The sequence below is a fragment of the Lemur catta genome, chromosome 2 (assembly GCF_020740605.2).
Source record: "Lemur catta isolate mLemCat1 chromosome 2, mLemCat1.pri, whole genome shotgun sequence".
NCBI lineage: Eukaryota > Metazoa > Chordata > Mammalia > Primates > Lemuridae > Lemur > Lemur catta.
The window spans coordinates 52705909-52843001 of NC_059129.1; the positions used below are offsets into that span (position 1 = coordinate 52705909).

At 51.2% G+C, this 137093-nt stretch overlaps 9 protein-coding genes across 20 annotated transcripts in view; 5 read left to right on the plus strand and 4 right to left on the minus strand.

The window, feature by feature from the left end:
* Window positions 1–8248, plus strand: part of CAPN11 (calpain 11) — an 11676-nt gene extending 3428 nt beyond the window's left edge. The window contains exons 4-21 of the mRNA XM_045542209.1: window positions 415–548; window positions 686–854; window positions 2133–2216; window positions 2310–2395; window positions 2642–2716; window positions 2897–3057; window positions 3284–3462; window positions 5165–5176; window positions 5498–5709; window positions 6007–6046; window positions 6142–6207; window positions 6292–6349; window positions 6473–6537; window positions 6846–6914; window positions 7332–7410; window positions 7506–7622; window positions 8058–8116; window positions 8222–8248. Of these exons, the coding sequence (XP_045398165.1) occupies window positions 415–548; window positions 686–854; window positions 2133–2216; window positions 2310–2395; window positions 2642–2716; window positions 2897–3057; window positions 3284–3462; window positions 5165–5176; window positions 5498–5709; window positions 6007–6046; window positions 6142–6207; window positions 6292–6349; window positions 6473–6537; window positions 6846–6914; window positions 7332–7410; window positions 7506–7622; window positions 8058–8116; window positions 8222–8248 (1692 nt within the window). The remainder of the gene's footprint in view (window positions 1–414; window positions 549–685; window positions 855–2132; window positions 2217–2309; window positions 2396–2641; window positions 2717–2896; window positions 3058–3283; window positions 3463–5164; window positions 5177–5497; window positions 5710–6006; window positions 6047–6141; window positions 6208–6291; window positions 6350–6472; window positions 6538–6845; window positions 6915–7331; window positions 7411–7505; window positions 7623–8057; window positions 8117–8221) is intronic.
* Window positions 8249–32209: 23961 nt separating this feature from the next.
* MYMX (myomixer, myoblast fusion factor) lies at window positions 32210–33133 on the plus strand. The gene has a single exon (XM_045542056.1). The coding sequence runs from the start codon at window positions 32383–32385 to the stop codon at window positions 32635–32637; it is 255 nt and encodes an 84-aa protein (XP_045398012.1). The 5' UTR covers window positions 32210–32382; the 3' UTR covers window positions 32638–33133.
* Window positions 33134–34120: 987 nt separating this feature from the next.
* SLC29A1 (solute carrier family 29 member 1 (Augustine blood group)) lies at window positions 34121–50586 on the plus strand. Of its 9 annotated transcripts, none has more exons than XM_045542060.1 (14): window positions 37176–37309; window positions 39776–39882; window positions 41016–41095; window positions 43109–43190; window positions 43305–43507; window positions 43615–43754; window positions 44037–44171; window positions 44256–44353; window positions 44498–44576; window positions 45031–45155; window positions 45407–45515; window positions 45773–45858; window positions 46222–46421; window positions 50365–50586. In XM_045542060.1, exons 1-14 carry the CDS (start codon window positions 37186–37188, stop codon window positions 50381–50383), a joined length of 1587 nt encoding a protein of 528 aa, XP_045398016.1. In that variant the 5' UTR covers window positions 37176–37185; the 3' UTR covers window positions 50384–50586. The 9 variants fall into 9 exon arrangements, with proteins under 9 accessions (XP_045398020.1, XP_045398019.1, XP_045398016.1 ...); XM_045542058.1 differs by lacking the exon at window positions 50365–50586 and adding an exon at window positions 46832–47502; XM_045542059.1 differs by lacking the exon at window positions 50365–50586 and adding an exon at window positions 46832–47502 and having other exon boundaries at window positions 45058–45155.
* Window positions 50587–56385: 5799 nt separating this feature from the next.
* On the plus strand, window positions 56386–62690 carry HSP90AB1 (heat shock protein 90 alpha family class B member 1). The gene is made up of 12 exons (XM_045542067.1): window positions 56386–56492; window positions 57965–58111; window positions 58446–58652; window positions 58757–58916; window positions 59056–59189; window positions 59317–59625; window positions 60095–60260; window positions 60464–60654; window positions 60767–60914; window positions 61041–61309; window positions 61889–62222; window positions 62316–62690. Exons 2-12 carry the CDS (start codon window positions 57965–57967, stop codon window positions 62423–62425), a joined length of 2175 nt encoding a protein of 724 aa, XP_045398023.1. The 5' UTR covers window positions 56386–56492; the 3' UTR covers window positions 62426–62690.
* Window positions 62691–62894: 204 nt separating this feature from the next.
* Window positions 62895–66344, minus strand: SLC35B2 (solute carrier family 35 member B2). Of its 2 annotated transcripts, XM_045542068.1 has the most exons (4): window positions 66179–66344; window positions 65455–65648; window positions 65120–65274; window positions 62895–64438 (listed from the first exon to the last, which is right to left on the minus strand). In XM_045542068.1, the coding sequence occupies exons 1-4, from the start codon at window positions 66187–66189 to the stop codon at window positions 63500–63502; spliced, it is 1299 nt and encodes a 432-aa protein (XP_045398024.1). In that variant the 5' UTR covers window positions 66190–66344; the 3' UTR covers window positions 62895–63499. The 2 variants fall into 2 exon arrangements, with proteins under 2 accessions (XP_045398024.1, XP_045398025.1); XM_045542069.1 differs by lacking the exons at window positions 65120–65274; window positions 66179–66344 and having other exon boundaries at window positions 65455–65535.
* A 603-nt stretch (window positions 66345–66947) lies between these two features.
* On the minus strand, window positions 66948–74361 carry NFKBIE (NFKB inhibitor epsilon). 2 transcript variants are annotated; one of them, XM_045542070.1, is made up of 6 exons: window positions 73739–74361; window positions 71251–71353; window positions 70303–70525; window positions 69170–69258; window positions 68761–69000; window positions 66948–68049 (listed from the first exon to the last, which is right to left on the minus strand). In XM_045542070.1, exons 1-6 carry the CDS (start codon window positions 74104–74106, stop codon window positions 67984–67986), a joined length of 1089 nt encoding a protein of 362 aa, XP_045398026.1. In that variant the 5' UTR covers window positions 74107–74361; the 3' UTR covers window positions 66948–67983. The 2 variants fall into 2 exon arrangements, with proteins under 2 accessions (XP_045398026.1, XP_045398028.1); XM_045542072.1 differs by having other exon boundaries at window positions 68761–68823; window positions 73739–74349.
* Window positions 74362–78670: 4309 nt separating this feature from the next.
* On the plus strand, window positions 78671–86874 carry TMEM151B (transmembrane protein 151B). The gene is made up of 3 exons (XM_045542074.1): window positions 78671–79081; window positions 81194–81634; window positions 82847–86874. The coding sequence occupies exons 1-3, from the start codon at window positions 78962–78964 to the stop codon at window positions 83972–83974; spliced, it is 1689 nt and encodes a 562-aa protein (XP_045398030.1). The 5' UTR covers window positions 78671–78961; the 3' UTR covers window positions 83975–86874.
* Window positions 86198–103922, minus strand: TCTE1 (t-complex-associated-testis-expressed 1). Of its 2 annotated transcripts, XM_045542076.1 has the most exons (6): window positions 103718–103922; window positions 95120–95482; window positions 93074–93642; window positions 89183–89632; window positions 87578–87788; window positions 86198–87082 (listed from the first exon to the last, which is right to left on the minus strand). In XM_045542076.1, exons 2-5 carry the CDS (start codon window positions 95388–95390, stop codon window positions 87579–87581), a joined length of 1500 nt encoding a protein of 499 aa, XP_045398032.1. In that variant the 5' UTR covers window positions 95391–95482; window positions 103718–103922; the 3' UTR covers window positions 86198–87082; window position 87578. The 2 variants fall into 2 exon arrangements, with proteins under 2 accessions (XP_045398032.1, XP_045398031.1); XM_045542075.1 differs by having other exon boundaries at window positions 86198–87788.
* Window positions 103923–106357: 2435 nt separating this feature from the next.
* Window positions 106358–118126, minus strand: AARS2 (alanyl-tRNA synthetase 2, mitochondrial). Its single transcript, XM_045542073.1, has 22 exons — window positions 117855–118126; window positions 116838–117029; window positions 116125–116270; window positions 115737–115904; window positions 115085–115229; window positions 112891–113036; window positions 112563–112671; window positions 112124–112162; window positions 111909–112020; window positions 111369–111502; window positions 110785–110929; window positions 110378–110550; window positions 110147–110260; window positions 109908–110048; window positions 109089–109226; window positions 108884–108993; window positions 108622–108730; window positions 108196–108318; window positions 107874–107984; window positions 107189–107272; window positions 106964–107074; window positions 106358–106560 (listed from the first exon to the last, which is right to left on the minus strand). Exons 1-22 carry the CDS (start codon window positions 118092–118094, stop codon window positions 106396–106398), a joined length of 2955 nt encoding a protein of 984 aa, XP_045398029.1. The 5' UTR covers window positions 118095–118126; the 3' UTR covers window positions 106358–106395.
* Window positions 118127–137093: the final 18967 nt, after the last annotated feature.

Here is a 137093-nt window from a genome sequence, read left to right on the forward strand (position 1 = left end):
CAGGAGTTTGAGGTTGCTGTGAGCTAGGCTGACGCCACGGCACTCACTCTAGCCTGGGCAACAGAGCAAGACTCTGTCTCAAACAAAAAAAAAAAAGAAAGAAAGAGGTGGGTGGGGTTCACCCGCAGGCCATGGCAGAACCTGGGAGGAGGAATTGCGGTTCAGGCTTTTCGCTGCCTTCCCCTCACTAGTCAACCACTCTGGGGAGTGGGACCACTGACACTGGCGTGTCACCGAGCCTGGCCACCAGGAGGCGCTTGGATGACAAGGTTTCCATGCAAGGGGTGTGTGTGTGTGTGTGTGTGTGTGTGTGTGTGTGTGTGTGTGTGTGTGTGTGTGCGTGCACGTGTGTGGTGGGGGACCCTGGGGCAGACAGATGGCCCTGCCCCACTGAGGCACCCTTGCTGCCCACAGATTTGGCAGTTTGGGCAGTGGGTGGACGTGGTGGTGGATGACCAGCTGCCCACAAAGAATAACAAGCTGGTGTTCCTGCACTCACCTGAGAACTCAGGGTTCTGGGCTGCCCTGCTGGAGAAAGCCTATGCCAAGTGAGTGCTGGGAACCAGGGACTGCTGGAATCAGAGGAAGAGGGGCGGGGCAGGCAGGACACATCTTCACCACACCCTCTGCTGTCCAAGTTCACACCTCATCCCAAGCCCAAACAATGCCCCCTCTGTGTCCACAGGCTGAGCGGGTCCTATGAAGCGCTGTCAGGGGGCAGCACGATGGAGGGCTTTGAGGACTTCACAGGGGGCGTGGCCCAGAACATCCAGCTCCAGAGGCCCCCTAAGAACATGCTGAGGCTCCTTAGAAAGGCCATGGATCGATCTTCCCTCATGGGCTGCTCCATCGAAGTAAGCCGAGTGTGCTCCTGCCTCAGGGCCTTTGCACCTGCTGTTGCTTTCACTCGGGAGGCTCTTTCCCTACAAACCTGCATGGCTAGCTCCTTCTCATTCACATTTCAGCTCAACTGCTCCTTCCTCAGACTAGCTTTCCCTGCCTCCCCGTCTAAAGTAGCCCTCCCCACCCTATTTACTTTCTACTTGGTTTTGATTTTCTCCCCGACATTTATCATGATCTGAAATTATATTCCTTTTTTTTTTCTTAAAAGAGGGCTGGGGGAGGAGGGAGGGAGGAGCTATCTTGCCTATCTATGTGTTCATTCATAGCCCATCTTCTCCAGACAGCACTCACATCCACGAGGGCAGTGACCGTATTTGGCTCATTCACTGCTGGGCCTTGGGACTTAGGAAGGGGCCTAGCATCCAACAGGCACCCAGTAAACATTGGTTCGAATAAATAAGTGAGCCTACAGTGCTACTGTATGACCCAGCAATTCCATTCTTGGACATTTACCCAAAGAAATGAAGACTTGTATCCCCAAAAAGCCTGTACATAAATGTTTACAGCAACTTTATTCATAATAGCCAAAAATAGGAAACAACCTAACGTCCTTCAATAAGTAAGTGGTTAAACAAACCGTGGTGACTATATACACAGACTAGGACTCAGCGATAAAAAGGAATGAGCTATGAGATGTGCAGAAAACTAGGACAGCTCTCAAGGGAATGATGCTGAATGATGAAGAAAGCCAACCCCAAAAGGTTCCACACTGTATGATTCAATTTATGTGACATCCTTGAAATGACAGCATAATAGAGATGGAGAACAGATCGGTGGTCGTCAGGAGGCAGGGCAGGGGGGTAGTGAGAAGAGGTGGGTGCGGGGGTAACAGGCAACACGAGGAGGGATGCGGTGGTGATAGAAATGTTCTCTGGCTTGACTGTGTTGGTGGCTACTTGAGATTACACATGTGGTGAAATTGCATAGAACACACACAAATGAGCACTAGTAAAACCAGGGAAATGCTACTAGTGAAACTATTAATAGTAGCGCTAGGGAAGTCTGTATAAAGTTGAGGGGTTATAGCAATAGCAACATCCTGGTTTTGATATTGTACTGTAGTTTTGCCAGATGTTACTACTGGGGGAAACTTGGTACAACTGCATGTGAACCTACAATTATTTCAAAATAACTGTAATGGTTTTTAAAAAATGAACCTGGAGAGTTCTCACCTTTCTTCTGTCCCTCGGACCAGACCCTGAATGTCCACCCTTCCTTCTGTTCTGTAGGTCACCAGCGAGAGTCAATTGGAATCAATGACCCAGAAGATGCTGGTGAGAGGACACGCTTACTCAGTGACTGGGATTCAAGACGTGAGTCCTGGCAGCTGTGCCCTGCCCTGAGGGCCACGAGAAGGGAGAGGACTTCCCCGACACTGTGCCCTGACCTGTAACCGCCTCCCCCAGGTCCTCTACAGAGGCAAGATGGAAACACTTATTCGGGTCCGGAATCCCTGGGGCCGGATTGAATGGAACGGAGCCTGGAGTGACAAGTAGGTGCACCTGACCCAGCTGAGGGGTGGGCTGAGGACACAATGGACACCTCGAGCAAGGCAGTGCCACGGAGGGATGGATGGTGTCCCGCCTGTGAGGACAACCTGTGCACCAGGGCAAGCCTTCCCTCGAGGTTCTTCATCTAGCTCAGGACGCCAGTGGGCAGCATTCCAGAGTCCCGTGGGGAGGAAGGAGACGCCCCCGGCCCCCCACCCCTCTCCTTCCACGGCCTGTCTCTGCTCCAGCTCCAGGGAGTGGGAAGAGGTGGCCCCAGACATTGTGACAAAGCTGCTGCACAGGAAGGAGGACGGGGACTTCTGGTCAGTGTGGCTTGGGTGGACTTGTTACTTCCTCCATGACCCGTCCTTCCTCTCCCCTGCTGCCCTCCCCACTGAGCCTTGGCTAGCAGTTTTCCTTTCACAGGGCTCCGGGGGGCTTTCAGGGGCGGGGCCTGCAGGTGCCAGTGTGCGGCTGACAGGCTCCACCCCACCCCACCACAGGATGTCCTACCAGGATTTCCTGAGCAACTTCACACTCCTGGAGGTCTGCAACCTCACGCCCGACGCGCTCTCTGGGGAGTGCAAGAGCTATTGGCACACCACGTTCTACGAGGGCAACTGGCGTAGGGGCAGCACCGCGGGGGGCTGCAGGAACCACCCCAGTGGGTGAGGGGGTTCAGAGGGCTGGGGGTGAGAGAGGGACCACAGACTCACTACGAAACCAGGCCTGGGGCACAAGGTCACGGGGGTCAGGGTCCACGAGGTCAGGGATCGGTTAGATCCTGTGTGGAGGGGGAGGCCTGTGGCTGGGGAAGCTGGGTCCACCCCGGAAAGGGCACGGCCAAGGACTGCCCCCAGCGTAACCATCCTGACCTGCTTCCTCCACAGACACATTCTGGACCAACCCCCAGTTTAAGATCTTTCTCCCTGAGGAGGATGACCTAGAGGATGACTCAGAGGATGATGCAGTCGTCTGCACCTGCCTCGTGGCCCTGATGCAGAAGAACTGGCGGCAGGCACGGCCAGAGGGGGCCCAGCTGCAGACCATTGGCTTTGTCATCTTCTCGGTGGGTGCCTGGCCCCCCAGCCACTCTCGCCCCCTCATCTGGCCTCGCCTCCTTCAGGACCCTTCCTCCCCAGGGTCACTGCCTGCCTGGGGGTGGGACATGCTCCAGCAGGCCCCACAGCCCTGACTCTCGAGTGGTTCTTTGTGCTTTTTTTTCCTTGAAACGGGGTCTCATCCTGTCACCCGGGTTAGAGTACATCAGTATCATCATAGCTCAAACTCCTGGGCTCAAGTGATGCTCTTGCCTCAGCCTCCTGAGTAGCTGGGACTCCAGGCATGTGCCACCATGCCCGGCTGATTTTTTTGTTTGTTTTTTGCATTGAGTATTCTGTTGCTGTAAAATTTTTAAATTCTTTTTGTAGAGATGAGTCTCACTCTGTTGCTCAGGCTGGTCTCGAACTCCTGGCCTCAAGCGATCCTCTCACCTCAGCCTCCCAAAGTGCTAAGATTAGAGGCGAGAGCCACAGCCCCCGGCCACTTTGTGCTTTTTGAAGCAGTGCCAGCAGTTTTCCTTTCACAGATATTTTTTCATCTACAACACTTAGCTGGCACGTTCTTTGTGCCAGACATTGTTCTAAAGAACCCCTTTGAGGATGAAGAAGGAGCTTGAGGGCCAGAGAGGTGAGGTCACTTGCCCAAGCTCACACATCCAAGGGTCAGAGGCAGAGCCTGTGTCCTGATTCCCAGACGCTCTCAGCCTTCTCCACAGTCCCCAGAAAATGTCCCCCCAGCTGCGTCACCAGCAGCACTCACTCCAGGTCCAGGGACAAAAAGAAATCCCTGACAAGCATTTCCTACACCAAACTATGCTTTGCAAAATTCTAGAAATGGCTATTTGTTCATTCACCTACATTCACTTATATAAACAAGTATTTATGGAGCAGTGCTATACGCCAGGCCCCCGGCCAGTCTCCAGGAGTTCAATAGTAAATGAAAACAAATACAAGCCTCGCCTTCCTTCGAGGCCACGAGGCCACCAGGCCTAGGAGTGACATGCCTCAAGACAACATTCTCAAAGTTCAATAAGTCAGGAGAGGCTCTGCTCCGGCCTGTGCTCTGCAGTGCACATGAGCATATGAAAGACACTGACAACCTAGCCCTGCTGTACAGCAACCTATTTAGCTTGTTTTAACTCACCCTTTTACAAACTTACTTGTCCTCAATCCTCAACTTCAATAATCCCCTACTGAGTCCCTGCAGGATCTGAGTGTTCCATGAAAAAGCATTCTGGAAAATGCTCTCCTAGGTTTCCATCCCAGCTCTTTCGTTTTTTAGTAGGGCAAAGTTGGGCAAATCTCCTCACCTCTTTGGGATTCTGTTTCATCTCTTTAACTTGGAATGATAAAAATCTACCCCTGGGAAACTTTATGTAAATTGTACTTCACCATCCAAAGCTGAGGGACCCTTTCTTTTTTTTTTGGTAGAGGCAGGGTCTTGCTATGTTGCCCATGCTAGTCTTGGACTCCTGGTTTCAAGGGATCCTCCTGCCTTGGCCTCCCAAAGTGCTGGGTTTGCAGACATGAGCCACCATGCCCAGCCTGGGGGATTCTTAATGCCAGAGCCCATGCCCCACCTCATCACCAGTGTCCTACTGCCCTTAACACCCCCCCCCACACACACTATGTACACCCCACCGGGCTTCCAAAGGCCTGAGCCCCTTCTCCACCCTAGGGTTCTGATCCTCCTCTCTCTTCCCTTCCCAGGTCCCAAAGGAGGTACGGAAGATGAAGACGTGCGGCTGGTTCCTGGGCAGGCCTCCCCCCACCCCCTGGTTGCATGTGGATTGGCAAAGGGTGGGATTTGGTGAAAGGCTCTGGGGAACATGGCTTAGCATTCCAGCCCCTTAGGGCTCTTGGTGGGGGTCAGGAAAGGAAGAGACCATATTGGGGTTGCCTACCGCTTAGGTGGGGTTCAGGCCGGGTCAGTTGGTGGAGATACGTACTTCCAAACCTGCCCAACCAGGCCATTCACCTTAGGGGACCCTCTCTCCCTGACCACTCGCGCCAGTCCTGTACCCACCTCCAGGGCACATATAGTTTCAGACCATCCAGGATATCCACTTGAAGAAGGACTTCTTCATGAAATATCAGGACCTCGGCTTTTCCGAGACCTTTGCCAACTCGCGGGAGGTGAGCAGCCAACTCCGGCTGCCTCCGGGGGAATATATCATCATTCCCTCCACCTTCGAGCCACACAAAGATGCCGACTTCCTGCTTCGGGTCTTCACAGAGAAGCACAGCGAGTCCTGGTAAGCGGCCACCCCTCACTGCGCCAAGGCCCCCAGCCCAAGAGCTGCAGGATGCCAAGCTCAGGGAGCTGTCATCTGGTCCTCTCCTACTTTGTCCCTGTTTTACAGTCAGGGAAACTGAGGCATAAGGAGGTGAGATCCCAGTTAGTAGCAGAACCAGAGCTAGAACTAGAACCCAGATTCCATGGAGCTGTTCCATGTTGCTTCAGATACACGAAGCTCCCCCAGACCACCCCACTGAAACCCCCCGTCTCCCTGACCCCTGGTAACCCCAAGCCTCCAACCACTTTTGCCCAGGGAACTGGATGAAGTCAACTATGCTGAGCAGCTCCAAGAGGTGAGGGGGGCTGTGGGTTGGCGGGTGGAAGGAAGCATCAGGGGGTGTGAAGGAATCTTCTGGACTGGGTCCCTCCCCACTCCCTTCCCCCCCAGGAGAAGGCCTCTGAGAAAGACATGGACGCGGACTTCGTACACTTGTTTGAGATAGTGGCAGGAGAGGTAAGCGGGCCACGGCTGGGGGCTGAGGGGAGGCAGATGTGGGGCTGAAGGGGCCAGAGCGGGGCTCACGGTCCCCCTCCCTAGGGCATGGAGATAGGCATGTTTCAGCTGCAGAAGCTGCTCAACAAGATGGCCAACAAACGTGAGTCTTCCACACCCGCCACCCGCAGCCCACCCATGCTGTGCCCATCTTGACCAGCCCTTGTGTCCCCCACAGTACCCCGCTCACTCCATCTCTTGCTTCTCCCCCTTCCCTTCCTCATAGTCAAAAGCCTCAAGAGCAGGGGCTTTGGCGTGGACGCTTGTCGCTGCATGATCAACCTCATGGATGTATCTTCCTGTCCAGTGGGTGGTCCTGCCCAGGGCCCTCCCACCCCTGTCCCCTGACCCGCAGCCCACCCAGAGGTGGCCACCCCTGGCCAGCCATGCCCTCTTCCTGATGGGGATTAGGCTCTGGGGTGGCAGAAGATTCCAATTCTCCTGGTTGCTACCGTGTGGGAACCCCAGGTCTTGGGCTCCCTCGGTCAGCCCCTGCCTTCCTCCACCTTCAAGCTACACAGAGACGCCGACTTCCTGCTTCCTGTCCCCCAGGACACCCTCTCCATTCCCTTCTCTGCTATCCTTGACCACTCCCCCAGAAAGACGGCTCTGGCAAGCTGGGGCTTTCAGAGTTCCAGGTTCTGTGGAAAAAAATCAAGAAATGGACGGTAAAGGGCACTGCATGGGCAGTCTATGGGGGTGAGAAAAGGAGGGCTTCGAGAGGGATGGGACTGGTAAGGGACAGCTAGAAGCGAAGCCCCAACTACACACACACATAGGAAAAGGGTCTGTTGGGGTGCTGGCATATTAGCTAGTCAAAACATGTAATAACCAGTATAGCCCAGATAGCAGCCAGTCGTAAGGATGCAGGCTGAGAGCACTGGGCAGGGGACCGGAGGCCCCCTGCTGTGCTCGGAATCCACCCTTCAGTCACCTGATGATAGGACTATTGGGAACCCCAGGGGCCAGGGTGGGGGGGCCATGGGGTCTTGGGCAGCTGTTGTGAGCCAACTGTGCTAAAGTATGTCATTATTTCAACCATGGTGCCTTGCACACGGCCCTACCACGTCTGTCTGTCTATTCAGGACATCTTCCGAGAGTGCGACCAGGACCACTCAGGCACCTTGAACTCTTATGAGATGCGCTTGGCTATTGAGAAAGCAGGTGGCCGGGGTTCAAGAGAGGGCTTTGGGGCAGGGAAGAGGGTGGCAGCAGCCAGAGGCCTGGGCCTTTTCCCTCCGCACTTCTCTCTCTCCCAGGCATCAAGGTGAACAACAAGGTAATGCAGGTACTGGTGGCCAGGTATGCAGAAGATGACATGATCATAGAGTTTGACAGCTTCCTCAGCTGTTTCCTGAGGCTAAAGGCCATGTTCGGTGAGTTAGGCACCTGCCCCCTCCCCAGCCTAAGCCGGGGCCCTCTCCCACATACCCACCCTGGGGAGCTGCTCCAGAGCTCCTCCCCGATACAGGGCACAGGTGAACTGGATTCAAATCCCAGCTCCGCCACTTGCTGGTGCTGCGACTCCAGCAAGTCACTATTTCTCTGTGCCTTCATCCCACCTCTATAAAATGCGGATAATGACAGTACTGCCCTCACAGGATTAAACGATTGGTCCATGGAAAGCGCTCAGAGCTGAGGCAAGGCTAAATGAGTTGTAATTAATTCCTTGCTGGGCTAGAGGATTTATCTGGGGAGCAACAAGGAACAGCTTCTTTGGCCCTTTCTGACATCCCACCTAGTTGGGAATGGGTCTTTCGGACCATTGACTCGGCTCTCACCCTCTCTCCCCCACCTCCTCCCTAAAACAGCGTTCTTTCTAACCAAGGACCCCAAGAATACTGGCCATATTTGCTTGAACCTGGAGCAGGTAAGTGGGGAGGGGTGGGAAGGGATCTCACTCTCCCTGGCCGTCCTGCCCCCCCCCCCCCCCCCCCCCCGCTCCCATCCTCTGATCTGCTTCCTCTCTGCACAGTGGCTGGAGATCACCATGTGGGGGTAGAGGCGCTGCGGGGCCCCCTCCCACCACCAGGAGCAGGGGTTCTGGCCAAAGAGGGTCTCAGGTCTCTGCCGATGGAATGGGCCCCACATGGCAGTGCCTGGGCCCCAGCTGCCATCTCTGCTTAAGCAGTGGGACCTCCATGCCCACCCTCCCAGCTCAGAGGCTTCTCTTCTTCCCCAGCCAGGCTTCTGGTGGCTGGATTTCCCCCCCAGTCTCTCCCTCTCTCTGAGTGTATTTTACTGAAGAGTAAGTTTCACTTCCCCAGTGCCCCCTGGCTGGGGAGGCCACGAATAGGGAAGGAACTTGTAGCCCATCTCATGCCCTCATGCTTTCTGTCCTGCCCCCACCTGCCCGCTGACCACCCCTCCTGGCACAGCCTCTCTCTTCTCCCCCTCCCGTGGACATTATAATAAACAGCACACATCACTGGCTTCCAAGTCTCTGTGTTTCTGTGCCAAGAAAAGACTGAGGGGGGTGGAAGTCACTTCTCCAGCACCAAAGGGGACCGGGTGGGGTAGCTCTCAAGGAGGGTGGTAGGGAACACTTAGAAATGCGTGGCTGTCACAAATAACCAGGGGCCCCTGGTGGCATTTATGGGCAGTGCCAGAGTGCTAAGTGCACAACATCTGGGGGCTGAGCTGGGCTGGCAAAGGCAGTGGCCACAGAGCCCTGAGCCTCCTCATCTCCTCCCTCAAACTAAGGCCCCCAAAGGTGGCACTGCAGGGGTGTCAAAATCCAAAGTCTGCAGCAGCCAGCAGGTGTGAGACAGGGAGGGGTGAAGACTGTGGTGTTCAGATTCAAATCTTTATTATTCTTGTGAGGAATCTGTTGCCCATCAAGCTCATGCCCTCACAGGAGGGATGGGGGAAAGGGTCCTTGATTCACCAGTTCTGGGGTCTCCACCCTGCCCAGCCTCCTGCAGCAGTGAGAAGACCCAGGCACCTGCAGCAGCCCCTCAGCTGCACTTCTCCCCTCCTTCCAGGGCACTCCCTGGCTTCCACTCTGTCTCTGGCAGGGACAGTGGGGCTGGACACATGGGCTTTTCAGCCTCTAGGGCAGAGACGGCCCCCAACTTCCCTTAGATGAGAGACCTGTCATCCCCAGACAGGTCTAAATCCTTCCTGTCTGTGTGTAACACCCAGCTTCCTGGGGTAACTGGCTTCCTTCTGTGTGTACTGAACCCCTCTATGCTCAGCCGGGGACTGGCGGTCCCACCTTCCTTGATCTGGTGATTGAGGACAGGCACCAGCAGTGCCCCCCACCGACCCGCCACCCCCACTCCGGATTTCAAAGACTAAACCCATCAGCCTGGATATAAAGCTGCCTCTCCCTCCATTGTCACCACCCTAGGCCCAGCCCCCACAGGAATCTTCTGTCCTGGAACCCCTCCCCTCCTTCTCCACCTCCAGTCTGGCCTGAAAGAATAGGTCACAGTCTCTTAAGGAACCTCTTAAATGACTGGCCCCTGCGGCTCATCATCTTTCCTCTCAGAGAGCTGGCGGCCACCATCCTTGCAGAGCTGCTTTTGGTGGGGTGCGAAGGGCCCGGGGCAGGCAGGGAGGTCAGGAAGGTGCTGAGCCAGCCCTTGCTCCTTCCTAGGGTGAGATGCCGGCCACATCAAGCCAGGATGGAAGGAAGCAGAAAACCTCCCAGATCGGGATTATCGCCTATGTCTGTAACAAAACTGGAGCGACTCATGAACACACCTCGCATAGTGGCTCCAGCCGCACATTCGCTAGCTGGTGTCCTTGGGCAAGTTGCTTTGCTCTCTTAACAGTCTCCTTTTTCTCATCTGTCAATTAGGGGCGACAACCTATCTCAGAGGGGTGCTGTATGGACAACTGAGAGAATGAAAGTGAAGCACTTAAGCATACTAGTTTTTTCCCACTTCAATATGATTTATAATAGTAAAAAAAAAAAAAGAGGAAAGAAAAAACAAGTGCTCACTTGTAAACACAGTAGATACTACACATGATAAAATATCAAGCCACTGAACTAAATAACACAAACAGCTGGGCACAATGGCTCACACCTGTAGCCCTAGCACTTTGAGAGGCTGAGGCAGGAGGATCACTTGAGCCCAGGAGTTCAAGGTTGCAGTGAGCTATGCTCATGCCACTGGACTCCAGATAAGACTCCATCTCTAACATAAATAAATGAACAAACACAAATGGCATGATGCTTGTGATATAAAGTTAAATAAGCAAGAAATACTCCTTGACATTAATGAGTGTTTCCTGGCATTAAATATGATTAGCAATGGCTATATATTAATACAATATTATCTAAAATATGGAAAATGAGACATACCATTCTTCTACTCCTCTGACTCCACCCCAGCTCAACTTCACTTGCCCCCTTACCCATGCCTGGATGCCTTGGGAGATCCTTCCCACTATGTCCTTGCTGTCTACCAAGGACTTGTAACCACGGGCAGGCAGCCCCACACTCTCTGCTCTTCCTGTGCTGTCCTCTGTTCAGAGCACCAGGCAGCTGAGTTTTGCTGGGGAAAGGCACTAAACCCTGCTGCCCACATCCTCCCGTTCACGGGGGCTAACCTCAACTGAGGCCACATGACAATCTAGATTTCATCTCCTGATGACTAAGTGCCATTCTCCACCGCCACTGCCCCCGGTTCCCCCAGAACCTTCTCCACAGCCTCCAATTTTACCGCAAAGACTAAGGCCATATGAGAGGAACAAGTTCATCTCCAGGTCTCCCCTCCCTCAGAACGCCTTCTCAGCTTCGTCCTCTGGTCTCTGAGAAAGCGGGGTCTTGTGCTTGAAAACTATAGAGTACCAAGCAATAGACCAGATGCCACACAGCAACAGCTGTAGAGCCTGACAATGTGCTGAATGGAAAAAAAGTAAAGCAGGACGAGCTCATTAGCTTTTTTAAAAACAGTTTTCAAAAAACTGTAGTAAAATACATGGAACCTAAAATTTGCCATCTTAGGGCCTGGTGCAGTGGCTCACACCTGTAATCTGAGCACTTTGGAGGAAGATTTTTTTTTTTTTTTGAGACAGAGTCTCACTCTGTTGCCCAGGCTAGAGTGCCGTGGCGTCAGCCTAGCTCACAGCAACCTCAAACTCCTGGACTCAAGCAATCCTCCTGCCTCAGCCTCCCGAGTAGCTGGGACTACAGGCATGCGCCACCATGCCCAGCTAATTTTTTCTATATATTTTTAGTTGTCCAGATAGTTTCTTTCTATTTTTAGTAGAGATGGGGTCTCGCTCGTGCTCAGGCTGGTCTCAAACTCCTGAGCTCAAACGATCCACTCGCCTTGGCCTCCCAAGTGCTAGAATTACAGGCGTGAGCCACCGCACCTGGCCCACTTTGGGAAGCTGAGCTAGAGGATTGCTTGAGGCCAGGAGTTTGAGATCAGCCTGGGCAACATAGCAAGACCCCCCTCTAAAAATATTTTTAAAAATTAGTTAGGGCCGGGTGCGGTGGCTCACGCCTGTAATCCTAGCCCTCTGGGAGGCCGAGGCGGGTGGATCACTCGAGGTCAGGAGTTTGAGACCAGCCTGAGCGAGACCCTGTCTCTACTAAAAATAGAAATAAATTATCTGGACAACTAAAAGTATATATAGAAAAAATTAGCCAAGCATGGTGGCGCATGTCTGTAGTCCCAGCTACTTGGGAGGCTGAGGCAGTAGGATCGCTTAAGCCCAGGAGTTTGAGGTTGCTGTGAGCAAGGTTGACGCCACGGCACTCACTCTAGCCCGGGCAACAAAGTGAGACTCTGTCTCAAAAAAAAAAAAAAAAAATTAGTTGGTTATGGCGGTGAAAGCATGTAGTCCCAGCTATTTTGGAACCTGAGGAGGATCTCTTGAGCCCAGGAGTTCAAGGCTACAGTGAGTCAGGATCACGCCACTGCACTCCAAACGGGGCAACAAGCAAGACCCTCTCTTAAAAAAAATTCCCATCTTAACCATTTTCAAGTGTACAATTCAATGGCATTATTTTCAATTCTCTTGGTAGATTCTTATACATCTTTCCAGAGTTCATCTATGCAAATACAAATATATAAATACATATTCTTACTTCTCCAACCTCTTTGCACAAAAAGTAGCATGGTATACACACCAGTCTACACACTCCTTTTTTGACTTAAAAATATATATATATATATTGAGAAAACTACAGATTAGCAGGGGGAGGAGGCTAGAATGATCCATCTGGTAATTGATTAGACTTGGAGATAACAATATGAATTCATGTTTAGCTTAACAGAGATATAAATGATTATGTAATTATAGATCTATGAATATACAGGATACAGGTCAATATACACAAATGTATTTCCTTAATCTTTCAGCTGAGAGGCCCTAAAAGCAACAATATTCCAGTAGCAATGAGTCCATCTAGTGCCCAGTACTTGGTTTCTAATACTATTCTCCAAGAAATAGGAGAAATTTGATGTGGGGTACACAGAAACTCTGTACCATCTTCATAATTTTTTTTTGTAAATCTAAAACCATTCTAAAATAAATAGTTTATTTTTTTAAAGTAATTAAAATATATATCCTGGAAATATTTTTCTGTTGGTACATAGAGAGCTTCCTTGTTTATTTATTATTTATTATTTTTTTTTGAGACAGAGTCTCACTCTGTTGCCCGGGCTAGAGTGCCGTGGTGTCAGCCTAGCTCACAGCAACCTCAAACTCCTGGGCTCAAGCAATCCTTCTGCCTCAGCCTCCCGAGTAGCTGGGACTACAGGCATGCACCACCATGCCCAGCTAATTTTTTCTATATATTTTTAGTTGGCCATATAATTTCTTTCTATTTTTAGTAGAGACGAGGTCTAGCTCTTGGTCAGGCTGGTCTCGAACTCCTGAGCTCAAACAATCCACCCTCCTCGGCCTCCCAGAGTGCTAGGATTACAGGCGTGAGCCACCGTGCGGCCCATTTATTTATTTTTTAAAGACAGTTGTAGCTCACAGCAGCCTCAAACTCCTAGACTCAAACGATCCTCCTGCCTTAGCCTCCCAAGTAGCTAGGAATATAGGAATATGCCATTGCACCCAGATAATTTCTTTTTAAGTTTTTGTTTTTTGATAGAGAAAGGGTCTTGCTATCAACATGCCCAGGCTGGTCTCGAATTTCTGGCCTCAAGCAATTCTACCCGCCTTGGCCTCCCCAAAGTGCTAGGATTACAGGCGTGAGCCACCACACCTTATTTTTTATAGCTGCATAGCATTGTACTGTATTAAAGTCTCAGCATTTATTTAGCGGTTCTTTATTGACAAAGTTTACAATCTTTCACTATTATAAATAATACTACAATGAATAACACTATACATATGTCATTTTAACCCAATGTAAGTATTTCTATAGGATAGATTTCTAAAATACGATTATTGGACTAAAGAGTAATTCTGATAAATACTAAATTCTCCTCCGTAAGAATAGAACCAATTTGTATTCCCACCAGCAAGAAAAGAGACTATTTCCTCATAGCTTCATAAACACAGTGTGTGAGCAAATTTTTGTATAGGTCTAATCAAGTAGAATAAAAATTGTATTTCAGTATAGTTGTAATTTGCATTGCTCTTATTGCAAATGAGACTCAGCAAATATTCATATTTTGCTTTTGCTTTCATTTCATTTTCTGTGAACTATCTTTTTATAGTCCTTGCTCTTTTCTTTTTTCTTTTCTTTCTTTTTTTTTTTTTTTTTTTTTTGTAGATGGAGTCTGGCTCTGCTGCCCAGGCTGGAGTGCAGTGGCTATCAATAGGTGGGATCATAGCCCACTTCAGCCTCAAACTCCTGGGCTCAAGCAATCCTCCTGCCTCAGCCTCTCGTCCTTACCCATTTTTATACTACGGATTTTTGGTTTTTCTTATAAAATTCCAGGAGCTATTTATATTTTAGGAAGAATAGACCTTTATCTGCCATAGTGATTGCAAGTATTTCCATTTGTCATTTGTCTTTCCACTAGATTTTAACGCCTGCCACATGGCTCTACCCCTTCCCTCCAGTGGAACTGCTCTCCCCAGGCCACCTGTCCCCTCCCAGAGCCACATCCCAAAGCCTCTCTGGTTCCTTACTCTTCCCGGTGACATTTGACATTTTGGTGACATTTGAGTCTAGACTGAAGACTCTCCTTGTACGTAAATAACATTTATTGTGTCCTTCTGATTTCAAGGATTACAAATTCCCATTAGAACACAGAAAATACAGAAAAGGATACAGAACTAAACCAAAACTTAGCTTTAATTCCACCTCCCAGGGTAATTATTTCCTGTTCTTGATCAATGCCTCTGCGTAGGGGGTGTGTGTTTATTAACAAAATAAATGGCTTAAGTTTGCTCAGTCCCTGTGGGAGTCTATGACTGCGCTTTTCCATCTCTTGGATTGCTACTTGTGCTCATTCTACCTCCCCAAGCAGGTGACCTCGAGGTGCTGACGTGGGAATCTCCGGCAACCCCCCACTCATCCCCACTGCAGCCTCCTTCTCCCGCTCTGCCATTTCTCTCCCTCCCCCAACCCCGACAGAGGCATCAAACTGTAGGTCTCATGGGGCTTCAGAATCGCCGTGCCTGGAAGCTGAGTTCTTCAACCCATCCCCCACCCTGGTTTCCCGGTTTCTGTTGGTGACACCAGCCAGGAGGAACGTTCAGGACTCACCCAAGCGTCGTTCATGGCCCACACCTCAGTCCACTAAACATTCCCCGAATTCACCGGCTCTCTGGCCTCCTGTCTTCGCTCCTGCTCTTCCTCACCTGGCCTCTGCTCCCTCCTTACGGCACGGGTAGGAAGGCTGTTTGTTACCTTCTGCCCATTCTCCATCCCCAGAGCACCCCCCTTTCATCTTGGGGTCCCTCTGGGAAGCCTCCTCCCTCCGTGGCCGCTCCCCCTCCAGGCCTTAGCTTGAGGCTCCTCCGGGAGGCCTTCTCTGACTGTTCTGCACAGACTCAACCCATGCCCCATGCTGGCTGGCTGCCCTGGACTCCTGAGGCGCAGGGCACTGCCCTGGCCAGAGCTTTCTCTCTCCACGTTGTCATTTCCTGTTTACTCCCCGCTCTCCTGTTGACCACACGTGGAGAGCAGGACTGTTCCATTGACGTCTTTCTAGTGTGCACACAGTGAAAACTAAAGGAGTTTGTTGACTAAAGAAACCAACAACTGTCCCAGCTAATGTGACCACTCCCCATTTGAACCTTCAAAGCTGTCCACCCAGGACCTGTATTTCCCTTTGTCATTCCACTGGGTTTTCATTTTTTTTTAAAGGGGTGTTGTGAGGAGGGGTGCTCAGTTCTCAGTTTCTTTGTTTTTATTGAGACAGCAATCCGCCTGCCTCACGTTGCTGCCCTGGGTAGAGTGCAGTGGCGTCACTGTAGCTCACTGCAACCTCCAACTCCTGGGCTCAAGCAAACCTTCTGCCTCAGCCTCCCAGGTGGCTGGAGGGTTTTTTTTGTTTTGTTTTTTGTTTTTTTTAACTTCTTTTTGGTAGAGATGTGGTCTCACTCTTGCTCAGGCTGGTCTCGAATTCCTGAGCTCAAGCGATCCTCCAGCCTTGGCCTCCAGAGTGCTAGGATTACAGGCGTGAGCCACCATGCCCAGCCTCTACTAGGTTTTAACGCCTGCCACATGGACTCTACCCCTTCCCTCCAGTACAACTGCTCTCCCCAGGCCACCTGTCCTCTCCCAGAGCCACATCCCAAAGCCTCTCTGGTTCCTTACTCTTCCTGGTAACATTTGACCTCTTGGTGACATTTTTGTCTAGACTGAAGACTCTCCTTGTATGTAAATAACATACAGGTGTCCTGGCTGGAATTGGAGCCCTGTGGGATCTGATGTGCAAACTCCTTTACCTTGACTGTCCTCCTACCAACTTCTTCTGAATGTCACTGAGGCCCTCTCTGAACCTTAGTTTACTCATCTGTCTAAGAAGAGAATACTCAGGGGAAACAAGTAAGGGCTGAATGAACCATATACTTGTAAATGGTACTGTGATGAATGAACATGAGGTAACAGGTATATTATAAAAAGAATGCAGCTATGCATTAAATGTTTACACTGCAATGTTTTCTATACCAGGCACCATTCTAACATTATCCTGTATTTATGCCCTTAATCCTAACAAATCAGCTCTACTTCACAGAAAAGTAACCTGAAGCACAGAATGGTTTGTGACTTATTTGTCTAAGATTCCACACAGGCAATAGAGGAAGTAGAATTTGTACATGAGCAGCATAGCTCCAAAGTCCATTTGCTTAACCTCCATCCCATATAGTCTTTCTACGAAATAACGCTGTTAGCATTATTTGGTCTCAGAGCTGCCCTTTCTGACTGATACTGATCCAATCACACAACCACTGTGTCCCAGCATGATTCTGACTCTAATAATAATTTGTGGGGGCAGATTTTTGTGTGGATACCCACTTTCTCTTCCAAAAATGCAGATATGTTCAAAACGTAGCTCTTTCAAAAGGACTATGCCCATGTTTTCTATTCTTTAACGTTGATTCTTTAACTTTCTTTGCCATAGATCCAAATAGAATAAATACTCATCGGTTGAACTAAAGACAGAGGGGCTTAATGACAGCTGTTGTCATCCTTGGTGTGGACTTGCCTTTAGTGGTATTGCCAAATGTATTTTCCCCAAACCCACCATTCTAGGTCCTCATCACTTTTAGAATGAAGTTTCCAATCCCTTCCCTCATATTTTCAGAATTCTCTCACCGAGAGAGAGATGGGGTGAGGAGGGAGGGAAGAAGTCACTGGGCTCACAAGGGGCAGGAGAAAAGCGATAAGAAGTCTGGCAAGTGCCCACAGTCCTTCTGGGCCATGGCTCAGGGAACAGGCTGTGCCCCGGGGATTGCCATGAGGGTGGCATGGCAAGGTCACCCCCATGGAAGCAGCCTCCCCCAGCCTCCCTCCTTTGTCCACCCTGTTCTTGTTCTCCCAATGCCAGCCTCATCTCCAGCAGGCATCCTCATCCTTCACACAAATCCTGCCTACCAGGGCCAGAGGGGAGAGGGCGGGCAGGAAGGGGCCAGCTATGGACACCCGAGGAGGGACTAAGGAACAGGAAGGAGGATGCTCAGAGCCAGCTGGAAGCACAAGGCCTGTCTCCCGGCACCATGCTCCCCAGCTGCCAGGCCACACTGCCTTCATTTCTGGGGAGCTGAAACTTGTGGGAGACAGGGAAGGAAAGGGAGGGGAATAGATGGAAGAGAGTCTGGTAGATCCAGAGAAAGAGGACAGAGGTTAGGGATACCAACACATGTTCCACTATTAAACAGATGACATGCAGAATAATAATGAAATACAGAGGACAGTAAATAATATAACAGAATACTACTTCTGCGTGTTCACCACCAAGATTAACCAGTGTTAACATTTTGCCCTATTGCCTTCAGCTTTCTTCATTTTTTAAAGGGTTGAAGCATTACTGACATAGCTATGATCCCCTCCCCTCACCTGTGGACCATCCATCACTGTCCTCTCTCCCTGGGAGGGAGTCACCCTTCTGAAGTTCTGTCTTTCCCATCTATGTTTCTGGGTTTTTGTTTTTGTTTTTTTTTTTTTTGAGACAGAGTTTTGCTCTGTTGCCTGGGCTAGAGTGCCGTGGCATCAGCCTAGCTCACAGCAACCTCAAACTCCTGGGCTCAAGTGATCCTCCTAGCTCAGTCTCTTGAGTAGCTGGGACTACAAGCGCATGCTCAACCATGCCCCACTAATTTTTTCTACTTTTTCTAGGGACAGAGTATTGCTCTTGCTCAGGCTGGTCTCAAACTCCTCACCTCAAGCAATCCTCCTGCCTCGGCCTCCCAGAGTGCTAGGATTACAGGCGTGAACCACCTCGCCCAGCCTATGTTTCTACTTTTAATACATGGAAATGCATCCACAAAAATATATGCTATTGTTCATGTGTTGTAAATTCATACAGATATGGTGTAATTTGGCCCATATGCTTTTGCCACTTGTTTTTCTTTTACTCAGCATCATGTTGTTGACACTTATCCCCGGGGAAGCATGAGAGTTCGTGCATTCATTTTATCTGCTGTATAGTATTCCATTTTACAAATAAATCCAAGTTTACTTTTATGTTCTCCTATTCATGGATATTTAAGTTGTTTCCAATTTTTTTGTTATTACAAAAAATTGTGAATGGCCATCCTTGTACGGATCTCCCTGTGCACATCTGTGAAAGTTTCTCTAGAGCCACACCTACAACTAGAGTTGCTGGATTCCAGGGAAATGATAAACCCGAATTGCCAGGTTTATCAGATATTGCCAGAGTAGCCTCTAAAATGATCAGGTCACTGACTCTTCCCCCAGTATTCCATGAATTTCCACCTCTCTGGAGTCACGTGGTAGCTCTTTGTGGACATAGCTTTCATTTCCCCATTTGCTAGTGTGGATCAAGAGCTGTTCACATTTATGGATCACTCATGTTTCAGGAAGTGGCCTCTTCTGATCCTTCATTTTTTCTTTTGTTGTTGTCATTTTCTCATTGATTATAAAAGTACCTTACTTACAATTGATACTAAATCTTTTTCCATTATGTGCATTGCAAATTTCTCCTCCCAGCCTATGGGAGATAGTCTTTTCACTTTGTACTTTGTAGTCTTTTGGTTTTTGTTTTTTAAAGAGATGGGGTCTCATGTGTTGCCCAGGCTGGAGTACAGTGGCTATTCACACTACCGATCAGCACGGGAGTTTTGACCTGCTTGGTTTCCAACCTGAGCCAGTTCACCCCTCTTTAGGCAACCTGGTGATCCCCTTCTCCCAGAAGGTCACCGTATTGATACTGAACTTAGTGCGGACACCTGATAGGGATAGTACACTACGGCCCAGAACCCCCCCGGCTCAAGCGATCCTCCCGCCTCAGCCTCCCCAGTAGCTGAGACTACCGGTGTGCAGCACCACGCTTAGCTGTAGTCTTTTATTAATCAAAAGTTTTCAATTTACTGTTGAAGCTAGGTGATCTATATGTAGGGTTTCCTCACATTATTCTCATAATTTTGAAAATTACCATAACAAAAATCTATAAACAAATTAATTCTCTACTATCCCAACTTCATAAAGATTAGTCCCTATATTTTATAGTTTGACTTTTCACATTTAGGTCTCTATGTTACCACAATTTATTTTTGTATTAACAGTTGATGTGCCAGAAGATCACATCTTATCTTTCCCTCATGGATGGGAAAGATCGCAGCCCCATTCCTGACCCTGAATGGCCCTTCTTCACTGACCAGCAACTCCCACTCTGCCCCACGCACCCTCGGGTCTGTTCCCAACCTCTCTGTTCTGTTCCTTAGCCACCGTGTCTATTCTTGCATCTTGGCACACTGTTTTAATTCCCATATTACCAAACTAGTCAGTTGGTATCTGTAGGGCCAGTTCCCTTTTCTTTTTCTTCTTCAATATTGACTTGGCTATTCTTGGCCTTTTCTTTTTTTTTTTAAATAAATTTTATGATCAGCTTACCCAATTCCAGCAAGAAAAAAAAATTGGATTTGCACTGAATTTCTAGTATAATTTGAGGGAGAACTAACATCTTTCTAACATTTTTAACATGACACCCTCCTGACCATTACTTTAGTACATTCGTCCATATATTGAGATCTTTGTTTTTGGTCCCTCCGTAAAAAATTTGTTTTCTCCATTAGGGTCTTGCCCAGTCTTTGTTAGATTTTTTTTCCTGGGGCCTTGTGTTTTTTGCTACTCTCCTTCCCTACATGAAATATGCTAGGCATGTCCTTCCTTACATCCTCCCCCAGGCCCTCTGCCCACCCCCTCCGTCCCACTGTCCAGGGAGCAGCTGTCCTCCTGCCTTAACAGCTGCCTGCTTCCTGCGAGGCACTGCCAGAGGCTCACACCTCCACCCTCATGGTCCTGTCTGCTGAGTCTGGAGACAGTGACAGCTGTCTCAGTGGGAACAGTGGGCTGCATTCTATACAGGCTCCTCTCCTGGGCCACCTCCTCCTCCCTGGCCAGAACAGCTGTTCCCTGGATAGGGCAGGGCCCCACCTGTCACCTCTAGTTATTCTTTCTGGCAACATCCAACTGCCAGACCCATTTTATTCATGTCTTACAAGCACATCTTGTAAGTGTGTGTCCCACTGTTCACCTGCCTGTGCATGGGTCTATGGCTGCCCGGAATTGGGAGGCAGAGGAATGGCGCTCATGGGGAGAGGACTGTCCCACCGAAGTGCACCATCTCTTGCCCTCAAGGAGCTACAGTTCAGAAAATTCTCTCGGTTGTAACATTTGGCCGAGTCCTCACAAATGTACCTCTACTCAAGTAGATGGTTCCAGGTCTATTGTCCCAGGCAGGTGCTGTGATAAATGACAGGGCTGAGCTCCCAGTTCCGGGGCTACTACTCTGCCTTTTCCTGCCCACACCTCCTATACCTGGCCAGCTCTGGCTCCTGGAAGAAACCTTGACAGCACCACCCCTTGGTGCCCCTGCCCTTGATGATGCCTCCCTGGCTCCTTTTCAGAACTTCCTTTGGGGTCAGCACTGTCCTCAACCTCCCACAAACAGGAAGGGCTCCAGGCCAGTGCTGATTCCCCAGAGAGGACAATAAGAGGGCGAAACATGACAGAGTCGGGCTGAGGCCTCACAGGTCTCCACCAACTCTTCAAGTGTTAACTGAGCTGCAGCCTCTGATAGAAGGAGCCGTTCCTGGGCAGCAGGATGCTGCCCATCAGGCCTTCGGGGAGCAGCTGATTCGGCTGGCCTCGGACACAGAGGTGTACTGGGAGGTATAACCCAGAAAGATGGAAGGAAGGAAACTAACATTTACTGGACACCTTGCAGGAGCCAAGCTCTGAGCTTCATATTCTCCCCATCTCTTAATCTGGTCACAGGCAGGTATTACTACAATTCCCATGCTAGGGAGGAAGGCCCCACACAGCACAACTCCTGCCCCCCGTTGTGCAGGGTACAGCCTGCTCAGGCATTAAGAGTGTCCCCAAGAGAGGGTCTCAGAGCCAGTGTGTGCATCCAGAGCTGTGATCAACACAGAAGTGCTTTCAACCAACTTCGCAAGTTGGTACCCAGATACATTTTTTTCATGCAGGTCGTAACAGAGGCAGTGGCCGCGTGTGGAGTGCCCTGGAGCCTCTGCCTGGAGACAGGCACCAAGGGGTGGGAGGAGCAGGAGGCCCAGTGCTCTAGGTCTGGGAGGAACTCACTAGCTCCACTGCAACTCTCGCCACCCCATCCCTGCTTTAGCCACCTGCCGTCTGTCACCCTCTTGACTCTTGGTGTCCCTGTCCTTCTCATCACTGACCCCATTGCCTTGCACAGGCCTGGCACACAATAGGCACACAAAGCTTGTTGGTGACATGATTGACCTGATTACCCCATGCCTGTCTATGGATCTGTTGGGGGTCCCCAGAGTGCATGTGGATGGCCGTGAGGATTCAGGGAGGGGACCAGGAAGGTGGGTCCCAGGGTCCACTTAGTGCCAGCCCACAGTCCTATCCACAGAAAAACTCAGACTCTGTAAAATAATTTAAAGAGGTTATTCCGAGCTGAATGTGTGCCACCACAGCCTGGGGAACAAGCTCGCAAGAGGTCTTGAGAAAATGTGCCCAAGGCAGTGGGCTTACAGTTTGGTTTTATACATTCATGGAGACAGGATTACAGGTAAAATCATAAATCAATACACGGATGGTACACATTGGTTTAGCTCAAAAAGGTGGGACATCTCAAAGTGGGGGCTTACAAATCGTAGGTGGGTTTTAGGGATTCCTTAGTTGGCAATTGGTTGAAAAAGTTAAGCTTTGTCTAAAGACTCGGAGTCAGTAGAAGGGAATGCTTGAGTTAAGACAGTGGGTCTGCTAGGATGCTTGAGCTAAGATAGTGGGTCTGCTAGGATGCTTGAGCTAAGATAAGGGGGTTTGCTAGAATGCTTAAGTTGATATAAGGGGGTCTTCTATCTGCCATGTGATGCTATACCAGAATCAGGCCGGAAAGTAAACCACATAATCCCTGGTTAATAAAACTCATTTTAATGAGATTTTATCCTTTGTAGGCATGACTCACCAGGCCTCTTAGAAAGGAACTTAGGCAAGAAAAAAAAAGATCAAAGTTCAATTCTCAGTCCTCAAATTCACAGGTTAGTACCCAGATGCTTTTTTTTTAATTGACCTTGGGGAAACAGGAGGCTTGGTCCATTTCCTCAAAGTTGCCGGCCTGCCTGCTGCCAATAGAGCACGGGCGATCAGGGAAGCACAGGAAGGACCCACTACACAAGGCTAAGCCGGGAGCTAGAAGAAACTACTCCCTGGCAGCCTCATTGCCAGTGAGGGTGGTCATCTTTGCAGGAAGTGCTGAGGAAATCTGCAGCGGAGCCCTTAGTTTTCCCTGCCTTGGAGAAAATGTCTGGGGCAGGCCGGGGGCGGTAGGGGGGGGGGATGGGGTTAATGGAGGTGAGGACAGGAAGGAGGTAGAGAGGGGAGTTAATCCCAGGAGGGGTGTGGGAGATAGGGAGTAAACAAGATAAAGTCTAGCCCCTCCTCCGCCTCCCTTCCCAACCCCCCCGTGGAGTTTCCAATTGTTCCCAGAGACAATAGCCTGTTTCCTTTACCTGCCCTCACCATCCCAAGCTCCGGGGGCCCTTCACCCTGTTTATAAGCAGCAGTGATGGGGCCCAGGCCCAGGGTCCAAGGATCTCATAGCTGGAAGATGCCACAGCTGTGTGTGGAAACTGAAGCTGGGGTGGGGGTGTGACTTCCTCAGGGTCACAGCAACCAGAGATCTGGGCCAGCAATTGTTGAGGCCTGCCTTTCCTTCCCTCAGCCTCAGTGGGGTTCAGTTCCTCCCTGCCAAGCCACTCCCCAGCTGTTGTCACATCCTGGGAGTGTGTTTGGGTTAATTGAGCCCTGGGGCTCAGTAGCACAGGCGTTGGGGCAAACAGGCCCACGTTTGGATGCCTCCGCAGAACCTTCATTTATTTGTTCTTATAAGGGACAACAGCAGATAAAATAGTTCCTACTCTTGTCGAATTTACATTCTAGTGTGGGAGGCAGACAATCAACAAGATAAGGAAGTGAAATATATAGCCTGTCTGAAAATGATTCGCTATAGCGACAAAGCAAGCAGACGAGGGTATGGGAGGGGCAGCAGGAGGTGGGGGGAGGGAGTGTACATTTAAATAGGGTGGTTGGGTGACATTTGGGCAAAGATTTGAAGGAAGTGAGACATGGAACCATGTGGATACCTGGATAAAGGGCTTTGTAGGCAGGAGCAACAGTAGTGCTTTGGGGGCTCAGGACACACCACCCCAAAATATGACTGTAGGTGACTAGAATATGCCACCCCAGAATGTACCTCTTAGGCATATTGATTATATCAAGCTGGTTATTTTGAGAAACTGCAGACACAGAAGTTGTTTGCAAAAGCTGCCCCTTTATAAAGGAAATTTACATTTATAAAGGACATTTTCATTGGTAATGGTATCTCTGTTAGGTAGAGAGCTGCTCTAAAACACTCTTTATCACCTGAGAAACTTCTATCTGCATAACAAGGCAACTTGTATTCACCACTCATTTCTTCCTCTCACCCTCTAGGAATTTGTCACCATCCACCCCCCAGAAGCCCCAAGCTCCAACTCCTTCCTGTAGCTGAGGATGGTATAGAAACCTCAATCATCCGGCCACTAGCTGGACTCTCATATTTTTGCGGAACTCCCACACGCACATACGTAATTAAAATTGTTTTTCTCCTGTTAATCTGTCTTACGTCAATTTAATTCATAGACCAGCCAAAGAACATAGAAGGGTAGAGAGAAGCAGTATTTCTCCTCCCTGACAGTCTGGCCATCGCAAAGAGACTCAGTGACTGAGACCTGCTGGCTCCAGGACTGCTGCGGATGCAGGACTCTGTGGCCCTAGGCCGAAAGCTGGAAAGGGTACCCGATTAGTCCCACCTCAGGCACCCAGATCCCTGCCTGCAGGGTGGGGTCAAAGTGAGAGTGGTGGCCTCTTTTTTCCTTTTCTGAATCCATATTAGCAGGAGAAAAATACTTGTGTATGAACTAGTTCTTGTACAGTGACTCATGTTTTGGGAAGTTTTTTTTTTTTGGTCTGAGTACTCTTGTTTTCTGATCCCTTTCTCCTGGGAATGGCCATGGTTTTGTTGTTGTTGTTGTTGTTTTGGTCTCTGTCTTTTGTGTACTTCCTCCTAAGGAGGAGAATTGTAGAATGAGGTTCTCCTTTTGTCTTGGTTTTTTTTTTTTTTTTTTTTAGACCTTAAACTCCTGGGCTCAAGTGATCCTTCTGCCTCAGCCTCCTGAGCAGCTGAGACTACAAGCACACACCACCACCCCTGGCTAATTTTTCCATTTTTTGTAGAGCCGGGGTCTTGCTCTTGGTCAGGTTGGTCTCAGACTACTCACCGCAAGGGATCCTCCCACCTGGGCCTCCCAAAGTCTTTTGTCTTATTTTATGTCTTGAGAACTTGGCTTAGTGATCAGTGAGAATATTCTCTCTGGCCTCTGCCAGCAAGGGGGTGCAAGTGTTGGCTTGCCTCAAGCTGCCAGTCTAACAGGCTAGGAGCCTGAGACACAAAGTCACAAGCAGCATTCTCTTTGTCCCACCATGCCAGCTCTCAGAGGAGTTTGTCTTAATAGGAGGTCCCAGTCCATAAGGGGGATATGTCATTCCAACTTTCTTTGCTTGGTTAGTGCTAGGAAAGTCCCATCCAAGTAGTACCTGCCCAGTGTCACAGATAGCAGGTTTACAACTGGAGGTGGCCCACATTCTTTTGGAGAGGGAGACACTATTTTCACCCTTGACTGCCTGTGGCAATGAAGGCCTTTGCTTTTAGGCTATCTCTGAGAGTGAACCTTTTGGATCCTGGGGCTGCAACTTCTCCACCCACGTTGGAAATGCCATTTGTGCCCATGCTAAAGGTTTATTTTAAGCCTAGAAAGTTACCTCAGGATCTTTCCATGAAAAAGCCCATTGGTTTGAGTCACTTCTGGGATAAATAAATTGGTTACATCTGAAAAAATATTTTACAGCTCTCCTCCTAAACAACTGTCTTATTGGTACTCATGGGAAGACCAAACTGAAAAGAGGACACAAAGGAATGTAAAAGCTAACCTTAGGGACTCTCTTAACAAGATTAAAAACCAAAAGCAACACAGAAACCAGAAATACAGCAAAAGTTGAAATCCAAATCCAATGTAAATTCCCTTCCTCCACCTTCTTATACTTCCCAATTCCCTGTCCCTGACCCTCTAGAAGATCTCCCAGATCTCGAGACCCCCTAAAATCCCTCCTCAAAACCTGGCCTCATCTCCTCAGCAAATTCCTTAAGCTCCCCAAACTCCTCCAGCTTCCCCAGAAAATCCCTTAAACACCCAAGTGCCTGTGTTAACTTCCTTTTTCCTGAAAGAATGACAGAGAAGGCTCCGGCCTGATCTCCAGGCCTGGGGCATGAGGTTAAGTTACTTTGGCAGAAGCATCAAAGATGGTAGCAAGGCTGGCTTTGCTGCTCCTTAAAACTCCCACTTCCAGGGCTCTGTAATCAAGCTCTGCCAGCTTCAGGCAGCTCCGCCATTCCCCTTATGTTCTGCAGGCTGTGCCTGTTCTTTCACAAGGTCATAGGACACAGCACCTCTCTCCACAGTGGCAGACCACCTATGGACAGGCCCTATGAACCAATCCCTCTTCCCATTCTAGCCCCTCAGTCGCTTGAACTTCAGGCTCCCCTGCTCTCAAGGGACTCAGGGACCCACAAAAGATTGACCTCTGATAATAGGCAAATATGCCCCAAAACTCATTCTTGGAGAAAACCTGCATCCTTTCCCTACACCTCTGACCTGAGGCCATCCCTATTCAGAGAGAGGAGTCTCGTGGGATGGCTATGCACACAGAGCAGATTTAGTAATAATTAGCAGGAGAAAAACATTTGTAAGAATTAGTTTGAATTGTAAGTCTTGGTCTTAGGGTACCTATTTGTCATTGATCTTTTCCCTTCCTTGGACAGCTATTGCTTTCCTGTTTGTCTCAGTTTTGTTTTGTTTTGTTTTTGAGATAAGGTCTCGCTCCGTTGCCCAAGCTAGAATGCAGTGGCGTCATCATAGCTCACTGCAACCTCAAACTCCTGGGCTCAAGGGATCCTCCCACCTTAGCCTCTTGAGTAGCTGGGACTACAAGTGCATGCCACTACACCTGGCTAATTTTACTTATTTTTTGTAGAAACAGGATCTCTCTATGTTGCCCAGGCTGGTCTTGAACTCCTAGGCTTTAGTGATCCTTCTGCCTTGGCCTCCAAAGTGCTAGGATGTCCTGAGAACTAGGCTTTGCTTTCTGCCTGTCTGGGGCACATGGGTTATTGGGCCTACATGTGCAGCCAACAAACCAAAAGATTGGAGCCCGGCCAAAATATGACCAGACAGAAATATGCATTGCACCCACTTGCGGTTAGTGTCCTGCTGATTGTTGCCAACCCTCAGGGGGTTATCTGTGTCTTTCTTTTGGTTATCTTTGGGAGTGGCTCTGGATCTTGGAAGGACTGCATCTTACTGTGGCCTATCTGGGGATGCCTCCTGCATCTGTAATTAAGCCATAAAAGATTTATTGGTTGTACATTACAAAAGAATTATTAGTTTTGGTGTTGAGTCACTTGATTAATACCATTGGTTGAGAGAAAGAGAAGGGGAGGGAGAGGGGGAGAACTATATGGAAATTGAGCCAAGTGAAAAATCTTAAGTCTTTTCCACAAATATCACTAAAAAGCTTTAGCCATCTGAGTAGGTAACCTTAACTTGTCTACTTTGCCAGAAACACAATTTAGACCCAGCTATTCTTTTATAAACTAGTGAGTTTTATATTATCCTACCTGGCATGTGGCTAAAGTTTTAAAATAAAAGCTGTCAGATCTCCTTCTGTCTGTATATTTACTTATGTATATACACATTATATTTTTCTATTAATACCTCCAAATGGTATTACCAAAATTAATTTGTAAAGGTGCTCTATTTAATTGGCTTAAAAGTAAGCACTTATATAAATTAAGTATTCTCTCAGAAGTATAGAAACTAACCCAGTGCTTTTCAAGTTCACATGTCTTGGGTAATCTTTAGTAAATATTGGTTTAGTAAAAATGGATATGTCTTCAGAGTTGTCGGTATTAAATATAGTGTGGACACACAAATTTCATTTACTGGGTTTACCAGTCAAATGTGTTTATGGTATCTGTACTAGATGTTTAAGATCATAAAATTAATTATGAGTTCAATCTAAGAACAAATACGCAAGTAGAAGTGTAGTGTCCATTACTTCTTCCCTATTAAGCCCAGCGATAAAACAAAATAAAACAAAATCCCATGTATTTAACTTTTAGGTTTTTCTTTCATGATACTTGCCCAACATGCTTGTGCTATAAAAATAGTTAACGGAAATAACTTGATGATGACTAGCTTTGTCTAATGTTTCATAAAATGTTCATGAGTAATCCACGCACAATTGTTAAGAACAAGTGAACTAAATAGATGTAAGCAGGATAAAAGTTTATAAATGTACCTTTTAACAATAATTATGTTTTATAATATGTCTGCTTAAAAATAGTTTCCCAAATCTCTTTGGTAACATACTCCCTTAAAGTTATACTAAGTTAAATTAAATGATGGATATTCATTGAATATCTAAATCATTTCCAAACAAGATAAAATACTGAAACATTAATTGCTGAACATAAGTTTGTCTACTTTTGGCTTCTTATTACAAAGGAACTAAAGATATTTGGGTCTGGTAGTAAATATGTCCTTTGCCACATTAAATCTGTACTATGAGAAAGCACATATTTCTTCTAGAAATTATGAAATGGTATATTTATAGATTTGCCAATCTACAGAATGCTGGTGTGACTGATAGTTCACAATTGCTTATTTCCTAGTTTTCACTAGAAATTGCAGTTGCTAAAGGTTAAGAATTCTAATTAATTTATATAACTAAAACTACTAGAAATAATTAATAAGGGAAACAGCTCTGTATACAAAGTACACAAGGAAACTAAGGAATATTTTCGGTAAGGAAAATTATAAGGTATGAAGATATATATGTATTTTTTTTTGGTAAAAGAAAAGATTGATCGGAGGATAATTAAACGTTGTTTCAGGGGAGTACATTTTTGGTTTATATCAGAAGCTGCATCTCTCCTCGCCCCCCAAAATAAAATAAAATAAAATAGCCAGGTGTGGTGGCTCATACCTGTAATCCCAGCACTTTGGGAGGCTGAGCCAGGAGGATCACTTGAGGCCAAGAGTTCGAGGTTGCTGTGAGCTAGGCTGATGACATGGCACTCTAGCCCTGGTGACAGAGCAAGACTCTACCTTGGAAAAAAAAAAAAAAGAAAGAAAGAAACTGGTTTACGGTCTGCTGCAATCACTAACTTTAACTTTTGTTTTTCTTTAATTTCTATGGAAAGGCCTTTTTTTTTTTTTTTTTTTTTTACAGGGTCTCCCTCTTGCCCAGGCTAGTAGAATGCAGTGGCTTAATCATAGCTCACTCACTGCAACCTCAAATTCCTGGGCATAAGTGATCCTCATCCCTCAGCCTCTGGAATAGCTGGGACTACAAGCACCCACCACTATGCCCAGCTAATTTTTTATTTGTTGTAGAGACAGGGTCTTGCCATGTTCCTCAGGCCGGTCTCAGTGTTAGGATTACAGGCATGAGCCACCACGCCCGGCCCAGAAGTGTCTCTTTAATGGGTTACGGGACAATCTACCAACCCAGTTTCTAGAATGTGAAATTTCTTGGGGAAGTTTTAGATGTGGGAATATTGGGGCTCAGGACACACCACCCTAAGAATGACTGTAGGAGACCAGAATATGCCACCCCAAAATATACCTCTTTGGTATATTGATTATTTCAAGCTGGTTATTTTGAGGAACTACAGACACAGGAGTAGCTCTGAAAAGCTACCCTTTTATAAAGTAAATCTACATAAAGGAAATTCTCATTAGTAAAGGTGTCTGTATTAGGAAGAGAGCTGCAGAAACTTTTATCTGAATAACAAGGTAACTTTTATTCACCACACATTTCTTCCCCTCACTCTCCCAGAATTTGTCACCATCGCCCTCCAGAAGCCCCAGGCTCCCACTCCTTTCTGTAGCTCAGGATGGTATAGAAACCTCACTCCTCTGGCCACTAGTTGACAGTCTCATATTTTCATGGGACTCCCATGCATACATAAGTAATTAAAATTATTTTTCTCCTGTTAATCTGTCTTACGTCAATTTAATCTGTAGACCAGCCAAAGAACATAGAAAGGTAGAAGGAAGCAATATTTTTCCTCCTTCGCAGTTCAAAGGCCTGAGGCAACGTTAACTGTGTACTGAGGCAGAGTTAAAGAACGCCAAAGACACCAGTGTGGCCAAGGCAGAGTGAGCGAGGCAAGAATTAGAAGTTGAATCAGGAAGCCAAGGCAGGTCAGGTCACCCAGGGCCTTGTGGGTCACAGTTAGAGCCTTTGGCTTTAACTCTGAGTGGGATGGGAGCTACTGGACCATTTGAGCAGAATAAGGACAGCAAATCATGTTTTATAAGGAACTTTCTGGCCACTGTGTAGAAAAGGGAAACAAATACCAGTCAGGTAGCTACTGCAATAAATCTGGCAAAGGATGATGGATGCTCAGAGGAGGGTAGTCAGGGTAGCATCAGTGACAAGTGGTGAGATCCTGAATATTTTGATAGTAGAGCTACCAGGATTTGCTAATGTATACAGGTAGTGATCTGTGATAGGAGGATAGCAGTCAAGAATAACTTCTGCCAGGCACAGTGGCTCATGCCTGTAGTCCCAGAACTTTGCTGAGGCAGGAGGATCACTTGTGCCCAGGAGTTTGAGGTTGCAGTGAGCTATGATATGATCACACCACTGCACTCCGGCCTGGGCAACAGAGCAAGACCTTGTCTCTAAAAAATGATAATAGGCCAGGCGCGGTGGCTCAAGCCTGTAATCCTAGCCCTCTGGGAGGCTGAGGCAGGAGGATTGCTCGAGGTCAGGAGTTCAAGACCAGCCTGAGCGAGACCCCATCTCTACTAAAAATAGAAGTAAAAATTACCTGGACAACTAAAAATATATATAGAAAAAATTAGCCGGGCATGGTGGCGCATGCCTGTAGTCCCAGCTTACTCGGGAGGCTGAGGCAGTAGGATCGCTTAAGCCCAAGAGTTTGAGGTTGCTGTGAGCTAGGCTGACGCCACGGCACTCACTCTAGCCTGGGCAACAAAGTGAGACTTTGTCTCAAAAAAAATAAATAAATAAAAAATTAAAAAAATAAATAAAAAATGATAATAATAATAATAACTCGCAAGATTTTGGCCAGAGTAACTAACTAAAGATGCAATTGCCACTTACAGAGATGGGGAAGCCCAGGGAAGGAGCAGGTCAGGGGGAAGATGAGGCCATTTATCTGCTGTGTGACTTGGACGAATTGCTTAACCACCCTGAACCTCAGTTTCCTCATTTGGTTATAATAATTGCACCCTACAGGGTGGTGGTGAGAACTGAGTGAGATCATGAACTCAGAGGCTTGGCATATGCGTGAACTCAATATATGTCTCACACACAGACCTGGGCTAGCAAATGGGCATCACACTCCTCAGGAAACAACTGGAAGGAGAGGAAGACTATGACTATAAATCTATACTCTCCAGCTCCTCTTTCCTGCTTCCTCTGGGTAGAAGTGGGACAGGGTTTTTTGATCTTGTAAGTCTGCTTTCTTTAAGGTCTTTGTTGATGATGGTGATGACGATGTTAATGGCAACTGGAGGTGGGGATGGTGATAAACGATCTTGTTCCCAAGGCTTTGAAGTTTACAAAACACTTCATAGTCATTTTCTCATCTGAGTCCAGCAAGGCAGGAATTATACCCATTTTATGAAGTAGGAGAATGCAGTATTAAAAAAACAAAATGAAACCCAGGCTGAAAACCCACTGAGATAAACCTGGCTACCTCACAGAATTTCATTTAATCTGAGGAGGGGGAAGTAGGTGAAGAGGATCCTCAAGTGTGCACCCCTCTTCTTACTGGAATGGGAATGCCACCCAGCTGTGTCCAACTGCAGACTGTGCTTCCACATCTCTGTCCTCAGAGGGGGGCCCACAAGGGCCTGCCTGGGTCCTGGTCTCCCTGCATCGGCCACTCTGAGCATGCCTGGTGTTCAGATGTGTGTGTGGGCTGCAGACTTACTGTTTCCGAGGTTTGGCCAAGTGAGTCTCATACACTGTCGCATTCCAGTTACTCTTGCCAGTTACTCCCAGTTTTTGAGTTAACAGAGGAGGGAACGGAAAGGGGACACAGAAGAGTCAATATGCTTAAGGTAACACAATTAGAAAGTGCAGTCTGGGTTCCAACTCTGAGGTCTGTACCCCGCAAGGGAAACCCAGCATATGTTCCATCCCCCCTTCTCCTCCCAGACTGGAAGAGAGGGCCAGCCCAGCTGCCCCCTCCCCTCAATATACCAGGTGCCAGAATGCAGCTGTCTCTTCATTGTTTCCCCCCACCCGAGCAAGCTGCAATTGGTGGGGCTGAGCTGGGTGGGGCTACCCTGTGCTGTGTGCAGTGAGGCCATCTCCACTGCAGGCAAATTCAGCCAGAGATTGATTCTGAGCAGCGGTTCTGACTGGTGAGAGCTGCCACTGATGGGTCAGGGTAGGGGACTGGGAGGGCAGGGAGAGTCAGGTCAGGGAGGATCAAGAACCCCCAGAAGAAAAATTCAAATTGCCTGGGGAAGAACTCCCACCAGATCGAGGGAGAAGGGTTGGGGAATCCCAGGTGGACAGAGGAGGACAAGGAGGCAAGAGGAGGGGAGGATTAGAGGATGAGAAGTCCGGGGCACAAGAGGAGCCCGAGGAAGCTGGGAATGTCAGGCTGTAGGTGGTCCCACCTCCTGCTTTACTCTTGCCTTCTCAGTCTCCCCATCTGTGCTGTGCTGAGAACCCTCCTGCTCCAGCTACCTTGCCAAGAGGAAGGCATTCATGAAAGCAAAAATGACCCATGAATTGAGTTCTGGGGAGTATGAAGTTGTGAACTGATGGGAGGGGGAATTCCTGCCCAACCCGTGTCTTTGCCAGGTGAGGCAGGAACAGGAAGTGAAGCCTAAAGCCTGGGTTGCCTACACAGGCACTGACCCCGTGACCCCATCATGCCCGTGCCACTGCTCCCGCTGCTGCTGCGAGTGCTGCTGTCCCGCCTGCTGCTGCCTGCTGCCCGCCTGGCCCGCCAGTACCTCCTGCCCCTGCTGCGCCGATTGGCCCGCCGCCTGGGCTCCCAGGACATGCGAGAGGCTTTGCTGGGCTGTCTGCTGTTCATTCTCAGCCAGCGACACCGGCCGGACGCTGGGGAGGCCTCCAGAGTGGACCGCCTGGAGAGGAAGGAGAGGTTAGGCTCCCCAAAGTGAGCCCATGAGTCCTGGCAGCAGCTGTATCCATCAAAATGCTTTCTTCTGGAGCAGGACAGTCCTGGCGCCAGCACTGACCTCAGCCTGCCCAGCGGGCAGAAGATATAGTGGGGGCTGTGCATGAGAGGGGACTGACCCAGAATGCCTCCCTGCTCCCAGCAGAAATGTCTTTCTGGAAGGATGCCAAGCACCTAGCAGAAAACTGATCATTGCTTCTCCCTCCTCCCCCCAGACCTCTCCTAATCACCTCTGGCCTCAGGGGGGAGGGGAGCTGACCTCCCCCTAACCCCTGCAAATGGGGACATCAAGGTCCAGTGAGGGACGATGCTTAACCTAGGGACAAGTGACAATTTAGCTGAGAGATGAGAATTGAATCCAGAGACTGTCTTCCAGACTCAGGACCTATCTTAAAACAAGACCTTGTTTCCGTATGGAGGCAGACCTGTCCCCAGAGTCCCGCATTCAGCAAGTGCTCAATAAATATTTGTTAATTTGAGTTCTTTGGATGCCTTTGAAAGTCTAATCACCAGATTCCTTCCCTGAAAGACAGTTGACCTGGCCAGGCAGCAGGTGGGGGGTGGGCGGGGAGGAGAGGACAACTGCAAGCCTTTCTTTTGCTACCAATTCCATTGCAGGTCTCAGTTCTCACAGCCCGGAAGTTGTTTCTAGTGCTTAACTTCAGTCTGTATGTCACACTGTGACCCACTAAGGTCTTGAGTCTGTCTCCAAGGAAGATTGGCTGGCTAGCGCACAGTAGGGAGGAAAATGTCCTCGAGTGAGTTTGGAGACTTCTCAGCTAGTGGTGCTGGGAAGAGGGAGATTTGTTTGCTAAGGGACTCTGTGGGCAGGCACTCTGGGAGGCAGTGCCCCTGAGAGACACTCCACCCTAGAAGAGGTCTGGGGTGGGTGGGTCACCCAAAGAATTCCCGTCACCATTTCCTCCTGCCCAAAGGGGAGGCACCTCAGGGGTCAAATAAGAGTTGTTAGACACATTTGCATGCCAGCCTCCGGGTAATTTGCTTGTTGTTCCCAGGCATTAATTCTCCCACCCTGAGTGAATCCTGGGCTCTGTCTAGGGTCAGGGGAAGATAGTGAAGAATACAGAGATCTGTTGGGACCCCATCTCCTCCCCACACCGGTCAGAAGCCAGGGCTGGGCTAAGCAGTGAGACCAGAGCCCTGCGTGACTTTCTGCCAGCACCCCGGAACCCACCTCCTATCTGCTTCCTTCTGGAGTCCTCAAAAGCCAGCGCACGTGTTCGCCCCTCCCGGGAAGGCGACCCGGGGGCAGAGGCGAAATGAAGGGGTTCCGAGCCCCTGGGCCCCTAACCTCGACCCACTCCGTGGCTTCGGGTGCCCAAAGGCACCTGCCGCGTCGGCCGCACTTCCCAGGCCCGACGGGCCCCTCCCACTGGGCCTGCTCTGGCCTCCCTTCCCGCCCGCTGCCTGGAGCGCTCCCCGCCCCCGAGCCGCGAGCGGTGCCTGGCCGGACCGAGCCGGCCGCGGAGCGCGGGCAGGGCCCGGGATCGCCCGTTGCGGCCATTCTCCCGCCCGGCGGCAGGGACCGGTCGGGCCCGGCACGAGCCGCGCTCTCGAGCCATGGCTACGGCCCCAGCCAGGAGGTGAGGAGAGAGGCCAGGGGCCCGCCAGCCCGGGAATTGCCCCATCCCTCAGCCCCAGTCCGGATGCCGACTCCCAAGTGTCAGCAGGTGCGCGAGGCGGGGGCCCCGGGGGAGGGCCCGGTGCGGGGGGGGCGGGGCCTGCGCGGTTCTCACGCTGCCCCGCGGGTCCCGCTGGCCGCGTAGGGGGACTTACTCCGGTAGAGTTTATCGGTGGGGCCGGAATCTGCGGTTTCTGGAGGAGGGGATAGTTTTCTGGGACTTTGAAAGGCTGCAGTTAGATAGCTGCCTTCCCCTCGCCCTGCCCCCGTCAGCCCACCACCACCGTACAGATTCCCCCAAGATCAGAGACCTCTCCAGAGCAGAGGCTGCGGGTAGTGGGCAGACGTCTGGGAAATGAGGCTAGAAGACCAAGCCCAGACCTAGCGAACAAAGATTTAAGTCTTCTTGAACCCTGATCCTGTACCCACCCTGTGTACACACCTGCCTTTATTTAAAATTTTGATGTTTTATTCATCATGGATTCTTCTCATTAACTTTGATTTTTAGACATTGCATTACAATTTATCTTGGTTACTGTGTTTTTTGGCACTGCCTTAAATTTTGAGCCTGAACCAGTGCCTCAATGGCCTCTTCCCTAGTCTCAGCCCTGCCCGGGAGCCATGGCAATATAGTCACAAACACAACTGAGAACATAGACAGTCTTGAGACATGTGCTGGTGACAGACCTCCAGGCCAGAAAACACTTAAGCAAACACATGGCTTGTTGGTGACAGCTGAAAAGACACAGGCCTGGGGAGGGATAGGACTGCATGTGAGGTGGTGAGGCACACGTGGGGCCTGCAAAGGAGAGGAGGGAGTCTGGGGCAAGCCACAGACCCAAATAGGGTAGAGAGTGGGGGTGCAGCTGGACCAGCCCTCCCTACTCCACCCCACTCCTGTGATAGGGACCTGAAGGAGCCCAGGGAGAGAGAGCGCCCTAAGACTGGGCAGAGGGTGAAGAGGACTGGCAGGGTTTGGCTAGAAAAACTCTGGGCAAGGCTGAGTTGGGGCTCCAGGGGCTGTCCAGCAGAGGGCCCTGGCACCCAGCAACCGCCTCTGCCTAGGGAGGCAGCTCCGGAGGGGTGTGGATGCTGGCTGGGGGCCCAGGCAGGGTGTGCGCCAGATGGGCTTCTCTCCAACAATAATGGCCCTGGCTGTTGCCATCTGCTGAGCCCGCCTGGCCCCAGCGGGGGTGGGGAGAGGAACCAACTTTCTCCATTCTGGCCTGCGACCCTCACCACTTCCCTCCGGTTTCCTTCCATTTCCAGACCCGTCTGCACACAACTGTAGCCACTGACCACCAGCCTGGCCGTGTCTGGCTGATCTGTCTGGCAACTATGCCTGCCACCCCCACAGACTCAGAGAAGGGGAAAGGAAGGTGGGAAGAGAAGCAGGGGCCAAGGAAGAGGGGAGAGGAGGGCTAGGAGAGGAAGAGAGAGAGACTGGACAAACATGAGGGCAGGAACCAGGGGGTTGTGGATAGACATGAAACCACTCTCAAGCCACGGGGCAGCGCCTAGAAAAATATTGTCTTCCTGCCCTGTGTTTGGTTTAGGGCTGGGGGGTTAGATGTGTGTCATTTCTGTGGAACATGGAGCCAGAAGGCTGGGGACACCCTCTCTGCCTCTCTGAAGTAGCCTGGGGAGAGCCCACCTACCCTAAGTGAAAAGCTACCTCTCTCCTCAGGGCCCAGTCTGTTTCTCTGGGGAGAGGGTGTGACTCTACTTATCTCTATGGGGCTAATTGTTAATCAGTGTCTATTGCTAATTGTTAATCAGTGTCTATAGCGTCTGGAGGGGACAGGCCTCTGCGTAGCTGGGGGTGAGGTGGGCAGCCTGGATTGCATTTTCTCTCCTCCAGACCTTACTAGCTGTTGGATCGTCCTCTGGCACTGGGTGCTGGCTGTAGGGGCAGTGAGTGACCCCTATCCCACCCCACCCCATTTACTGCCCAACAAAAACAAGAGTCCTTCCCTGTCCCTTGAAGGTACACCACAGACCACCTTCTCAGCACGCCCACCCCCTTCCTCCTCAGCTAGTGGAGGATGTAGAGCTCAGCAAGGCTTCCGCCTCTGAGGAATATCTCCAGGCTGGGACAATGGGATTCACTCAGGATGCAAGGCTGTTCCTGGCTGTTTCTCTTCCTATTCCCAACTGTGCCTCAGTTTTCCAAAGTGCTGGATTTAGAAAGGGTGACTCATGAGGAGGCTACAGGGCTTCGTCTGGACCCCCTCTCCACACACACACAGAGCCACACATGCCTTCCAAGTCAAAGTTGTGGGTGGTGTGGCGTTTGTGTGTCTGTGGCCAGGTTTGTATGTGTCAGAGGTGGGAAAGCCCACCATGCAGGTCACAGAACAGTGAAGTTGGAGGGATCCCAACAGGAGATGGAGTTGGAGGGGGGAAGGCAGAGGCAGTTTTGAAGTAAAAGAAAAGGAGGAGGGGCCTGAAAAGAAGGTGGCATTGGAAGGAGGGCGCTGGAAAAATAGGTGCAGTGTGAGGGAAAAGTGGAGTGGGCAGGATTTGGGAAGGATAACGGAACATCTGAGATGGAGTGTGGAAATGGGGACGTCTGGGCCTGTCTGAGCAGAGGGTTTGTAGACGGAGAGTCCCGAGACGCAATCTGTAGCAGTGTGCGTAACCGGCGCGGAGGAGACTAGGAGTGTCCACTGTGGGTCTGTACCCCTTTAGCCCCATGTGCCCCACACGACGGGCAGGCTCTGGTGTGCCAGCGGCCAAAGAGGTCCTATCTACTGAAATGGGAACGCGAACGGGCGGCCCCTAGGGGCGCAGGGTCTCGAGGTGCGGGCCCCAGAGCGTGCAGAGCCGCTGTGCGGGTGGCAGGGGCGGGCCGGGGGCGGGGCTGGGGGCGGGCCCGTGTTGGGGGAAATGGTGGCCGGCGCTGGGCCCGGGAGGGCCCAGCCAAGGGTGGGTTTGAATGTGCTCAGGCGGGCGCGGAAAGCTGCCGGCAGAGCGCGCCGATCTCGGCGAAGAAGGAGTCCTTCTCCAGAAGGTGCCCGGGGCTGGGGCCTGGGGGGCTGGGGAGCTGGGGAGCTGGGGACGGCCGGGGCAGAGGCGCCACTGCCCGCTTGCCACGAGGGTAGGGAGGCCGGACCTGACAGCTCCGCCGCCCTGAGAGGGGACGCCAGGTGGGGCACTCGCTTCCCGCGCGCGGAGCGTGCGGCGCCGCGCAGCACGTGGCGTGCACCGGCGGGGGGCGCCTGGGGACCCTGCGGGGACAGGACCCGAGCAGGGCGTGGGCAGCCTGCTTCCCCGGCCTAAAACCCGCTGCAGTCACGCTAACCTCCGAAGGGGCAGGCGAGTGGACGGTTGGTTAATCCCGATCGATCTAGTTGTTGGTACAGGGGAGGGGCTGCGCCGCTGACTGCGCCGGCTGAGGGGGATGAGGTGAGGGGTGAGGCTGGAGGGACGCTAATGGAGGTGGAGGAGCTGTCTCTTTAACCCCCAGCTTTTACTGGCCACATTCGTGTCGCTGGCTTCTGCTCCCTGGACGCGTCCTAATTTACTCATTTACTATGAGTGTGAGAGAGTGAAAGGACAAGGACACACAAACCCAGGTTTTCTTACAAGAGGAGAGCAGTAGTGGGTGAAGGCTGGTTACACCCCTGCCCCTTACTCCTCTCCGGACTCTCTCTCTAACCCCGTGGCCTTTGCCTACTTCTCTCACTAACCTCCAGACCCCCCAGCTTGTCCTGCCTGTGTGAGCTCTCTGTGCTAGCAAGTGTGTGATGGGGAGGGGGTGGGCTGTCTTATGCATGACAGTGATGCCAGGTATAAAAATGTTAAAAGAAAATCAAAATCTCAGCGCCCCCACCCCAACTCCTTATGCAAAAGAGAAGATAAAAGCCTCAGACACTTGGGAAGAACTGGCCCCACAGATCATCCATTAAGGAAATTCCTTGCTAACCTCTCATAAACAAGGACATGCAAATTGTACCTATGTCTAGCCCCTAAAACTAAAGCCTATCCAATTCCACACTGATAATGAATTACAAGTTTATCTTACAGGTAACACAGACTAGGAATGATGTTGGCCCCCACCGCATTTTTTTCCTTTAGTTGGAGCAGAGTCCCCCCCACCACATCTTCCAGTTTCCAGGGCTAACTGAGAAGCAGCCTTTATATCTCCCTCCCTGACCTAGAAGAAGCCTAGAATGAGCTGTATATTGAATTTGAATCCTGGCTCCCTCACTCACTGGGCTCTGTGACCTTAGGCAAGTGAATCAACCTCTCTGAACCTCAGCCAGCCCTATCTGTTCAGTGGCAACAATCTAGTACTAGTTTATGGGTGGTTGTGAGGAAAAGAGGGGGATCTGCAGGTAGTGGCTGGCCTCATATGGAATCCTGGGGAGTGGAGAATTTGGTGCTACCACAAGGGTGTCTAGAAGCTGGGGTGCATGAGAGATGTTGAGAACCTGGGAATAGGGTGGTGCTCAATTTGGTGGCTGCTTTCAGGGCCCCATCTTGGCAGGCCAGGGCGTGCCTGGAAAGATACCAGATTCTCTGAGCTGCTATCAGATCCCTGATTGCTGCTGGGCAAAGGCAGACAGGAGCAAAACATCTAGGCTGGCCAGCCGTTAGGATGTGGGCAGGAGGACGGGGCTGCCTATGGAGTTAAAGGGTGCTCAGGACTGGGGTAGGGACTGCTGAGAACAGAAAGCAGGGTGTAGCTGGGAGGAGGGCAGAAATAAATTCTTCTTCTCTAAGCCTAAGGCAGTTTTACCCAGGGTAAGGGGAGCTATATCCCCCACACCAGTCTCCCATTTGGCTTGAAGCTGCACCTGCTCTTAACTGCCAAGAGCCTTGCCTGGGGGTGGGGGGGGAGGGCACAGGGGTGTGCTGAGGTGAAAAGGTGGTGGTGGGGGGTGCCCTCCCTGCTACCTAATAGAAAACTTGAGACCTGGGCCTTTTCTTCCCCATCCCCCACCCCAGTGGGGCCCTCTTGCCTCCACCCCTCTAGAAAATGTAAATACTATTGTTCATCACTGGGTCCTATTGCCTAGAACAGTGCCTAGCTGTCATGCAGGTCCTCAGTAAATATTTGTTGGGAGGATGAGTGGAAGGATCCTATGCCTCCATTTGGAGGTGTGTGGGTCTGCTCCTCCCCTCCCTGCCCTGCAACCCAAGAAGACCTTTGGAGAGTCTGGAATTTACCCAGGGAGGGTTGGAAAAGCCCATTGAGGGTCTCAGGGTGGCCAGCTGCATTTGTTTGTCTCAGGGCAGGGCCTGGCGCCATGGCTGCACCTGTGAGGCTGGGGCCTCAGCTCCCCTGCTGAGCCTCCTTGTTCTCTTATCTCCAGAGCTAGTTACGTGCTAGCTACGGGTGGCCTTTTATCTCCTGGCTGGCTGTGCTTCTGCTTCTTCACTTGTGAGGTTCTCAGAATGGGGCCCATGAAGCCTAAGGGACTCTCTCCTGATGTGCCCTGTGCCACCGTTTTCATTCTGGACCCTCACCCAGGAGCCCGCAGACAAGTCCTGCTGCCTGAACCTGGCCTAGGAGCACCTCCTAGAGACTGTCCAGGCCCCCTCTGCTCTGACCCTTCTGTGGGCGAGTCTGGGGGTCCGGTGAGTGCCCACAGGAGGGCGGGGAAGCCTGTTCTCATGCCCCAAACAGCGAGACCTAATCCCAGAGCTAGGCCCTTGTGTGGGGAATGTGCCAGTGCATGTCTGCTTGGCTTCCCATGCCATCCACCAGGAAAGCTATTTAATCTGCTGGTGCCAGGGGGCCTCCCTCAACGCAGGTGGGAAGCAGAGAGGGACGTTGAGGCTGCAGATTAGGAGCTTTGAGACTACGCAGTTAGTCAGAGCCTGTGCCCTCCGCTCCTTCAGTCTTCCCTTCAAGGTCACTTTCAGAAAGGGGAAGAGGACAGGGGCCTGGGGCTGACACCGAGAGGAACTAAGGGGGAACTGGTTGACTCTGAGGCCAGAACTGGGGGGAGTGGCCATGCTGGACTGTGGGAGGGGCTATTTCCCCACTCCCATTGTGAAATACTTTCCTAGAAAACCGGCTAGCAAGTAGGAAGCCCCTGGGCAGTGGCTGGAAAGAAAGGTTAAATGCCACTAGCAGAGAGGCTGGGGTGTGTGTGCCCCTAGGAGGAGACATGCTCTCCAAAGCCCACCCAAACCATGAGTCTAGGGGCTCCCCAGGGAGGGTGGAGAGGCCTGTCTGGCTTGCCCTCAGTCATCATCCCTGTAGTCCCTGCTCCTGCAGATCTGTTTGTTTGGTGCCCTCCTCCTCTGCTCCCTCTTACCCTCTGCTCTGTCTCCACTTTGTTTCCTTCCTTCCATTGTCATCACTGTCCCTGACCGCTCTCATCCTCTTCCCTGCTGCCTTTGATTGTCTTTCCCTCCCTCTCAATCGTACTTCCTCCTCCTTCCCTCCCGCTCTCCACCCGCCTGTTTCCCAGCTTATAAACTGCTTCGGCTGCTGGATAAAAATAGCAGTGGCAGCGGCCAGGCTAGGAGCCAGGTAGAGCCTGAGCAGGCAGGGGGGCCCAACGGGACAGGTCTGTGGGGCCAGGGGGCCGACGAGGGGTCAAGTTGAGTGATCCTGAGGGGCAGGGCCCAGAGGGGGTCCTGCTGGACTCTTCAGCTTGCCTGCTCTGCCTGCCCTGCCCCCTCCTCCCCCCAAGAGTCGAAGGAGGCCTGTGGGGACTCAGGGCCAAGACTGAGCCTCACACTGCTTCTGCCCCGAGCAGGTACCAGAGGGAGAGAGCTATCAACCAGGCAAAGCTGAGAACATCATCGCCATGACAACCAGCCACCAGCCTCAGGACAGGTAAGGGAGGGGGCCTGGGCTGTGGATCCAGGGAATGGGTTTCCAGGGGCTGGGTGTGTCGTCCGTCGGAATTTGGAGTTGCTGTGAGTGAGGTCTGCATCAGGGGTGGGACCGTGCATGCCTTGGCTGGGTGCTGGCTGGGGCGTTTGTGGGGAGGGCCAGGTGGGTGGGCAGCGGTCCCTCCCTGGCCTGTCAGTGTTTCCACTGTTGCTCTCCAGCCAGTCAGCAGCTTCCGGCTCCTCTCACCACCACTGTGGGGAGATGCTTGGCAGCACCTCTCATTCCAGAGCACATCTGGCTGAACTGCCCTGGGGCCTCTAGCTTAGGCGACCTCGGCCTACCCTGGTCCTTGATCTAACCTTCCTCTCACTTCCCCACCTCTGGAGCCTGAACACCCTCAAGTTAGACTTGCAGTTAGGATCATGAATGTGTGTTTTGGAAAAAGAGGTGGTTGCATGATTTAATTTCTCCTAGGGGTCTAGGACCCAAGAGAGTTGAGGAGGTGATTCCTGGAAGGTCCAAGATGCCTTCTGGGTGTCAGGCTCTGTCCTTCCCTCCAACGCAGGTCCCCAAACCCCTCACATCCCCTCTGCCCACCCCACCTCCCTCCTGTGCCAAAGGCTGTGAGACTAGGCCACTTCTGCCTAGGAGGCCTGGAGCACTTTGCTCGATCCTTCTGGGACCATTTCCCCACCTGTAAAATAGAGGTAAGAGTATCCATTCACAGGGGTTTATCTGTGGGGGAGAGAATTTAGGAGGCACAGTAAGTGCGGGCCCAGGTGGTTCACTGCCTTCCCTCTCCTGATCCCAGGCCCCTCATCCCAGCCTCTCTGCTCCTGGGCAGCTCCCTGAAGCCCCCTCCCGTCTCCATCCACCTGGTCACACTGCTTGCTCACTTCCCAGCCCCACCTCGGAGCCATCTGTCCTGTATGCCCTTGACTGGGAGCCTTCCCTCCATCTGGGCCTCTGAACCAAGACTTTAGCTTCTCTACTGCAGGGGGAGTGTGTCTGTGAGGAACTTGGGGCTGCGGTTGTAATAGCTCAGACCTACCTGCTAGGGGTGCTCACCAGGCCCTCCCTGTGAGAGGCCTGCTAGTGGTCCAGGCCCCCACACTCTGGCCCGACCTGTCTCCTCACTGCCTTGGGCTTTCTGCTGCCATCTCTGAAGAAAGCTAGTGTTGGCTGTGAGGAGGGCATGGCAGACACATCTGGAGATCTTGGATGGGGGGCTGGGGTTCCTAAGCTTGCAGGCAAGGGCTACCTGGGGGAAGCTGGCCTGTCCCAGACAGGCCTTGAGGTATAGGGATTGGGACATTGCCCCGGTCAAAGCTGAGCAGCCCTTGTTTACCGCTCTGGAGCTCAGATGACGTCCAGTGGCCCCGTACCTCCTGGCCTGCCCTGGGTGGTATGACTTACAAAACCAGTTCTGTCGGGGCCAGGAGAAAATAGCTCTAACTCCCTCATTTCCCAGCTGCCCTGAGGCACCCTGCCCGCCTGCCCCTTCTAGGTCCAGAGTGGTCTGAGAGTTCAACCTCAGAATCCTCTTCAGGGAACCACACAGTCCCTGCCCAGACTGCATAATCACTTCCAGCCTGCCTAGTGGGGCTGGAAGTCACTTGTTGTCTGCTTTTTCACTCACCCGCCCACCCCCAACTCTTTCGCAGGGTTTCCAAAACCATCTCCGGATGTGTGGGTCACACTGGTTCCCAGCCTGCAGGGTCCCCAGGGCCTTCCAGGACTGAGAACCAGGATCCTGTTAGCCATGCCATTCTCTGACCCAGCCCTCCTCCCTGAATTCCAGCTGACCCTTTTGTGGTCTGTGTGCCCTTTTCCCTATCTCGGGACAGCCCCTCACCCCACCCACCCCCATAAGAGACACAAGCACAAATGTCTTGTGCCCTGGGACATCAGGAGAGACTGACAGGCAGGGAGGGACAGAGCTTCCCCAGGACTGATCTGGGAAGGGGGTGGGGTGGTGGGTCATTGTCACTTGGTCCCTCTTTCCTCTTCCAGATACAAAGCTGTCTGGCTTATCTTGTTCATGCTGGGTCTGGGGACGCTGCTCCCTTGGAATTTTTTCATGACGGCCACACAGGTGAGACTAGAGGGAGGGGGCTCTGGGGGGCATGTCCACTGGGCATGCGGGTCCTGAGTCTGTACCTGCGGGCACAGAGAGAGATTTCAACACTCCTCTCTGCAACCCACACAGTATTTCACAAACCGCCTGGACATGTCCCAGAATGTGTCCTTGGTCACTGCCAGACTGAGCAAAGACATCCAGGCCTCAGCTGCCCCCACAACAGCCTCACTAGCCCGGAACTCTCTCAGTGCCCTCTTCAACAATGTCATGACCGTATGTGCCATGCTGCCCCTGCTGCTCTTCACCTGCCTCAACTCCTTCCTGCATCAGAGGTGAGCACCCAGCCCCACCCCAGCCGGACCCTCGACGCCTCCTGCACCCCTGGGCTGGGCCCCAGGTTTGCCCACCCCTCTCTGCCACCCTCGGCTTCCCCTGGCAGGATCCCCCAGTCGGTACGGATCCTGGGCAGCCTGGTGGCCATCCTGGTGGTGTTCCTGATCACTGCCATCCTGGTGAAGGTGCAGTTGGATGCGCTGACATTCTTTATCATCACCATGGTCAAGATCATGCTCATTAACTGTAAGCCAGGAGGGGGCCTGTAGGCTGAGACCTCCCACATACCCCTGCCCTTCTTTCAGACCTGCCGTCAGCCTGGGGAGGGCCCGTCCCTCCCCCATCCAAGGGAGTGGATGCTGTGGGGGGCACTTGGGATTGAGAGGCCTGAGCAGGCTTGAACCAGGGTTGTGGGGTGCAGAGAGAGGGGCAGCTCAGTGTCAAGACTCACTGGGAATAAAGCAGGAGTTACAGGAACCCCTGACTTCCAGCCCCAGCTCCCTGCTGATGCCCACCCTGTTCCCCCAGCATTTGGTGCCATCCTGCAGGGCAGCCTGTTCGGACTGGCTGGCCTCCTGCCCGCCAGCTACACGGCCCCCATCATGAGTGGCCAGGGCCTAGCAGGCTTCTTCGCCTCGGTGGCCATGATCTGTGCCATTGCCAGTAAGTCCTGCTGTCCATCCGCCCGGTGCCCTGGTGGGGGGGGGAGGGGACGGGGCCTGTCTCTGATCACTGACACCACCCCAGGTGGCTCGGAGCTGTCAGAAAGTGCCTTCGGCTACTTTATCACAGCCTGTGTCGTTATCATTTTGACCATCATCTGTTACCTGTGCCTGCCCCGGCTGGTGAGCAAATTGGGCGAGCTGGGGTTTGGGGTCCCAGGGGTCTGGGGTTCCAAACCAAGGGTGTTTGGAGGCCGAAAACTGGGGGAGGCAGGAATTCTGAAGATTCTGCCTCTGAATCCACCCCCCGTCTCCCTTACTTGATAGGAATTCTACCGCTACTACCAACAGCTCAAGCTCGAAGGGCCTGGGGAGCAGGAGACCAAGTTGGACCTCATTAGCAAAGGTCTGCAGAGCCTGAGGAAGCTGGGGTGGGGACAGCATGCCAGGTGGGGGGCAGCGTGAGCGAAGAGGACAAGAACAAGTATACTGTTTTACCTGGCAGGCCTGAGCCAAAGGACAGGGGACCAGGGATGGGGTGAGGTGACAACAGGAAATAAGTGCTGGGAAAGGTAAAATGGGGGGAGATCCTGGATGATCTTGAATGCTTGAGGCATTTGGACCAAAGGCGGTGGGAGGCAAGTTCAGATTCTTGGACAGGGAGTCCCATGACCTGAGGTCCTTGGGAGAGGTCAGGCCTCACGGGTCTCTAGGTGTGGGGACTTAAAGGGGAGCTCTAGGCTAGGGTTAGGATGTGGCTGTGGACTGGCAAAGGAGGTGTCCGCCTCCAACTAATCCCAGCCCTTTTGGGGGAATGTTTGTGTCATCTCCTGTTACTCTGTCTTCCCCACAACTTGAAGGTCCTTCCACAACCTGTCACCCCCCAGGAGAGGAGCCAAGAGCAGGCAAAGAGGAGTCCGCAGTTTCAGCCTCCAACTCTGGGTCCACCAACAATAGCCACTGTATCAGAGCCATCCTCAAAAACGTACGTGGGGCAGGGTGTCCTGCCCTCTGCCCCTCACCCTCTTTCTCTCCTTTTGTTCCTTCTCCCCTGCCTCCCACCTCCTCCCTTTCAGACTTGAGACAGTCACTCTCCTGGATTCTTTCGTGTGTGTGTGTGTGTGTGCGTGTATGTGTGCGTGTGAGAGAGAGAAGGGTGGGGATTCTTGGTTCTTTAATGCCCAGCCACCATGAAGACACAGGGACCTGGGTGAATCCCCTTCCCCTTCTCTCCAGATCTCAGTCCTGGCCTTCTCTGTCTGCTTCATCTTCACTATCACCATTGGGATGTTTCCCGCTGTGACTGTTGAGGTCAAGTCCAGCATCGCGGGCACCAGCGCCTGGGGTGAGGATGCCACAGGTTCCCAGGATGGAGACAGACAGGATCTTGAGCCGGGCTGGGAGTCGGGGTGAGAGGGAGCCTGGGTTACCTTCTCCCCAGCTAGACTTTCCTGGGTCCATTTGCCCTTCCCTGGGCTGGAAGCATCTTCTCCATTTTATTGTTGGGGAAGCTGAGGCCCAGTGAGGGTCAGGGTTGCTATATCTGTCTCTCGGGGCCTGATAACCATCCCCTAATCTAATCTCCTCTTCCTACTCTTCCAGGAAACTACTTCATTGCTGTGTCCTGCTTCTTGACTTTCAATATCTTTGACTGGCTGGGCCGGAGCCTCACCGCTGTATTAATGTGGGTAAGTGGAGGAAGGGCTCACTAGGCCCCTGGGGGAGGGGAGAGTCCAGCCTGAGACCCAGAAAGTATGGTGGTAAGTGGACCATTTTTTTCCCAGTTGAGACATAATTTATGTATAGTTAGGTGTACAAGTCTTAAGTGTACAACATAATGAATATGTGTATTTGCATACACACCCAGTTCAAGATGTAGAATATTTCCAGCATTCCAGAAGGCTTCACTGTGCGCCCCCAGTCAGAACTCTCCTAAGAGTAACCAGGCTTTGAAGTTTCTTTCAGGTCCTGAGGGGCCCCAGATGGAGCCCTGGGGGCCTGGCTGTGCCCTGGGGACCAGCCGGGGCTGAAACACTGCCCGATACCCACAGCCTGGGAAGGACAGTCGTTGGCTGCCAGGCCTGGTGCTGGCCCGGGTGGTGTTTGTGCCCCTGCTGCTGCTGTGCAACGTCCAGCCCCGCCGCTACCTCGCTGTGGTCTTTGAGCACGACGCCTGGTTCATCTTTTTCATGGCTGCCTTTGCCTTCTCCAACGGCTACCTCGCCAGCCTCTGCATGTGCTTTGGGCCCAAGTGAGTGGGGCTGGGTTGGGGAACTCGGTGGCATTGGGCAGGTTCTAGGACTCTAGTGGGGGACTCATTTGAAGGAGAGAGGGCAAAAGGAGAGTCCCTGATTCTGGAGCTGAGAGGGGAGATGGGGCTGGGGAGGGGCCCCTAGGCTGAGGGCAGTGGTAGGTAGCGGAGGAGTGGGTGCCCAAGCTTACCTCGGCGGAGATGTGGGAGGGGGGCTCTCAGGGGAGGTTGAAAGATGGCCCCAGTACACGCTCCCTCAGGAGGGAAAAGCCAGGTTGGGGTATGAAGGCAGGATGGGTTAGTCAGCAGAAGAGTACTTAGGCGCGTTTCCCTTTAGCCCTCCTTCCACGCTAGATGCTCTGGGCCGGGGCAGGGGCCATCCTAAGGTAGCTTTGCCCTTCCTCCTTTAGGAAAGTGAAGCCAGCTGAGGCAGAGACAGCAGGAACTATCATGGCCTTCTTTCTGTGTTTGGGCCTGGCGCTGGGGGCTATCTTCTCCTTCCTGTTCCGGGCAATTGTGTGACCGTGGATGGACAGAAGGACTGCACTGCCTGCCTGCCTCCTCCCCCTTCCTTCTCCTGCCTGGCATGGGCAGGGGTGGTCTGGAGGTTTTCTTTCTCATGGCCTGTGCTGGGCCTGGATGTCCAGGCCCTGGGGAGGCAGCCTCTGTGGATGGACAGTGGGGACATTGTGGGCTTGAGGGTCAGAGTCAAGGGAGGGGCACAGTGTCTGCATCTGCTTTTCTCCACACTTGGCTCCGATCCTTCCTTGAACAGGGCAGCAGAGGTTCTTGGGCTCAGAGTATGTGTGTGTGTGTGTCTCTGTCTGTCTATCTGTCTGCCTGTACCAGGGGTGGCTAGCGATCAGGACTGACCGTTGTGTGGTCTGATCTGGTACTTCCCCTCCCCACTTTCTCCCCACGTGCCTCCTCCTCCGTTCTGTCCACGTGCCCCTCCCAGCTCCCCCTGCCCAGTTCCTACCCATCATGCACCCTGTACAGTTGCTATTTTACTGCCTTTTTTTATATTTGACAGAAACCAGGTGCCTTCAGAGGCTCTCTAATTAAACCCTTTTTTTTTTTCTCCATGGCTCCCTGTGTCCTCTAGCCATGGTTTCATGCCCTGGAGAGGGCAGAGGGCTTGGCAGCCTGAGTCTGGGGGCATGAGCATGACCCAGCTGGGCCTTGGCCAGGCCTGGGCCTGGGTTCAGGGCAGGTGGGGGGGGTAGGACTCTTGGCCTCAGAGGGGCTGCAGTGCCCCCTGCTGGGGCCTCAGGGGAGGGGCAGGCCTGGAACCAGGACATGGGGACTGCTGGCCCAGGCTGAGAAAGGCCAAGTATTTTTTTGCTGCTTCATTCCTTCTTTCACAGGACTGGGGATAGAGACAGCTCCCCGTTTTTCCTTTGTCTTCACTGCCACCCCCTCCACTCTGTCCTCAGCCCAGGAATGAGCGCTGCAGAACTGGCCAGCTCCTGGCCGTACTCCCACACCACTGGGCAGGAAGAGACTGAGCCCGAGGGTTCTCCCCTACCTGGCACTCTGCCCTGACACCAAAGCTCAGCTTGCCAGACTTCCCGGGGAACAAAGGGCCTATGTGTCCTCACACTGGAGTCAGACCTTCCCCGTTTCAACCCCAAACTCTGGCTTGGGGAGGGGGCGGGTTGATGTGGGACTATGGGAGTTTCTCAATGGGGGGTCCCTACACTGGGACCCACTTCTCAAGCATGCCTGCCTGACTGGAGGTGGGAGCAGAGTTCTGTACCCGCCCCCCCCAGGGACAGACTCCTCAGCGAGGCTCAGCTCAGCAGGGGCTGCCCACTGATCCCTGACCAGCAGATTGCTACTGAGTCGGCACCTTCATCAGGGCTTCCTTTCTCACAGGAGTTTAACTTAATTGAGGGCTTCAGGCCTCATTAAGGGCTGTTAGCACATGTTTAAGGCTCTTGGATGAGCTCTGAGCCCTAATGGGGTGATTAAGTATACCATTGTACTGGGAACAAGTCCATGTACTAATTTGTCAAAGCAGAGTATGTATCTGAGGTGGAGGAAAACAAGGTATTTCTTTCCTATCAGGTTCAGAAGCTGAGGGGTTCCCTGAGCACCCTTCCTCCAGTTAGCAGTGCCCTCTGGCAGTGAATCAAGCTGAAAACACAGCCTGAGGGCTCTGGTCCAAAGTCCTCCCTGCTGTCCCCATTGTACCCAAACCCTGAGAACCCTATTGGCATCCGTCCTCAGCGCCAGCTGCCCCTCAGGGAGCCTATATTTCTTCCTTACGTCCCCACACCACTTCCTGCCTGGCCTTTGGGCACTTCCTCCCAGGTCTTCCAATCTGTCACATACATGGCCACAAGAATAATCTGAAAACAAATTTAGGGATATGCTGGTCCCTGTCCCTGGAGCTTGCTTCTGTCACCCCAAGCATTTCCCGATCCTACACCAGCAACAGCCAATTTGTATAATTTCTTCTCTGCCCCTCAAAGCTTTCATAACATTGTGACTTTTCTTCTTCTTCTTTTTTTTCTAGAGATAGGGTCTCACTCTTTCACCCAGTCTGGAGTACAGTGGTGTGATCATAGCTCACTGCAGCCTAGAACTCCTGGACTCAGGCAATCCTTCCACTTCAGCCCCCCAAGTAGCTGGGATTGCAGGTGCACGCCACCATGCCTGACTAATTTTTTGTAGAGATGGGGTCTTACTATGTTGCCCAGGCTGGTTTCAAACTCCTGGCCCCTAAGCGATCCTCCTGCCTCAGTTTCCCAAAGTGCTAGGATTACAGGTGTGAACCATCATGTCCAGCCTAGCCTGTGCTCATGGGAGAGAGAGGAGATGTTAAGTAGGTTCCTCTCAAACCCAGCACTGATTTGAAGGAGGAAAAAAATATTTAGGATACAGTCACTTTCTCCCTTAATGTACTTGCATTGATGTTGAAGAAAATTACTAGAATATTTTTTGCCTCAAATTTTCAAATGGCAAATGTCCCCAAAATTGGTCTCCTTACTTCATTTCCATTCTTCTGACCTCTGTTTTCACCTATAAACTTGAGAGGTTTGTAGCAAAAGCCCCTCCCAGGCCTGCCTAACTGCAGTGGTGGCTCTCAACTACAAGTGGGCACTGTGTGGGCAACACCACCTTTGGAGGGCAGCAGCCTCCCCTACAGGGCCTCTTCACTTACCTCCTAGCACTTTGCTTCCTTTAAGGTAGGGAGGGCTGAGCATGAGAATCTGCCAGCTTTCCCTGACTGCCTTGACTTGCCGATGGTCATCACCTTCTTTCCCTGGGACATTTCTGCTTAAAATAGCTGCTGTCCCTAGGGTGGCTGCCATTACAGTGCAGGAATGTCGGTGTTGTTTAATCTTTTATGGTGAAGTGTGGGGGCTTAAACACTCTTAAAAAGCTAAGAGTCCCAGTAAAATCAGCAGCCTTCGTGGAAAATAGAAATGAAAGCTCAGGTGTAATCTAGGAATTGGAATAAATTGTTTTGAGTTTAAACTATGATAATTCAAAATGGATGTAAGCAGAGAAATGCAGAATCATTTTAAAGAAATAGCCCTATTGCCTGGCCAGCAGGCCCTGCCTGAAACCTGAGTCTTCTCTCTCTCTCTCTCTCTCTCTCTCTCTCTCTCTCTCTCTCTCTCACACACACACACACACACACACACACACACACACACACAGAGGAAGAGTGGCTATCTGCAGAGATGTCAGCCAGCAGATCTGCCTTGAGACCAGGTTGTCAGTGTCCACCCACACCCTGAGGCTCATCTGGTTCCTGGGACAAGTTGGCAGAATGTGGAGATGGGCAGATCCCCCCACCCCCAACCTATCCATGGCCTTCGGTCCTAGCTGGGCTCCTCCAGTCCATCTCAATATGATCTGGCTTCCTGGTAGGTGCTGGGGGCTGGGAATGTGCTCCCTGGAAATAAGCATGTTGGCATTCTGGTTCCAGACTGCAAGATGAGTGCTAAATGTGAGTCAGCAGGACCCTCACCAAGACCTCTGCCCTCTCCCAGACCTTTTGGTGGGGAAGAGACAACCAGTTTGGATTCAGAGCCGGGTATTCCATCCTGGGCCTCCACGTGCCAGCTATGTGACCCCGGACAAGTCATTCATTTGTGGCCCCAATTCCTCTTCCTTAATACAGGATGACAATACATGTATGGAGTTGAAATTTAGGGTGTCAGTGTGGGAGACCCGGGACACGGGGAATCACGCGGCATTCCTACGACGAACCTCAGCATGGTGGCATCCCCCCCCCAATCTAGGCGATTCATTGCCCCTTCCTGCCCATGTTTATTCCCCGCTCCCACACCTCCAGACCCTGGAATCTTCGAGAATCAAGCCTCACTTCTCCCATCCCAGCCATTTCCAGTGTGAGCCACCACTTGGGGCCCTGCCCCCCCGGGCGGACAGCCCAGAACCGCGAGAACGCGGGGCTGCAAGGCGGGGTCGGGTAGAGCCCGAAGGAGCCGAGCCCCTGCCCCGCCCGCGGCGAGGAGGGGAGGATGACGTCACCCGGCTCGCGCGCCCCCTGGCGGGAGCGCCGCCCCACTCCTCTGCGCATCTCAGCCCTGGCGGGTGGAGGCCCAGACTGCGCGTCAGACCAAGTCCACTGCTCCCTGTGTCCCAGTGACCTTGAACCAGGCACTCGGTATCAAGGTCGCTCCTCTGCAAAGCAGGGACAGTAACATTGGTCCTACCTCCCGCGCGGGTGGTCAATCTCCGCTCTGTGCTCTCTGCTTACCCTATATGGTCTCATCCCATGGCCCAGTAACCCTCTAAGGTACTGACTTGCTATGCTCATTTTACTCCAGAAAACCGAGGCTGAAAGGTTAAATGGTGGAAAAATATTCTGTAAACTGCAAAGCACCAGGTAAATATAAAGCAATCTCTCTCTCTCACGCACAACACACAGACACAGTTACCAAGCAGTGAAGGGGACAGAAAGTAGCACCATAAGACAAGGTGGTCAACCTTCCTCCCTGGTCACTGAAACATTCCCCTGAGAGTCACCTCCTCTTTTCACATCCCCAGGGGGCCCAAGCCTCCCAGGATACTGAACTCTCATCTTATCCTGTCCAGGCGAAACCAGTGAAGTCCTTCCTGGGGTCTAACCACAGCTCCTCCTGTGTGATCTCCTCACCACCCAGCAGCCCTATCACAGCCCTACCAATCAGGGTGGAGGTGGGCCAGGCAGGCACTGGGCCCAGTACATGGCCTAGAAATCCAGCCAGTTGGGACCTGCACACTGAAAAAGAGTGACTTGTGCCTGAGACAGGACAGGTGGCAGGCAAAATAGTTAAGTAGGTCAGGGCTGTTGTGGTGCCATCTGCCCCTGTACTTCCTCTGACTATGATCTGCTCTGGGCTGAATGGATTTGGGGTTAAATTTTACCTTCTTAGTCAAAGGGGACCTTGAACACTGAACTATGCCCAAGACAAAAAGGGATGCTTGGTGGGCGTGATGACGGGAGAAAGGTAGACATTTTGGACTGGGCTGACAATAGCAGGCAGGCAGGACTCGGTCACCCCACCTAGGCCACTGATATGAAAAGCAAGACAGTCATTTGTATATTAATAAAGTAAGTTACTAAAGATGCCCAATTTATAATTCAATAATGGTTTAGACCACAATTTCTGGCCCTGTTTCACGACATTACTCTAAGTGATTTTGAGGAAAAATTTGTGGCCTTAAATCCTTATGTTGGAAAAGGTGAAAGCCTGAAATTTAATATGCTGAGTATTAATGTTAAAAAAACAAAAAGAATAACAGAGCTGATACAAAGACAGTAGGAATAACGAGATAATAAAAATTAAGCAGAAATTTTAAAAGCTAGAAATATATGAAGATGAATATCAATAAAATAGGCAAAGCTTTGGTGAAATTGAACAAGAAAAAAAAAGGGATAAGACATGACAAACTATTTCAGGAGTGAAGAAGAAGATATACTTTAGAAAGGAGAGATTTAAAAGATAGTAAAAGAAAATAGCCCTCTCTTTGCCCTTCCTTTGGCTCTCCCTTTGCTGCGGCAATGGGTTCGGTTGTTATCTGTGGCGTATGAATCATGCTCTGTAAACATGTATCATGCTCCTTCCCTATAATCCTGTCTTTCAATAAACCTCATTTTCATGCTTGCCTAAAAAAAAAATAATAAAATAAATGATAGTAAAAGACAACAGTATGCCCATATTTAAAACTTTGAAGAAACATCCAGAAAAATTATTAAACAAAATTGATTCATGGAGAGGTATAAAACTATTCAAAAAATTGAATCCTTAGTTAAAATGGTTTCATATGGAAAAATACAGACCTGGGTAGTTTTTATGGGTGAGTTCTACAAAACTTAAAGAAATAGACCAGGCCAGGCGTGGTGACTCACGCCTGTAATCCTAGCACTCTGGAAGGCCGAGGTGGGTGGATCGCTCGAAGTCAGGCGTTCGAGACCAGCCTGAGCAACAGCAAGACCCCGTCTCTACTTAAAAAAAAAAAACAGAAAGAAATTATCTGGCCAACTAAAAATATATATATATAAAAAAAAAATTAGCCGGGCATGGTGGCACATGCCTGTAGTCCCAGCTACTCGGGAGGCTGAGGCAGGAGGATTGCTTGAACCCAGGAGTTTGAGGTTGCTGTGAGCTAGGCTGATGCCACGGCACTCTAGCCTGGGCAACAGAGTGAGACTCTGTCTCAAAAAAAAAAAAAAAAGAAATAGACCATTTCAGTTTAATATTAAAAAGTTTATTAATGAATTAACCATATAAATAGATTAAGGAAATTTAAAAAATAATATTCTCAATAGATGCAAAAAAATGATACCTATTCAGATTAAAATGTCTAGCAAGTTAGGGCTATAAAGAGTAAATAATCATATTCAATGGTAAAGTGTTAGGAGCTTTCTTTTCTGATCAGGAATGAGGCAGGGATGCCCAGAATCAGTTTCCACTCATTGTTCTGCAGGTCCTAGCTGCTGTAGTAAAACATGAAATAAGAGAAACAAAAATGAGAAAAAGGAGAAACCAAACTGTCATTGTTCTCAGATGATGTGCTTGTACCTAGAAAACACCAAAAAATTGACAGAAAAATTAAGAATTAATAAGGTAGTTTACCAAGTTGCTAGATCAATAAGCAATTATCAGTTGCTTTTCTAACTCTCTGGAAAACAGAAAATGAACAAAAATTTCCATTTGCCATGGCATCAAAAAATAGGTGGGGCGCAGTGGCTCACACCTGTAATCCTAGCACTTTGGGAGGCCAAGGTGGGAGGATTGTTAGGAGTTCAAGACTAGCCTGAAAAAGAGCGAGACCCCATCTCTAAAAAAAATAGAAAAACTAGCCGGGAGTGGTGGTGCGTGCCTGTAGTCCCAGCTACTCTGGACACTGAGGCGAGAGGACTGCTTGAGCCCAGGAGTTTGAGGTTGCAGTTTACTATGATGCTACTGCACTCCAGCCTGGACAGCAGAGTAAAATAAATAAATAAAAAAAAATAAAAAGACTAACAACAAAGCGAGCAAAAGTTGTATATGACTTATCTTCTGTCCCAGCAGGGAATATGAAAACACAAGCAAAGAGATGGAGTCCACGCTGGCTGTGCAGACCTGCCCAATTGTCCAGTTTGTCTCAAAGTCAGGCCCATTGGCACAGGAGGGTGTCAGTTAAGGGTATTCCCTGTGGAATTCAGAGATCTAAGCGTCAAGGAACTGGGATGGTCCAGAGAGTAACAGGACACACCTGGCAGGCACTGAACTTAGGAAGCTGCTTGTTCTGGGGGTTCAGGATCTACAGTATTCCCCATGCTCGTAACATCACTAATGTCCAAGTTGTTTTATTCATCCATTGAGCCTAATCTAACTCTCCTCAGCTGCTACCCTGAACCCCTTCAAAGGCCTCTGCCCAGGCTGAGTCTCTGAGCTCCCTGCCAAGACTTCACTTGGCTTTATCTAGCTCAGGGGTCTGCAAACCTTTTCTGTAAAAGGTAGGAGACTAAATATTTTAAGAGTTTGCAAGCTATATGGTTTCTGTCACAATCATTAACTCTGCCGTGGTATATGACACAGAAGCAGCCAAAGACAAGATGTACACAAACAACTATGGCTATATTTCAACAAAACTTCATGGACATTGAAATTCAAATTTCATAGAATTTTCACATGTAAAAATAGTATATTTTGATTTTTTTTCAACTATTATTAATAAAAAGTGTCAAAACCATTCCTAGCCCACAAGCCATTCGAAAATGAGCAACAGGCCCACTAGCTGCAGGTCCGGGTTTGTTAATCCCTGCTTCAGCGGGCCACCCTCCAAGGCCAGAGGTTGGGCTGGGCCTATGAGGCCTCATCAGTAATAAAGGGTATCCTGGGAATACCAGTGGTTGCAAGTGCCGCTGAAAATAAGGATTCTAAAGACTTGGCAGGTTCTAAGCCTGTCTCTAATAACCTTCGGTGGCTTCCCTCACCCTTAAGGTCAGAACTTAATTAACATGCCATTTGCAGCTCTCTGTGACCTAACCCGCGTCTCCAGGCCTACTTTCAACTCCTCGTGCCACCCTCTGGGGTTCCTAAGCTATGGTTCCTCTTTGGAGGCTTTGTGCCTTTCCATGCTTTTCCCTATCCTGGGAGTAGTCCTGTGCCAGCCGGAGGGAAAGCAAAGGGGCAGAGCCAGGCCAGACATGGTTGCCCGGAGCTCACTGAGCAGGAGCATGGCCTAGGAGCTCTGGCGCCAGGGCTGAAGGGAAACAACTTGGTTCTAGCGGCCTGGAGCAAGCTGCACACCGGCCAGAGTCTTCATGCGGCGTCCAACAGCTCCCGCCACCCTCCAGCGGTTCCTGGAGACCCTTTCTTTCCAGGACCAAGCAGCTGCAGGAAGGGCGAGGGCGGGGGAACCAGCTTAAGAAACAGCTTCAAGAGTCGGTCTAAGGGGGGCGCATGCCCCTGTGCTTTGTGTATGGGGCCCGTGCCTCTGACTGCAACCCTATCCCCACTCAGTGTGCAGGAGGCGCCTGCAGAGCCACCCCAGCCGCCGGTGTGTCGTGCGATTGATGGGGGAAAGGAAGGGTCAGCCTATCTCTCCCTCTACTTTTCACCTCATACCCAACGCAGTGCCGGGTACGCAGGTCCCGCTCGCCGCGGCTCACAGAAAACGCGACGCGGCCAGCCTTCCTCCACCTTCGCCTTGGACACGGGCGCAGACCCGCGCCGGGCCCAGAAGCTGCAAAAATCCTCCCCCGGCGGCACCTGGAGAGGCGGAGCCTCGAGAGGAGGAGGAGGCGGGCGAGGGCAGGACCGCCGAGATAGTCCTGGAAACTGCTGGAATAGCCGCAGTACCGCCACCTCCGCTCCTTCCGCCGCAGGCCGGCAAAGAGTTCTCCGGCTGCAGAGGCCGGCGCCCCTCCCCGCAGGCGGAGCCACGGCCTGCGGCGAGCCGCCTACCCTATGTGCGGCTGCCTAAAGTTGGGCTCCGAATGCCACACGGTCCCCCGTCGGGCCGCGAGATGTGTAGCACAGAGTCTAGGAAGAAAATCGGGTCTGGGAGCAGTGGACCCAATGCCTAGCCGCCCCCGCTCTTTTTGGGTGTCCCCGGAGCCCCTGTCTCTTGGGTGTGGAGGCGCCTGCCTCATAGGTTTTCGGGGAGCTCAGTCGCGTCCTCATGCGAAGATGAGCCGCTTATGCCCCCTGAGCACTCCCCACCCCTAATCCTGGTGGGGTTATGTCCTGACCGTGCAGAAAAGGGGGTGTGAACACTAGCAAACGTTATGTGAAAGAACCCGTAATGGGTCTCGAGGCAAAGCTAAGCTGGACGCTTGAGCTCCTCCCCCCCCCCCGCCCCGCCCCGCCCCGCCCTTATTTTGGACCATGACGTCAAGGGGGCGGACACCAGGAGATGCGAGGTTGACGAGCATCCTCCTTTAAGGCGGAGGGATCCGGCGGAGGGCGGCTGTGTGGTGCTCCGCCTTATATAGGGCAGCTGGGCGCGCACAGTAGCTCTCTTGAGTCACCCCCGCGTAGCCTTGGTGCGGCGCGTGAGGCTGACAGCCCGGACCCACCCTGGTCTCTCTAGTACTTGCAGACTTTTTCTTCCAAGGTAGGGCCGCGGGCTTCTTCCCCCTTGCTCCTTTTCCTCGAGTGCTCTTTTGTGGTGCTTTCGTCCTTTCTGTCCTTTCGCAGAAGGCGCAGAGACCGTGTTAGGGCGGCCTAGTGGGGTAACACTGCTAATTTTTCTCGGGAAATGGTGGTGGTGACAGGTGAGGGCTCTTGAGACTTTTTCCGTTGTTATCCAGTGTGACCGGGCGGCGGAGCTTCCGCCAGGCGGCGAGCAGCCCTGGGGAGGTGGGCGGCGGAGCGGGCCGGGGCAGTGGGCAGCTGCACGTGGTGGCCGCGCCCGCTCGGGACGCTGCCATATTGTCCCTCCACTTCCGGACGCGGTACGGGGCGCTGGAGGGTCCGCAGGGTGGTGGCGGGGGGGGGGTGCACGCTTGAGTGACTCAGCACAGCCCGGCGGGACCCATCTTTCCTACTGGACGCGTTTTTACAAGCTTTTTTGATTGCTTGGTTTCTACGGAGGTCTATGGCGAGGGAGAACCGTTTTCGTTCTCAGGCCCTTAGTGTTTCCTCCTTCCAGATCTTTCCTGCTCTCCTGGTGGAGGAGGAGGGGCGGAGAGGAGGCAGGCTTTCGGAGATTCATATGCTCCCTCCCCCGCTTCTCCCTGGGAACTGAGATTGTTCTGGAAGCTTCTGGATCCTGACGCCCCGCCCCAAGTGCCCGGATGCTGGGGCGAACGGAGGGTGCGCGGCGACGCCCCCTCCTCGCGTGGCCTCGGCCGACGCATGTCCGGCAGTGACGAGGGTCGGCCCAGCGGCTATGGCCACCATCTTACTCGGGTTGGGTTTAGTGCTGTACCGTAGTTGTCTATGCCGTGAGGAGTTTCGGTGGAGCTCTTGCCTCGTCGATTGTTTGTCCTGATACGATTGACCTTTGGGCGGCACACCGCATGGATCTGGGGCATTATTTTGCCTTGCCTTGTGGGACAGCAGTCCCGCACATTCGCTGGACTTAGGAAATCCTTAAGAAGGAATGGTTTAAAATGCTGCCGTTTTTCTGTCACGTTAGTCATTTTATACTTACCCAAATTAAAAAACCCGTAGTTAATGCTGTTTACAAATAAAAATGTGTAGGGATTAGTTGGTGTTCTTATAGCTAGATACTTGTGTTGGTGCCAGCATTCTTGAGTTTTGAATGAACTACCAGGTGATGCTGAAGTTGCTGGCCATCACTCTTTTAAGTAGCTGGGCTCCAGGGTACCTTCCAAAAAATCTGACGTTGGGTTGAAGAATGCTTTAATTTTTTTATCCCTCTGAATTGGCTTCCCACTCAAGGTGTGGCCTGAGGTCTTTGAAGAAAAGGCTCTTTCAGTTTTTTGGGAAGGGATAGTGTTCACCTTAAAGCAATTTGAATCCTGAATCGTTTTAATTTTTGGATGAAAACACGTGAACTTTGGGATTCTTAAGTATGGGGCCGTCATGTTCTTTTGTAATTATTGACCATTTTAATTTTAGATGCCTGAGGAAGTGCACCATGGAGAGGAGGAGGTGGAGACTTTTGCCTTTCAGGCAGAAATTGCCCAGCTCATGTCTCTCATCATCAATACCTTCTATTCGAACAAGGAAATTTTCCTTCGGGAATTGATCTCTAATGCTTCTGATGTGAGTACTCTGGTTTTCTCCATTGGTGTATTTATTTTTGAGCGATCTAGAAGGACAGGGAGTGGTTTGATGTTTATTGGGGGCTGCTGTTGAAGGGAATAAAGTAGCAGCTATTCTGGGAAGATACACCTTAGTCTATGTGGCCATCTTGAGCTTGAAAGGGAAAGATCTGGACTGTGTTCAGGACAAATGAGGTAATGTAACCGTAGTTCTTAAGCTTCAAGTTAAGGGGCAGTTAGTATTGAGGCCTATTTGAGTAAACCAAACGATTTCCTTTGGGAGAAAAGATGGGCTTTGAGGGAGCAAAAATAACTTATGTTTGTATTATTTTCAGGCCTTGGACAAGATTCGTTATGAGAGCCTGACAGACCCTTCCAAGTTGGACAGTGGTAAAGAGCTGAAAATTGACATCATCCCCAACCCTCAGGAACGCACCCTGACTTTGGTGGACACAGGCATTGGCATGACCAAGGCTGATCTCATAAATAATTTGGGAACCATTGCCAAGTCTGGTACTAAAGCATTTATGGAGGCTCTGCAGGTACATGGCAATTTTGCTAGACATGTGATTCACATTCATCAATGTTCTTTGGCTTGTCCCTGCTTCAGAACTTGTGCTTGACTTTTTAAAAAACTTGTTGGTAGGCTGGTGCGGACATCTCCATGATTGGGCAGTTTGGTGTCGGCTTTTATTCTGCTTACCTGGTGGCAGAGAAAGTGGTTGTGATCACAAAGCACAACGATGATGAACAGTATGCCTGGGAATCTTCTGCTGGGGGTTCCTTCACTGTACGTGCTGACCATGGTAAGTTGGCTTTACCTATTATAAGATGGCTGGTTTAGAATTTTCTGGAAGAATCAATGGTAGAAATTTTGAACATCCTATCTGTAAGGTAGTTTTTATTTTCATTTCTTTATACACTGTTATGATTGATTCTTTCTAGGTGAGCCCATTGGCAGGGGTACCAAAGTGATCCTTCACCTTAAAGAAGACCAGACAGAGTACTTAGAGGAGAGGCGGGTCAAAGAAGTAGTGAAGAAGCACTCACAGTTCATAGGCTATCCCATCACCCTTTATGTGAGTATGGACTTTATAATCTTTTTCCTTTTACATGCAGGATGTCTCCTGCTCTGAAGACTCTCATGATATCTTGCTTTTGCTTTCCCTGGTGATTTGTATCCCCAAACTGTTTTTGGTAATTCAGTTGGAGAAGGAACGAGAGAAGGAAATTAGTGATGATGAAGCAGAAGAGGAGAAAGGTGAGAAAGAAGAGGAAGATAAAGATGATGAAGAGAAGCCCAAGATTGAAGATGTGGGTTCAGATGAGGAGGATGACAGCGGTAAGGATAAGAAAAAGAAAACCAAGAAGATTAAAGAGAAATACATTGATCAGGAAGAGCTAAACAAGACCAAGCCCATTTGGACCAGAAACCCTGATGACATCACCCAGGAGGAGTATGGAGAATTTTACAAGAGTCTCACCAATGACTGGGAAGACCACTTGGCAGTCAAGGTGAGAAGCCTCATGTGTTGTGTTGGCTTAGCTATAGAGGAGTAGGTAGAAGGGTGTTGCCAGGTAGTAGACACATGGAACTTGCCCAACTGGTTGGCAGCTGGGAACTCTGAAAGCCATGGAGCCCTGTGAGTTCACTTACTGATGACCCTGCCATGGTGGAGAAATGCTGTTCTTCTCAGTGATCTCACTTAGTCTCTGGTGGAAATCTGGGTAATGCCCATGACAGCCTTACACATGTAGGATTCTGATTAAAGTGGGTGTTTTTTATCAAAGAATTATACACAGCTATCACTATTCTAGGTTAGTTTAGGTCATTAGGGCCCAATTGTGGTCCTCTACCTGTAATATCTGCTTGATCCTCCCTAAGCAGTAGGGTTAATTGTTCCAGTTTCAGATAATTTGGTGTTGGGGCTATGCTCTTGGCCTGAAACGTGCTATTGGCTTATCTTGGGTTTCTTCCCTTCAGCACTTCTCTGTAGAAGGTCAGTTGGAATTCAGGGCATTGCTATTCATCCCTCGTCGGGCTCCCTTTGACCTCTTTGAGAACAAGAAGAAAAAGAACAACATCAAACTGTATGTCCGTCGTGTATTCATCATGGACAGCTGTGATGAGTTAATACCAGAGTATCTCAGTGAGTATCTCCTTGGCTTAATTTAGTTGGGGAAGAGTTAGGCCTTCAGCATTCTATTGGAACCAATGTCTTTATCTTAGATAATGGTTCTCTGCAGCATAGTAATAGGGGGTTCTGGGAGCAATCAAGCCTTCTGTTGGTATTTGGGTGACCAGGTGTGATCTAGCTGTTTTTACTAAGCTTTCTACCTTGATTGATGGCAGACTTTATCCGTGGTGTGGTTGACTCTGAGGATCTTCCTCTGAACATCTCCCGTGAAATGCTTCAGCAGAGCAAAATCTTGAAAGTCATTCGCAAAAACATTGTTAAGAAGTGCCTTGAGCTCTTCTCTGAGTTGGCGGAAGACAAGGAAAATTATAAGAAATTCTATGAGGCCTTCTCTAAGAACCTGAAGGTAAGGAGGCAAATGCTTATTCCATTGATTATTTTCTTAATTATGATAGTTTTCATACAGAGAGTTAAGTTATTTCCAATTAAGTTTGTTTTTTGTCTTCCTACTCCTAAAGCTTGGAATACATGAGGACTCCACTAACCGGCGACGCCTGTCTGAGCTGCTGCGCTATCATACGTCCCAGTCTGGAGATGAGATGACTTCTCTGTCAGAATATGTCTCTCGAATGAAGGAAACACAGAAGTCCATCTATTACATCACTGGTGCGTTGGAGCCTTGGTCTGATCAAAGCCATCTTCTGGGTGGGAGCGTATTCAGGGCTATCTGGGAACTGGCAATATATGAGGCATTTTGGCCCCCCTGAGTTGCATTTAATAATAATCTTACAGGTGAGAGCAAAGAGCAGGTGGCCAACTCTGCTTTTGTGGAGCGAGTGCGGAAGCGCGGCTTTGAGGTGGTGTATATGACTGAGCCCATTGATGAGTACTGCGTGCAGCAGCTCAAGGAGTTTGATGGGAAGAGCCTGGTTTCAGTTACCAAGGAGGGCCTGGAGCTACCTGAGGATGAGGAGGAGAAGAAGAAGATGGAGGAGAGCAAGGCAAAGTTTGAGAACCTCTGCAAGCTCATGAAAGAAATCTTGGATAAGAAGGTTGAGAAGGTAAGCAGCTCTGGGCCTAGGATGTATTTTGAATACTTTGGGGCAGCATCCCTCGGAATCCCATGTTGCACAATTAGTGGTGTAGGCATCCTATTGTGTTTAGAGCCTGCTTACCTCTTACTCTTTCTCGTAGCCAGGTTTATGGCTATTTCTATAAAATGTGGCAAAGATTAGGCAATTACTTCAGCTACCCTTTTTCTTTGAGACAGCATCTTGCTCTGTTCCAGGCTATAGTCTAGTGGCATCGTCATAGCTCACTGCAATTTCAAACTCCTGGATTTAAGCAATCCTGCCTCAGCCTCTTGACAGGTGGGAGTCACCATGCCCAGCTAATTTTTACTTTTTTTTTTTTTGTTGTTGAGATGAGGTCTTCTTGCTTTGTTGCCCAGGCTAGTCTTGAATTCCCAGGCTCAGGGGGTTCTTCCACTTTGCCCTTCCAAAGTGCTGGGATTACAGGTGTGAGCCTCTATACCCTGCCTGCTTTAGGTACTTAGGAGAGTAGGAACTAAATAACATCATTGTCACCTTAAAATGTTAATTGTTCCAGTGCAAATCCAATGTTCTTATGATTGTCCATAGGTGACAATCTCAAATAGGCTTGTGTCTTCACCCTGCTGCATTGTAACCAGTACCTACGGCTGGACAGCCAACATGGAGCGGATCATGAAAGCCCAGGCGCTTCGAGACAACTCTACAATGGGCTACATGATGGCCAAAAAACACCTGGAGATAAACCCTGACCACCCCATTGTGGAAACGCTGCGACAGAAAGCTGAGGCAGACAAAAATGATAAGGCTGTCAAGGACCTGGTGGTGCTGCTATTTGAAACTGCACTGCTCTCCTCTGGCTTCTCCCTTGAGGATCCACAGACCCACTCCAACCGCATCTACCGCATGATCAAGCTAGGCTTAGGTAAGTAGCCAAGGAGTTGTGGAACTAGTCTCCAGGACAGATTGGATTTAATGCCATTGGGTCAAGTCTCACATGGCTCTCTTTTTCCTTTAGGCATTGATGAAGATGAAATGACAGCAGAGGAACCCAGTGCTGCTGTTCCTGATGAGATTCCACCCCTTGAGGGTGATGAAGATGCATCTCGCATGGAAGAAGTAGATTAGGAGTTTATACTTGGAAAACTTGTGCCCTCTGTATAGTGTCCCCATTGTCCCCACAGCCTTGAGTGGCCCTGTCCCACTTGGCTTCCTCTGCTAATGTCTAGTTTTTTCTTTTCTCCTGTCCTGGTGTCTAAGGCAGGAAACAAGGGCCTCATAGCCCCATTCCCTTCCTAATTTGACAAGGGGATTGGATGTTGTGCATTGTGTTTTTGTTTATTTTGTTCTGAAATTAAAGTATGCCGAATAAAGAAAATGCAGTTTTTATACAGTTATGCTCTCCCTTGCAAAGTGGATATAATGCTTAGATTGTAAATCCCCCCAGCTTTACCTTGCAGGTTTTTTTTGGGGAGGGGGGTTATTTATGTATGTTGTACTAAAGGTCACCAGTAATGTAGCTTAGAATTGGCACTGAAGCAAAAGGTAGTTTAGAATTGCCATGTATGCCCTTTGAAGTCAACCAAAACACAGCAAGTCCATTGCAGCAATTTAATTTAATAAAATAAAATTATAAGAGCAAAAAGTTACATTTCTGAAGTACCAAAACCTCGAGCCAGAGCCTAGGGATCCAGGAACACCAGGTGGTGTTGCTGGGCAAGGCTCTCTATTCCCCCTTCCTCAGCACAGCACCATCTTTTACCCTCCTGGGAAAGCATTTGGAACCTACACCATTTGTGCTTTTCTCACGAGTAAGAAATACCGGTATCTGTGGAGGAGGGGGAGTCTGAAAAGTGATGCAGCCAACAGCGAGGGTAAGACTTCAGGGAACCTGAGGAGGGAGGAGCTGTGCAAGGTCCCTCTGCCCCCTGGGGCCTTTACCCCCAACGCCCTATACTCAGGACTGTCTACCCTGGGGCTTGGAAGAACCCGCCTAGGGGAGGATGGGTCACTATTAAGGCAAAGGGGAGAGCTGCCTCCTGGGCTCCGCACCTCCAGCTGCAGAGCTGGTCTGATACTGAAAACACCACCTGCATTTTGCCCTAGAACCAGGGCCTCTGATGAGTTGCAGTAGGAGAGGAATTACCAGCATGGTGAGAGGGTCCTACTTTAACTTAACCCTTCTGGATTCCTCCACCCTACTCACACTTTCTGCACAGGGGACTCAACAGGCACAGCTTTCTTTCCCCGTTGCTTCAGACGGCCCCTGGCGTAGACTCTGAGCAGGAGGGCAGCAAAGACCACAGCTACCCCCATCCCTCCCACCACAGTGATAGTGTGGCCATAGAGGAGGCAGGAAAGAAGGATGGCAAAGGCCTGGCGGAGGGTCATGATGATGGTGAAGATAGCGGCCCCAAACTGCCCAATGGTGTAGAAGATGAAGAGCTGACCACAGGCAGAACAAACAGAGAGAAGCAGGGCATGGGCAGCAAACTCGCTGTGTCGTCCCATGAAGCGGGTCCCCTCCAGGAGGGCCCCCTGCTCTAGCAGTGAGCCTACAGTGAAAAGGCAGGAGAAGAAATTGACCCCAAACATCATTTGCACTGATGACATCTTATAGGCAAACAGAGCATCCTGCCAGTTTGAGGTGAAGCTGTCAAAAGCAATGTAACCTGCCAGTAATACAAGGCCTGAGAGTGTGGTGGCTGGGGAGCTGCGTGGCTCTGGTCCACTAGACAGCAGAAACATGCTGACCCCAATGGAGATGAGGCCAGCTGTCAGGTATTCCCAGTGTTCATAGCTGCGGCGAGACACCAGCTTTCCCATCAGCATGACAGGGATCACTTTTGAGGCCTTGGCCAGCACCTGGGTGGGGAAGCTGACAAACTTGAGAGCTTCATATTGGCACCAGCTGCTAAGCACGTTTGACAGGCTGGCAAAGGAGTACCGGTACATGGGTGCCCCGTGCCGGGGCTGCTTGCAGAGGATGCAGGAGAAACCAGCCACAATCAGTGCCAGCACTCGGTTCATTAGCACCAGGAATTGTGAGTCTGTGAAGCGCTCACCCGGTGATGTGGCTGTGGCCCCATAACTGCGGGTCATCACTCTTTCTTGTAGCACACCCCAAGTCAGGTAGGACACCTGGGTGGGGGAGGGTGGAGACAGAAGACAGTAAGCAAGAGACAGAAATAGATCTCACCCTCTTCCTCAGGATGATGTCTAAATGCCTTAAAGGACAGCATACATTTTTTGGTTCCTCTGTAGTTCCTCTCCCCTCCCCAGTGTGGATCCACCTTGTAGGGAATCAAGCCTGGGTGAAAAAGTAACAAATGCTTTGAGACTGCCCAGATCTTGTCTGTCGCCACAGTATGGGTATGTTACAGCTGACTCCATCCAAGGTATTTGTGGTCAGCATGTTAGCACCCCTCTCACATGCAGTACTGGAAGAAGGCTGAATGGCTCCCCCAAACTCTTATCAGTGGGCTTACAGTACATGGGACACAAAAGTGCAGGGGGGAAGTATAATGGCACAGTAGAAATCACAGAAAAGAGGGCAAGAGAAGGCCCCTCTTCTGCACTAGACATCATGAAATAATAGCATACAGTTAACTTTCGGTACCAGTGTTGGAGAGCAAAAGAGGAGGAAAGAAGACAGCATTTCCCCCAAACACCTCCAAGATGGTGCAGTGTGCCCAAGAGGAGGAGGACACAACACACCAACCCGCAAACCTCTAGGACTGGTATGATGGAAACTTCGGTTTCACAAAGTCCCTTGCCCACCAGGACCTGACCCAGGAAGAGAAGCAGAACCTGCCTACGTACCTGGAGCCCCATGGCACAGAAGAGCAGCTTCAGGGCCTGCCACAGCGGGGTGGTCTCTGATGTCTCTGTCCGAGGAGCCAGAGGAACCTCCTCAGAGGCCTTGGACTCATTGCCAAACACACAGGCTTTCACCAAGGGAAAGCAGAGACCCCTGCCTGAAGAAGACAGACAAAGTCAAGCCCAAAATCTTCTCTGTATCACCTCATCTCCCCCAGAGCAACCAGCCTGCCCTGTTGCCCAGCCTACTGGCCTCCCTCCCTCCCTAAGTTATATCCCGTTTGAACTTGCAACCGCAATCTCGACCTAGCCCACGTCCCCGCCCTTTCTTCACACACCTGTCTCCAGGTAGTTCTTCCGCCTAAAGTATTGCACCAGCAAGTAGCCAGGTACCATAAAGCTGGCATAGCCAGCAGCATTCACCAAAAACCGGAAAAACCATAGCTGGGTCCACGACTCCGGAGGGGCTTCAAGAGTCTCCCCGCCTGCACCCAAGGCGGGGAGCGCAGCCAACACCACCACTGCCCACCACCTGCAGGGACAGTGGACATAAGAATCAAGGTGCAGTTCCTTATCTCCTCGGCCCTCCAGAAGGGACCACACTGGAGAAGGGCCCAGGCTCCTCCCCGCCCCCCTCCGCTGCAGCCTAGCCCGGACAAAGAGCCTCTCTCTCTTTCTCTCTCTCTCTCTCGGGGAAGCCGGCGTTGGCCAGGCAGGGCTTCCTCCTTCCCCGGGGCCGGACCCGCCCCTCGGGCCACACAGGTCCCCTCTGTTCCCTCCAGCGCTTGCTGGCAGCTCAGGCCAGACGCAGCGCCCCCTCCCCCCCGCACCGCCCTCCACGTTCCCGGAGGGCCAGGGTCCCTAGCCCCTCCGCCGGACACTCCCGAAGCCCTCCTAGGAGCACGAGGCCGCGCCGCGGCCCCCATCCCCGCCGGCTCCAGGCAGGGCTATTCCGGCCGACAGCCCGCAGCCTGGACCCCACCCGGCCCCCCAAGCCGAGGCGAGGCAGTCACGTGGCCCGGGGCTCGGTCACGTGGGCTCGCCGCTGCCCTAGCCCCCCACCTGGCGTCCATGGTCCAGGCCGCGTGGGGCGGAGGGGGGCCGGGGAATGCGAGTCCCCGGGCCGCGCGCGCCCTCCGCTCCCGCCGCCGCCTCCGGGAGCAGCCAGTGAGCAGGCGGCTGGCGGAAGTGCCGCGCTCTTCCCGCCCCCTCCCCGCGGCCGCCCCTCCGCCCCCTGCTGCGACCACGCAGCGTCCCGGACCGTCGCCGGGCCACAGCGCCCCCGCGCGGCCCGGAGGCAGACGCGGCCAGGTTTGGGGAGCTGGGCTGCTCCTGGAGCGGAGAGTGAAGAGCCCCCAACCCTGGAGGGGCGCCAGCCCCGTGCGTCCCTTCTGCTTCGTCATCGCCCTTGACCGTCATGGGCGTCCCAGGGGTGACCATTGCCATCTTGCGGACGGGACGTGAGGCTGTGTCCCAAACACTTCCCCCTTAAGTTAGTTTTCCTGTGTCTCACAGGATATGTCCCCTTCCTTTCTCGGCTGGGCCAACAATTCTGTCCCCCAACTCCCCGTGACCTTCGAGGCTCTGCATGGCCTGGCTCGTCTTCCTTGCCCACTCGCCACCCCCTGTAGAGGCCCACTGGCCTCTCAGTTCCTCTAATGCACGAAAGGCCTTCCCCCACATGCTCTGTCCCCATCCCCTACTCATACTTATGGCCCAGGTGAGATGACACTCCTCAGACAGGGGTCCCTGGACCACCCAAAGTATGGGCCTCCACCCACTCCATTGTTCTCCTTCCCACTATTCTTTCCCTTCACAGCACCACAGCAACTTGTAATTACATATTTATTTGGATGTTTATGATTTTAATGGCTATCTATGTCACTCACTAGACTAGAAGCTCCAAGTGGCCAGTGACTGTGTTGGTTTATTCCCCCACATTCTTCATCCCAGGATAGGCCTGACCTAGCAGGGCCCTCAAAGGTGTGGAATGGAAGGAAAAATGTAAAAAGTCACAGCTCCCTTGTGCCCAGACTCCCTAGGCTGCCCTTCTCCCCAGCTCTTCCAGATGGCAGCCTCCAGGGCAGGGATGAGGCCTCCAGGGCCTGTGTCTTTTCATTCCTCCTCCTCTCCCTCCATTGCACAGAAAAGGCAAGGGTCTGTCCTGGACACAGTTTCTGACCTGAGGATTATTTAGCCGCCTCCCCCCACGAAGTCCCTACTGGACTCAGGGGACAATTTCCTTCTCTCTGTCTCTACCACAAGGTCACAGGGCAGCCCTGTCTAAAAATCCCCAACGCACATAGATGTGCATGCACGCAAAACAATTCTAGAAGGGAAAATCTTTTCAAGTCTCTGTCATTTTAGTGTCATGTTACTGAGTCTTCCCCTCTCCAAAGGCTTAGTTCAGAGCCTTCTGTGTGAAGTCTTTAAACAACAGTGTTTTAGAGTCCTCAGCAGGAGTAAGATGGGACCCCTCAGGGCCCCGCTTGCTCCTATTTCAGTCTCTTTTCAGAGAGTCCGCTGGTTTTCCCACTCGTGGGCAATTTCAGGCTGACCCAACACGGGTAGAAACAAGACCCCTGGCACATTCAAGAGAGGCAAACAGGCTTCACCCAGGGCATGCGGGGCTTTGGGTGTCTTCCAAGAATCTCCATCCACCTGGGAAGCTCTTCCTTCCAGACTGGCTCTCTTTCACTTGGAATTCCTCCTCTCAGCTCAGGACTGTACTGGCCCCAGGCTGTGGCCTCAGCAGTCTCTAGGACACCAGTAGGGTACATCGCCTGGATCCAAACTGCAGCAGTTATGATCCCAGCTTCCAGATGGTAAGAGGTGGAGCCGCCAGGGCCCCAGACCCCGCCCTGGCTTCAGTTGGCACACATCAGTGGCTTCCCGGAGATCTTCAGGTCATCAAAGGGCAAAAGAACAAGGGACTGAGAAGGAGAATGGAGAGAGGCAAGATCAGGGGCCATAGGAAAAGGCAACTTGGGAGAGGGGGCTGGGGAAACCTGTTGGGCCACACCCTCCCCATCAAATGACAGTTAAAGACCATTAGGGAACAACTCTTCATACTAATCCCCAGAATAGGGGCCTCTCTGTGAGCCCTGAGGCCTTAAGCAAGCCGTCCTTTCCTAAAGCAATGCCAGAATACCTAAGCTAGGAGGGATCTCAGAGGTGATCCAGCCCATGAATCTGGGATTTTGTGTTGGGAGGGTATGGGAAACGGTACTCACAAAATATTAGGAGCATTTTTTTACATTGAACATTTAAAAACAGGAAAGACTACACAGAAAATCTGGGTTTCACCTCTCAAAACGCTGTGCTTACCTTCTTACTCTGCAAGCCTTTGCTGAAGCTGAGTAGAGACCCTCAGGCATGGCTCATAGGCCTTGCCACCCCATTGTCTCACACCTGGCCAGCTTCACTGATTCACTTTCACTGCAGGGCCCCTGGTCCTGACCAACTAAGGAAACAGACTCAGAGAAGGGCGGAGGCTGGCCCAAAGTCTCACAGTTGGTGACTGGCAGAGTGCTGGTTACACCCCAGGACTCCTAACTCCTTGGCCCTTTCAGCTAGTGACAGTACCTGTCTCTGCTATGGGTGTGGGAGGCCTTGGAGAACAGAGCAGAATATATGCCTCTTACTTCCTCAGCCAGGTCCTGGGGTGTCTCATCTTCCACGTTCCGCAGCAGGGAGTCAGCACCCGCCTGACACAGAGTGGATGAGATGCCCATGAGGCCCCGGCCAGCTGCCAGGTGCAGGGGTGTGCACCCGTTCAGCATGCGGGCGTCTACCCGGGCACCAGACTGGATCAGGAACTGCACCAGGCCCTGCTCCTGGGTTTCCACGGCCAGGTGCAATGCTGTCTTCCCACTGGTGCCCTCCTGGAGAGGAAGAAGGATGTCACCAAGGCCCTTAAGAGGCAGTGTGCTAGGCCTGGGCTCTGGATAAGGAAGTGAGCACCACAACTTCTGACTTGTGGGCAAGGGACCTGGGGCTGGACCAGGTGAGGGGAGGCCCTGGGTGGGGCAGTGCCCTGATTGGCTGCCTCACCTGCGTGTCAATGTCAGCTCCATTCTGAAGCAGTAGTTCCATGAGTGGCTGGTTCCTCTGCAGGGTGGCGATGTGGAGACACGTCAGACCTGGGATGGGGTGAGGGTGGGGGCTGCTGATCTGCATTCACCAACTCCCTCTCTTCCTCTCTTCAGGGACCTCCTTACCCCTTAGCCCCAAGGGACTCACTGCCCACTCAATGTCTCTAATCACAAGACTGTTAAAATGCACACCCAAAAACCCCCTCAAAAGTCTAAAAGGAAAGGAACTCAAAGTTTCCACCTTTTCAGAGTCATGTTATTGAAACTTTCATGCTTCAGGGATCAGGTTGCTGAGTGACACCCCCCCAAACACACCCTACTCCAATACACATACCTTCCACACACACATACACACACACACACACACACAGAATCTAAAGCTCCTGCCTTCTAGCCCAGTCCCAAAGTCACCTTTTTTTGAAAAGCCATGCAGGATCCTCATGTCCCCAAGCCCTTCCCCAGGGCCTACTTCCTCCAGTGTGCTCCCCTGGGCTTTTTGCTGTCTTTCTGGTCTGGACCCCACCCCCTACCCCTCTTGCTTAGTAACAGAGATTTAGATTCAAATTTACATTCTTCACCTCCTTCAAGTCTCTGTTCAAATGTCCCTGGCTCCACAAGGCCTTCCCTGACCACCTGATTTAAAAATCATATTAACTCTGCCACTCCCCTCAGTCTGCTCTACTTTTTACCATAGCACTTACTTCCTTTTAACATACTATATAATTCACTTCTTGTATTTATTGCCCATCTCAATCTTTCTCTGTTTTGTTCACAGATGCAAGCCTAGCTCCTAGGACAGTATCTGGCACATAGAAGACCCTCAGTACAATTCTGTTGAATGAATGAATGAGTTCATCTAATGTCTATTAAACCGAACATCCCAAGGGCAAGATTTAGTTTCTGTTCAGCACACAGTAGGTGCTGGGTAAATTCTAGATCAAATCAGTCACTGATTCATTTAGCAAAGATGCACTGAGTATCTATGTGCCTAGAGCTGGAGGGGCATCAATGCTGGGACCCCCGCCTTTCCGGAGAGTGGGGTGCCTGTCTCCTATGCCCTCCTTATCCCACAGGCCCCGAGGCTGCCTGCACCTTGCCAGTTTTGCAGTTGGAGGTCCAGGGAGTGAGATGGTCCTCTTCCTGGCTCTGGCTGCCCCTCCAGCAGGCAGCGGGCACACGCCAGGTGCTGGCGCTGGCAGGCCACATGCAGGGCCGTGTCACCATGTCGGTCCTGTAGCACACGGCTGGCCCCCTTCATCACCAGTGCCCGAACTGCACCCGGCTGGTCCAGATGTACAGCCAGATGGAGTGCTGTCTGTAGGCACAAACAGAGGGTCATAGGGCCACTGCAGCATGTTCCCACCTCTGGGAACATGCTAGGGTGGGCATAGGAGTCACCAGCTGCCAGCACCTTCTTTGAAAGCAGCTTATAAGAGCCATAGTCCTGATCTTCCAAGGAAATACTCCCAAGCACTTCCTCCTGTCATCCTCCCACCAAGCTCTTGGGACCCCAATTCTGGAAGCAGGGTGAAGAAAGTGGACCCTGCTCTTCTTGTAGGTTCCCTTAGCCCCTGGAGAAAGGACATGTGGGGGCAGAATCTAGCCCCTTACCCTGTGGGGAGAACTCTGTTATCCATCCCCACAGGTTAAGCTGCAGGGGTTAGGCTGGAGGAGGAAAGACAGAGGCACCTGGCAGTCTCCACTTGGAAAAGCCCTCCTTTGAGGCTCTATTCAGGTGTCACCTCCTGTACTAAGCCTTCCCTGGCTGCTCCACAAAGACACTGGACCCCACAGTAGCTGGTGTGTGTCTCTATCACAACTCTTGTTGCTGTGATGTGTATTTAGGTATTTGACACGAGTCCCCCAGCCCAGGCTGCAAGCGCCTTGTGGGCAGAGGCTGTGTCTTACTCATGTCTGCATCCTCAGCCTCTAGCCCAGTGTCTGGCATATGGTTTGCTGAGTTAGCAGACTGGACTCTAGTGTGGCTGCTGGGGATGGCTGCCAGGGCAGAAACAGGCACAGCCCACTCTCTCCACCCACCTGGTAAAGGTTGTTCTGAATATCCAGGACCTCCTGGGGCAGCAAAGCCAGGCAACACAGCAGCACCGCTGGGGCCTCATGAATCACTGCCAGGTGGACCAGCCTAGGGGAACAGAGGCAGGGCTTGGAGTCAGGGCCCAGGCCAGAGAGGGTGGGGTGGGGTCTTAGGGTTAAAAGGAACATATCAACTTCTAACTAGCTACCCACAGAGTAGGTGCAGGAAGTGAGAGTGTGGGCCAGGAAGTGAGGGGTTGGTGTGGGAAACCAGGATCCTGAGGGTGGGAACTCCAAGTTCCCATTGCTGGCCTTCAGGAGGGCCTTGGCTGGGTGGGCATGTGGGCAGGGTGATGACAGGACAAGGGCCTTCCTGTCCAGCTTGCCCACACCCGCTCCTCTCTGCCCCCAGGGCCCTGCCAGGCCAGCTGCAGCTCAAAGCCAAACTGAAAGCTACCGAAGTAGTCTAGAGGGGGTTTCCAGGGCTGGGCTCCCCACCTCCCTTGGCCCCAACAGGGAGGACAGAAGAGGGGAGATGTAGGGTCATCCCTCTACCAGCAACTCAGTGTTACACATTCTAAGGGAGAGAAACAGAAGTTCCAGTAAGAGGATCAAGGAGACAGTGCGGCATCCTTTCCCACCTCCCTTCCCAGGGGAGTCCAGAGGGGTGATCCTCAGATAGCACAGACCAGGTGGGGCCTGAGCAGAGGCCCTCCACTCCTGTGTGCACCTCCAAGCATGTGTGGGGGGTCTGTGCAGTGCAGAAAATGTGTGTCTGTTGGGGGGCCAAGAGCCTTAATCTAGAGGTAAGAGGGGCAGCTGGGAGGGGAAGTTCCAGTCTTGTGGGGGGGTTTCCCCGCATCAGGTGGGTAAAACGAAAGCCAGGGCTGGAGGGGCTAGGCTGGGACAGCTGCCTTGGGGCATTGGTCGGGGGGTGGGTACCTTGGCTAAAAGGCCTGACTGGGCTGGGGAAGGGGCTGCAAAAGCAAGAGGCGGGTAGGCTTTGGCAGCAGCAGCAAGAGGCCCAGGAGAGAGTGACGGAGGGAGGGAGGAACCGCTCTGGAAATCCCCTCGGCCAGGGCCTGCTCTCTGGGTCACATTCTTGCAGCCACCTCCCTCTCTCCTCCAGTCTCCCCTCCTCCCACTTCCTCTTCCCACTTCCATACCTCCCACAGCCCAGACACCTCCAAGGGAGGAAAGTGCCCCCCTCCTCTCCAGGGAACTGCTGGGGAGTCCTGACACTTCTCCCCTCCGTACACACATACACACAGACACACACACATCCAGTCTAGACACAACACCTGTTTAAATAGAGATGGAAAAGGCTGGGGCCGAGAGGCTAACAAAAGAGCACAGTGTCAGAAGTCCCAACTCCCTGGATCAAAGGTCACCATAGGTATCTTGCATGAAATCCCCAAAATCTTGGAGTTCTGGGCCTGAGGGCTGGTGATCCAGGCACAGAGTACAGAAAGAACTGAGCTCATTCCTCTCATTCACTAGGTCAAGTCAATGGCCACCCACGATTAGGACCCCTGCATCTCCAAAAAGTGGATCAGGACAGGCACCTCCTGCCTCCCCTACCCCTGTTTATTCCAGTATCCCTGATCTGAGACTCCAGCAACCTCTTCCCCTACCCCCAAATCCTAGCCACTCCCTCCTCTGTCAGTGTTTTCTTTTCTTGGGGGCTAAGTCTTCATTTGGCCAACCCATCCCACACAAATGCTTATTAGTTCAACTGCCCTCTGGCCCAGTCCCCACCAAACTCCACCTGGGCCTGGGAGAGGAAGGGTAAAATGAGGGGGTCAGACAGGACAGTGAAGGGGACTTGGGGAGCTTGGAAGGTGTAGGGTGTCGGGCTGACGCCAGCCCTCACTTCCCCTTTCTCAGCAAAGGAGGAAGTAAGCTGGGGCAGCCAGCAGCTTGTCTGCTGGGGCAAAAGTGCCCCAGCCTGGCTCACCCCCTCTTCCTCAGGACCAGCCCCAACCCTGCACCTTGGTGGCACCCCCACCCCTAGCTTCCTGGCCTCGACTGGAAACCTGTAACTGGCACCTCTTGTTTCTTGAGACAGGAATTTCTGAGGTCAGGGGCTGGGAATCCCAGATATTGAGCAAACAAGGATGCCCCCTCCTCGAGTAAGAAAAAAAAAAAAAAACTGGACTGGTCAGGGGAATTTTCTCTTTCTAGGGGTGGGTTATTGGTAGATTTCCAAGATGCTGGCTGGGGTTCCAGGTGCCTGGGTAAGGGCCCTGCCAGCTCTGCCCACTCCTAAAAGGGAGAGCAAAGCGACAATGCCAGGTGTTCTAATCTGGGCCTGGATTGACCTCAAAAGTGGGCTGGGAGTTAAGTTTGGAGTTTAGAAGAGAGCGGGGTCTACTGCTTTCCAAGGCGGGCGCCTTGAGGGGATCCTCATGGGGGAGCTGGGGTGCCCGGCTTGTTGCTGTTCCTGGGGAGGCCCCGAGTTAGCATCTCCTTTCAGCCTAGCCCCCATACTTACGTGTCCCCGTCCTCGGAGATGTAAGTGAGTGCTTCCAGTTGCTGAGGGCTCAGCGCTCCCACAGGAGGGAGGGGCGAGCGTGGAGCCGGGTCCTCAGCCTCGAGGCCCCCCAGCAAGGACAGGGGCTCGGTGAGGGAAGACGAGCCATACGTGGAATCAGCCCGCTCCCCATCCGCGTCTTCCTTCTCCTGTGGCTCCTTGGCTGTCCCCGGAGGACGGGTCCAGGTCTGAGGGCCACCCCCGTCCGAGGGCCCGGAGGCTGGGGCTGGGGTGGGCTCGGGTAGGGAGCGCAGGGAGCGCAGAGACTCTATGCCAGAGTCACACTGGCTCTCGTCCGCCTCGTCGAGCCCCTTGCGCGCCTCCGACATGCCCGCGGCACCGGCCCGCGGGGGCCCGGTCCGAGCAGGATCCGGCTCCGGACTCCGGCGCGCTGCCTTTCCGGGTTGCAGGTCCCTCTAGCAGAGCAGACTCCCGGCCCGGAGCGGCCTCCTCGCCGGGCTGTGGGGCTCCAAGGGGTCGGCGAGAAGAGAGGACGCGGTTCGCAGCGCCGGTCGGGTCCTCCGCAGCGGTTACTCCGGGCAGCGGGGCGGCCAGGTCTGGTCCTCCCTGTCGCCCCGCCCCTCGGCCCGGCGAAGTAGCCGCGCGCCGCCCGGCCCCGCCCCGCCCCGCCCCCAACGGGCGCTTCCGGGCGGAGGCCACGCCCCTCCGGAATCCCCCTTCTCCCGGCCTCTGCGTAGGCTTGGAGTCTATGGTTACCGAGTCCTGACTCCCTGACTCACTCCTTCGTTGATTCAGCCAACCAGTCATTCATGCATTCATTCGGCCATTCATTCATCCATTCATTCATTCACTCTTTCCCCCTTCCCTCTTCATTCCATTCATTAGTTCCATGCATTTCTTCTTTTCTTTTTTCACTTCTGTTTCTTCATTCTTTTTTTTCATTCTTTTGTTGTAGAGGCATGTTTACTGTCTGCACAAGCTGGACGTCTTATGGGAGGGCACGTGGGTGGCGGGACGAGGAAGCATGACTTCCCATCCCCTGCCCATTTCTCTTAATTTCTCTTGCTTTCTCATCTTTCCCTATTGGTGCCCAAGAGTATGTGTAGGGAAAGGGGACACTCATTGTCTTTAAAGGAGCAGTTCCCCTTTGGGTCCTGGATACAGAGTCTCCTGTGTCAAACTCCCATATCACATACAATTGGACGTAAGAATATGTTTTGGGAAGGTGAATTACCTTAAGCGACTGTTGTTTACAGAGCTGAGTAGTCCTGGGGTTTCCTGCTCCTCACAGGGTGAAACACTGGTCTCCGGTGGTTACAGTATCTGGTTACCCCCAGCAGTCAGGGGGAAGGTTAGTTCCTCGTAGTGGGGCCGGGATGGGGAGGCCCCAGACATGCTGGGTTGCACTCTGCTCAGGTTCCCGCCACAGCCACAGCCCCAAAGCATCTTTCCTCCTTCCTGTCTCTGCTTTCCCTGGGCCTAGGGCAGCTGTGGGAGAACCCCATCCACGGGTGAACCCCAAACCAGGGCCCCATGATTTGCTCCTTCCTTTTCCTTCCCCCTACTCCAAGTGCCATGGACCTAAGGTCAGCAATGGTCATCCTGAAGGGCAGATCTGTCTTTTCCAGATCTGGCCTGGGGAAAGGAAGGCAGGGTGAGTATAGATGGCTACTAACCAGCTTTCCCACTGCTTCCGGCCCTGTAACCTTTTATTCATCCATCATTCACCCATTTGACAAACATGTATGGAGCCTCTCCTATGTGTCTGACATTGTTCTCTCTACTGGAAGCAAAATCTACTGCCACAGTAACAATGATAACCACCATCACAACCAACAAAATAATCCCATAGTCCCAGCCTTCAAAAAGCTCTCTGACAATTACAACTCAGAGTGGTTGGACTAAAACAGGAGTGAGAGCAGGGTGTTGTGGGGGTACACAGTGTGGTCAACTACTCAGTGGGGTGAGGGCAGGGAAGGTTCCATTTGGATTGGGAATGGGAAGGGAAGAAGGATGGGGAGAAGAGAAGGGCTTAGTCTCTGGGGGTGATTGGAGAGAGGGGTGGAGGAGGGCTAAGGGGAGAAGATGGCCCCCTGTTCTCCATCCCCGTGGAGGGCAGAGTAGGAAGGATGTGATGAACATGAGGCAGGAGGAGCTATGAGGGGAAAGCCCAAGGAAATTGAGGGATCTCCTTCCCTTGGGGGCAGTGTGATTTGAGATGTTTTCAATCTCCTACCCTGACATGTTCCTCTCCCATCCTCAATGGCTAGAACAAAAGTACAGTCATAAACTCCAGACCCAGATCAGTTGGGTTCAAAATAAGGCGCTGTCATCCTCATTTTAAGATTGGGAAGCTGAGGCCAGGAGAGGTGAGTTGACTTGCCCAAGGTCAGTTAGAAAGTGCAGACCTGGCTTCTCCTGACTTAATCCAAAACTCTTACATTTTTTTCAGGGAAACCTCCTTTCCTTTATCAAGATCTAAACCACTTGGGGAAGAGCCCTCCGCAAGGACACAAGAACTCAGAAGTGTGCAGAGACGGTCCTAATTCATTCAGAGGCTGAATTTAAGCAAAAACCCACCCCAACCCAGCCAGGTGTCTGGCCCTGAGCCATAGCAGGTGTGTGGCAGCACCTTTTATGGCCACTTGAGGTCAGCATTGAGTCACCCACTGTCTCTAGCTCCAGAGCCTGCATTCTGACAGGAAGCCCTCTTGTCACTCCAGAAATGGGGAGAGGGACCTGCATTATCTGGAAGGATAACCTGGGGACTTTGACTCAGGCCACAGCATTGCTAGGGCCCTGACTTTGCCTCCTCCACTCCAGTCTTCTTTGAGGTCCCTCCTGTCTTTCTCTGCTGGTGTTTTCTGGTTCCCTTTGTTGTGCCCCCACTCCCCCTCCGCCCACCCCAGCCAGGCTCATCTTCAGGAAATAGGCCTGGTTTCCATGGTGACCAACTGGTCAGCTGGCTTCTTCCAGCACCCCCTCCCCTCACCTCTCTTCCTGGAGCTTCCAGGGAAGGGTGATGTATGTGAATGGAGAAGGCAGGGGTGGTCTTTTGTCTGTTGGAAGCTCCAGGGTTGGCTAGAAGAGTTGGGCTGTTCCTCCTCCAAAGTCCCCTGAAGTGGAGACAGGAAGACAGTGGGAGTGAGTGTCAGGAGGAGGATTATAACAACTAAATGGGGAGTGTGAGAGGATCCTGTGTGGGTTAGGAAAGGCCAGGGTTAGGACCTCTGCTCTCTGTCTGCAGTGAGGACTGAACTCAGCGGACTGTACTGAAACCACAACAAGAGGGGATGGAGTTGGCTGTGAGGCAGACTTCCCAAAGAGCATGGGTGGGAGACGTTGGAATGAGCCACCAAGTGAGATTCCTCCTCTACCATGGGAGTGAATGAGACCTTGCCTCTTCAGCACTGCCCCCTTCCTCTGTTTGCCCAGGGAGAATGGACTCACTGACCTGGAGAGGGCCATGCAGGCTGGATAGTTCTGAAGTTATAGTTGGAGATAGGTGGACAGAGAGTCACCTTCACCTCGCCTGGAGAGGGAACAGTAGCAAAAGGGAAACAGAAGCAGGAGTGGGAATAGAGGGTGCAGTCAGTGGCTCTCCTCCCCCAGATGAGGGGAAGGAACATCCCAGGAAGATCAGTGTGCTTGTACCCTATCCCCAAAGATCAGATATCCAGGCTTTGCCTCAAGCTAACTTCCTACCCCCAAGTATCCTCCGTGGACTTTGAAATGGGAAAGACCTGAATTCTAGGACTAGGTCTGTGAGTGCTAGCACATGACCTTGAGTAAGTCACTCACTCTCCCTCTGCGGTTCCTTGTGAATAAATGGGGAGAACAGTTACTATAGTTCAAAGACCTTAATGACACACAGTAGGTAGGATTCCACAGGACTGTGTACACACAGATTGATCATGCACAGCATGTGTCACATTCTATCATAATGATTGGTTTCCATATCCTTCCCTCCCCATTGGACTTTGTGCTTCTTGAGGGCAGGAAATTGTGTTTCATTTTTGTATGTGGGGGCATATGGTTACCTAATACCTGTTTATTGAATGGATGCAGCCAGGAATGAATGAACGACTCAATCAATGAATGTCAGTTTCCTTCCTATCTGTCCTAGAGGATGCCCAGAAAAGCAGTGTGGGGTGGATGGCATGAGAGGGTAGGCTGCCTACAGTCACTCAGCCTGGCCTGTGGTCTGTGACTTTGCCTTGTACACCCAAAGTGCAGAGCCTTAGAGATTGTCCAGTCAACTTCCTCACTGCAAAGATGAGAAAATTAAGGCTCAGAGAGGGGAAGGCACTTGTCCAAGGTCACACAACTTATTAATGGCAGAACCAGAATTAGAATTCAAGTTTCCTGACCTCCAGCCTAGGGCATAGGACACACTTCACTGCTTCTCTGGGGCTATTCTTCTAGGGAAAAAAGATGGTTCAGTGCAGGGCGGTTCCAATGTCCTCCCCCTGCCCTCTGTTAGTCCTTTCTCATATCTATCTTCAATCTCTTCCCTTTCACCCTATTCCATCTCTCTTGAAGTCTGGCTCCTGCTTTAACTCTTTGACACGCAACTGGGAGTAAGGCTCTTCCCTAGGGTTCCAAGACTCAATTTCCTTCCCCCACCCCTCAGCCCCAGGAACTTGCGGGAACCAGGGATTTAGGGGGGGTGTTGGTTGAACCTTGGGCGCCCTCTCCACGGAAAAATAGATGGAGAGGAGCTGCGGCATAGATCTTCTCAGGGTGGGTGGGAGGGAGGGAGGTGCTGTGAGCAGGGCTGCGAGCAGGGTAGGGGTGTGGGAAGCCCCTGTTGCTTTTCCCCTTTGGGGGGTGGTTATTAGGTAGGCTTGGGGAAGGCGGAGTTTGGGGGGCCGGGGGCGGGGCTCGGCTGCGCTGGGAGGAAGGGGGGGCGCGCTGGCTCCAGCTCCGCTCAGACAAAAGGCGGCGGCGGGAGCGGGCGGGAGGCGGAGCGGCGCCGCGAGGGCCTCAAGGTGACACCCGCCCCCGGCCCCGGCCCCCCTGCCCGGCCCCTCCAGCCTGCCTCCCACCCAGCCCCCAGCCCCTTACCCCCGGCGCCCTTTCCAGGCCCCCTCCCCCCGGCGGGGGGTGGGGAGCAGCGAGGGCCCCGCCCCCTCCTGTCCCCTCCCCAGGGCCCGCGCAGGATGCCCCCGGCCCCCGGCAGCCCCCCGGGAGGTCCTGAGCTCGACGCACCCCCTCTACGCCATGTCCCCCCCTGGCTCGGCCGCGGGAGAGAGCGCCGGCGGCGGCGGAGGCGGCGGCGGCCCCGGGGTCCCGGAGGAGCCCACGGCGGCGGCGGCGGACGAGGGCCCCGCCCGAGAGGAGGTGAGAGCCGGCAGCGCCCCTTCCCTCGGCGCGGCCGCAGCCTGGCCCCCATCCCCCAACAGCGCGCGGCCCCCGCCGGTTCCGCCGCAGCGCGGCCGGCGCCCCGCACCCCGAGCCGGCCGCCGCAGCCGCAGTCCGCGCCGCCGCCCCCACCGGCGGCCGGAGCTGTCCGCGGTGGCGGGGAAGGGGCCGCGTCGGGGGCGGGGCTCAGGGGGGGTCCCGGGCAGGGGGAGGGGCCTAGGGGCGGAGCCTCGCGGACCCCGGGCGGGTGAGAGAAGGTGGGGTGAGGATGGTGGCGGGGATCCTATCGCATAGAGGCGGATGCCACCTTGAAGGCCAAGGGCGACTTGTAGGGGCTACAGAGCCAGGAGGGTACCATGGGGAAGTGGTGGTGTCACCTGAGCTGGGGCCCTAAGGAGGTCAGATGTATACAGGGGGATTCCCCCCAGAGTCACTGGGAGTGTGTTAGGGTGTGCACCCCTCTCTCCCAACTCCGGCTGCTTCCCCATATCCCTAGTTGGGGGCCCTACTCTCCAGTCCTCCAAGCACACTGCACACACATGCACAGGGCACTAGGGCAGAAACACAAGAGGGGACGGACCTGCAGGTAGAAGAGCCCCTTTCAGATGTGCTCACATTAGGAAAAGCACACCAGCTGGGCACATAAAGGTGTACACATGTACACACCTCCCAAGGACAAGGCTCCCTGAAAGGCCCGTGTACCCTAATCTCCTTGTCTACATATCCTGTGGGCTATTTCCTAGCTCACCTACCTACCCATACTTCCAGATCCAGTCCCCCCCTGCCTGTTAACTATTCCCTGTCTTTCCACTCTTTTTTTCCCTTCCCTGGCTGGCCTCCAGGTAAGGCCTGAGGAATTGAGGGGAAAAGTCAGGATCCCAGCAGAGGGTTGTGTATGGGGTTGGGTGGGGAGGTTCCTAAAGCTAGACACACCCAGCTCCCATTCTGTGGGAGAAGGGGTGGGAAAACAGAGACCACCATGAGGAATCAAACTCAACATTCATTTATTATGTTGCTGCTAGGTGCCAGCACCATGGTAGGCACCCAGTATACAAAGAGAATGAGGCTTGGGCCCTGCTCTCAGGAGCACCCAGTCTAGTGGGGAGCCAGACATGTAAACAACTCACTGGGCCAACTCTGGGACAGAATGTGCCAAGTACTTTAACAGACAGGTCCCAGGAGAGTACCAAAAATCGTTTTCTCTTGACAAATGGCTGGACTTGAAACATCTTCCTCCCTGTGCCCATCCCACATCTGTTATCCCCATCCTCTCCCCAGCCACATGCCTCTGCCCTTTTGGATACCTTCTCCTGGACTGTCTTCTGCTCAGAGACCCCAGCCTCCTCCCCTCCATCCTAGAACAGAGGGAAGGATGTCAGGGTGCAGGAGGGAGACTCACAAGGGAACTAAGGTTCAGAACATGGGGAATGAGAGAGGGCTTGGGGTTCCCTGGGGGCCCTCCTCCAAAGGAGGTGTATTAGGCTAATTGTGAGGGTTAGGGAGGTGGATGGGCCAAAGGGAATGGCTTCTTTAAAACCTAGGACTGAAAAAATCTGGAATAAGTGAGGGCCCCACTTGTTAAGTGGGGAGGTGATGTCAGTGGGTCCCTCCTTCTTCCCTGGAACATCTGGAAGAGTTCTAGGCTGGGGACCTGCCTTCACTGATGCCTGTCTGTCCTCCCATCTTCCCCATCCACACTTTCTCCTGTGTCATTGCCATCTTTGTGTCTGTCTTTGGACTCTGTCTCTCTGGGTGCCATGCCATCCATCTGTGTCTTCTTTGCTGCCTGGGCCTATATCTCTGGCTCTGATCCTTCTCTGCCTCTTGGGGTGCCTTTCTCTGTACTTTTCTGTATTGGCACTCTGGTCCTCTTTCCTGTCTTCATGGCTCACTCTGTGTCACTTCCGTTTTTATCTCTCATCTCTGGCTCCCATCTCGGTCTTTCCTTTTCTCTCCATATCCCTGTGTCTCTGCCTGTCATCTCTGGTGCTGGCCTCTGCCCCTCCATCCCTGCATCCATCTCTGTGCCTGGTCCTGCCCACTGTCTCACTTCCCACTCATCTTGGCCCCTCTCCCTGCCCATCTGAGCAGCAGCGTCCCATCCAGCCCTCTTTCACCAAGTCCCTCTGCCGTGAGTCCCACTGGAAGTGCCTCCTGCTCTCGCTGCTCATGTACGGCTGCCTGGGGGCAGTGGCCTGGTGCCATGTCACCACGGTGACGCGCCTCACCTTCAGCAGCGCCTACCAGGGCAACAGCCTCATGTACCATGACAGCCCCTGCTCCAACGGCTATGTCTACATCCCCCTGGCCTTCCTACTCATGTTGTACGCCGTCTACCTGGTGGAGTGTTGGCACTGCCAAGCCCGCCATGAGCTGCAGCACCGTGTGGATGTGAGCAGTGTGCGGGAGCGTGTGGGCCGCATGCAGCAGGCCACACCCTGCATCTGGTGGAAGGCCATCAGCTACCACTATGTCCGCCGCACCCGCCAGGTCACCCGGTACCGCAATGGAGACGCCTACACCACCACCCAGGTGAGGAGCTGGAGGGGAGTGCCGGCCATTTGGGGTGGGAGGTGGTGCTTGGGCCCTGCCTCAGCCCCCCCCCCCCGCACCCCATGGGAGGAGCACCAGGCAGCAGTGAGCTCCCACCAGGCACTGCAAAAGGAGGGCAATAATGACAACCATAATAATAACAGCAAAAACTGACTAGGAGCAAGGCCCTGCTCTAAGTACTTTACAAATATTAAAATCATTTCTTTAACCCTCATAACAACCCTATGAGGTAGGTATTATCTCCATTTTACAGATGAGCAAACTGACGCTTAGAGAGATTAAGTAACTTGTCCAAGGTCAAATAGCTGGTATGTGGTGGAGATGGGACTTGAACCCAAGCAGTCTGGCTCCAGGGTCCACACTGTTTAGTGCTTAATGGTTGGAGATGGCTTCACATGCCCAGTCTCACAACATGCTCCCTGTTCAGTGAGGTGACTGCTACCGAGTTCTCTTTCACAGGTATGGACACCTAAAATCAGTCACTTGCCCAAGGTCTGCAGCTCCTAAATGGTAGTGCTAAAAGCAAACCCAGATCCCTGGATCCCAAGTCCAAGGCTCCCAGAGGAGGTGGGCAGGTCAATCAGCACCTCCTGGAGCCACCAAGTTTAGAGAAATTGGGGTTCTGGAGGAGGAGATGTTCCCAGATGCAGGTGATGTCTGTCTCAGTGTAGGGAGCAGTAGACGGAAGCCTGACGCTGTGAGAAGCAAGGCGGTGACTGAGTGATCCCTAAGGCCGAATGGGGAGACTAGAGACAGAGGGGTTCCTCAGGGAGCTCCTCCGGGAAGCCCGTGCAGAAACAGCTTGTAAAAGGGAAGAAGGGAGGCTGTGGTGGTGAGCGGGCAGCATGGGGCAATGGAGGCAGTGGCAAAAGATCAGGCAAGTCAGAGGGGCAGTTCATGGCCAGGGCCTGACTCCAGAGGAAGAAGCGCTTAATTAAGATTTAAATGCACACAGGTAAGGTTAGGTTCTAGTCCTGTCCTCATCTCTAACTCACCGATTAAGCCGAGGGCTTCAGTTGCTCTATAAATCAGATGTAAAGATCCTGCCCTGCTTCCAGCGGGTACCTAAACCAGGACAAGCTTAGGGTTTGACCAAGCAACAAGAGCAGTGATAGGGCGGGCGAGGACAGGGCGGGCACCGAGGCACCGGCGGCTCCTCGCGACTCCGGCTGTCTCCCCCTCGCTCCCCAGGTCTACCATGAGCGCGTTAACACGCACGTGGCGGAGGCGGAGTTCGACTACGCGCGCTGCGGCGTCCGCGACGTGTCCAAGGCGCTGGTGGGGCTGGAGGGCGCGCCGGCCACGCGGCTGCGCTTCACCAAGTGCTTCAGCTTCGCGAGCGTGGAGGCCGAGAACGCGTACCTGTGCCAGCGCGCGCGCTTCTTCGCTGAGAACGAAGGCCTGGACGACTACATGGAGGCACGCGAGGGCATGCACCTCAAGAACGTGGACTTCCGCGAGTTCATGGTGGCCTTCCCGGACCCGGCCAGGCCGCCATGGTACGCCTGCTCGTCGGCCTTCTGGGCCGCCGCGCTGCTCACGCTGTCCTGGCCGCTGCGCGTGCTGGCCGAGTACCGCACGGCCTACGCGCACTACCACGTGGAGAAGCTCTTCGGCCTGGAGGGCCCGGGCTCAGCGAGCAGCGCGGGCGGCGGCCTCAGCCCCAGCGACGAGCTGCTGCCCCCGCTCACCCACCGCCTGCCGCGGGTCAACACGGTGGACAGCACGGAGCTCGAGTGGCACATCCGCTCCAACCAGCAGCTGGTGCCCAGCTACTCCGAGGCTGTGCTCATGGACCTGGCGGGGCTGGGGGCGCGCTGCGGCGGGGCGGCCGGCGGCGGCTACGCGCCCTCCTGTCGCTACGGCGGGGTGGGCGGCCCGGGCGCGGCGGGCGTGGCCCCGTACCGGCGCAGCTGCGAGCACTGCCAGCGCGCCGTCAGCAGCTCGTCCATCTTCTCGCGCAGCGCCCTGAGCATCTGCGCCAGCCCGCGGGCCGGCCCGGGGCCTGGAGGCGGCGCCGGCTGCGGGGGCAGCCGCTTCTCCCTCGGCCGCCTCTACGGCTCCCGGCGCAGCTGCCTGTGGCGCAGCCGGAGCGGAAGCGTCAACGAGGCGAGCTGCCCCACGGAGCAGACGCGGCTGTCGAGCCAGGCCAGCATGGGGGACGACGAGGACGACGACGAGGAGGAGGCTGGGCCGCCGCCGCCCTACCACGACGCCCTCTACTTCCCGGTCCTCATCGTCCACCGGCAGGAGGGGTGTCTGGGCCACAGCCACCGGCCGCTGCACCGCCACGGCTCCTGCGTAGAGACCTCACTGTGACCTCCAGCCCCTGGAGAGGCCCGCACCGCCCTCCCTCCCGCTCCTCACCGGACTGTGCTCCCTGCGTGAAGCAGGGCAAGCCACGATGGTGACTGAGGCTGTGCTGGGGGGAGGGGGGAGGGGAGGGAACGGTGCACCCCGATGGGGCTGAGACCCCCGCCGTCCCTGTACATAAAGAGACAGGTGGGAGGGGATCAGCAGCTCCCGAGAAACCTCCCCTGTTAGACTCCTCCCTTCCAGCCCCAGCCCTTAGTTTCTAAGGGGACACCTCCCTTTCCTACACGCACACTCGAGATGTCCTGTCCGGCCTCTCAACGGATCTTCTGACTGTTATTTGGCAACTGTGCTGCGGCACCCACGTTGGGCCTCATCTCAAGTGAGCGGCCCTCGCTGTGCATGCAGCCGGGAGGTTTAGAGGCTGTGGGGAAGGGAACTTGGGGCTGTCCTTCCTCCTTTGCCTCACCCCCTGGGGTCTCTCTCTCTGTTGAGGGGGCGGTGGTTTGGTGACCAGCAGGCTGGCTTCCAGCCAGCTAATGAATTCAGTGGGTCTGAGGCTGGGGCCAGGTGTCAGCTCCAATACTCCATCCGTGGAAATATCCCTGTTCTCTTCTTGGCGCTGACCCCAAAGATTGGGGTTTCCTTTCTGCCACTCCCTCCGCTGTTGTTTATCTCACTGGGCCCCAGGAGTCCGGGTCCTGGAGGGACTGCACTCACCACGCAGACCTCTCACTGCAGGCTCCCTGGCTGGGAGGAGCTGTTGCCAGGGTGCAGGGGGAGAGGGAGGTGAAGTGTGGAGGGCTGTGTACCTCAGTCCTTTCTCTAAACCCTGCAGCCTCCCAGCAGCCTTCTCACCTGGGTTCTGGGCAGGTACTCCCTTTAGAGAGTGACATGCCACCCAGGTGGCACTCATTAAAGCTGGCCAGGGTGAGTGACTAAGTGGAGAAAGCATGAGATAGACCTGGGTGACAATGGGGAACTCTGGAAGCAGGGGGGCAGTAAGAGAGTCAAGGGCAGTGGAGGGTAGAGAGAAAGGACCTGCAAAGGTGGGGTATCTGTGAGGAGTGGCCTTTGCCTCCCCCCAACGTGTGGGGAGGAATGGAGTGTGCTTGTCCCTCACACACGCCTCTGCAGGGCTGAGGACATCACAAGCCCCGACTGGAGAAATATTCAATTCCAGTGGCAGGGTCAGAGGCAGGAATTCTCCAAATCTTGCCTGGTCCCTCCATCCTCCCCTATCTCATGAGCTGAAGCCCTGCTGTGTGTCCCAGGGTCTTCAAAGGGGAATCCTGCCAGCACCCCAGGGAGCTGGCCCTATGTTCTGTTCCCCCAAAGCTCTGACACCGCCTTCTCTCCCCATGCCCACCCCCACCACCTCCACCCTGATGTGCTTTGGTGTGCATGTCCGTGTACCACCCCCCTGCCCTCTCGACTCCCCTAGCTAAAGTTTTCCCAGCAGATTTAGCACCCAGGGATTGAGCTCACATTTCAGGCTAGAGAGGATAACCCTTGGGCCACTCACCCCTGATGCTTCTTACATCCCCCAGCCATCAGAGCTCCTCTTTCCCCCCCCTTCAGCCCCTCCCATCTTCCTCCAGCCCAGCCAGGCCAGTGGGCGTGGCCTCCAGCTATGCAACATCGCCTCTGGCTCCCCTTCCTTCCTTCCCAGGGGGAATGTGAGGGGCTCAAATTGGAGGGACACCACAGGCCTATGGCTCATCAAGGAGTTGAGCATTATTTTCACGTAGAGATGGCTAAGTGAGGAGGGAGAAGAGGCCAGAGAGGAGGCTTGGGAAGGAGGGAACAGCTGCCCACCAGGTTTTCCTGGGCAGCAGTGCCTACCTGCCTGCCAGCACTGAGCCTGCCTGGACCCCGAGTCTGTGCTCCTCTGGGGCCTGGCAGTTGGAGCACCCCTCTTTCCTCTGAACGGACATCTGTGAGGTGCAGGTGGTGAGCTGTGGCCTCAGGCCCCAGTCCTTGGCCAGCTGGCACCTGGATGTCATGTCCGGTGTGGGGGCAGCCCCGCCACCTCATGGCTCCAAGGAGGGAGGGACTTGGCTCCTTCTCCTTCAGGACTGTTCCTGAAACAGAGCTTGGTTTCGGAAGTAGGGAAGGGGGCCCCTGTTATTATTTTTGCCTGTATTGACCATTTCTGCCTAGGTCTTCTCACACAAACAGCCTCAACTCCCACACATGCACAGACTTAGAGAGAAACCAATTCTTTGGTCTATTTTCTTGGTAGCTTTATTGATTGCCAGGGAAAATGAAAACCAGAAAATTAATTAATCTCTAAAATTAAACTTTACACTGAATGTTCTTGTTTTTCTAATTAGAACCTCTGCTAGCAGTGTGGCTACATACACACACTCACACACACCCTCACACCTACACGTTTGCACTCTGGAACTGTCAGAGGGTGTCAGGCACAGACAGACTCTAGGTTGCCCAGACAGGCACACACACGCAGTCACTCCCAAGTCCCCTTTGGTGCTCTGCTCAGCGCCTGCTTGTTGGAAGGAGTCCCTGGAGAGCAGACATTCCTTGATCCACCCTTTGGGGACATGGGTCTGGAGATTCTGGGCCACTCAGCCCAAGGAGGGTGGGGGATGGGGCTCAGCCTGAATCCATCCGGTCCTCTTGTGGCCCCGTAGGCTGATGTGATTCCTGTGGGTGTGGGCCCAGGGTGGGCAGCCACACAGCGATGGAGACTCATGGAGGGCACCTGGAAGGCTCCAAGTGTCCTGGGGACAAGGGTTTATGGGGTGGCCTGGGCCTGGCTGGGGAGAAGACAGGTCTCTGTCAATTGGGTGCATCACACTGTGGCCTTTCTGTTGTGGATTTCCAAGCGCAAAGATTGTACAAATCAAACTGGTGGATAATAAAGTTGTGGATGACTCACTGACTTTCCTGCCCAGTGTGGCACTTCTTTCCCTATCTCCTCCGTCTTGTGGGAAGCTCTTTGGGATGGATGGCAGGCATAGTGCCATCCTTCCCTAGCTGTTGTCATCTACAGTTGCCTCCCCAGGGAAGCCACTGGATCTGAGCCCCTCCGGTCACCTCTGTTATCCTCTTCCCAGGTTGGGGGATTAGGGGATGGCATGGCCTGTAGAACTGGATCACTTAAAGCAGAGTAAAGCAACAGGGAGGTGGCATCTGCAGGGGTAAGGGTGGCAGAGAGAGTCAGGCATGGTTCCGCTGTAGCCAGAGGAGAGAGTGTGTGTGTTTGAAGGTCAAGGATCTGTTCAGTGCAGAGGAAAATGTTGGGGAGGGGGCAGGGGGTTAGGGAGGTGGGTAGCCCCACGGGAGAGTCGGAGCAGGCATAGTTCCTCAGAATCCTTTCTGACTTCCCTATCCCTGGAAGAAGTTGGTCATTTGTGGGGGTCCCTGGGCAAGGGGCTGGGTCCTACTTCATACCTCTTCTTCCCCCATCCCAGGCTCCCTTCCCCCACCTCACATCTTTACCCATACAACCCTTGATCACTCACTCCAAGGATATGCGTGGGCTCCTTTCCCCCTCCCTCTGAACCAGTGTGACTCTGCAGCAGGCATGACAAAGGCATGAAATGAGAAATGGGGCTGGGGCACTGCCCCGGCCCCATTCCCCACCTTATCCTGCAGAGTTCTCAGGGCCATCGGCAGTGTTTGGTGACATGAAGTGGCTGGGATTCAAGGCCCGCTGGCGGGCTGCCTCTCGGTTGGCACAGAGGGCCTGGCTGATGAGGTACTCGCTTTCCTGGGCCACATCTGACAGGCGCAAGTCAAACTCCAGGAGAGTCTTGTTGTCTGACATGCCTTCTAGGAGCTGCTTCCCACCGTCCTGGGAGAGGGATGAGAGGGAAGGGGTCACTTTACATCACTAGCCAGGATCCCACACACATACACATTTGTATACAGATGCCACTAAAACAAAAGTTCCACAAAACAATACTTAATCTATCTGTGTAGCACATTGACATATTCTATTCCACTCCACTTGAAAAGTGGCGATCAAGACCCACTAAACTGATTTCTCAACCCCAGTGGTTTGAAAAACATGAATCTCTGACAATGATGGTGATTCCATTCCTTGGTTCAACCATGGGCGTGTGGGACAAATCTAGTAAGATGTGAGGGGGAAGTGTAGAGAGGGTGACTTCTGTGAGCGTTCTCCTCACTCTGAAAAGAGAACAAAAGGTGGGGGGGCCTCCCTTTTTCTGCCTCTGGGTATGTCCCCTATGTGAAGTGTCAGAACTGTAGCAGCCATCTGGGGACCATGAGAGAAGCACCAGAGAAGGCCACTGCCATGTGGCTGGGCTGGGCAGAGCAGAGGGTGGCACTGAGCCAAGGGGTTCTGGGTATGGGAGATACTGAATATTCCTCCCATTTAAGCCACTGCCTGGTTAAGCTTTCTATTACTTTGTAGCCAAGAGCCACCCTCTCTGGAGCCAGTGTGTGTGTGTGTGTGTGTGTGTGTGTGTGTGTGTGTGCACGCACGCGCATATGTATTTGTGAGAGCAGGGCTGTTCTCACGGGCGGGCTTAGTAGAGGGTCCAGGAGCTAATTAGAGTACACAAAGGGCCCCCTCACTAGTCCTTAAAGCTCCAGCCCCTTCTGGGATGGGTGGGCCAGGCCCAAAGTGAAAGAGTTTCCTGTTGTGAGGCAGAATGCTGCCATTCTATGCCTGTGACCCAATAGTGTGTAGCAAAGTCAATTTAATGAGTCAAAGAAACACTTTAAAACATGAAGTCGAGTAGACTATAAAGGCAAACATCAGCATATATCACAAGCAGTACGTGAATTTCAATGATATTATATTTATGTATATGTTCGCTAGGTGTTCATGTAAACTGCATTTCTTACTTCCAGACTTGGTCAACAAAGTTTGAGAGACACTGTCTATTAGAAAGGACTCTGGCTTTGAATCATTCTTGGGTTTGAATCACAGTTTTGCCACCGTCTACAGACTTGATGCTCTTGGGCAATTCACTAACCTCTCTGGGACTCAATTTTCCATCTGGAAAGTGGGATGAAGAATGTTTATCTTAATTAGATAACTGTGAGGATTGAAGGAGAAATAATGGATGTTGGGATACATACATTAGCAGAGTAGGTATGCATACTTGATGCAGTATGTAGTATGTGAAGCCTGAGAGCTTGACACTTATCCTGCAGGTACCCATCGCAGGTGGATTGCACACGCATCCCTCAAGGACCCCAGAAGCAGTGGCTCACCAGCCCAATGTGGTTGCAGGAGAGGTTGACACTGGTGAGCGTGGTGTTGACAGCCAGCACCTGGGAGAGGAGTGTGGCGGTGGGCTCCGACAGCTCATTGCCACCGAGGTGCAGCGTGGTGAGGCACTTGTTGGTCTGCAAAGCGTGGGCAAGAGCCTGGCCGCCCTCATCCTCGATGCAGTTGAGGCGAAGGTTGAGGGAAATGAGGTTGGTGTTGTGCGCCAGAGCATGAGCCAGTGACTGGGCGCCGGGCGCACGCACCTGGTTGTTGGCCAGGTTGAGCACACGCAGGCGGCTGTGGCTCAGCAGCTTGGCAGCACCTCGTGCACCACGGTCCCCGATGAGGTTATGTGACAGGTCCAGCTCCTCGAGGGCTGGGTGGTCCAGGAGGCTTCGAATTAGGATGCGTGCCTTGTCATCGTCCACCTTGCTTCGGGTCAGTCTAAAGATCTGTGGGCAGGTAGAGGGTCTTCAGTACCTGCCAGCCAGGGAGAACTGCCTGCCGACTTACTTTTATAGGTAGAGGAGGGAGCCTCAGGGAAGCCTAGGGCTCTGCTCACCTGGTGTTGGCCACCTGGCTGGCTCATGGGATGGGCAGGCCTACCCAGCATGACAGGGTGCTGCAGAATTGGTGGCAGGTAGCAGAAGGAAGAGTCTACTGCATACTGAGCAATCACTACATGCTGGGTATGTTGCTCAAATATTTCATAACCACTAGCTCTAACCCTCAGCATCCTGATCAAGAAGAGTGGGTTCTCTCCGATGGAGAGAAAATGGAGGTGTAGGGCAGTTACATCACTTGTCCAGAGTGACACAGTGACTGGGTGGCAGAGGCAGGTTTGGAATCCAGGTCTGTCTGGTGCCCCAGCCCCTCACTGCACCCTCCTCAGCTGGCTAAGATCCACCATGGCAAGGAGAGGAACTCGTTGGAGGAAGTTGTCAGGGAAAGAACCAGCGAGAAAGTGGGGAGGGTGAAAAGCAAAAAAAAGATGGGGTGAAGGAATAAAAGGAAGTGATGGTGCTACAGTGTGAATATTGTACATGGAAGTCCTCCCCCTCTCCTTTCCACTGGCTTGTCCCCCCCGCCCCTCCCCAAGACCTCTGAGTGGCTGGCCTCTCTCCTCCATCCTTCAGTTCACTCCTTTTTCCATCCCTTGTAGCCAGCTTAGAGTTTTTTGTTTTTCTTCTCTTTTCACGGCATCTATCTGGAAAAGCCCCAGCCCTGGATCAACAACACTCTCTGTTTTCTGCATGTCTGTGCGCGAACAACTGACATGATGGAAAATGTCAGCTGATGGGACTGGACTGGTTGCTCTCACTGGAACCACCAATAGGCCCACAATGCTGCGTGCCAACCCAACTATGTTTCTCTGGCTAAAATATTATCTCAGAATCTACAATTATTTCAACTATTTTCAGTCTCCTTAGACTTCAGGGAGCCTTCCCGCTGAGCCCCCTTTCAGCAGGTGACTTCCCTTCCTGCCTTCCCAGCCACTGAATGGGAACCTCTCATTTTCCTGATACCAAACACAGACCTATTGCTACCCACCCAATCCCCTCTTCCCCCTGCCCAGCACCAACTGCCCCCTCAGTCCTAGGTCCAACCCCTCCATTCTTCTCAGGAACCTCCCTTGACATGTGACCCAGCACCTCTCTCCTATAGGCAGCCTCTTCTTTGCAACCAGGTGGGGAGCCTTACATTGGTTTTAAACACACCCACATTTCTTCTCATAAAACCCAAAGTTCTCATCTGATACTGCTTTACCTCTCCCCCTTCACAGCCAAGTTCTTGAACAAGCTGATCACAGCCATCCATTCCTCACCTCCCACTCTCCCCATAAACCTCTCCTGTCTGGCCTCTACTCCTGGCATGCTGCTGAGGTAGCTCCCCCTCAGTGGCCTCCAGGCTTGCTAAGTCCAGGCCCCAGCTCCACTCCACCTAGCTGGTCACTCCCTCTACTTGAAATGTGCCCCTCTCTTGGCTCTGCGACACAATGCCCTGCTCCCCCTTTCCTCCTCTCTCTGGTTTCCTGGCAAGCGTTCCTTCTTCTGCCAAGACCACATGTCAGGTCTCTTCTTGTCTCACTTTTGCTTTCCTTAAGAGACTCCATCCAAATCCAGGGCTTCAGCTGCCACCTCCATGAAAGCAGCACACATTTCCACGCTCAATCCACGCCTCTCATCTGAGCTTCAGGCACTCTACCCAACGAATGAAATGACCCTTTCCTTGGGATGCCTCAAACTGAAACTCACACTCTTCCTCCCCAAAACTGGTCCTCATCCCACATTCCCTGTCTCTGTAAATGGCCCCTCTAGCCACCTGGCCTCATGAGCCGGAAGCCTTGACTCCCCCTTCTGCTTCCTTTCCCTCTAGACTCTCTTACACCAGCAGGTTGGTCTGACTGCCAAACACCCCTTGAATCTCTCCACCTCTCTCAGCCTCCACAGACACTATCCCACTTCAAACTGCCCTAGTGTTCACCTGGATTTGGCGGAGGTCTCCCAGGTGACCTACATGTGCACTGTTTTCCTGTCCAGGCCATTCTCCTTTGCAGAGTGATCTTTTCACAAGAAAAAATCCAATAATGTTGACTCTTTTTTGCCTAAAACCCTTGGATGGTGTCCCAGAGCAAATATGGATATAGACAGACTCCTTAGCAAGGCCTCCTGCACCCAGTGAGGCTGACCACTGATTGCCTGTCCCTGCTCCCTCACACTTGGCTCCAGCCACCGCCTTCTCTCTCAGCAACTTGAGCTGGCCATGTTCACTCTGCCCATAGTGAACCTATGTACTGCTCCCTCTGCCTGGAAAGTTCCTCCCTCTTTCCTTAGATGTAATTTCTACTCCTGCTTCTAATCTCTATGTACGTGACACTTGCTCAGGGAAGCCTTTCCTGGCAAGGTCAAATGCCCCCTTTTATAATCTCTCAAAAGATTATCTCTTCTTGGGCAGGCATGGTGGCTCATGCCTGTAATCCCAACACTTTGTGGGGCTTAGGAGGAAGGATTGCTTGAGGCCAGGATTTCAAGAACAGCCTGGGCAACATAGCAAGACCCTGTCTCTACAAAAAATTAGCCAGGTGTGATGGTATGCACCTGTAGTCCTAGCTACTCAAGAGACTGAGGTGGGAGGATTGCTTGAGGCCAGGAGTTTGAGGCCAGTCTGGGCAACATAGCAAGACCCCATCTCTACAAAAAGTAAGAAAAATTCGTTGGGCCTTGGTAGTGTGTGTCCCAGCTACTTGGGAGGCTGAGGCAGGAGGATCGCTTGAGTCCAGGAGTTCGAGGCTGCAGTGATATATGCTAGAGCCATTGCACTCCAGGCTGGGCAACAAAGCAACACTCTATTCATCCCAGTTTAAGGTTGACAGAAAAGAAAAATACAGGATGCGCATTTAAATTTAAATTTCAGATAAACAACTATGTCCCACGGAGTATTTCGGACATACGAATACTAAAAAATTATTCGTTGTCTATTTGAAATTCAAATTTAATTGGATGTCTTGTATTTATATTTGCTAAATCTAGCAACCCTATTCTAGCTGCAGTCTTATGTTTATATCGTTGCTGATTAGTGCCTTTTATCCCACCAGACTGTTAGCTCCAGAGGGCACACGTGGTGTAGTTTTGCTCGTCTTCAGCACCTAGGACAGGGCCTGGCGCGCAGATGTTTGTTCAGTGAAACAGTGTGGTGAACTGGGAAGGCAGTGCCTTGTTCATCTCTGCGTCCCCAGGACCTAGTGGCTTGGTGCAGGATGCAGTAAAACACTTGGTCAATGAAAGAGAAAGAAATGGGAGGAAGATGATGATGACAGAGGAGGGGAGAGGGAATCTGAGAGATGCTGAGAAGGGGGACAGGAGGCGGGCATTGAGGCTGGGGGCAGATGGTACCTTGAGGGTGTGGCATGCCTTGATGGTGGCCGCCAAGGAGTGGCAGTCGCGGTAGGTGAAGAGGAAGAGGTTCCACTCGAAGTTCATGCCACAGTCCTTGACACCGTACACCAGGTCCAGCTCCTCCAGGTGTCTCAGGCCAGCCACCAGATCACCCAGCTGGTAGTGGTCCATGGCGGGCTCCTCCGCATCGCCCTCGCTGCCGGAGTCCGACTGGTCCCCCGGCCGGGGCGGGGGCAGGAGCCGCACGGGCGGAAGGAACTGATCCACACGGATCCTGCGCACGTAGTTCCTGCAGAGCGGCACCAAGTCGAGAATGACGGCGGGGTCCGTGGTGCCCGGGATAAAGTGCTTTAGCAGGTTCTCCAGGTGCCGCTCGAAGAACATGTGCTTCCAGCTGCCGCCGTGCCGGGCCACGTCGCACACGGGCCAGCGCTGCACGCAGCAGCGGTGCCAGTAGTTCTCATCGTCTATTAGGTTGGCGGTCACCGCCAGCGGCAGGTCAGGGGACAGGTGGTTCAGGACCTTCTGCTGGTGCTCTGGGAGCAGCTGCTTCAGGACTGGGTTTTCTTTAGGAACAGAGGAAGGAAAGCGGGGGTCAGAGTGTTGGGGACACCACAACACGGTGCCCTGGACTGGGCCTGCCTGGGGGCACAAGGAAAGGTAAGACCCTCCCCTGGCCTCAGGGAGTTCCAGTTTGAGAGGGGAGGCAGCCTCTGCTCTCAGGGAGGCTCAATCTGAGGGGGACACATAGCCCCTGGCTTTGGGATGTTCCCGGCCTGCAAGTGGACATCTCAGCACCTGGTCTCAGGGAGCTCCCAGTCTGAGGAAGAATCTCAGGTCCAAACCTCATTTGTCACCTAGTCTGATGGAGGAGACAATCCCTGACTTCGGAGCCACCCAATCCGATTTGACTGATTCATTTCAAAACAATTATTGTTTTGAGTATTGGTCCCCAACCTTTTTGGCACCAGGGACTGGTTTTATGGAAGACAGTTTTTCCACGGATGGGGTTGGAGGGGATGGTTTTGGGATGATTCAAGCGCATTACATTTATTGTGCAGTCAAACCTCTCTGCTGATAATCTGTATTTGCAGCCGCTCCCCAGCGCTAGCATCACCGCCTCAGCTCCACCTCAGATCATCAGGCATTAGATCCTTATAAGGAGCGCGCAACCCAGATCCCTCACATGCGCAATTCACAGTAGGGTTCGCCCTCCTGTGACAATGGAATGCGCTGCTGATCTGACAGGGGGCGGGGCTTATGCGGTGATGTGAATGATGGGGAGCCACTGTAAATACAGATGAAGCTTCCCTCGCTCACCCGCTGCTCACCTCTTGCTGTGCCAGCCCAGTTCCCAACAGGCCACGGACCAACACTGGTCCTCATCCCGGGGTTGGGGACCACAGTTTTTGAGTGCCTACTGTGTGCCAGACACTGTTCTAAGTGTTGGAGATATAAGAGTGAACAAAACAGAGGAAGTCCATCCCCCCTGGAGTTTACATCCTAATGAGGGGAGGCAGACAATAAGCAAGTAAAATGAATATATACTAGGTAAGGTGGTGATGGTTGCTGTAGGCAAAATGACAGCCTGTCCTCAGAGAGCTCCACATCTGGTAGGAGAGGCTGGTGACTCATCTTTGGGAAGGATTAATATTACAGAGCACACAGTACAGAACAACACAAGAGCCTACACATGGCATAGACGACTCCATCAGAGTGGAGGGTGGTTAACCTGGAGGGCTTTCTGGAGGAGGAAGGAGATATATGGTTCAGGCCGGGTTTTGCTGGAGAGAGTGGAAAGGGCAAGGAGAGGGTACAGGCATGGAAGGCAGAGTGTGGGTGGGAGACGGGGATGACCTGCAAGTGGGAACAGCAGGAGAAACTGTCTTGGCTTTGGGTGGAAGGGAAGTGTTGAGTGGTATGAGGATGCCATGTGGGAGGGCAGGGGCCGCCCCAGGACCCAGTCTTGGCTCCAGACAGTCCCCACCTACCCTTCCCCACTCCTGGCCTTCTCCTTCCCACCCGAAGCAGGGACAGACTCACTCTGGAAGTTCTTGACAATGTGCTGAAGGCAGAGCTCTGTGAGGAGGGGCACAATGGCCAGTGACCACTCAGCATTCTCAGCAATGATCCGGCGCATCCGATGGAAACTGGTGCCAGAACTTGGGTTTTTTGACCTTGGGGGGATAAGTGCGATCAAGGGCTTTGAGGGCTGTGGGATTGTGCTTGAAGTGTGGCCTACAGTGGAGGACCTTTCCTGGGTAGAGACTGAGGAGCGGCTGCGGGCTGACGGTGGTGTTACAGCGCCCTGCATGCTGGGGGCTGGCAGTGTAGGGGCAGGTAGCCCCTGGGTGACCTTGCAACAGGCAGCTTCTCACACTGGCAGTCCGTGAAGCAGCTGGGGACCTGGAGTAAGAGAAAGAGGGTAGACGTATTACTTTGGAGGGTCTTGGTGGGCATTTACCAAGGGAGGTGGTGCAGAGTGGTGCTTAAGGGTCAATCTCTAGGAGAGCAGATCCAGGTACAAATTCCACTGGCTGTGTGGCCTTAGGCAAGTTACTGAACTTCTCTGAATTTCAGATGCTGCCTCTGTGAAATGAGGTTAACAGTCCCAGTGGGATTATTTAGAGGAGTGAATAAAATAATGCACCCAAAAGGCATAATATATTATCCCACACATGAAACTGTAGCAAGGAGCAGCCCAAAATTTTAGACAATTTTTATTTCTTTATGCTTATTAATTCATTTGTCCTCGCAAAAGCCTTTTTAAGATAGGAGCTTGTATTATTCCTATTTTTCTGATGGGAAACTGAAGAACAGAGAGGTTAATTGACTTGCCCAATGTCACACAGATCATAAATATCAAAGATGGATTGACTCAGTCTATCAAGTTCATGCTCTGAACCCTACACTGTACTTACTGCCCCTCTGAGGGTTGGGGTCAGGGAGTGCATTGCCAAAAGACTGATGTACAATAAAAAACATTTATTTAGTTCAAAACAGGACCCTGCACTAAGTATTTTATAGAACAGCAACTGCCTGATCCAGAGGATAGAGTTGAGAGCAGCTCTGGCCAACAGAAATATAATGCAAGCCAAAATGCATGCCATATAAGCTATTTTAAATTTTTTAGTATCTACATTAGAAAAGTAAAGAGAAATAGGTGAAATTAATTTTATATTTAACCCAGTATGTCCAAACTATTAACATTTAAATATGTAATCAATGTAAAATCATTGAGATATTTTATATCTGTTTTCATACTGAATCTTCAAAATCTGATGGGTCAACAGGCATATGGAGCCTGGGGCTACCACTTTGGACAGTGCAGGGTGAGAGAGAAAGGGGAAGGGAAGCAGACCCACGCCCTGCCCAGGGTGCCAGGACCTTCCTCTTCTCCTGCCCACTGAGGGCTCAAGCTCTGGGTCCCCTCCCTCCCATCTCCCTATCCTAGTCTTCCTGCTAGTTCTCCCAGCCTCCCGGCACTCCAGGCAGCAGCGGCAGGCAGGCGTGGGAGGCGAGAAGGCAGCTAAATCTGGGGCTGCAGACAGAAGACAGAGGATGTGTTTGGGTCTGGGGACCCTCCCCCATTTGCCCATTCCTGCCCCCTTGCTGTAGGCTCCCTGCCCTGAGACCTGCAGGAGGAAATGGGGCTGCCGGGCACTCAGCTCCTCTTCCAGGCAGTTTCCTCTCAGATTTGCACCCTGACTCGGTGCACTGTACAGTGGCCGGCGGGAAGGAACACTCTGAACCAGCAAAGGCGTCCTTGGCAGAGGGAGGGACCAGATGGTGCTCCCCAGCCCGCCAGGCATCTCAAGGAGGAAAAGCCTGGCTGAGAGGGGGTTGTGGGGAGAGGGACAGTGTAGGGAAGATATCTAGGTATTGTGACATCCCTTATGCAAATGAAATGCAAATTCACAAACAGATTGTGTCCAGAATTGTGGAATAACCACGTGCTTTTTGACTAATGGTGTTTTGACTGAGGGTGGGGCTGGGAGCGGGCGCTGCCTAGAGACACCAGCTGACTCTGCATTTCTGGCTTTGCCAGTTATTTGCTGTGTGAACTTGGCCAAGTTACTTAACCTACCCAAGCTTCAGTTTCCCTATCTGTAAAATGGGATAATAGTGTCTTCCTGCGTGGGCTGTTGTGGAGATTCCTTTGAGATATGCTGGATTAATACTGATAATATTTGTGAAGGGTACTGGAAGGGCACGTGGGGCATGCAGACACTAAGGGGGCAGGGGTCCGAGGCCTGGGACGCCATGCCCTGGAGACCTGCTTCGTGAGTGCTGATCTGAGATGGTATCTTTGAATGAGTGCGAGGTTCTGAGTCCCTTCCTTATTTCCAGGGGGGAGGTGAAAGGTGAGGTGGCAGTGGTGGTGTTGGGGGCTGCACAGACAGCAGGATGGAGGCAAGGGAGGGGAGTCAGAGGCAACAGGCCAGCCTGCTCCTGTCAGCCCTGCATCTGACCTCCCTGGCTGCTTCCAAGGCTCTGGCCTAAAACATTCTGTTATTTTCCTTGGTTCCAGATATGTCCTAGGACATCTGTGGGCCACACCCAGAGGAGCAAGACCAGGCTTGGCAGGTGGAGCCCCAGGTTACTTGTGGGTGTCACCCTGGAGTTGGCTCTTTTGGCATTACTCACACCACCACCCAGCCTCACCATCCTCACAGGCAGTCCCTTCCCCTTCCTCCTGGGAGGCCACATCTTGGGAAATCCCACCTGGGGCCAGGCAGGATGCCATCTGTGATGGGGTGACCCTACTTTCACTGTCCAGTGCCTCACTCTTTCAGGTCCTGGCAGCTCTTCCTAGGGTTTGGTCTTAATTACTCTTGCTGCTGTTTTATGCCTGCAGCCTGCCTCTGGGTGTGACACAGCAGGATCCATCTAGGGGCATGTTCCAGGGCCCTGAACCAACTCCTCAGAAGGAAGGGGCAGAGCGTCGCATCACATGGCTGCCATGTGCATGGCTGATAGAAAAACGAGCCCCTACCATCTTTCAACATTTGCAGAAACATCCATACCATGAAGCCCGATGTCATTTTTTTTTTTTTTTTTTTTTTTTAGGGACAGAGTCTTGCTCTGGTGCCCAGGCTAGAGTGTAGTGGCGCAATCACAGCTCACTGCCACCTTGAACTGCTGGGCTCAAGTGATCTTCCTGCCTCAGCCTCTGAGTAACAGGGACTACAGATGCACACCACCATGCCCAGCTAATTTTTAAAAATTTTCTATATTTTTGTAGAGATGGGATCTCATTAAGTTGCTCAGGCTGGTCTTGAACTCCTGGCTTCAAGCAATTCTCCTGCCTTGATCTCCCAAAGTGTTGGGATTACAGGCGTAAGCCACTGCGCCCAGCCCTCTGATGTCATTTTTAAGGCAAATGTTGAAAACATTAACTGTATGATAAGGTCAGAGTTGATAATTTCCAGTTAATAATCTCTCGAGTTTTTAAAAATAGATATTAGGAAAATATTTTTGGCAAGCAAATTATTACCAGATGTAAAGGATTCGTCTAAGGAGGATTTTAGTTCCAAATGTTTTTAAAAATCTATTTAAAAAAACTAATGCAATAAAAAACAAAGTATATTTAAAAGGCTAATGAACAAAACTAGCTCCTTGCCTCCCTGTATTAGTGTTGTAAATAAAGATGTCAGGAGGTATGGCCCCTCCCTTGGCAGGTCACACTTCTGACCCCTGCCCTTGGTAATCACCTCTGGGCACTCTCTTGGCTCTCCCCCTACCTTCTGACCATTCTTTGTCAAAAAGTCTTCCAGCCTGAGCAAGAGCGAGACCCTGTCTCTATAAAAAATAGAAAATTAGCCAGGCGTGGTGGCGAGCGCCTGTAGTCCCAGCTACTCGGGAGGCTGAGGCAGGAGGATCGCTTGAGCCCAGGAGTTGGAGGTTGCATGGTCGACTCACCTCTTCTCTGACTTCCAGACTCAGGGCCACTGGGATGTCTCCCAGGTCCCTCAAACTGAATCCACGCAGAAGCTGGGGAGTCATCTCTCTCCTTCAGCCCCCCGCTCCAGCCCTGCCATCTAATTACCAGTTCAGTTCTGCTCTCTTTTCCTGCTACTGCCCTAGCCCAGGGCCTCAGTTGTCTGTGTGGATCTTAGCTTCAGCTGTCCAGCACTGGTCTCTGGCACCCAGTCTGGTCCTCTACATTTAGCCTCCGCACAGCAGCCATGCAGGCCTCTGTATAAGCCCTTCACCCGCTGGCCGCTGCTCCCTGGGTAAAACCTGGCTTCAACTTGGTCTAAGGCCTTCCGTGACTAGACGCTCTGTTGGGAATTAACTGTTTGCATCTGGAACACTGTTCATGCTTCCCAGCCTTTGCTCAAGCTGTTCCCTCTGCCTGGAACGCCTTTCCCACCACTCAGCCTGGGAAGGGACCATCATTGGTCTTCTGAGTCTGAACTCAAGCACTACTTCCTCTCTGAAGCCTTTCAGCCTTTCCTGTCCCCCACCCCTCAAAACAACCCCTCCCTTTGTCAGACCCTGCCCCTTCCAGTACCTGTGTCACTTCGGTGATCGGATTGCCCACCCTCTCCCCACACTCACACTAGACTGTGAGCTCCTTGAGGTGCAGGGGATATTTCCTGCTCATTTTTATCTTTCATCCTTAGCTAGCTCAGTGCCAGGCCTGCTTTAGGCAGGGTAGCTGGTGCTTGGGGCCTCCCTACTCCCTGATAATAGACTCTGGCCAACAGGAGTATCCTATTGGTCAGAGCAATTGGCTTGGGGTGGGGCTACCCGAGGCAAGCCAATCAGAGTCCTTCTTTGGATCCGTCCAAGTGGAGGTGGGCAGAAGGACACTGTCCTTGAAGGATATGGATCACCTCTGCCGGAAGTAGTTTCCCTCCACACGCACAAAGCCTGTCTGCAGCAGGAGGGAATGAAGCCTGGAGGAGACCAGCGGAATGAAAGATAGAGCACCTAGTAGCTTCAGTCCCTTCCTAGTCCCCTAGGCCCTCAGAACTGCCTGGTTCCTGGCAGTTCCCGCAGCTCTGAGAGCTAAGTTGGCAGTCTTCTAATGAGTCCCTTTTGCTGAAGCTAAGAGTTGGGTTTCTGCCCCTTTTGACCAAAAGGTCCTGACCATTTTGATAGGCTCACGGTTTGATGAATGAAATTATGAGAAAAGTCCTGAATAAGTAGAAGTAGTTCAATGGGACAGCTGAGAAGGGTCAAAGGCCCCAGGTCATTACCCGCAGGGCCTGATATCTCACTCCTGTGGCCTCTTCGTCTCCTGACCACACTGAGCCTGCAGCCTCATACCCCATCCCTCTAGGGATGGGACAGTGTCAATGACTTACAACTGTTCAGCACTTAACAGTTACAAGGTCCTTCCAGAACTATTTTCTCATTTGAGTCTTCAACTGCCCTGTAATGGAGGCAGGGTGGGCTTCCTTAGCCCCATTTCACAGATGAAGAAACTGATGACCAGAGCAGAAAACAACTGGTCCTACCACACCTAGGAGCGCTGGGGCCAGGGCCCGAGGGCAGGTCTCCTGCCTCTCACCACGACACACTGCCCTTCCACAGTCACTCCATGTGTTCCCCTCCCCACACTTTTCTCACCCTCCACCAGGAGAGAAGAAAGAATGTTCCTGCTCCTTGGGAAGTGGGAAGGCCTCCCTGGGCTGAGAGAGCTCCGAGGCATTTGGCACCCTTCTATGGGAATTTCAGGGCCCTAAGAAGGTTTTCATCTCTGTTATGTTAAAATGCATGTTCCCTCTAAAAGAAACAAAATCTTAATATTACATATATGTGTGCATACGTCCATATGTTAATCTTAAGGTGCTTTTTAAAAATTCATCTCATTATTTTAGGTCAAAAAAAAGCATAGAAAATTATGAAATGTATACTGACACTATTGAACCAAACTTTAAAAAAAGTAGAAGTCCTATTACTATTTCATACAGTTTAAGCATGCAGAGATTACTTATATAATATATATGACTATACCTTATATATAATAAGAGGGATATATATATATATTTTTTTTCATTCTACACCTCAGTGTGAATGAGTTCCAAATCCAAAAGCAAAGTTAGGAAGGGGCAAGGAGAAGGTCCACTGAGAGGGGAGAAGGTGGGGAGGGACCCCAGGGGAACAGGAGGCAGGAGGCTGGGATAACTGCACTGACTGCACAGGTCGGCCTTAGTCCGGCCTGGCAACCACCATCTGCAGCTGAAGGTGGCAGTAGGTGGCACTTTCCTCCCTGGGAGTCTGCAGGGATGAGTAGATACCCATTAGCTGGGGGCCCAGGGGCACCCTGACATTCCTCAAGGGCCCACAGAGGGCAGTCCCAGAAGTGGCAGAGTTTCCTGTCTGGAACCTTCTCTCCCTGGGCAGTCTGTGGGTTGGTCAGAGAATCTCAGAGTTTGAAGACTGGAAGCATGTTCAAGACTCTAGGTCTTCTCCGGGACAGGAATCCTCACATTCCAGAGAGGTCAGGGCCACCAGGAGTGAATACCTCCTATGCCACTGCCTGGTGTCCCCATCTAAGGGTACTCCCTGCCCTCAGAGGGGGAAGTGGGAGAGTGAGGACATGTGCAGTGGACTTTTTCTCTCTGGGACCTGTTTCACCAGCCTGTCGGGCTTCACACGGCCGAGTCTTAATCCCTAGCAAAAGGTCAATTCTTCCCCCAGGCTCCTACTCCGTGTTCTCAGGACCAGGGTCCAGGGTCCTTCAATCACAATCAGGGAACAATGTTCACACCAGGCCCTAACTCAAAGCACTGGGTGTTGAGGTCTGCTCTGTACATGCCCAAGCACAGGTAATAGAAAGTGACAAGATGCCCCAGTTTGGCCAGAGTTGTCCTGGTTTTTGATGGCTTGTATCTGATGGGCAGGTGTTCTGGGAACTATATCCTTGGCTATATATAGCTGTGATTTATTGAGCGCTAGGCCCACAATAGCATGTACATAGCAGGAGGCAGGACAGCAGCAGCTGGCTGGGTACTCAGAAGTTGCACTGCCTCAGGCCAAATCTCCACGCTGGCCCCCAGCATCTGTGAGACCTTGGGCAAGTCATCTAACCCCACTAAGCCTCAGTTTCTTCATTTGCAAAATGGGGGTGGTAATTAATAGTACCTACTTGGTAGGATCATCCAGAGGATTGAGGAGCTAATGTGTGAGACGTTTGCTATAGTGCTGGGCCCAGAGCCAGCATTCAAGATATGTGTTAGATATTTTGATAAGGATGTTAGGATGCCTTATTTGCATAAGTTTATTAAATCCTTAAATCCTCTCTTACTTCCAGGAGATGCTGTTACTTCCATGGGTTGCTTATAAATTGCTGCCAACTTGGTCATTCCCAGCACTTTTCTAGTGGGCCTCCTACTTCCTCCAGCTCATGAGCTTTCTTGTCACCAGTGTAGCACCCACAGTTACCCGCTTTGGGGCTGGCTGTCTCCCGCCCCCCATCACTGTGGGCACAGGAACCTTCCACAAGCGGGGTGTGTGAGGCCCCACGGAGACGTGATAAAATTCTGCAGAGTTGTGCTCTCCTGCCCTGTGGCTCATGCTGGGCCGTCCATGCACATTCCCTCCTCAGGGAGGGGGTCTCAGGCCTTCTCCATCCTTCCTCACGTCCCCAGTTAAATCTAACCACTCTGGGCAGAGGCTCCTCCCACCTGCCCAGATGGGAAAATAGATGTTGTGTGGGAGTGTTCTCACCTTCCTGCTGTCACAGCCCTGGCCCTCAACTGTCTCACCTCCCTTCCTCCTAACCGAGAAGCGGGGGGGGGGGGGGGGGGGCACCCGACCCTCTTTCAGCCCAGGAGCACCTCTGTGCCCACAGACACTTCCCCTGAGCTGTCTCGGGCCTGCCTGACAGAGCTCTCCAGCTCCCCACCCACTTCTCCCACCTGCTTGTCTGCCTTCTTAGCCAGCACCCTGCCCCCACACCCAGGGTCCCCTAAGGAGAGCCCTCCTCAGTCTTCTGTCCTCAGGGGCCTGGGCTTTTGTCCACACCTGCCTTGATCTCTTTCACCCACCATGTCTTACCTCGGGGCACATCCCTCCCAAGTTGGGAATTCCCAGTTTATGGACTCACAAGAAGAGGGGCAAAAAGTGTTTCTGACTGAGCCTAGGCCCAGCGTGCTTGGTCTTTGGCTCAGCGAAACATACTCACTTAAGTGACTTAAGTCGCTCACTTATCACAACCCCTGGGCCTGGCCCTCTCCCGACTCCTGCCCACTTAGGTCTCTTGTCGCCAAAAGGACTCTGAGGCTTTGCTCCCTGCCCCTCATCCCTACCTCCTGCTCCGACACCCCAGCAAGGAAGCTGAGCTCCAAAGGCCAACCCGTCCCTCCCCCATCCTACCTGGGGTGAAGAGGCACGGGCTTCTCCTTGGTAACCAAGGGAAACCGGCAGCGTGGTGGGAGGGAAAGATGAGCAGAAGCTTTTGGACCTGCAGGAGGGATTGCAGTCACTGGAGCTGGGGATGGGGACAGCCTTTCTGAGAAGACTGGGGACCCAGGGCTTAGAGCCACTCTCCTCCACGACCTGCTGATGATGCAAGTCCTCCTTTCACCCTCCCCCTTCCCAGGCACCCTCTCCTCTTATGGGGACCCCCAGCCTCTGGGCCAGTTTGCACGCAGTGATTGTGGTGGGGGAGGAAGCACAGGTCACCTTCAAGTGGACGGCAGGTGGGAGGCCTCCTGTCGGTGCAGTCCAGCCGACGGCCGCCTGCGGGCTTTCGGCCTGTGTGGACTGAGGGCGCTGGAGTGAGGGGGCCCGACAGGGGAAACCGGGGGTCCGGTGTCCCCTCTCCCGGATGTTGCCTCACCGGCTCCCGGAGCCCAGGCGCTCGCCTTCGCTCAAACCCGGAGCTACCGGCGCTGGTCGTTAGGGACGCCCGGCGTCGCCAGGGGCTGGGCCAGGTGGGGGAGGGGCGCGCGCCCCCGCCGCTCCGAGTCGGCTGCAGCTCGGAGGACTGTCCTTGCCGCTGCCGCCGCTGCGCCCGGGCACGCGGCTCGGTGGCGCGCACAGCGGCCAGGCCCTGCCTCGGGACGTTTCCTTGGAATCGGCTGTGCGGTGTGGGGCCGCTGGAACTCTGCAGCCTGCTTTGTTTCTTGGGGGCTTGTTCAGCAATGGGTGGGTTTATTTGCTGGGGGAAGTGGGGGATTGGTACCTTTTTTTTTTTTTTTTTTTTTGAGACAGGGTCTCACCCTGTTGCCTGGGCTAGAGTGCCATGGTGTCATCTTCTATTTTTAGTCTCGCTATGTTGCCCAGGCTGATCTCAAACTCCTGACCTCAAGCGATCCTCCCGCCTGGGCCTCTCAAAGTGCTGGGATTACAGGTGTGACCCACCCTGCCCAGCCGACCTTCTTGGTACCTTTTGTAGGGAAGTGATTAGGGGGTCGGGTGGGGGCTGGGAAGATGGCCCAGGAAGTGTCAGTGGAAGACGAGGAGGGTGAAAGGACTTTTCTTTTTGAGACAGTCTCACTCTGTCACCCTGGGTAGAGTGCAGTGACATCGTCATAGCTCACTGCAACCTCAAACTCCTGGGCTTCAGTAATCCTCCTGCCTCAACCTCCCAAGTAGCTGGGACTATGGGCATGAGCCACTGCGCACAGACAGGTGGAAGGACTTTCTCCAGGGCATCTACAGGAGTCACTGGAACTTCCCTGGGGCTTCCTGTGGACCCCAAACCCTGCAGGAGGTCACCTTCCACCTCCCTGTAGGCTGATGTCTGGTTCTAGAGCAGGCCAGTTCCAGGCCTCCACAGTGCTCCTGCACACAGACCAAGCCACGTGCCAACCCCCCTTCCAGCCCTGGTGTGACAGGATGTGGTTGATGCCCCTGACCTGGAGGGTAAGAGTGACAGACTTCAGGGAGTTGGCTAGTAAAATAAAGAAGCTGTCCTTTAGGAGTGGAGAGGCAGCTGGGGCGGTGGGAGGTTTCACTGGAAGGCAGAGCTTAGCTTTAATTTCAGCTGTGCTGAGGACTACTAGTTGGCTGCCTTGGATAAGTGAACATCTCAGAAGGTCCATTAACTCATCAATAAGACAAGGTTAAAATAAAACTTGTTTTAAAAATCATATGGTTTATCTGAACTCTGCTCTCCCTCTGACCCCATCACCCGCCGCTATCCCAGGTTACTGCTCAGCAGCACTGGCCTCTGCACCCCACCCCAGGGCCTTTGCACTGGCTGCTCCCTCAGCCCAGAATGCTCCCCCTCACATTGCCACAGGGCTCACACTCACCTCCCAGCTCCCTGCTCAGATGCAGCCTCTTGGCGAGGCAGGAACACCATCCCCAGCCTCCCGATCCCCATTCCCACTTTTTCACCAGAACTCATCACTGACACCCTCTTCTAGCTCTTCACTGCCATTTCCCCCACTAGAAACAAGCTCCACACGGGCAGGACTGTTGACCATTTGGTGCTTGCCATATTCTCAGTCGCACAATTTATTAACAAAACAGCAAGGCTTTAATTAAAACAAGAGGTCATTGTTACTGAAATAAAATAAGTGATACTGGAGAGGGTCTGCCCTGCTGTACTGATTTTCACATGACAGTTCCGGACCAGGGTAGCCCGGGAGCACTCTGTCAGTACAGCCCAGCATGTGGAGCCTATCTGAACACGCATGGCAGTGAGGATGGTCCTGATTTGGACCCTGGTGGCCTTTTAGCCAGTGTGAGACATCAGACTGGTGATGGGGCACCCATCCCAGCTTGCTGGGAGGACAAAAGCTTGTTTCTGTTGTTTTTTTTTTTTGAGACAAGATCTTACCCTGTTGCCCAGACTAGAGTGCAGTGACATCATCATATTCACTGCAGCCTCAAACTCCTGGGCTCCAGCGATCCTCCTGCCTCAGCCCCCCGAGTAGCTGGGACTACAGGTGTGTACCCTACACCTGGCTAATTTTTCTATTTTTTATAGAGACGGGGTCTCACTCTTGTTCAGGCTGGTCTTGAACTCCTGACCTCAAGTGATCTTTCTGCCTCGGCCTCCCAGAGTGCTAGGATTACAGGTGAGAGCCACCACTCCTGGCTGCAGCTGCCTTTTTCTTTTAAAGCAAAAGAAATTCTGGAGCTTCCTATCCTCCGTGAAATACTTTTTAAAATCACTCTTGTCTTCACATTCTCCAAGGGGGGTTGTGTGTGTCTCTGGGCCCACTTCTGCCTTCCCCAGCCCACATCTCCTCATGTCATGTAGGGCCTGGCCCAGGTGGGCCTCTTTGGCTCAGCTGCTTGGCCTCCTGCCACTAGTCCTCTGCTTCAGCCCGCAGAGAGTTTCTGCTGGCTCCTTCGGGCTGCTGGCACTTGCCTTTAGTCCATGTGGGTCCCCGGATGGGCCTGGGTCAGAGCTGGCTGAGGGCGTAGGCTCGGGCTGTGCTGAGGGCAGCGTCCAGGTCAGCAGTGCTTCCGGTGCCCTGAGCCACCACTCGAGAGCCCCAGGCCTTGCCCCCCATGTGCCTGCACACTGCCAGCGCCCAGGCCTCTGCTGTGAAGGTGGGCGTGGCACCCTGGGGACAGAATCAGAAGGGAAGTGATGCAGAGCGGCCCTCCCTCACAGCATCCACTCACTGTACCCTTGAGAGTGGAGTCCCGGGTGATGGCACCCCTCCCCAGCCCAGCGCATGGCTGGAAGGGTTGGGCTGGGTGTGTGTGGACGTTGATGACTGTCTGCTACTTGTTCACAAAGGAAGTGAGGCCGGAGAGGGGGTGGTAATTAGGGAGCCTCATGGTGCCTTCTTGGGGGTGAGGGGCTGTTAAAGACAAGAGACTGCCCTATCCCTATCCTAGAGTGTCCTCATAAATCACCTCTGCCCAGCCCTGGCTCCCTTGTCTGGAGGAATAGAAGGCTTGGAATCAGAGAGCTGGAGCAGGATGGGTGGGGGCGGTGGGCTATACCCCCACTTCCCTCACCTGGGCCACCTGACAGGCACAGAGCACGTTCCCCACGGGCTGGGGGCTGAGTAGGAGCACGGATGTGGTGGGAGCCTGCTCGCATAGCTGCCGTACCACCTTCACCAGCACCTGGGCAAGGGAGGACAGATGGTGACCCTGGAGCTTCCCAGACGCCCAGTGACCTCCCTGTCAGGACTTTGTCCTCCCCAGACCCTAAGGCAGCCTCCCTCTGTCAGCACTTACTGAGAGGGACTCAGCGGAGACTGTGTCCACGATCAGAGGCCCCTTCGAGTGCCGCTCCAGCAGGTCCTGGGTTTTCTGTGCAGCCTGTGGGGCCAGAGGGACAGCAGAGGGGTCAGGCTGAGAGGCAGGTTTCCAAGTAGCCCCCACGTCTGAACTGGGCCCCAGTCCAGCAATCCCTCCCATCTTCTTCCCCCTCGTCCGGCAGGAGTCATCAGCTCTGAGCAGAGATGGCAGGGGCTCTGCCTCAGGTGGCCTTTGTTTTGGGTCCCACCTGTGTCCTTCCTCACCTCCCTTGCCTCCTCCCTGTCATCATAGCTCCAGGGCCCTACAAACGGGTCGCTGAAGGTGAAAGGAGGAAGGTCGGAGCACAGATGGACCGGGATGAGGAGGGAGGAAGGGGACCCACAGTCGAGGAGCAATTAGGGTTGAATGGTGTTAATCAAGTCAGCAGGCTTCCTGGAGGGACAGTCTGAGCCAGACTTGGGAGCTGGGGGACAGACACAGTTTGGTAGAAAGAGAAAAGGAGAATGGCCTGGTGACGGCTCCCAGCTGGCAGGAGAAGGAAGAAGCTGCCACCCACCCCGTCCCCATGTGCTCACGCAGCCTGCAGACTCTGACTCGCCCCCATGTCCCAGCCTTCAGGCTGGAGGGTCTCTGGGCACATGGGGACAGCCAACGCCCTCACCTGCCCTATCTCCAGCTTGCGGACGGCAGTGTTGGCACGCCGCTGCAGCGCCTTCAGTGTGGCCTGCAGCTCCCGCCGCTGCCACTGGGGCATAGTCGTGGTGTCCACAGCCTAGGGCCAGAAGCAGTGAATCGCCCTTGCCCTTCCCTGAGCCACAGCCACTGAGGGAGGGACCACAGCCACCCTACAGCCAGCCATCTGGGCCAGCTGGAGCCCAATCCAGCCGGAGTGCTGGGGAGCCTGGGAGAGTTCAGGAGGGCATGGGGGAGGGAACAGCGCTAGGAGAGGGTCGGGGGAACACCATGGTGAGGGTGGTCCTCACATCAGTGAGTCGTCCCAGGTCCTTGGACAGCCGCTGCGCCTCCGCCACATCCCGGCTGCCTCGACTCAGCCTCTCTGCAGCAGCTTCCACTTCCTGGGCCAGACTCTGGCCCATCTCTCGGGCCTGCAGGGAGGGAACAGGATGGTCAAGGCTGCCAGGCCACACTCGCCTCTCCAGGACAGGGACTTTCAACCCACTGCTGGTTGGGGCCAAGTAAGAAATATTTAACAATCAGGACAAACCAAGGCACCAGCACCAAATAATCGTAGCAGATGCCAGCTGCCAAGAGTTGGCATGGTCACACCGGTGAGCGCGTATAAACTCTGGCTCTGCTACTAGGCATCCCTGAGCCTGAGAGTGTCAGCCGTGTGTGTGCCCCGTCCCCCACCATACCCAGAAGTGTCCCGGGCCCAGTGGTGCGCTGACCTGCTGGGCCTGCTCCCCTGTGACGGCCAGCAGGCGGGTGGTGCCCTTGGAAAGCTGGCGTTCCCCGGTGATAACCAGGTCCCCCACAGCTCCTGTGCGTAGCAGGTGCCTATGGGAGGAGGAAGGGAGGAGTGAGTCGGGGGGGATGATGGGAGAGAAGGGAGAAGCCTGAACCCTAAACCAAGGGCTGGTGCCCCCACAGACCAAGGAAGGGTGGGGATCTGGGGCCCCAGGGCCAGGACAGCACAAAGGAGCGACTCACGTCCCACAGCACAGCTCCACGGAGGTCTGCAGCGCAGCGCGTGAGGCTGGGTCCAACGCACAGGCCACGGGCACCCCCACTGACACCACCCGCACAGGGTCTGGGTATACCTGAGGTCAAGAGGGGACAGGCCCGTTGACTGCCAGAGGAGGAGGAAGCCCGAAGGGGGCAGGTGATCTCCACCAGACGGGCTCCCCCAGCCTACCTCATCCAGACAGCGCAGGCCAGGGACTTGGGCAGTGAGTGCCAGAGCCACCTCCTCCACGTACACAGCCTCGTCCAGCCCCACGGCCCCCTGCACAGTGCGCTCCACTGCCCGGAGCTGCTCCGGGCTCAGTGGGGCCTGGTGGGGTGGGGAGGAAACGGACAGCCCGCCAGGCAGTCAGCCCCGCGCTTGCACCTGATACGTGAATAGTTCACTGAACTATCCCCAGGTTCTAGAACAGTAGCTAGTGGTGGAGAAGACAATTCTTTTCCTTAGAAAGACACCTGGGAGTTGGGCCTATTGGAAGCTGCAAACCTGTCACCAGGTATGAAAAGTTGATAAAGAAACAAAAAGAAGGCTCTGTCCACCGGGAGCTTGCAGGGGGCAGCCTGATGGAAGAGGAATACACGATGGGGAGATGCAGGAGCAAGGAGTAGGCAGGTGGGGTGGGGATTCGTCAGCAAGGAGGGGAAGGAGACGGGTGCTAGAGAAGGGAAGGGCAGCCTGGCTTGAGCAAGAATGGCTCGGATGCCAGCAGGAGCAAGGAAGGTGGGTGGCTGGAGGGGAGGGGAGGGCCCCTGCTGCAAGACTTCCCAATCCTACAACATCAGAGCTGGGAGAGGACCCAGACACCCTCTGGACTGACCCCTCACTGGCACAGGAGCCCGAGGGGAAGGGACTTGCCCCAGGTCCCATAGTGGATGGCTAGCGTTGCTGGGCCCAGAGCCCTGGCCCTCAGACTGGTTGACCCCCCACCATATGAGACTATCTCTGTTTAAGGCTGTCACCTCACATGAAGCCTGTCTGTGCCCAGCTCACCTGGGTGGCCACATCGAAGCGCAGCCGCTCAGGATTGAGGTGGGAGCCCCGCTGCTCTGTGCCAGGGCCCAGGGCCTGCCGCAGCGCCCAGTTCAGCAGGTGGGCGGCCGTGTGCTTCTCCATGCAGCCCAGACGCCAGGCCTGAAACACTCTTGTCACCCAGGGTGCTGGGTGAGGGCAGGGGGTGGGGACAGTGAGGGAGCTCCAGGGGATCAAGCACAGTCGGGACGGGTCCTCACCTTATCCACATGCAGCTGCACCTGGTCCCCTACCTGCAGGCACTCGGGGGCTACCACCTCATGCAAGATGAAGCCCCCACAGACCTGGGCCCGGGCCACTGGGAACAGCACGTCCTGGAGAAGGGCAGGGCCGAGGCGCTGAGTGACCGCCTGTAGCCTTTCCCTCCCATGCAGGCTCAGGCCTGCCTCCCACACAAAGTAGCCTCCGGGGAGGCAGGGAGGGACACTCACCTGCTGCCCTGCCCGCACCAGGTAGCCACGGTCCGAAGCCTGACCGCCCTGTTCAGCATAGAAGTTGGTCCTGTCCAAGAGGAGGCCACAGTGCTGGCCTTCTCCCACGGAGGCCACGGCTGTCCCGTCCTCAGTATATAGCTGTAGCACCTGGGCCTCACAGGTGCCGAACTCTGCCAGGGCGCAGAATGGTTATCAGTGCTGGGCAGGGGCTGGGGAGGTGGGAGGGGGCCTGTGCCTCAAGGCCAACAGGCACTGGGCTGGGGGCACTTCCAGCTGGGGGCTGCAGCGACCCCTGGTGGCTACCCTGGGGAATGCACGGGGGCAAGTATTAATAGCAACTGTTTTTGATGTCTTTCTCAATCATGATCAAGCTTGTGGCTACCAGCCTCAGTCCAGGCTCTCACCATAATCCCCGTTGGGTCCCAGGGAGTAGTTGTACTTGGGGCTGTCGTCAGTTGGGGTCACCCCTCGGCGCTGCAGATCCCCCAGAGCGTGGACATCAAGCCGCAGTCCCTGCTCCTGAACCGGCTCAGCCTGCTGTGACCGATGCTGTGGAATGGGCGTGTGTATGGGAGAGTGCACAGAGAACACAATGGGATTCGAGCCCCACAGAGCCCTGTCCCTGTCACACAGCTGTGTGGACCCTGCAGCCCTCTCTGGAAGATCTCCGGGCTTGGCTGGCTGCTAGAGACCCTGGGCTGGCTGGTGAACCATCCCTGCCCACTGCTGCCCCTGGGGGCCCCCCTCTAGGATGCTGTGCTGGCGTCTGCTCTTCTATTCAGCCCACTGCCCACTAGTGTTCCTCTCTACAAGCTGTGGCCTGAGGTTATGGAAAGCCTGTCTGTCACCTTCATAGCTGAGGGGACAGACCCTATGTCAGCCTCTTGATTCCTCCCAATGGCTGCAGCTCTTCCCCCAGGAGCTCAGGGCCAGGGAAGGGGCTGATGTGCCCCAACAGGGCCCAGCATCAGGGTGCCCCAGCCTGTACCTGGGCCTCCTCCCGGGCCAGCCGCTCCAGCCCAGCAGTGTCCAGCTGTACCCCTTTCTCCTCCAGCATCAGCTCCACCAGGTCCAGGGGGAGCCCCAGGTTCCCAGACAGTGACAAGGACCAGGCCACTTCAGCTTTAAGGAAGGAAGACAGAGACTGTTGCAGAGGGCAGGGGAGAAAAGTGAGGGAGAATTAAGGCCAGGGTTTTTCTAACCACACAGAAGCCACCCGTTGCCAGCACAAATGCCCCGTCCCCATACCGGGTAGTCCCAGAAGTGGAATCACTTTCAGGCTTCATGACCAAAACCCTGGACTACCCTGGGCTGTCCCTGGGCACATGGCTTCAGTCTAGCCAGGAAGCCAATCTTGGAAAGCAGGGACAGCGGGCAGAGGCAGGGCTAGCTGGGCAGTGTGGAAGTGGGGAGAGGCAGGGTGGTGTTCCTGCTACAGAGGGCTCTGGGTGTTGGAGGGAGAGTAGAGGGAGAGAGGAACACTGGGTGGGAGCAAGCCCCTCGAGCACAGGCTGGGCACCCCGCTCACCAGGGAACACATCTGAAGGCCCCAGGTGCCTCACGGTCCGATCAATGATCCGCCGACCCCGTTGCAGGGAGGCCAGAAAGGCCGCCTCGTCCTCTGACACCAGGCTGGCTATCTGGACCCAGGCGTGGCAGAAGTGGAGCTGGGTCTCCTTGGAGAGAGGGCCTCGCTCCACAGCTCTCCCATCCGCCCCTCCCTGCCCCCTGTGAACCCAGTACCTGGGCTGAGTTCTTCTGCAGTTCCGGATAAGCCTGTCCCTGGGGAGGTGGCGAGGGATGAGGAGGTGCGGAAGGCGACCAGCCCCTCTCCACCTCCCCACCTCCCCACCCTGGACCTCCCCAAGGACACCTGCCCTGGAGGCTCAGATGCACTGAGGGACAGAGGGAGGGACCCAGATGGGAATCAGTTTCTCTGTAGGCGGGGGTACAGGCAGAAGGGGGTCCCAAGGTCAAAGGCTCAGCAGCTTGGGCAAGGAGGCTCTGGCAGACTCCCTGTTTCCCGTGAGCAAGTACAGCTTTCTCGGCCTGCCGACAGGGCGCTGGGCTGGACACCCAGAGTGGGGAGCCCTGGTGCCCAGCCCGGGGGTACTGCCTGGGCTCGGCAGTAGGCTCCCTGAGTACCAGGGGGCCCAGAGGAGGGAGGAGGCTCTGCCCTTACCAGCGTCTCCACCACAACAGGCACCAGGCTGCCCAGGAAGCCAGGTGGGGCCTGCAAGACCTCTGCGGAGAACCGCACAGCGCGACGGAGGATCCGACGAAGAACCAGCCTAGAGGGGTTCAGAGTCTAGACGTGAACCCCCAGCAGCCCCTGGTCCACAAAATGGGGAGCAGGGAGGACAAAGTCCAGGGTGTGTGCTCCCACCCTAAAACTCTCTCCTCCCCATCCCTCCTACCAACTCAACCCGACCCACCTCTGCTTTTCCTTCCCTCCTGGCCCCTGCCACACCTAGCAGCCCCTGCCATCTTTGTAGCCCCTCCAGACTCACGGGGCGCCTGACATCCCAGGGAAGACGCCGTCGGCGATGCAGACACTGAGTGTGCGGATGTGGTCAGCCACCACGCGGTACGCCATGTCTGTGCGCCCCTCGTCTGCCTCCCCTACCCGGCCCAAGTAAGGGGGTGCCCCGCAGCCCTGAAAGCAGGAGAGAAGGAGACACGGCTGCTGGCCCTGCCTGACCTGGCCCAGGGGGATTCTCTTTATCACCTTTAGGGCCTCCTCGGCCCCAAAGCCAAACACACCCAGAATGGCCCTGCCAGTCTGGACTGCAGGCTGAGAAGCCTCACAGATGCGGGACCAGTCCCTGCCCTCGCAGGCTCACAGTGGGCGCTAACAATCACCATCTCTGTGCCCATTTACTGAATTTGTGCCATCGGAATGGGGCAGATACATGCCCTATGTGACATCTAACCCCCAAATGGCTGGTTCGGGGAGGTATTACTATCCTTGCTTTAAAGAGCAGGAGACAGAGGTCAGAGGAATTAAGTGAGAAGAGCCGACACCACTCACCAGGAGAAGATCTGGGATCTAAACCAGGCCTGTCACACTCCGAGAGTTCTCCACTGCCTGCTCCAGCCTCTACCATCTTTATGGCAGGCATGGAGGGAGGCTGCATATACGAGTGCTCCACACAGAGAGCTTGATTCAGCCAGCTCCAAACCTATCTCTTCCCCGAGCTTCCCCATCTCAGTAAGCAGTCGTGTCATTTGTGTTGCTGAAGTCAACAACCTGGGAGACATCTTTGATTTCTTTCCCCTCCCCATCCAATCCATCAGTGCGTTCTTTTGCTTCTACCTCCATGAGATCTCTCAAATCAATCTACTTTTCTCTACTTCCTCAACCACCAGCTGAAGCCACGCCCTATGGCCTCTTGCCTGGACTGATAATAGCCTCCCAATTGGGTTCTCAGCTTCTACACTTGTGTCCCCCCAGCTCATCCTCCACATAGCAATAGGAAGAGGCTTTTAAAGGTATATGTTAGATCATGCTCCCCTACCCCCACTTAGAGCCCTTCTCACCACACTTTGAATAAAAGCCCCACTTTGGATTTCAAGGCCCCGTAAGATTGGACTCCTGCCTTCCTCTCTATGGTAGATTGTTTGCAAAAGTGGTCTCTTCCTGTGCATGTGCCCTTTCCAATATGACTTTACAGGTGCTTCCCACCAAGGAATCTATTTCTCCATCCCCTGAATCTGTGCTGGTTTTGTGACTTGCTTTGGCCAATAGAATATAATGGAAACAACACTGTTCTGAGCCTAAGCTTCTGCTCTCCTTCTTGGAAGCTTGCCCGGCTGTGATGTGGGCAAGCCCAGGATAGCTACTGGATGATGACAGACACATGCCAAGTCACCCCCAATTCCTCAAACTGACAGCCAGCCAGCCCTCAGAAGACCTGCCTTGCAGCTGACCACAGATGTATGAGTGAGCTCACACAAGACCAAAAGAATGACCCATCTAAGCCCAGCCTAAACTGCTATCCTCAGACACATGAGCTAAATAAATGGTAGTTGGTTTAAGCCACAGTGTTAGGGTGGTTAGTTATATAGCAAAAGCTAACTGGCACACGCTCCAACTACATCCCCTGTACTCTACTTTAGCTGGCTACCTGCCTTTTTGTTCTTGACACATGTCAAACCCTTGCCTGCCTTAAGGCCTTGGTACCTGCTGTCCCCTCTGTCTGGAATGAGCTTCCTGTGGCTGAGTCTTCCTTTTTCAGGTCTCAGCTCAAAGGTCTTCTCCTTGGTAAGCCTTCCCCAAACACCTTTTCTAAAATTCCTCTTACCCCACTTCCTCCTAATTATTATCACCCATGTTTACTGCCTGTTCACAGTCTGTAAGCTACTATCTTGTTCTTTAACACGTTTATTTATTGCCTATCTCTCATGCTAGAATGTAATTTCCATGATTTCTTTTCTGCATACTGCTGTGTCTTCTGTACCAAGCACAAAGAACTTAACACAAATTAGGCTTTGAATAAGTGAAGGAGGGAAGGAGTCAGGAGCAACAGTAAGTAATAAGCAATGAATCCCAGTCTCATGCTTGACACCCTGGGATCCTTGGGTGGTTACTATCCCCAGATGCCGGGAACACTTTGGATTCTCAACAAAGATGGAAAGCCATGGGGCTGAGTGCTGGTGATGAGGAGGTCAGAGGGGCCTCTGGAAGGGAAAAGGCAGGCTCACCTGGTGTATGGCGTTGAGCAGTGGGGAAAAGAGGTCAGTGTCGTAGGTGGAGTGTTTGCCTTGCAGCACAGCAACCAGCCTTTCCAGGCCCATCCCTGTGTCCACGTGCCGCTGGGGCAGGGGCTGTAGGCTTCCATTTGCCTCTCTGGCCAGGGGAAGGTGTGCAAGGAGAGGAGGAGAGGCATAAGAGAGGCCCGAGGGGGCTGACAGTGGGAGGAAACAGACAGGCAGTGTGCTCCCCTCCCCCAGCATTAGGTGATGGTGGCCTTGGGTCCTGTCCTTTCTCATAAAGGGCTATCTCTACCCTCATCCCTTACTCAGGCCCTTGCCTGGAACCCTGACATCCCGTTCTGGGACAGAATTCTTTGCCCTCAGAAAGAGACATGTCAAGGAGAGAAGAAATCCTAGAGATCATCAAGTTCAACTCCATCATATGAGAAGAGGCCAGAGAGCAGCAGTGACTTGTTTAAACTGTCACAGGCAAAGACTAGGATTAAACCAGTTATTACGTGAAAAGTGCTTAGAAATGTGCCTGGCAGATAGTAAGCACCATTTAAGTGTTTGACGTTATAAGAAATGGATCCAAGTCTTCTGACTGCCACCTTTTCCACGTCCAGCTAGGGATTCTCCTCCTGCTTCAGCACCCCGTTACCTGTTGTATTGCATGAAGACCAGATTCCAAAGCTCCACCAGTTGGGGGACTCCCACCCCACCGGCCAGGTCGTAATGGATCTCGGTACAGGGCCCACAAGGGCCAGTATCCCCCATCTCCCAGAAGTTCTCTCGTGGGCCAAAGGAAAGCACACGGCTGGCAGGCACCCTGGGGAGAAAGGCAGGTGAGTGGTGGGAGATGGACAGACCCAGAAGCTGTGACCCTTTCTGCCATGAGAGCCCTTCCTTCAAGTCCCAGCTCAGCAAGAGGAACAGGGCTAGCCCCACAGTATCCTGGGATATGCTGAGACTTTGAGGACCGGTGCAGTGTCTCTATTTTCTAGTCCTCTTGTCCTCTGGGAGTGGACATAAGGAGGGGGTTGACTTACCCTAAGCTGAGCCAGATGTCCCTGCTTTCCAGGTCTGGGTGCAGCCCTGTCTTGGGGTCACCACCAAAGTAGGAGACCCAGAGCCTGTCCTCAGGGATCCTATAGACCTGAGTGAGCAGTTCCCAGGCCATGCTGCAAGCCTCCTCCTGCAGCAGTAACGAGCATGGGGTGGAGAGAGGAAGGTGCATGAGAGGGTGGCCCCACTGAAGTGCCAATCAAGCCATGTGAGTTCAGCCCTCAGCTTAAGACAAAACCATTCCCATTGCCCATCTTGTTCCCAGAATAATCCATGACCATTTCTGCCTCTGAGTTTTTTCCTGCCCAGAAAGCTTTCCCCCTCTTCTAAACCCTATCTTCTTTCAAGTCCCAGAACAAGTCCCACCTTCTTCATGAAATCCTCTACTGAGCCTAGCCTGGAGTAACTTTTAACACCAGCTAGGATGCTAGCATTACTGTCTGATCATTTATTCATATAATTTTTGGCCAGCCATTCCACAGGAGGCACAGTCTCTGCCCTCAAGGGACTTATCAGCCAGTCAGGGAAGTGAGAAACAATTTCTCTTACACATGCTCAACTAGCACATCGCCTCGGTATCTGGTATGGGGCCCTGCCTAAGCAGACAGGAGAGTGAAGACAGGACTAAGCTTGACCCCCTTCTTGGCTGATCACTGATCATTTCAACTCTTAACTCCACAGCTCCCTAGAGACTCACCTTAAAATATTCACCCCCAAAGGCCCAATTGCCGAGCATCTCAAAGAAGGTATGATGGGAAAGGTCTCGGCCCACATCTTCCAGGTCGCTATGGCGTCCTCCAGCTCTCACACATTTCTGGCTGTTGGCCACCCGTCGGAAGCCTGCCATTTCGCTTCGTGGGTCCACGGTGCCCAGAAAGATTGGCTTGAACTGGAGGCGCACGAAGTGCGGAGGGAGAGAGGGATATCTCAGTTCCTCAGAGAAGGGAAAGGTGGGGAGTGAGGAGAGGGATGGCTGTTCAGACTGAAGGCTGACTGTGCTCCTGAGAGTCCAATGTGGTCTTGGTGTATGGGGGCAACCTGGGCACCTGAGGACAGCCACCTCTGGTGTGCGGAGGGCAGAGAAGGGATACATAAGTCATAATTAGAGACCCTCTGCTAGGAAATTAGGCAAGGTAAAAGAAGGAGGAATGTGTTGGTAACTGGAAACAGAGCATTGAAAGGTGGCATCCTCCATCTCAGCTTCTTCAAACACACCTAATAACTTCAGGGTACAAAATTGAGACCACATTTGGTAGGGATCTCGGGCAGCCTCTAAGGTTAACTTATCCCGCCACCCTCTCCCCCCATTTTACAGATAAGGATAAGGAAGTCTACAGAAGGTAAGTGGTTAGAGAACAGTACCCAGCATATAGCAGGTGCTCAATAAACATTTAATGAATGAGTTATCTTTATTTGAAGAATGAATACATGAAACTAGACTTCCCCCACCAGTTTGCCCCCACAGCACCCCGAACCTACCGTGCCTGGACCTATAACTCAATCCCAGTCCATAAATTCCCACGCAGGTCAAGCCCTCCCCAAGCCCTAATCATATACCCTGAGACCTGCCCCCAATAATTTTGCCCAACCACGCACCGCCCTTTCCCCAAAATCTATGGGCTCCGCCCCTTGCTTCTTTTGCCCAATCCCGCAGCGCCTTTCTCGCCGGAAAACTCACAAACCCCGCCCCCGATCAGTACGACTCAGCCCCGACCTGGTTCATGCCTGCGTTGACGAAAAGCAAACTGGGGTCGCCACGGGGCCGCACGGAAGCGGAGGGCACCAGCCGGTGGCCATGGCGGTCCCGGAAGAAGCTCAGGAAGGCGTCCCGCACGGCCGAAGCCTGGGCTGGAGGGGGCTTGGATGAGATCGGCCGACGGCTGGGGCCCCGCCATGGAGGCGACCTTCGAATGGCCCGCCGCAGCCCGGCTGCAGCTGCCACCGACGCTGCCATCTTAGCTCCGGGCAGTGACTTCGGGGTCAAAGAGTGACGTGAGAAGGAAGCCAGGCGTTTCCTACAGCGGCCCCTGGCGATTGGAGGACTCAGGGCAGCCGCCGCCGCCGCCTGGGTGGAAGTGATTGGGAAGGGGATGCCACCTGAAGTCGCCTAACACTGCGCCTGGCACATAATAGGACCTTAATTCATTTGGTATTAAACTGAGGACCTGCTCTGAGGACCTGCTATGTGCCACTGAGGACCTGCTATGTGCCAGGCATTATCTTAGGCGTTTAGGGTACATTAGTAACACAGTTAACAAAATGCCCTGCCCACTGAAATCTATATTCTAGCAGTAATTGTTATGCACATTGATTTTGCAAGGTTACAAATGGGGTCGCAATGAACAGGTATAGGTTCAACTTAGTGTGTGTGTGTGTATGTGTGTGTGTATTTCATGTGTGTTTTTCTAGGCTAGGGACGAAGGCAGAGAGTGTCAAGGGAATGTCAGCATTCATTCAAGAGAAATTCAACAAATATTTATTGAATGCCTACTATGTGCTAGGCACTATTCTAGGCATTTGCCAGTGCCCTTTGTCCTTGGCATCAGAGATGGCCGTTTTGTCCTTAGGGAGTAAAGCAGGAGTCTGTAATAGACACACAAGCCAAACAGGGCCGGGCGCGGTGGCTCATGCCTGTAATCCTAGCACTCTGGGAGGCCAAGGCAGGTGGATCGCTCGAGGTCAGGAATTCAAGACCAGCCTGAGCAAAAGTGAGACCCTGTGTCTACTAAAAAAATAGAAAGAAATTATCTGGCCAACTAAAATATATATATATAGAAAAAAAATTAGCCGGGCATGGTGGCGCATGCCTGTAGTCCCAGCTACTCGGGAGGCTGAGGCAGTAGGATCGCTTAAGCCCAGGAGTTTGAGGTTGCTATGAGCTAGGCTGATGCCACGGCACTCACTCTAGCCCGGGCAACAAAGTGAGACTCTGTCTCAAAAAAAAAAAAAAAAAAAAAAGACAAACAGCATCTGCTTGAGAACATTTAGTCTTTAATTTGCCTGGGGATTAGAGAGAATCCAGGTTGTCAGGCAGGACCAAGCTGTTGGCTGAGAGCTACAGAGATTTCTCTCTCTCTAATCCTCCCAATGACCTAAGGTTTTGTGTGTTTTGCTTTAGGATAAGAAACATACCTGTCTCATCTCCCCCTTCTGTCTTTCCATGGTCACAGCTGTAGCTGTCACCAACCCTGTAGCCAACACAGGCCCTGTGGGTGCAGCCAGGATCCTCATGGGGATTCTCATAATGCTTGCTACCCTTGGTTTGGGAAATCAAACACATTGGGAAGGCCAGGTGCTGTGGCTCATGCCTGTGATCCCAGCACTTTGGGAGGCCAAGGTGGGAGGATCATTTGAAGCCAAGAGTTGCAGACCTGCCTGAGCAACATAACGAGACCCGTCTCTACAAAAAATAGAAAAATTAGCCAGGCATGGTTGCAGCTACTTGGGAGGTTGAGGCAGGAGGATCACTTGAGCCCAGGAATTTGAGGTTGCAGTGAGCTACGAGGACACCATTGCACTTCAGCCCAGGCAACAGAGCAAGACCCTGTCTCCAAACAAACAAACAGATTGGGAAAAGAGCAGAGAATTTGCCAAGGTTAAAGCTCAATAGGGGTAGCCCAGCTGAGGTCCATGTGGTCACCAAGAAGGCCTTAGCCACCCATGTCTCTTTTACCCACCGTTCTTTGCATGTTATGTTATTTGAGGACTTTTGAAACATGATTTCTTTGGGGAATGTGTGGTCTATTTTGGACTTGAGTTCCTAAAGCAGTAGTAAATTCTCAACTTCCTATTCTGACAGTCTATTAATGTCTAGCTCATGATCCCTTGTTTCTCCCCTTGCCCACACAGATTAAAGGTGTTGTTTTGAAAGTGTGTTTTGCCTGTTTTGGTTTTTCTGGTTTTTCCAGTGTTTCTGGAACAGGAACCTACAGCCAGATGGGGATTTCTGTGAGACTGATGATCTTGAGACAAGACTGTGAAATTCTTTCCCAAACTGAGAAGGGAGTGTGTTGCTGCATCAACCTCACAGGGCCTCTCCCCTGTATTGACATCAACTTTTTTTCAGGTTTTGCCCAGAAAGTCTGTGTTATAGTAGGAACTCCATGTTTTAGACTAATGTGGGTCTAGTGTGGAGCCATGAATTTTTTAAAAGAGCTTTGTTGAAACATAATTTACATATCATACAATTCACACATTTAAAGTACACAATTTTACACTTTGTGTGGTTTTTAGTATATTCATAAAGTTGTGCATCCATCACCACAATAACTTTTAGAACATTTTCCTTATCTCCAAAAGAAACCCGGAATCCTTTAGCCGTTAACCCCCAATGCCCTCATCCCTCCTAGCCCTAGGCAACCACTAATCTATTTTCTGTCTCTACAGAGTTGCATATTCTGGTCATTTCATATAATGGAATCTTTTAATATGTGGTCCTTTGTGAATAGCTTCTTTCACTTAACATAATGTCAAGGTTCATTCGTGTTGTAGCATGTATTGTGGATTTTTAGAAAAAAATTTTTAGTTGTTTTCTGTCTGAAGTACGTTTTTCCCCCATCTTATTATTTTGTCCTTGCCATTAAAAAATGATCATTTTATTTTCTTTAAATGTGATGTTCTGGCTGGTCCGATGGTAGTGGGTTATGAGAATTTATTAACATTAGTGTCACTAAAGCTGGCACACAACCCCCCACTGGTAAATTTGACTGGCTAAAAAAGAAAAAAGTGATGTTCTTTGGTGAGTCAATCTCTTCTGTTTAGTGTTTCCCAGTGAAGCAAAGTGGTTCTTGCAGGATTGGGATGTGTCTATTCTGGTTTGCCACTGTCATCTGATGAGGAAGTTAAATTTAAGTTCTGCAGCTTCCCAAGATAGACGGAGGTGGAGACAACTCACCAGACAGGGAAGTTACTGACCTGTGAAATTCTCTCAGGAGTACTGATCCACTGTCTTGGTGTTTGTAGGAATTTCATTTTGGTGTTTAAAATGCAAATGGGGTCTGTTTTCTGGGAGCTATTCAGCTGGGTTATGTGAGCACCGTTTTGGGGCTCACATTGTTGTTAAAGACAGTGGTGCTCTGTCTTCCCTGGAACTGGGATTTCCCTTATGTTGCCAGTTGACCTACTTATCTTGGCAGGTCCAAGGCACCCATTCTTTGAGATCCCCTTTTCACCTTGTTTGAAAGAAGCAACACTTTTATTCTGGGAGTGGAAATTGTCTTTTCTGGTTTCCCCACTGGCTTTGAGAGCAGGAACTAGAGGTCAATGATGCATTCTGTCCTGAACTGATGGTCAGAGAAGACAGGAAGGAATTTTCACCCTTACTGAGCTTAGGGAACTCAGCGGTGGGAATTTCCTCTTACAAAGGTTCTCTTTTAGCGTCTAAGTTAAAAATTCACCCTACCTACAAGAGGTGTTCCTGGTTTGATGTATTTATTGGTGGCATTGCCTTATGTGGGTTGTAAAAGCAGCCAACGCCTGTCAAACGTTAATATGCATAGGGGACTCCTGGGATCTCGTTCAAAATGCAGGCAGTGGTTCTGTAGGTCTGAGGTGGGGTCGAAATCCTGCATGTCTAGCAGGCTCCCATGTGATGCTGTTGCTGCTGCTAGTCCACCAGACCACAGCTTGAGTGACTAGGACGTCGTGGAGGACTTGTGAGGAGAGTCTGGACACGCGCTTTAGGAGGGGTTGTTTTGCCTATTCCCAGGGCTTAAGGATTGGGCACCCTTAAGTTCTCCCCTTTCTCCTAGGAGCAGCGCTCGCCCAGCGCCCCGGTTGGGGCCGGAGGCTGGCGCTGCGCGTGCGTGCTCGCTCCCTTCCCTCCTCCCCGGCGCCTTAGGGGAGAGAGGGAGGGTGGCGGTTGCGTCCGCCTGTTGCTTAGCGACGCGGAGGTTGTTGCGGACCGGCGTGGGAAGGGAGCGGCGCTCGTGGGAACCTGGCGAAGGCATCGGATGGCCGGGTGGGAGCCGGCTGGGAACGGGAATTCAAGGATTAGTGGACTCTGGAGGGTCACAGTGCTAGGGGTTTATCCCTATGCATTTTAAAATACGGTATTGGTGGCCGGCGCAGTGGCTCACGCCTGTAATCCCAGCATTTTCGGAGGCCGAGGAGGGAGGATCGATTGAGGTCAGGAGTGTGAGACCCCGTCTTTACAAAAAATAATAATAAAAAAAATTTAGCTGGACACAGTGGCACGGGCCTGTAGTCCCAGCTACTGAGGAGGCTGAGGCAGGAGGAGGATCACTTCAGCGCAGGAGTTCAAGGTTGCAGTGAGCTCTGATCACACCACTCTAGCCTGGGCGACAGAGCAAGACCCTGTCTATAAAACAGAACACCCCACATTTTAAATGGTTATATAAGTACCTACATAACATTCTTGATTTTGCCTCTTGGCCTGCAAAACCTAAGATATTTACTGTCAGGCCCTTTAAAAAAAGTTTGCCAAATCCTGCATTAGAGGTGCTTTTTTTTCTTTTAACTTAAATCATACAATAAAACACAGATGTAGAAAATGAAGCAAAACAAATGCATGGCTTAATTATCAGAAGGCAAACATTCCTGTATCCACCACCCAGATCATGAAACAGAACTTTGAATTCCGCCTCCCCCCCAGGAGCCCTCCATGGGCTCTGCCCCAACCCCAACCACCTTCCTTCTCCCAAAGGTGACCACTACCCTGACAGTCATAGTAATCACTGCTTTGCATTTCCTTGTAGTTTATCACCCAAATGTACATCCCTGGACCTTATCATTTTGCACAGTTTTTAAAAAAAATGACTTCATATATATTTTGTCTTTTGATTTATAGGTTCCCTTTTCATCCTCTTTTTTTCCTTACAATGCAGAGCCAGGGAGGTTTAGCTTGTAGAGTTTTCCACAGTCTAAGTTTTTGCTGACTGCATATTCAACATTCAGCTCACATTCGACATGTTCCTCTGTCTTCTCTATTTCATGCAAATTAGCATCTGGATGTAGAGATTTGATTACACACAAATTTGGATCCCTTTGGCAAGACGACAGATGCTCTTTCATCAGAGGGTACATTAATGTTTAGTTGTCTGTCTTTCTGTGATTTTAGCAGCCACTGATACCATAAAGCCTATGCCTGTTAATTCACTGGAGGTTGTAATGTGGTGATATTCTAATTCTATCATCTCTTTTTCATTTATTAATTGGAGTCTTTTTATCTTCGAGATGCCTTCTCCTAATCTATTATTTGTTAAGCAATGATATGGTTAATGCAGAAAAAGCTAAATGCTTGATTTTTCCTCTTTAAGTATCAGTGTTGAAGATAATGAATTTGTTTCCTACCACCCTTCAAAGGTGAGCTACTATCATATTTCCAGTATCATTGTGAACTCATGGATCTCAGCATTTTTGATGGTTTCAATCCATTGCAATCACAGTGCTATCTCCAATTAAAGCTTAACCTGTCCCATCTTTGCTCAGTGGGAACCTTTTTGATTTGGCTTCCGAGTCCTTTTGACATGACTCTAGTAGTTTTTGATAGGTTCCTTGCTTTCTGTTATGACAAGATATTTCTGGCGCATTTTGTCCATTTCTTGTCTCAGACATGGAAGCAGCCATTTACTAAGTCCTGGCTACTTTTAGTGGGAAATAGTATTTCACAGCTACAATCTACGTGCCAGGGATGCTTATTGCTACCAGGTTGGTCATTGTTTCTAGATTTTTATAGAGGACAGAGATAGAGGGAATATATATTTACAGATAAAATGTTTCATTAGAGGATTCTAAGCAGGGGAAGGGCATGATCTGATTTATGCTTTTGAAGCATCTTTCTACTGAGGGAAAGTGGACTCTGGGGACAAGAGGGGAAGCAGAAAAGCCTATTAGGATGTTGTTGATGTCCGGGGGAGAGGTGATGGACAGGATGCAGCAGTGGAGACAAGAAGAAGTGGTTAGGTTCAGGCTACATGTGGAGGTAGGGCTATAAGTGCTAATGATGGGGATGCAGGGAAAGAGGAAAAGACTAATTTCTAAGTTTGTGACCTGAATAGTGGGATAGGTGGTGGTGCCATTCCCTGAGTTGGGAAAGCCTGGGGAAGGAGCAGGTCTGTGGGAGGGAAATGAAAAGTTTGCTTTGAACATGTTAAGTTTGAAATTAGACATCTATGTGGAGATGTCACTTGATGCTGGATATGAAAGTCTGGAGCAGATAGGCAAGATCCAGCTGCAGCTATAGATTTGGGGTCACTAGGACATTGGTGCTCCTAGATGAGAAAACCACCATCTAGAAGAAGAGCAGGATGGAGGAGAAGAGAGGAGGGTCAGGTCCTGGGCTGCTTCCTGAGGTGCTGGAATAGAAGATGCTTGCAGGAGAGACTGAGAGGGCAGTCAGGGCCAGGAGGAAAACTGGAAAGAGTGTGGTCACAGCAAAGGCTTGAGAAGACCATATTCAGGGAGGAGAGAGTGGCCAGTTATGTCTAGCGCTGCTGAGGGTTGAGCAAAAGAGAGTGGAGACCCAACCAATGGATTGGGCAAGGTGGGAACAGTTTCACTGGGATAGTGGGAAAGAAAGCCCACTTGGAGTGCATGAGAAGGGGAGGCAAGAAGGTGGAGACAGAACATACAGACAAACTGGAGGAATTTTGCAGGGAAGAGAAGCAGAACAAATATAGTAGAGGCCAGAAGGGACTGTGGGCTCTCCGGAGTATATTTATTTATTTTTTAGAAAAGCAAGATTAAGGCTTGTTTGTATGCCGATGGGAGTGATCTAGGGCAGAAGAGAAACTAATATAGCAAGGGAATGAGAGGATTATTGCAGAAGCAAAGTTTTAAGTATTTGCAGAGATGGATTTCAGTACAAAGTAGAGGGATAGGCTATAGCCATATGGAGGGACACTTCTTCCCTTGTAATAAGAGAAGGAGGTCAAGGTCAGTGGCTGCAGGGCTGGAAACACAAGGGAGTGCTCATCTTCATGCATCTGTTTCCTCAGTGAATAGGCAGTAGGGCGCAGCCATGAAATTGCTGTCTTGAAAGGGAGAAGGTGATTTACTAGGGATTAGCTGACCTGCTGGCTGCTCATTTGAGATTTGAGGTCACCAATTGAAACTGAGACTGATTAGCACAGTGGGATTTTCTCCATCCATGCCCAGCTGCTCACGCGCAGGCTCAGAGCAGGCGGATAGTTGGCACAAAGTTCTGAAGCTTGTTCAGTATTTGAGTTGTGAATGTTACCCATACCGGGGCTCATCTCATCTAAAAGCCTTAGTGTCCTGACTTAAACTTTAAACAAAAACATAGTGATATATATATGTCACGTGGTTCCTCCCTCCCACCTTTGGAAGGTTTTTTTTTTTTTTTTTAAGGTGCAAGAAAGAGGCAAGAGACTGTTAACCTGTAACATTGAAAAATTATGTTAAAGAGGTAGTCACTAGTTTAGCAAGAGAAAATTTTGTCTTTAAGCTGACTTTATATCAGAAACAAGAAGCCAGAAGACAGTGGAAAAGTGTTTTTAAAGAGCTGAAAGAAAAAAACCTGACAACACAGAATTCTGTCCCCAGCAAAAATACCATTCAAGGAATGAAGACAAAACAACATTTTCAGATAAAAATTAAAAGAGTTTATTGCCAGCAGACTGTACCAAGAGGAAGTTCTAGAGGCTGACAGGAAACATTACTAGAAAGACAGTTGAATCTTTAAGAAGGAATGAAGAACACAAGAAATCATAAGTATGCATGTGGATAAATATAAAAGGCTATATATTTTTTTTTACATTTATTTATTTATTTATTTATTTATTTTTATTGAGACAGGGTCTCGCTCTGTGTCCTGGGCTAGAACGCAGTGGTGTCATCGTAGTTCACTGCAACTTCCAACTCCTGGGCTTGAGTGAGCCTCAGCCTCAGCCTCCTAAATAGCTGGGAATACATGTGTGCACCACCACACCCAGCTAATTTTTCTATTTTTGGTAGAGACAGGGTCTCGATCTTGCTCAGGCTGGTCTTGAACTCCTGGCCTCAAGTGATCTTCCTGACTCGGCCTCCCAAAATTCTCGGACGACAGGTGTGAGCCACCATGCCTGGCCTCCCTCAATTTCTTTAAAATGCATTTAACAGTTTAAAGCAAAAGAATTTTGCAATTATTAGTTCTATTTGTTGCTCTTATCCTCCATGTTATGTAATATATGTATATCCCTACAAAGAATGGGAATGTCTGTGGAGGCTGAAGGGGGAGGATCACATGAGACCAGAAGTTTGAGGCCAGCCCGGGCAACATAGTGAGATCCCATCTCAAAAAAAAACCACAAAACCCAAACTAGGAGTGGTAAGTGGAACTATATAGTTGCAAAGTACTTAACATTTTACATGAAGTGGTATAATATTAACTCTAGGTAGACTCTGAAAAGTGAAGGATGTATAATGTAATCCCTAGAGCATCAGTACTTAGGTACAAGGATCTTGGGGTCCCCAAAACCCACTCAGGAAGTCTTCAAGGTCCTCCCATTTCCAACTCATATCTGTGTGAGGTTGGATCTTCTTCCTATGTGTCAATCAAAAAAACATATCCACAACAGATTACAGAGGCAGACTTGAGAATTCATCTGCCTTTTATTAAGCCAGAAATTAAAGACATTTGCAAAAATGTAAAATAGTGCCACTTTTCTTACTACTTTGGGAGGGGAAATATAGTTATTTTTAACATAAAACATTTGTGTTAACATGTAATGGGTTTATTTTACTTTAATTAATTAAAAAGAAATAATTTTATGATAGATACAGCCCACATAGAATTTCTTTGGGAGTTGTCAATACTTTTTAGGAATGTAACCTGAAACTAAAACATTTGAAAATTGCTCTTCTAGAGCAACCACTCAAAAATAATGCAGTGAGCAACACTATTCATAATAAAGGTGGAAACAACCCAAATGTCCATCAATGGATGAATGGATAAACAAAATGTGGTGTATACGTAAAATGGAATATTAGTCAATCATAAAAAGGAATGAAGTGCTAGATAGAGATGGTGGTTGCAGAACATTGTGAATGTACTAGATGCCACTGAATTGTACACTTTAAAGTGGTTAATTTTGTGTTATGTAAAGCTTATCTCAATGAAAAAAATAATGAAATAAAAATAAAAAACCAATAGAGAAGTTAAAATTGAATTATAAAAATTATTTGGTTCACTCAAGAAGATATAAAAGGAGGAACAGGGGAATAAAAAACATACGGGACAAACAGAAAATAAATAGCAAAATGATAGAACTAAACCCAACCATATCAGGAATTATATTACCCCATTACCTAGCAATTCCTCTTCTAGGTATTTAACCAAAAAACAAAAAATGAAAACATCTATCTTCAGAAAGATTTGTACATGAATGTTTGTAACAATTTTACTTGTAATAGCCAAGAACTTGAAACAGTCCAGGTTTCCATTAACAGGAGAATGGATAAACAAATTGTGATACATTCATACAATGAACTACAACTCAGCTATATGAAAGGACAAACTACTGACATACACAACAACATAGATGAATCTAAAAAAGATGCTCAGTGAAAGAAGCCTTACACAAAAGAGCACATACTTAATGATTCCACTGTTATGAAGTAACAGGCAAAGTAATCTGTTTTTTTACATTTGATTTTTAAAACTTGATTTTTTAAAAAAGTGGTTCCCTCTGGAGGGTGGGGCAAGGATAGAATAAGGAAGGACAAGGATAGACTGTGGGATGGAGTCTTCAGTGAACTGCACTCCCTACAGTTTCCATCCATGCTGCCTACCTGAGAAGGAACTCACCCTCTCTGGTTACAGGCCCAAGGCGCCATCTTGGGAGTGTAAAGCTGGGCAGTGCCTCACCCTCTGGCTGAGTTCAGTCTGATGTGGTGCAGCCCTGTCCAGTTGAGGAGGGACAGGGAGGCCCAAACTCTTCTACACAATTCCCACTGCCCTGCCACAGGCTCCTGTGAGACTGAGACAAGCAGAGTACAGTCCCCACAGTTCCTTACCCATGCCTCTTGCCTGAAAGGGGCCCTGCCCTTTTAGATTGCAGGCCTACAGCTGGCCCCATTGGGAGAGCTTAATGCCTTGGGCTGAATTCAAAGTGACATGGGGGAGAGAGAGAGAGCACACCAAATCCTAACCACTAGACCACCAGGGACAAAGGGACATGGTTGCAGCCACCATCCAGTTGGGGAGGGATAGGAGAGATCAAGCTTGACAAAGCACACTGTGGACAATACCCACTGCCCTGTTACAGGCAGCTGTTAGGCTGGGGACTAGCCTGCCCAATCCATTCCAGCTACTAGTAATACCAACATGGCCCACTTGGGTCCTAGTGGGTGGCTCCCCCACTAGGGCACTGTTAATTGCCACCTCCCTCATTATACCAGTGGCTCAGGGGCCTGAGAACCCACCCACACATCTGGCCCTCTGCTCCAACTACTAGCTCCTGAGCAAGTCACCTGAAGACCCAAGAATTGGCCCCCCAGGACACACTGATACCACTACCGGTGTGAGCTGCTCAGGGTCCTAAAATCAGGCATACTCAGCCCTCTGCTTCCTCCACTGTGGCCCAAAGACTGGCTCAGTTGGCATTCAAGTCCCCAGCAAAACTTCACCACAGCCTCAACTAATAACTGTTCCCTAAGCCACCAAGGAAATCACAGATACCACTGACTCTGTATACTGTCTAAGAAATCATCATAAAGACCACACTACTGCAGGCACCCAAAATCAAGGCCAGGTGTCCTACTCAGTCAACAGCATATATACATCTTCAGGAAAAAATTCTCCCTTTCAAAAGCAATTTCAAAAAATCAGAATAAGCAACTGCTACAATAGATGCACAGATATCAATGAAAGGACACAGGAAACATGAAAAAGTAAGGAAATATGACACCACAAAAGGACCACAACAATTCTCTAGCAATGGATCTCAATCAAAAAGCATTCCTCGTAATGCCAGATAAAGCATTCCAAATATTGATTCTAAAGAAGCTCAATGAGATGCAAGAGAAACCTGAAAACCAATACAAAGAAATAAAAAATCATTTCAGGATAGGAACGAGAAATTTGCCAAGGAGACAGATATCTTTAAAAAAAAAATACCCAGAAATTCTGGAGCTGAAAATTTCATTGAGGGAAATCCAAAATACATTAGAAAACGTCAAAAACAGACTAGACCAAGCCAAAGAAAGAATTTCAAAATTTGAAGATGGATCCTTTGAAATAATCCAGTCAGACAAAAATAATGAAAAAAGGATAAAAAAGAGTGAGCAAAGCCTCTGAGACATCTGGGACTACAGAAAGCAACCGAACTTATGAATTATCAATATTCTCAAGGGGGAAGAGAGATCAAAAAGTTTAGAAACACCATTTAATGAAATAATTGATGAAAAACTTTCCAGGACTAGCAAGAGAGTTAGATGTTCAGATACAGGAGGCCCAATGATCCCCAGGGAGATACATTGCACAAAGGACTTCACTATGGCATATTATAATCAGAATGACTTATGCCAAAGTGAAAGAGAGAATTTTAAAATTAACAAGAGAAAAGCATCTTGTTACTGCTAGAAGAAACCCCATCAGACTAACAGTGGACCTCTCAGCAGAATCTTAGAGACTAGAAGAGAATGGATGTCATTTTCAAAGTGCTGAAAGGAAAAGAACTGTCAGCAAAGAATTTTATATCCTGCCAGAATAAACTTCATAAATGAAGGAGAAATAAAGTCTTTCCCAGACAAGCAAACATTGGGAGAATTCATCACCACTAGACTGGCCCTACAGGAAATGCTCAACGGAGTCTTAAACATGGAAATGAAAGGTCAACATTCACCATCACAAAGACAGTGAAAATATAAAACTCACACGTCTTATAAAACAATCACACAAGGAAGAGCGAGTAATTAAATGGCAACATGACAGAAGTTCAGCAAACCACAAAGACAAAAAGAGAAAAGAAATAAATAATTTATAAAACAACTAGAAATCACCTAACAATATGACAAAAACAAAGCCTCAGATATCACTATTAACCCTGAACATAAATGGATTAAATGCTCCAATTAAAAGCTATAGATTGGCAGAATGGATTTTAAAAAACGTCATCCAACTGTATGCTCCTTACAAGAAACTCTCCTTACCCATAAAGACACATATAGATTGAAAGTAAAGGGGTGGAAAAAGCTATTCCACCCAAATAGAAATCAAAATGAGCAGGCGTAGCTATACTAGATATTAGTATATATAGTATATATACTAGATAGTAGTATATTAGATAAAACAGACTTTAAGTCAAAAACAGTAAAAAAAGACAAAGAATGTCATTATATAACAATAAAGAGATCAATTCAGCAAGAGGATATAACAATCCTAAATATATCTGCACCTAACATTGGAGCACCCAATGATTTATAAAATGAATATTATTGGACCGAAATAAAAAGATAGACAGCAACACAATAATAGTTGGAGGCTTCAACACCTGACTCACAGTACCAGACACATCATCAAGACAGAAAAATTAACAAAGAAACATTGGACTTAAATTGGACTTAACAGGCATTTACAGAATATTGCACCCCAAAACTACAGCAAATACATTCTTTTCATCAGCACATGGAACATTCTCCAAAATAGACCACAATTTAACAAAGCTTTAAAAACTGAAATCATATCAAGTATCTTCTCAGATCACAGTGGAATAAAGCTAGATATCAATACAAAAGGGACTTCAGAAGCTATAAAAATACATGGAAATTAATGAATGATCACTGAGTCAACAAAGAAATAAAGATGGAAATTTAAAAATTTTTTGAAATGAGTGAAAATTAAAACAGAACATACCAAAACCTGTAGATACAGCAAAAGCAATGCTAATAGAGAAATTTATAGCATTAAATGCCTATATTTATTTATTTTGAGACAGAGTCTCACTCTGTTGCCTGGGCTAGAGTGCCATGGCATCAGCTTAGCTCACAGCAACCTCAAACTCCTGGGCTCAAGCAATCTTACTGCCTCAGCCTCCCGAGTAGCTGAGACTACAGGCATGTGCCACCATGCCCGGCTAATTTTTTCTGTATATTTTTAGTTGGCCAGATAATTTCTTTCTATTTTTAGTAGAGACGGGGTCTTGCTCTTGCTCAGGTTGGTCTTGAACTCCTGAGCTCAAACGATCCACCCGCCTCGGCCTCCCAAGTGCTAGGATTACAGGTGTGAGCCACAGCGCCTGGCCTAAATGCCTACATTAAAAAAGTAAAGATCACAAATTAACAACCTAACATTATCCCTCAAGGAACTAGAAAAACAAGAACAAACCAAACTCAAGGTTAGCTGAAGAAAAGAAATATTAATAACAAAGATCAGAGCAGAACTAAATGAAATATTGACCAAAATAAATACAAAGAATCAACAAAATGGAAAGTTGATTCTTTGAAAAGATAAACAAAATTGAAAAACCACTAGCTAGACTAACCTAGAAGAGAGATGATCCAAATAAACAAGCAAAACCAAAAAGGAGACATTATAACTGATACCTCAGAAATACAAAATTCATCAGAGACTATTATGAATAACTATATATTCACAAACTAGAAAACCTAGAGGAAATGTATGAATTCCTGAAATCATACAATCTCCCAAGATTGAACCAGGAAGAAATAGAACTCCTGAATAGACCAATAATGAGTAGCAAGATTGAATCAGTAATAAAAATCTCTCTCACCAAAAAAGCTCAGGACCAGATGGATTCACAGCTTAATTCTACCAAGTGTACAAAGAATTGATGCCAATCCTACTGAAACTGTTCCAAAAGAATAAGAATGAGGGAATTCTCCCTAACTCATTCTACAAAGCCAGTATCACCCTAATATCAAAGCCAGGAAAGGATGCAGCAAAAAAAGAAAACTATAGACCAATATTTCTGATGAACATAGAAGCAAAAATCCTCAAGAAAATACTAGCAAATTGAATCCAATAGCACATCAAAAGTATCAAGTGGGTTTCATCCCTGGGATGCAAGAATGGTTCAACATATGAAGTCAATAAATAAATGTGATTTACCACATAAACAGAATTAAAAATAAAATCCATTTGATTACCTCAATAGATGCAGAAAAACTGTTCAATAACATCCAGCATCCCTTCATGATAAAAACCCTCAAAAACTCAACATAGAAGGTATATACCTCAAAATAATAAAAGCCATCTATGACAAACCTACAGCCAACATCATCCTGAATGGGAAAAGTTGAAAGTATTCTCCCTGAGAACTGGAACAAGGCAAGCATGCCCACTGTCACCACTTCTATTCAACACTGTACTAGAAGTCCTAGCCAAAGCAATCAGGCAAGAGAAGGAAATAAAGGGCATCCATACTGGAAAAGAGGAAGTAAAATTATCTGTTTGCTGATGATATGAAAACCCTATACCTAGGAAACCCTAAGGACTCCTCCAAAAGACTCCTAGATTTCATAAATGAATTCAGCTAAGTCTCAGGTTATAAAATTAGTGTACAAAAATCAATAGCATTTCTGTACACCAACAATGACCAAGCTGTGAACCAAATCAAGAAATCAATCCCATTTACAATAGCTGCAAAAAGAAAGAAATAAAGAAACAAACAAACAAAACACACACACACACACATACACACAGAAACCCCACAAAAAACTCTAGGAATAAATTTAACCAAGGAGGTAGAAGATCTCTACAAGGAGAGCTGCAAATCACCAATGAAAGATATCACAGATGACACAAACAAATGGAAAAACATCCCATGCTCATGGACCAGAACAATTGATATTGTTAGAATGACCATACCACCCAAAGCAATCTACAGATTCAATGCAATTCCTATCAAAATACCAATGTCATTTTTCACAGAATTAGAAAAAATAATTCTAAAATTCATAGGGAACCAAAGAAGAGCCTGAATAACCAAAGCAATCTTCAGTGAAACTGAAGGCATCAGATTACCTGACTTCAAATTAAAATACAAGGCTATAGTAACTAAAACCAGCATGGTACTGACATAAAAATAGACACATAGATCAATGAAACAGAATGGAGAACCCAGAATTAAAATCATATACCTACAACCAACTGATCTTTCACAAAGCAGACAAAAACATACACTGGGAAAAGGACACACTATTCAATAAATAGTGCTCAGAGAATTGGATAGCCATATGCAAAAGAATGAAACTATATCCTTATCTCTTACCATACACAGATATTAACTCAAGATGAATTAAAGACACAAATGTAAGAGCTGAAACAATAAAGAGCCTAGAAGAAAACTTAGAAAAAACTCCTCTGGCCATTGGCCTAGACAATGAATTTATGACCAAGACCTCAAAAGCAGATGCAATAAAAACAAATGCAGACAAATGAGACTTAATTAAACTAAAAACCTTCCACATAGCAAAAGAAATCATCAAAAGAGTAAATAGACAACCTACAGAATGGGAGAAAATATTCATAAACTATGTGTCCGACAAAGGACTAATATCCAGAATCTACAAGGAACTCAAACAACGCAGCAAGAAAAAAAACCAAACCCCATTAAAAAGTAGGCAAATGACATGAACAGGCATTTTTTTCAAAAAAAGATATACAAATGGCCAATAAACATATGAAAAAATGCTCAACATCACTAATCATTAGGGAAACCACAATGAGATACTATCTTATCCCAATTAGAATGGCCATTAATAAAAATTCAAAAAAAAAACAATAGATATTGGTGTGATTATAGTGAAAAAGGAACATTTATACACTGTTGGTGGGAATATAAATTAGTGTAACCTCTACGGAGATCAGTATGGAGATTTCTCAAAGAACTAAAAGCAGATCTACCATTCATTCGATCCTGCAATCCCACTACTGGCTATTCAGCCAGAGGAAAAGAGATCTTTACATCAAAAAGATACCTGCATTTGTATGTTTATTGCAGCACAATTCACAATTACAAAGATACAGAATCAACTTAAGTGCCCATCCACTGATGAATGGATAGAGAAAATGTGGTGTATACACACACACACACACACACACCATGGAGTACTACTCAGTAATAAGAAAGAATGAAATAATGTCTTTTGCAGCAACTAGGATGGAAATGGAGGCCACTATCTTAAGTGAAATAACTCAGGAACAGAAAGATAGATGCTGCATATTCTTACCTACAAATGGGAGCTAAACTATGGTTGCACAAAGGCACACAGAGTGGTATGATGGACACTGGAGACTCACAAGGTGGGAGATTGGGAGGGGGTGAGGGATGAAAAATTACCTATTGATTACCTATTGGGTACAATATATGCTACTTGGGTGATGGGCACACCAAAAGTCCAGATTCTACTGCTATATAATATATACATGCAACAGAATCCAACTTGTATCTCTTAAATCTATTAAAATAAAAAAACTAGTTAAACTAATACTGAGCTAAAAAAAGAATTTTCATCCTCTTCAAGGCTGAATAATATTCCATTTTACTGCATTTTGCTTTTCCATTCATCCATCTGTGGGCATTTGGTGGTTGCTTCCATGTTTTAGCTATTGTGAATAATGCTACTGTGAACATAATGCAAATATCTTTTCAAGACCTTTTTAAAAATTCTTTTGGGTATATACTCCAAACTGAAATTGATGGATCATATAATAATTCTATTTTTAATTTGTTGAGGAACTGCCATACTGTTTTCCACAGTGGCTGTACCATTTTATATTCCCACCAACAATGCCCAAGGGTTTCAATTTCTCCACACTGTTGTAACACTTGTTATTTTCTGTTTTTGTTTTGTTTTGCTTATCATAGGCATCCTAAAGGGTGTGAAGTGATATCAGAGCATGTAATTAAGGAAAAACAAAACCTTACATGGAATTACATGCCTGTAATCCCAGCGCTTTTGAAGGTCTAGGTGGGAGGATTGCTTGAGGCTGGGAGTTCAAGGCCAGCCTGGGCAACAGAGTGAGACCCTGTCTCCCAAAAGCAAACAAAAAAAGAATAGAAAAAATAAAAACCAGAAACCTAAAAAATACTGAATCTAGTTGATGATATGCATCTGAAGTGTTTAGGGTGAAGTATTCTGATATTTACAACTTACTTTGAAATGCATTAAAAAAAGGATGAATTTAGAGGTATTCATTTCCGACAGTGGAAAAAAAGATTCAAAACTTCTAAGCTCCATGTGGGAGAGGAATAGGGAGATGTTGGTTAAAGGGTATAAAGTTTCAGTTAGAAAGGAGGAATAAGTCTTTGAGATCTATTGCACAGCATGGTGACTATAGGTAACAATAATGTAATGTATATATCAAGGTTGCTAAGAGAGTAGATTTTAAATGTTCACACCACAAAAAAGTAGTAAGTATGTGAGGTGATGGATATGGTAATTAGCTTGATTTAATTATTCCATAATGTAAGATATATCAAAACATCACATTGTACTCATAAATATAAAAAATTATTTGTCAATTAAAAATAAAAATTTTAAAAATTAAAATAACCCCCTTCTAAACCATATGTTAATGGAGCATCATTGATTTTTAAAAAGTAGTATTTATTATATTTTTTTCTAATTCAGAAGAAGTACATGTTATTGTGAAAAAAAAAAGCTGAAGATTGAGTAGCTTTTTGTGAGTGTGGTTGTGCATGCTGGAGTGTGTCATTTAGAAAACCTCCTTACAGTCATGGGCCTGAGATGCTTGAGTGTGTGCAGGGGAAGGAGGGAGGGGTTGAGATGCACACGGAGCACATCTGTGAGCACAGCCCTATTTGCTAGGCAGTGCCTTAGACTAGCCAGTGAAGCTCATTTGGGAAAGTGTCAGAGCAGCCTTCCTGCGGGCTGTGTAATGAAGAATCCATTTTTCATCAAATTGACCAAGGGCTAGGTCTTGTATGGTGTTTTTTCCTTGCTCGAGAAAAATCTGGAATAAAGAGATTCTGTATGAAATGCTATGAGAAGATCTCTAAAAGTGAAAAGAAACACATGCAGAATACTGTAATCATATGCTACTATTGCATACAAAGGGATGGAAGAGGCACACATATTCATATTTGCTCACATAGCTCTGGAAGGATATATATGTTACGGTGGTTTCAGCTGGGATAGGCTGGAGCTGGGGCCTGGCCAGTGTGGGTGGGGTGGGAGGGAGGCTTGTCCTGTATGCCTTTTTATCGTCTTTGATTTTTGCAAGCTGCGTAAATGAATTTCCTGTTCAAAATTCAATAAATAAAATATAAAGAGAGAGAACATGAAATAACATGAAACAATATTCTCCGGTTCCTTGGAAGAAATAAGAGAGAGAAATTTTAAGGCTACGGCTTTCCCTGATTAAGCATAATTTCAGTTACAAAGACCAGTACTACGCCGTGAGACAGAGACTCCATGACATAATGAGCATTGTGCATGTGGCTCTGCTGTCAAGGTACATTATTTTGATGTTGGTTTTATTTTTCTTTGCTTTGTTTTCTATTTTGCTTGTTTGTTCATTCTTGTATGTAAGTTTATCATCAACTGTTTCCCCTTTCACAAAGATATTTGGGCAGACTTCTTCCTACATGGGAAATTTTTGGATGCAGAATAGCATTGCCTTCCAGAATACATGTAATACAGGCTGGTGTCATGTGACATCTGTAGCTCCTAGGAGTGAAATCGGCTCACTCATGAGAGTGTCTGATCCCTGCAGCGTCCTTCCTGTCATTTGAGCTATTAGGGATGGAGAGAGTCCTTCTGGCTTTGGTCTAGAGACTTCTGATGGGAAGGCCTTCCACAAAAAGTATTTAATAAATTAGAACACAGAGATCCATTATCCCTTCTTGAAATGGGGCCTCTGTCTGTCTCTAAGGATGTCTGGAGATTGGAAATATAAACACAGAATTAAGAATCCTAACATTAATGCAATTTTCATTTGCTATCCGTTTACTCTGTTGTCTTTGAGATGCTATTAAAAATGCATGCAGGATGTGAGTGAGATAAA

Coding starts and splice junctions, on each gene's coding strand:
- MYMX (XM_045542056.1), top strand. CDS start 32,383: ATGCCCGTGCCACTGCTCCCGCTGCTGCTGCGAGTGCTGCTGTCCCGC.
- SLC29A1 (XM_045542058.1), top strand. CDS start 37,186: ATGGTGGCCGGCGCTGGGCCCGGGAGGGCCCAGCCAAGGGTGGGTTTG. Junction 41,096..43,108: donor AGCCACCAGCCTCAGGACAG/GTAAGGGAGGGG, acceptor TTCCTCTTCCAG/ATACAAAGCTGTCTGGCTTA. Junction 44,577..45,030: donor GTTGGACCTCATTAGCAAAG/GTCTGCAGAGCC, acceptor CACAACTTGAAG/GTCCTTCCACAACCTGTCAC.
- HSP90AB1 (XM_045542067.1), top strand. CDS start 57,965: ATGCCTGAGGAAGTGCACCATGGAGAGGAGGAGGTGGAGACTTTTGCC. Junction 58,112..58,445: donor TGATCTCTAATGCTTCTGAT/GTGAGTACTCTG, acceptor TATTATTTTCAG/GCCTTGGACAAGATTCGTTA. Junction 61,310..61,888: donor TGGATAAGAAGGTTGAGAAG/GTAAGCAGCTCT, acceptor GATTGTCCATAG/GTGACAATCTCAAATAGGCT.
- SLC35B2 (XM_045542068.1), bottom strand. Junction 65,275..65,454: donor GAAGAACTACCTGGAGACAG/GTGTGTGAAGAA, acceptor TGTCTTCTTCAG/GCAGGGGTCTCTGCTTTCCC. Junction 64,439..65,119: donor TCTGTGCCATGGGGCTCCAG/GTACGTAGGCAG, acceptor TCCCCCACCCAG/GTGTCCTACCTGACTTGGGG.
- NFKBIE (XM_045542070.1), bottom strand. CDS start 74,106: ATGTCGGAGGCGCGCAAGGGGCTCGACGAGGCGGACGAGAGCCAGTGT. Junction 69,001..69,169: donor GAGCTGACATTGACACGCAG/GTGAGGCAGCCA, acceptor CTTCCTCTCCAG/GAGGGCACCAGTGGGAAGAC. Junction 68,050..68,760: donor CCCAGGACCTGGCTGAGGAA/GTAAGAGGCATA, acceptor TCTCCTTCTCAG/TCCCTTGTTCTTTTGCCCTT.
- TMEM151B (XM_045542074.1), top strand. CDS start 78,962: ATGTCCCCCCCTGGCTCGGCCGCGGGAGAGAGCGCCGGCGGCGGCGGA. Junction 79,082..81,193: donor AGGGCCCCGCCCGAGAGGAG/GTGAGAGCCGGC, acceptor CCATCTGAGCAG/CAGCGTCCCATCCAGCCCTC. Junction 81,635..82,846: donor ACGCCTACACCACCACCCAG/GTGAGGAGCTGG, acceptor CTCGCTCCCCAG/GTCTACCATGAGCGCGTTAA.
- TCTE1 (XM_045542076.1), bottom strand. CDS start 95,390: ATGCAGGGCGCTGTAACACCACCGTCAGCCCGCAGCCGCTCCTCAGTC. Junction 93,643..95,119: donor CATTGTCAAGAACTTCCAGA/GTGAGTCTGTCC, acceptor CTGTTCCTAAAG/AAAACCCAGTCCTGAAGCAG. Junction 87,789..89,182: donor CCTGCAACCACATTGGGCTG/GTGAGCCACTGC, acceptor TCCCTCTCCCAG/GACGGTGGGAAGCAGCTCCT.
- AARS2 (XM_045542073.1), bottom strand. CDS start 118,094: ATGGCAGCGTCGGTGGCAGCTGCAGCCGGGCTGCGGCGGGCCATTCGA. Junction 108,319..108,621: donor CAGGGGAGCAGGCCCAGCAG/GTCAGCGCACCA, acceptor CCCTCCCTGCAG/GCCCGAGAGATGGGCCAGAG. Junction 107,985..108,195: donor ACCTGGGACGACTCACTGAT/GTGAGGACCACC, acceptor TTCTGGCCCTAG/GCTGTGGACACCACGACTAT.